The following is a 144,179-nucleotide window of genomic DNA, read 5'->3' on the forward strand; positions in this document are numbered from 1 at the left end:
CGGAATCTGTCAGCAAGCGAACCGTAAGTATTATGCTTCTGCACAATTTCACGGACTGCTCCCCGGGTTATTCCGAACTTCTCTGCAATCTTCCGCTGCGAAATCTGCTTTAAATGATCGTGAACAACTAGATTTCGGACTTGCATACTGATTTTTTTCCCACCCATTTTAATTTCGATGAAAACTCTGTGCAAACAACAAATATCGACTTTAATGTGCCAATGTGAACAACACTTTGTTTATATCGCGTCAACTGAACAACTGAGTGATTGTAAATAATATCGCACAGCCCTGGATGTCATAACAAAACGACGTGTTACTCAAAGATTTCCAATGATTTCCATATAAATTTTTGGGAGTGGGCTTTTATTTTTGTCACGCATTTTTGCACACATTCAAGAAGTCATGTAATGGAGTAAACAAAATCCAACAAAAATGACAAAACTCGTTAATTACCTGAAAAAGTGATAAATAACAAACAATCGTATCGAATGACGGATGCAGATTTTTATATAAAAGTCCAGAAATCGAGAAATGTTTCTAAATACTCAAGGTGGGCTTTTATTTATGCCTATCACTGTAGATAAACTACAACAGAATTTGATTGCTAGGATCCCGCGAAGAATTTTTGCTTGTGTTGATGCTAGGAAATTTTCACCCTTCAATTACTTGTTTATTTGCCTTGAAAAAAGGCATTTTGCTGTTCAAAATCGGTTGTTGATCGCAACCTTTGTGCTGCCCCAACAGTGGGGGAGTTAAGATACACGGACAACATGCACTGTGGAGGCTATTTCACCTTCTGTAAATTAGACGGCCGCGATGGGGCCTAGTGTGGTTGGTAACGTCTCCGCCAACCACGCTCGACGCCTGGGTTCGAATCCCACCGCCGACATAGGTGTCGATGGTTGTAAAGTGGCATGATCCACTCACAACCAATCCAACTGGTCTAGATTCAATCCTAGCCGACACCGGAAGATTTTCTGAGGCGAAAAATCTCTGGGATCACGCCTTCCATCGCATGAGGAAGTAAAGCCGTTGGCGCCGGTCCGTTAATAAACGGGTCGTGAGTTAGGGTCCTGGGTGTGGAGTCGTCTCCCTGGGCGTCGGTGATTGGCCACAACAGTGGCGGAACTAGACCGACGGAAAATAAGCGAGATAAAAAAAAATAGACGGCCGCGACAGATGTAACTGCTAGAATCCGCACAGAATGCTTGCTTACGTTGTCAAAAATTATTGACTTGTTTATTTGCCTTGAAAAAAGGCATTTTGCTGTTCAAAATTGGATTTGGTGATGACGATCTTCATGCTGCCCTAACACAGGGGAATAATGGCAGTCTGGCGACACACGCTGAGAAGAACCGCGCTGCTCCTGAGACGTGGTGACCAACCACAGGGCTAGTGCTGCTGCTAAGGAAGGACGACTGCTGTTGACAACTTGTCGCTGTCCAGAACTATTATTAGCGGCTTCGGCTGAAACAGGCTCTTATATAGGCCAAATAGCATGTTTTCAATTGCAAGGTATATGATTCTGTCGACCGTGCTTGGGAAGCAATCATATAACGACCAATCAGAGGACGTAATCTTCGTTTAAACAAGGCTTGACAATTATCAATAGTACAATAGTTTGCATAATCAATCAACAATTTTCTACATTTGGGTGGATGCGTGTATAATTTTCCAAACAATTGCTGCAAAAATGAAGGAAATCGAGTGAAAACCAACCAATTTATAAGCATTTAAAAAGGGACATATTTCGTCCCTTTTTCGTTAATAGTTTTCCTTTTTACATCCCTATGTGGTAGGCTAAAGAAAAACGTAGTTCTACGTCAAAAGTTCCGCCATCGAAGAAGGTGATTCTATCGCGTTGTCGCCCGGAGACGCATCGCGAACATACTTTCATAGCGAAATCAAATATCCACCAGTAGTTTTCAATCCTCGCACTTGTTGACCGTTATACGATATCGCATTCTCCGGGCTGTGCTCCAAAGATTGCTCATCGATGTCTCCCTCGACGTCTCGTTTACGAGCCGACACCAATTTCCGCGTTTGTTTGCTTCAGCCAAGCTTTTAAGCTTGATATCAAGTTTCGAATACTGGCTCCGCCTGTATCCCGAAAGGCTAAATACGCGTCAGATCTATTCGTGTAGACATCGGAACACTCTCTGTCGCACCACTCAGTGGGAGACCGTTCTTTGATCGTCAAGCTGGGATATCTCATCATTTGGGCTAGCAATGTGGCGACGAGAATCAAGCCCGCGAAGAGGTTGTAGTCTTCAACCGATGAATGATGTTGAATCGACTCAACAGCAACTGAAACAATTTCCTCGTAGAACTTTCAATCGATATTTTGTGTGAGGTCATACGGAATATCGGGTGAGTTGGCCCGTTGGTAATTGATATTAGAATTGGCTGGGTAGCTACCGTGAGGATCAAGGATTACCTTTTATGTGCAATTCAACCGTAAAGACGTCGAACTTAGAGATAGATCCAAAGCGCTGGAGGTTGTCGGACACCCGTTGTTGAAAATTGTCATATCGAAGTCATTGCAAAGGTTGTAGATCAAAGAGGAGCGCTTATCATTAGAAGGGGAACCCCATGGCGCACCATGAGAGTTAAAGTCTTCCAAAACCAAACGTAGCGAGGAGAGAAGTTCTAATCAATCAAAAAGCAGCCGTTGTCCAACCTGTGCTCTGGAGAAAATATACCTTGAGGCAATACGAAGCTCTTTGTCTTGTATTGTCATTTGACATGCGACAACTTCGATACCTGAAATCGAGGAGCGCTTAATACGATAGAAAGAAAGGCACCTGTTAATTCCTAGAAGTACTCAAGGCGAATAATGTTAAAGTCATAAAAGTTAAGATGGACGTTTGATTTTCACAAATGGAAACTGCATGGCAATTGTACTTATTAATCACAGCTTGGAATCGATCAATTTTGGGGACGATACTTCTGCAATTCCACTATAAAACAGGGATAGAATTCATCGTTTCTGCCGATAAGTTATCCATCGAACAATACCTCTATCGCAGGCGTCATCCGCATGTTGCTCTCCGCATTTACCACATCTCTCCTTATTGCCGCCTTGGGTGGCCTTATGTTCCAACTGCTTGCATTCAGTGCAATTGATCACAAGCGCACGGGACGACGCGCCTTGTCCACGAGCTCATAGCTCGGCAGAGTAGACCAGGCGAAATTCACCCGAAACGAGTCAAATTGGGTGTAAGTTTTTACCTCCCTTTCGAGGAATACTGAACGAAATTGCTTGCAATCCAGTATCTTCACCGGCTGAAGGCTGGAATCCTTAAAACGGCCTTCTGAGATCACTGATACATCTGTAACATGCTTATACTGCAAGATAGTTTCATCACACCATGTGCGCAATGATTTTTCTGAAAAAATATTCAGTTTCACTCGTGTTTCCTCAACTCGTGGGAGTTTTCATTGTGCTAACTAGACTGGGAACTGAAAGAGCAAGTAAGTGAGATTTATTGTCATACGAACAGAAACAAACGTCACATCAATAAGCGTTTTTAGTTTTCAAAAAAGGGTGTTCTAAGTTCAATTGGACATTACAAAAAACTATATCAAATTACCTCTCTGATTTTCTCACTACTCATCGTTTATAGCATCCTTTAAACGTTAAAAGTGGTTTCAGCTGCTGAAATTTGCCTATTCAACCGCTATTTACGTTTTTAGACGATATTTTGACAGCTGAAAATGCACTATGTTGTGAGCAATGGCAATCAAAAATCTTTGATGTATGATCTTGTCTCTGTCAGACAATACATCTGGTATGAACATGTATTGTTGTAGTCATCACATAAATATACATAACAAAACAAAGTTATATATATATATATATATATATATATATATATATATATATATATATATATATATATATATATATATATATATATATATATGTATGTATATATATATTTATATATGTTTACGGTTTCTCGTATTGGTTTAGGAAGTTGGCGTTTGGGACACTTTCGCCATGCAGTGAATCTTATACGACTTTTTTGCAATTATTATTTTGAAAGGTAATGAACAACTTTCCCTATTACATCAATGTGATTAGTCGTCAAAATCAAGTACTTTTTATTTTTGTCCCGTCTTACCATATACTCAACTCACTGTGCGACGCGTCTTGTCCACGAACTCATAACTTGGCAGAGTAGACCAGGTGAAAGTCACCCGAAACGAGTCAAATTGGGTGTAAGTTTTTACCCCCCTTCGCAATTGCTTGCAATCCAGTATCTTCACCGGCTGAAGGCTGGGATCTTTAAAACGGTCGATTCCAGCCTTCAGCACATGCTCGACAGTTTAGGTAATCACACCGTCGATCTCCACTGCGCAAGTTCGAATGCACACGTGGTATCTCGCCGTGAACAGCTCACAAACAACAATCTAGCTTGCTTGAGGCTTAACAGCGGACACGCAGTCATCGGGTTGGACTTAAGTTATCTTTGTCACGGCTGATAACCGGGATAGATGCTTACAAACATGCATTGTGTTCAAAGGACTCTACTACACGCAAAAGTTGGACTGTGCGTAACCACAGCTTTTTACGCGTTGCGCGTGCGTTTTTAGAGCAGCTTTTTACTGTTTCGGAACCAGTACAACGAATGTGTGTTGTTCATAACGCATTTGGCGCTCTAGCGAATGCTTAATGTATTGGACGGCTCAAAATAAAAACACTTTTGAAGTATTAACCAGTGCTAGTATTGCCATGACGATTCGTACTGGTATTGGTAATATTTTTCAGAATGCTGCTATCGTCAAAGCAGTGCAAGCAATATTCAATACTGATGATTTGGTATTTGTTACTGACTAGGTTAATGCAAATATGAATTGATCGATTCACTATCTTGAATCCGGTGATTCCAAAACATCATCGAATTAATAACAATTAAAAATACATTGGATTTGTTTGAAACATTTTGCATTTAACGACGACTCTGGTTTTATTCATATGCATTCGGTTCCACGTTACTGGCACCAGCGTCAGTAAATTCTGTTGCAACAAGGCTCGCTATTGGCTGTTTCGGTTGCTGACGGTAATTAGGGATGCACGAGTTTTTGATACGCACCGACTTGCGAATGTAATCAGCGGTTTTTTGAGCGCCCCAAAACTGATCGTTTGCCCAAAACCGAAGTCTACCGAAACTCCACGATTTTGTGTATATTATACATATTCTGATTTTGATCTCTGTCAATGTATTCATTACGCAACAGTTGCGTTATCCTTTTGACATATTTGTTGTGCAAAGCCCGAGCATTTTTTTTGTTGTCCATCGGGCGGCTAAGACCAATGTTGGTCCATCTCGCCAAGCCCGAGCATTTAATGTGCGTTTTGAGAAGACACATCGGTTGATGTAAGCTTGAACTTTTGCGTGTAGGATGTTGCTTAAGCTGCCTATCTGCAGCCTATTGTTTCATCAGCTGCTGCTCCGTGTTTCAAACGGCGTGACCGATATCCAGCGGAGCGGAGAGCTTGCTTCAGCTGCTTTCCTGCTGGCGGTTGTTTTTACAGTACAAAATCGAACCGAACAAAAAACACGCGCCGTACACTAGTTGTGTAGCTAACAACAGCAGCAGTTCGAACGTTGAAGCGGATTCAAGCAATGCGCGTTTGTTCATTTTTGTAAAACCGGACAACTTATCACCGGTTTTGCCTTTCTCCTAGAAAGGTATAGCAATCACTGAAAAAACCAAAGGTATAAAAGTGCTCCAAAGGGTCGAATCTCGTATATCAATCGACTTAGTTCGACGAGCTGAGCATTTTCTGTATGTGTGTGTGTGTGTGTGTGTGTGTGTGTGTGTATGTATGTATGTAACGGTCTCCCAATCTCACTCGATTTTCTCAGAAATGGCTGGATCGATTTTCATGAAACGAATTGCAAATGAAAGGTTGCCCCATAAGACCCTATTGAATTTTATTGCAATTGGATTTTTTTTTTATTCTCGCTTATTTTCCGTCGGTCTAGTTCCGCCACTGTTGTGGCCAATCACCGACGCCCAGGGAGGCGAGTCCACACCCAGGACCCTAACTCACGACCCGTTTATCAACGGACCGGCGCCAACGGCTTTACTTCCTCATGCGATGGAAGGCGTGATCCCAGAGATTTTTCGCCTCAGAAAATCTCCCGGTGTCGGCTAGGATTGAATCTAGACCAGTTGGGTTGGTTGTGAGTGGATCACGCCACCTCACAACCATCGACACCTATGTCGGCGGTGGGATTCGAACCCAGGCGTCGAGCGTGGTTGGCGGAGACGTTACCAACCACACTAGGCCCCCGCTCTAATTGAATTTTTAGTTTCGAGGTTATGTATCAAAATGTGAAAATCACAAAACTTCATTATCTCAGAAACTACACAACCGATTTGAACAAAATTGGTATCAAAAGAACGGGCTTGTTTTTTGAACCATTTGTAAAATAATTTTATACTGATTGGACATGTAGTTCAAAAGTTATGCAAAGAAACGTGTTTTGAGGACTGTTTAAACTCACTCACTTTTCTCAGAGATGGCTGGACCGATTTTCACAAAACTAGTGTCGAAAGAAAGGCCTAGTTGTCCCATAGGTTGCTACTGAGTTTAATTGTAAAGCATAGTTTACAGTTCCAAGCGAAGTGAAAAATTTGACAAATGATAAAGCGTAAACGTAAAGCGCTTGCGAAATCTGTCGTGAAAACCTGTTTGTGGAACACACAGGTATTTCACCAGCCTGCAGTTTACAGTTTAAGTGAAGCGAAATTCACGAGTTTACACTTCGAGCGAAATGAAAATTGGCTGCAACTGACAGAATATAAACGCATGCAAGTTTTCGCTAGCTGCTGCTTTTTTCACTACCGTTTGCATGCGTAAAAAAAACTAAACCCCAGTGAAAAAGATGAGACCCACATCCTTCGATTCCACTGGATCGAATTTGTTTACAGTTCCAAGCGAAGTGAAATTTTTGCAGGTTGTATTATTCACGAGCGTGAAAAATGAACATTTTGTATGTGATTTCCACTTCGCTTGGAACTCTAAATAGGGCTTAATCGGTTTGTAATTTTGTTCGTTATTTATAAAAATGTCAAATCACGTTATAAAAGCTAAGCATATATCAAAAACTGCTTAAACTCACTCACTTTTCTCAGAAATGGCTAGACCGATTTTCACTAAAATAGTTGAAAATGAAAGGTCTAGTGGCCTCATAACACCCTATTGAACTTCATTGTAATCGGATTTTTATTTTAGGCACCATGTATCAAAATGTGAAAATCACGAAATTTCATTATCTTAGAAACTACACAACCGCTTTGAACAATATTGATATCAGATGAACAGGCTAGTTAAGGGTTTACTGATGAATTATGATTGAACACGTGGTTTCAAAGTTTGGCTGCCCTATACGTTCCCTTTTCATTTGATTATAATCGAACTTAAGCAACCGTTATGTATTAAATTGTCAAAACAACGAAAGTCAATTATCTCAAGTATTACACGACTTATTTGAGCATAAGTAGTGTCATACAAACGAGTCATCTTTCAAACTTACAAATAACAAACTTCATAACAATTTGATATGTGGTTCAAAAGTTTTGGAAAGAAAAGAAATTCAAAGACTATTCAAAACTATACCAGCTTTGATCAATGTATATGGCCTCAACATGATTTAATTGTGGTATCGTACTATTTGAACATTCCCGGTATCGCTCGTGATTAAATTGTTCGAAATTAAGAGTCATTTCTTTTATTTCGCTATTTCTTAAGCACTAACATTACGTCAAATTTCATATTTTATATTTCAATTACAACATCATTATTTTAGAACCCAAAGAGTGAATATACCTTCATTGGATTTAAGCAGTCATATAAATCTAATTTTTACAAATAATAAGTTAAAATGAGAAAGGCTGAGTCTGACCGCTAGGTGGATTAATTTAGGTTTTTATGAATGAGAAGTAACTGTAGTCATAAACTCAAGTATTAAATTTTTTCATTTATTTGTCCTCGTTACAATTGCTGATACATTCGAGAATATCGTTAGAACCTCTCAAAATCATGGTAAAATTCTTTTACAGTCTAGTTGTATACTCTTGCTAAGTTTTCTAGATTTTCTATTTTTATAACAGTATCACAGTCACTATTCATTTTAGATTGATTCGCAGCTCTTATGATCTGTTTAAGAAAACTGCTCATCGATTAAATTCTGACTGCATAAATAGAAAGATTTCAGATTAAGTAATTTCTTATTGGTTGCCGATACTATTGTTTACTGTCATGAACTTGAATTGGTAGTTCAGTTTGTTTCCCAAACAGAAATCTTTATACACTATACACTAAAGTCGCTTTCTACGCGGGGGATACGTGCCGTGTTAAAAACCCGCGTAAATTCCGAAAAACCGCGTAAATTCCGGAATCCGCTTAAAAAAACCGCGTAAAAAGCGACCTTAGTGTACTTCAGAAAAGGTTGACAAATAAAAATGTTCGCTTTTGTTCCGCGGCCATTGCATGCCAAATGCAGTTCATCTTTTGTTTAATTTCTGTTTGTTCAAGCATATGAAATTCAAAATCATAATTTGTTCTAGTTATTTTGAACAATGTGGAAACACCGGAATAATAATGTCTTCTAGATTAGTAATGTTATATTATGGAATAAATACATCTATACACTGTACCCTAGAACTGGCTAAATGAAACTTCAGCCTGAAAAGATCCTTCGCTTGCCCCGCGTATCTAGCCGCAGAAACCGCATATCCATTGAAAAATAAATAGAAAGGAATCTCCTCCGCTATGAAAACTGAAAATCTTCATAGGGTGTTGTATCATGATCGGACCAGTCAGAAAATGTACCATGATCGGACCATTTTTTTATATGCGACATTCCTTAACTTTAGAACAAAAAAATGTGTCAGATATGTAGCTGCATCATCAAATAACTTCTCCTGATGATGTTCAGAAACTTTCATCCAGATTGCTTAAGTATTACTACTTTTAAAAATGTTTTAGAAAATGAACTATTTTCGAGCACAAATTGCCCTTACAGTTATTATCAAGGCTTGTTTTCAAGCAGTGATTTAAGAATCAAATATTTAAATATTGCAGTATATTTTCCAGAAATATGTTTCTGCAACATCTCAATTCAATGTAGGAACACTTTTTATATGAAATATTTGCTTTAAAGTTGGAATTATTGGTGAAACGCGAAGGCCTGTTTTGTATCATGATCGGACCAGCATTGAACCATGATCGGACCAGCCTACTTCTGAGACATCACCGTTTCATTTTGCTTATGCTTGATATACCCAATGAAGGATTTTACGTTTAATTCAACAGAATGTAAATGATGAAGCATATTTTTTATAGAATGAAACCTCACAAAAACGACGTAAGGTTCACTACACTACACTACACTACACTACACTACACTACACTACACTACTTTACACTACACTACACTACACTACACTACACTACACTACACTACACTACACTACACTACACTACACTACACTACACTACACTCCACTACACTACACTACACTACACTGCACTACACTACACTACACTACACTACACTGCACTACACTTCACTGCAAACAGCCCTTGAAGTATAATGGGGGAAAATATAACTCAGTGTCAACCTAATTTAAGAAGCACTTTTTTCCGCAAAGTTTCGACCAGTTTACGAGAGAATCATATATTAAAATATATGAAAGTTTATATTTGTGAATGATTGGTTGTCATAGCTTTCATCGAGGCATCTGTCTCAGCTTTATAAAAACGCTCGGAGATACCAAATACAATGACGAATATGACTAAGGTTTCTACGAAAAGTTTTATGACATAGCACCGATAACCTTCTTCAATTAACCTTAAACTGTAATTGAACTTTTAGGCAGTATGAAATACTAGCTTTTATTCTTTTAAACAACTTTATCAAATAGATACGATAGCGACTAACAAATTAGTTTGAAAAAATAATAGATAGTGCTTTCGTGAAGAGATAGCCAATCTCACTTAATTGAAATCACATAGTTAGTAGCGCTTTCGCGAGATATTTTAACAAGCAGTTGAAATGTTAGGAAAATATAACGTTTTGAGGAGAACGGTTGGTATAAAATTAGAGGAAAAATGGAACAAAGTAAAACTTCTGAGTGCTTTAACAGAATGGACTCCAATTATTTTTCAATAAATACATACATGTCAGCAACATACACTATTCTAACAATTTAGTGAGAAAGTTTGGCTCGAGTTTGTAAAATGTTAATAAAAGTTTTAAATTTGGAGTGAAATTTATATAATTTACATTATGCTATTCACCGCGATCATTTGGTGCTTATTACGGGAGAGTTTACGGTGAAATCAGAGTGAAGTGAACACATTCCTATTACGGGACTCACGTAGGTTAACAAAACGTCGCAAAGTGACAACTGCTGTGAAATCTGGGTTATTATGAGTTTCATATCACTGAAATTAAATAGGGAATAGTGACGTTTTGCGTTGATTTTTTTCACGACCATTTTGAACGATGAAGTGATTTCAAGAAGATGAGGAAGGTTTAAAAACCGATTGATTTGTGATCTAATGATAACATATAGCAAATTTTTTTTTCAGTAACGAAACTCTCTTTGAGACTAACAAATTTTTGCGGCTAATGATACGTAAGAGAAAAAATTGATCTTTGAATTAGGTTTAGCGGTAGGGCTTGAAAGCTTCGTCTTCTTGAAAAATGTCCTCATACAAAATTTCAGCTCCATCGATCTTTGGGAAGTGGTGCCTCAAAACGGCCAAAGTGTCACTTTTTTGACTGATGAAGTTCATGAACTGTTCGATATCGGATTTTTTGTATGCCAAATGTCTTAGAAATGTATAAAACGTGCAGATCTGGTGTTATCTCGAATTAAAAAATCGGAAAAACTCCACTTCCTGAGACATAGAAATTTTTGTGCTGGGAAACTCATTTCACTTGTCTTATTCTCCTTTTCACTTCACTGTCAATCTTACTTCACGGAGCTAGTTTTTGTCACCTCACTTTAGATGGAATCCGGAATAGGTCTCAAAAAGTGAAGTGAGCGTGGGAGTGAAATATATATTTCACCGAGAAGTAATTCCCGTAATAAGTAACGTTGGCTGAATAACGCACTGAATATGGACTCTCACACTTCAGGCATAAAACTCAGCGCATTGTAATATTCGGCAAATTTGTAGTACTATTTGGGGGCTACAAATTTGTCATACATTGTTTCTCAAAATTGTAGTGGTGGAGTAAGCTATCGGTAAAACGAAACGGCAACCGGAAAAACACTCAGAAATTGAATAGGCAAACTTGCCGTATTCGAAACTAAAATATAATTCATAACGTTTTCGAAATAATATGAAAAATTTTCGAAAATATTTTAAGAACCACGAACAAAATTGATAAAATCTAATTTATCAAGCCCAAACCAAACACCATGCAAGTAAAGCCCAGCACGCGAAGCGGAAAATCGCTTGAAGTCTCAGAAGCACACTGGTCCGATTATGATACATTTTTTGGTCCGATCATGATTCACCCTGGTCCGATCATGGTACAAAATCTATGATCAGGAAAAACGATATAATTATATGAATTTACGTCAGATTTGCTATAAATTATTATTTTTGTAAACTAGACAGATAGACTTTTCCGATAAATGTATTTTATTTAGGATTCCATGTAATATTGATGGTGAAAATGTGACACGAAAAGCGATGTACCTTGAAAATAGTCTAAATTGGTCGGATCATGATACATTACCCTAAATAAAATGAGATAATTATTCGACCACACTCATGGTGCCGTTTATTCTTGTTCAACTCCCGCGAGACTGTATCATTAATTTATTTTTATATTCCAAGGTTCCAGCATTTTATTATCATTCCTTTTCGTTGTATCAAGTCTGAGCAGTTCTTCCTGCCGTCATTCCCATATGATTGAAGCCTACATACTAGGCCCATGTGACTGCTCCACAACGTGAAGCTTTCATTTGTCCTTGCCAAAAACACCTTTAAAAGTACAGTCGGAGAGGGAACATTTTCATTATCGTTTGCAACGGGTTCCACTCCATATACCGACTGTCGCTGATAGTGTAGTGATTTTCCAGCAGCGGAAAATATAGCATCTGTTTCGACAGATTGGTACTCTGTTGTAGAGAAAAGCTCAAAGAAGAGACGCCAGGCGCATGCTCCCGATAGTTGTCCGTACAACCACCACCGATAACAACAACGTTGGACCGAGCGGCCGCAAGACCTTCGCCGAAATGCAGAAAAAGCTTGCGCATTTCTAAAAATGTCTATATCCTGCTGGCGTTAAAGGACCGACGAGCATCAAAAGAGATAGCTCCGAGTATTTGCCATTCAGATAAGAACCGCGGAAACACAGAAGTAGAACACCATCTGAATGAGCAGCTCTTCTCTCCAATATGTGTGTAAAGCAAAAAAAAAAAACGAGCATGCAGGGCAAACATAGTCACTACGAGTGTGTTCGAAAGCTGATTTCCAGATTTGACCAATCCTCGCGGGGGAATTTTACGATGCTCGTGAAGCTTTCCCATGTGCTGGCTCCACAAAAGGACGCGAGAAACGACAGCCGCGATTAAATCTGCGAAGTTGAGGGTGGAGAGAGACACACTATAAGAATTGTGTCTATATGTACAAATACTAGCTGTAGCTAGCTAGCGATATTTGGTTTAGCGTGGTATTTGAAGATTAATGTTAAGTTCTTTCATTTTCAATGCCGGCACACTTAGTTGATTACTGTTGCTCTGTTCTTTTGTCTATTCTGCAAAGCTTAGATTTCTGTCATTGGCATAGTATTAGTGAATAGTAAAGAATAAGCAAAGTAAAAACTGCATCTGGGTTAGAACTAAAGTTTAATAGTTAGCATTGAAAATTGCAGTACGACCAATTGGCAGTGAAGAATCAATAAACCCATTTGTGAAAACAAAGGTTTTACGAAATGTGAATAAAAAAATTTATCTGGCAACGAACATGGGAAACCAAACCGGAAAAAGTGGATTTTTCTGACCGTCATTGACCGTCTGCTAGTACCTAGACTATTACGTGTTTTTACCGTTGGCAAAAAAGTACATATCAATACGAAAAACATTCCCCGCTAAAAAGCAAAGCCTTGGTGCTACATTCCGATTCGGAATTTGACCTTCTGTTTTTTTACACAGACTTCGCAGCCGACTGTTTAGTGTACAGGACAATTGCGGGGCTAGCGCTACGATCCTACTGACACTCATAGTCTCTCCCAGACCAAGACTCGAACCTACGACGACTGGCTTGTTAGGCCAGCATCGTACCTTGAGACCATCTGGGACATGCCCCGCTAGAAGGAGGTAATTTAGGTACTTGCTTTTGGTTGAAACTAGAGCCACTAACACTGTACTTGACGACCTTACTAGATACGAACCGAAAAATCAAACGATATATTTACTCTGGGGTCAAAACATGTAGCAATCCTGTTGAGCTCTTTACATGCCATTAACTAGAAAATAGTACAGCTTCGTGGTACATTCATGGTCTATTGAATGGTTTTTTCTCAGCTTATGTTCAATCGTTATTGGTTCAATGCTCACCTTCGTCGTATAGGAGGATAACCTTTACGCCTGTGGTGAGGGTTACCATGATATTGAACATGTTGTTTGGTCATGTCCCTTGTATCGCGAAGCTAGATTCATTTTTGGAAATTCTCTTGAAGCTCGGAATAAACAACTAAATGTTCCAGTTCGTGATATCTTAGCTAATTTTGATTTTCACTACATGTATCTCCTGTATTTCTTCCTTAAATCCATTGATGTGCCTATTTAGTACATTTTTGGTTTTTTTTTTTAAGATTGTGTATATATACTGAAATAAACATTAAGACGCACCAGAGTTTTTCTCGGATTGTACGTCAGAATTGCTTCGGTCCTCCATCAGGGATTCCCCTGACTTCAAGTTTCTCGGCCTGTAGAAACTGCAAAAATTATAAAGAATTCTTCAAGATAAATTATATATCCTAGTTTAATATTTTGATAAATATAATATTCGATGTATAAAGACCAATCTGTCTGCTGTTTCGGCAAGGTGCTTGGGAGGGTAATCTTCAACAGACTTGTGAGATTCACCGAGAGTAAAACCGGTCTGTCAAGTAACCAGTTCGGCTTCCACAAAGGTAAGTCCACGGTGGATGCTATTCTCTCCGTCACTAAGACTGCCGAGGTAACACTCCAGAGTCCAGCGTAAAATAAGGGGCATTCGCTATTACGCAATTGTCACGATAGACGTGAAAAACGCGTTCAATAGCGCCAGCTGAGACTCTATAGCCTACGTGCTTCGGAGTCTCGGAGTGCCGGTGTCACTGTACAAGATTCTGGAAAGCTACTTTCAGAATCTAGTGCTGCTCTACAACACACATGATGGTCAGAAATGCGTCCCGATTACCGCAGGGGTACCGAGAGATTCCCTCCTGGGTCCGGTACTGTGGAATGCCTGACGGTGTGTTGAAGCTCCCATCGGGAGCGGTGATTGTGGGCTTTGCGGACGATTCAACTCAAAAGTCAGTCAGCGAGGTCGAGCCGCGCTATACATACGCGTTGTTGAGGATTGGATGCACTCTAGGAAACTGGAGTAAGCGCATCACAAGACAGAGGTCATCGTAGTGAACAACCGCAAATCGAAGCAGAAGGTGGCGATAAGTGCCGGTGGATCCACAATCGCCTCAAAGTAGTCCTTGAAGCTCTTGGGGGTAATGGTCGACCACAAGCTAACGTTTGAGAGCCACGTCGTCAATGCCTGCAAGAAAGCTTAGTCGTGGAAGCGGCATTATCGCGCATGATGTCAAATAGCTTGGCGGTATTTAGCAGCAGGTGGAAGCTGCTAGCTAGCGTGGTAACGTGTGTTGGGTACTCCCAGTTACCGCGGTAACCTGAAAAGCCCCTACCGCGTATCGAACCGTGTCATACGAGGCAATCTGCATCCTGGCTGCTATGATTCATATCAGCATCATTGTCAAAGAGGATGTAGAATGCTTCGGCCAAAGCAGCTGCAAGGCAGCAATCGACGGAACAGCCATCGAAATGCCAGTGAAGGCGAACCTTGCCTTCACGAAGTCAGCAAAATCAATATTTTAACAAGGGGGTGCACTGAGCACACTGGCCCTTCTCCCTGAAGCAATGCCTAACGGTGGTTCCAGTGAGGCTCGGGGTCGGGAAAACTGGAGAAACGTAGGATGCGAATATGAACATCCTAATCGCCTTCGAATATTGTATAGTTTTTCTGAAGCCTTAGTTCACCAAGCTCTGCCGCTATCTTCACATGAAAATGTAGAGGCAGTAGGCAAAGCATGATCTCCAAAGCTGCCTTTGCGGTGGTAACGGAGAGACAGGCCAGTCTTTGAACTTTATTAAGCTTTATTATATTTAAGATTAATATTCAGCCGTATCTCGGTACTTGACGAAGCTTGAAGTTTTTTTCCGTATATTGGTCGTCGACCTCCCCTCCCGGTGCATGCGAGCTTCACCAAACATCTAGTTTAGTAAGAAGCGCTGCTCGGTGGTTCTGTCGGCGTATTATTCATCGATCTTCAGAAAAAGTTGGACGGTTTCTCTGATTTCTTGCGATACCTCCGGGCCACTCCAATGCAGAGATACCGTTGTTCAGATAATGGATGAATTGCAGTGTCTTCTCGTTTGAACTGTTCACACTTTTCGGCAGGTTATCTGTGTTAGCAGTGTTTTCAGCTCCCAGGAAGTTAGGTCTGGAATGGTCTTATCCAGTAATACAACTGTGTCGCTGTCAGCGCGGTCCAAGTAAAGATAGCCATGTTTGAGGAGAGATCAGTACCGCAAACAGCTTAAGGATAGAATCGTGCACAGTTCCAACCTGCTCCTTGGATAGAAGTTTGGTCGGGTAACCGTCAAAGGTGGTAGCGATGTTAATAGCCCAACAATTTCCCTGTAGGTAACTCCCACCGTGTCTCCGGACCGATGGACCATTCGCATTGCCGATCCGAGATTTTTGATTCACCGCATGATCGGTGCTGGTGTTTGGTGACGGGACGTCATCCGGTCGTTGCCCCTTAACAGGAGCTTGACCTTGTGGGTTCGGCCGACGTGAGGATCAGAGGGCGAGCATTCTTGTTTTATATGCCGCGCACGTGCGCTGTTGTGCGTTGGTGAGACGCTTCGCTCTCAACTACATTCCGGTCAATGATAATTCATCTTGTTGGTTTTAAACTAAAACAATGTTAATACCGAATGATACAAAGTTAGAGACAGTTTAGAGGGGAAGGTTTCTGGCGAAATTAGGAAACGTAGTAAATGAAGCAATTTTGATAAAATACTGAGTTACAGTTATTTTCAACCGGAGTTGATGTTGAATACAGGGGGTTTTGGTATTTCGGTTTGCAGTTTAATGAAATACGTTGGTTGCTATTCGCTCAACACCAACGTTTCGTTCCTCTTATGGGATCATCTTCAGGGACTAGTTCACTACCAAGTAACACATCAAAAAACTAAACTTCTTAAACAGCCTTACTATAAACACAGAAAGGAGACAACAACAAGTGTTACGAACCGACTGTTTTTATGTTTGAGCTAATGGGTTTTAATTTGTTGATTACCGTTTTCGAGCAAATAATTTTTTCAATGTTGTATCACAGACAAACAGACATGCCTTTACGAAGAAAATCTTGAAAAAATCTCGCTCTTGTCCGAAACGTTACACTTATGCGCCACCATGTGAGCTAACTGCCGACTAACTAATTTTCGTAAACACGGTTTTTGTCTTCGGTTTTAGCGACATCAGCGGTATTACTAACGGTTTTTGTCTTTGCTAATGACTGTGCACGCTTGCTTATAGAAACACCAACGGCATTAGTGCGTACTAAATAAAATTTCGAGATAATCGTTATATTTGGCTGGAAAACGAAATTTTATACTGATGTAAGCCCAATTGTAACGTCAATATATTGTAGGTCCTGCGGATGGTCCAATAAAAGGACCAAATCATCGGTGATGAGTTAATAGTAATCAACGCATTTCGTTAGAATGTAAGCCGAAATACTAAAGCTCTTTGTATTAAACATATAAATAGACTCTAACAGAAACCAAATTGAATTCTTAATCATATTAAAAATGCTCATATTTTTTACTATTGTGTTGAAAAAAAGATAAAATTTTAATGAACTTTCCATAGTGCTTCGGAAATTCAGCATTAACTCAATTTGCTGGCAAATGATTTATCGGTGTCAATCATTATTCTAAATTTCTTTATCTTTCGTTTCAATAAACCAATCCATATGCTAAAGTTTATGTTTCTATTTTAATACACCAGCAAGCTACCTTAAGAGATCTAAATCTATACATAGGTGTGTAGGTGAAGGAAATACACACTTCTCTTCATTCTAATTACGCAACGCAGATGGGATTCGGATGCATTAACAATCGTACAAGTTCGTAAATCGGCAATTATACCACCTCTACTCTGGAGACACTCGCCATGGTAAATCACTATAATGTATATATGCTAAATAATATAAATACTATACCTCTGTAACTGAACTAGAGCGGCAGAAGGCATGCGCTTTATACCCATACTCTGGAACACCGTAGATGGTAGTATGGCTCACCCCGTTCGACGACAGGGCAGCCGCCACAATCCACAGTAGGAGCCATAACCTCTTTCGACTACTTCAAAAGCGAACAATAAAACGCATTCCCCACGACATGATTTATAGTATTGAGGTAAAGAAAAGTCAATACCTCGCTTTGAAGGGAGAAAACTCCCATGAGACTGCTTCTGGATTACAGCATTTGGATCCCTTTTGCTTTCGTTGTATGAAAAGCAATAAGCAATACTGTTCTACCCAGTTTGATCAAACGGGCATACATGTGCAATGGTTTTTATTATTTTATCATTTAATTAATTTCCACCACATTTTTTGTGTTTTTGGAAATAAATTTATCAAACTTAGTTCTGTTAGAAGCATCAAGTAAAAACTTCAACGAAATTGATCCAACAAAAAGGATATCATAGTTTTAATTTTTATTTTATACTCGTCCAAATATTATATTATTTTTTAATCACAAATATATTTACCTGTAATAATCTTTTCCTGCGCAATTTTCGTTTACACGAGGCCACTAGGTCTTTTAAATTTGATATACATTAGAGTCGCTTTTTACGCGGGGGATACGTGCCGCGTAAAAAAACCGCGTAATTTCCGGAATCCGCGTAAAAAAAAACGCGTAAATTCCGGAATCCGCGTAAAAGAAACCGCGTAAATTCCGGAATCCGCGTAAAAAGAAACCCGCGTAAAAAACGCGTAAAAAGCGACCTTAGTGTATATGCGAATAGTTGTTCATAAATAGTGCAAAAAGGATAATGCGCTTTTGTTTGTTCAGATTCGAACAGAAACAAGAATAAAATTAACCGTTGAATTTTCAGCAGTTTAAGTGAACTAGGGGAACCGCTCCCATATTCATCTCATCGCGCCTTTTTCGTCAATTTATCGTCAAATTTTACCATATTTTCAACGTAAAACTTTTAGCCACATGAGAAAATCGAGAAGCAAATGGATCTACTTTCAAACATTTGTAGAAATTTGACAGTGAATTGGACAAATGAAAGAAATAAGATGAATATAGGTGCACTAACCTGTTGAAATGGATAATGGAGCGATTACCCTATTCAAATTAAAATAAATATTCAATCAATTTTACTGAACTTAGGCGCATCTTTTCAAGACGAAGAAATAAGAATATACTAAGCGATTTAGCTGCTGTACATCGGATGATACACTTTATATTTCTATCTATAGTTTACAGTATTATCCTCAATCACTGCATGGAACGTCAGCAAAACGTGTATAAAACAACTCAGACCAAATCTCTATGGCATTTAGGATACAAAAAAAAACGAGACTTCAAGCAGTCAGCCAGCACTCTGCTCATAAGTTGTTGATGATAGACAAAGCAATAAGCATAAATCTTTTCTTAGCGTCTGTTGTATCGCTTAGTAGAAGTTCATGCCATTCTCGTTCCATCGATAACGTCGAAACAACGCTTAAGCACCAGCACAAAATCGATACGCCCTTATCTGCGACCATTTAATTTTTTGGCTATGGATGTTCACATGTCCAATCAGAATTTTTTTATAGCTCTTGCCATTGGCTATGTAAAGCTCTCCTACTAGAAGGGGACATATCCGTTTCGTGAGTTCTTTGTTCGATCCTGTATCTTTAACTTTCCGTCGTCTGACTGAGAACTACCGTCGCCAACCGGCTAACCATTTTTGAAACTTCTTCAAAGCACTTAATATAAGATTTATGTAATGTATGAGTTGAAATTTGTTTGATTGTGATCCGTGTCATTGAGATGCAGTGGCAATATAGTTCGTTATCGATACATCGCGAAAAACTTGCAGCTTTGACAACAGACCGAATATGTAACCTTTCCTATAATTTACAAACCGCGACAAAAAAAGTATTAATTTACTATAAGAGAAATAAATATTTTCTTTGAAAATCTTTCCTAAATTTTTACATAAGACTTTAACCCTCTAATGCAGCGGTTCTCAACCTTTTTTTGTCCACGTACTCCTTGACGATATTTTCCAAATCAATTGTACCCCCTGGCTTGGAATGTTCTCGCAGGGTGGGAGAGAGTAGTGGTAGATCATGTTGTGGTAGTCTAGTTTAGGTTTCAAATTGAACTGTGATTGCTACAGTTGTGTTTTAAGAGGAAGTTTAAACAACAAATAGAGTATTACAAAAAAAATTGCTTTGTCCGCCATTACTGATTTTTCTCTCGCGTACCCCCTGGAGGCTCTCGCGTACCCCTAGGGGTACGCGTACCCCAGGTTGAGAACCGCTGCTCTAGTGCCCAGTGCCCCCTTGAGACGGTCTTCAGTTGAACCTCTAAAAAGCATTAATAAGAACTCAAAAAATGTTCAAAAAGCTTCATAGTGATTTTTTCGAAGTCCGTCTAAAAATTAATTTGGGTACTAGAGGGTTAATCGTTTAGTAAGTATAGCAAAGCATCCAATTTAAGAAAAATATAATAAAAAATAATTTCACAAACATCTTGATAATTGGATCTAATATCTTCTTTCCAGATGGTGTGATTTGCCAACTACGCCTTTCATTAAATATTTCCTGGCTACGATCAACCAATCGCCATGGATGAGATATAGAAATTGAAGATGATCGGGTTTCGGGTTTTCAAACCCGAAACCCGAAACCCGACCCCTACCCGTCGGATTCGGGTTCGCAAAATTCTGAAGGTGTTGGGTACATGTCGGGTTCGGGCTTGGAGAAAAAAAATTTAGGTTCGGGTTTGAAAATGTTAGGTTTCGGTCTGAAAACCCGAAACCCGACTATATCGAATAAGAATTTTTATAAGATAATAATGTCAAATTTCATGCAACTATAAAAATCACTAACATTTCAACACTATTCGAGGCTCAAAGTTTCAGGGCAGCCCCAAATTGATACTAAAAATCACAGGAAGGTTGTATGCAAAGCCACGACCGCAAGGTTGAAGTAGAATACTTTTACAAGAAAGATAACCCGGCTTCTTGCGTGTCAGTCATTTTTTCTAGTATATAAACATTGACCGTTCAGTGGCAGTATTGTAATTTCTTTTTGTTTGATATTTTGAATGAAGTTCATTGAATATTTTTAAATTTTGTGCAAATGAGAAGTTGAGGTGCTGCCGAATTGTAATATGCACATTTAATACGACATCATTGAACGGGAACGGAACAAAGGCTACGGTTATGCAGAACGCGAATGACGGCGCGATGCAATTCGCCTTACCGTGGTGAAATGTACAGCTCTTTTTCAGGCGAAGTAGAGCTATACATTTCAACACATTTCTTGCCAAATCGCATCGCGCCGTTATTTTCGTTCTGCATAACCGTAGCCAAATACTAAGCGACGCAAACACGTAATAATAGTCAGAGTATGCATGTAGATGAAGATAATTAACTTTGGATTATAGCGCAAAACGAGAAAATATTAACTCTTCAAATATTCATTTGTGTTCTTCAAATTTCAGTTGTTCAATTTAATATTCGATGAAATGTCTGTTTATTATCTGAAGAAGCTCTTATATAGGCCAAATGATGCATTCCCAATTTACTAGGTCCATAACTCTGCCGACCGCGCTTAAGAAAGCAATCGTATAACGACCAATCGGAGGTCGAATTTTGTGTTTTGACAAGGCTTAAGAATTTTCAATAGTACAATAGTTCGAATAATAAAATTGCAATTTCATGCATTTGGTAGAAATCTTAGAAGATTTTCTAATCGATTGCTGCAAAAACGAAGGTAAGCCATCGAAAACTAACCGATTTATTAGCATTTGAAATTGGACATATTTTTCACTTTTTTCAGTTTTAGATTTTCATTTCACATCCCTATGTAGCCGAACTTCCTGAGAGAAGTATTCTACTTCAAAAATGCAATCAGAACTTTTCGTGCTCTTTTATGCAGATATGACATTTAGATGAGGACTTATGGTATATCATGTGCGGAACCTTTTAGGCACAGTTCAGACCTTTTGTTTCAGTAAACTGTTGTACCTTTTATAAATCTTTGTTTATACAACGAAAATGATGAGAATTAAAAGTTAGAATTATTTTGCCTTTTATTACATCCCTTAGGTGAGTTTAAAAGTCATGCTTATATTGCATGCACGACAATATATAAATTTCATCATTTTCGCAGTATTATATCCAAGGTAAATTAGACATGAGAGCATACGGAATAAATAAATGGTTCGATTTCTCCTACCTCTAGTAGAAGGCCCTTCTCCAGCGTTCCAACCAGAGGTTGGACACGTGTTACCTCTGGCTGCTTTTACATTGACCTTCGTACTGGTACTTGGTTTCTTCGATGCACTTCCCCCATGCTGGTCCTTCGCGCGTTTCCGAGCATCACGCTTGTATTTGGCGTTCATATATTTAGACATAGCACTGAATACACTTCCGATGGATTTCTCAATAAATGCAATAAATGCACTCGTAGTCTGTTACCCGAGAATAGTAAAACACTTCCAAGAAATGTTGCACTAGTAAAAAGACTATTCCCACGTGTTGTAACGTGCTGGAGCACGAAATCTATGTCTGTGATCGGGAACCTTCACGTTCACGAGGTAAGACTGGAGAAACGCGTCTAATAATGCGGTAAAATTTTTAATGTCTTTTTGTGCAAATTATTGTACTCAGACAAAAACCTGTTTTGAATTGGATGAATTTTTAGTGAATAAACGTTAACCGTTTGTTACTTAAAGTTGGTCATGCTGATCGCAGGCTTTGCGCTGCCCCTACAGTGGGGGGTTTACTAAATAAAGTGAAAATTGGACAACTACAACAGAATTTGATTGCATCCTGCTCAAAATGTCTGCTTGTGTTGATGCCAGAAAATTATTAACCTTCAATTATTTTTTTTATTTGCCTTGAAAAAAGCATTTTGCGGTTCAAAATCGGTTGCTAATTACAACCTTTGAGCTGCCCTAACATTGGGGGAATTAAGATACACGGACAACATGCACTGTGGAAGCTATTTCACATTCAGTAAATTAGACGGGTGCGACAAATTTAAATTGCTAGGATGCAACACAGAATACTTGCTTGCGTTGACAAAAATTATTAACTTTCAATGACTTGTTTATTTGCCTTCAAAAAGGCATTTTGATTTCCACAATTGGATTTCCTGATGGCAATCTTCATGCTGCCCCAACACGGGGGGAATAATGGCTGTCTAGCGACACACGCTGAGAAAAACCGCGCTGCTCCTGAGACGTGGTGACCAACCACAGGGCTAGTGCTGCTGCTAAGGAAGGACGACTGCTGTTGTCGCTGTCTAGAACTATTATGAGCGGCTTCAGCTGAAACAGGCTCTTATATAGGCCAAATAGCATGTTTTCAATTGCAAGGTATATGATTCTGTCGACTGTGCTTGGGAAGCAATCATATAACGACCAATCAGAGGTCGAATTTTTCGTTTTGACAAGGCTTGACTATTTTCAATAGTACAAAAATTACAATTATCTTATTTTGGGAAGAATCTTAGAAGATTTTCCAATCTATTGCTGCAAAAACAAAGGAAATCCATCGAATACTAACCGATTTATTATCATTTGAAATTGGACATATTTTTCACTTTTTTCGGTTTTAGATTTTCATTTCACATCCCTATGTAGCCAGACTTCCTGAGAGAAGTATTCTACTTCCAAACTCCAAAAAAACTCGGGGTCGAAGTTTCACACAAATAAAATGTTCGGGTTCGGGTTTGATCGAAAATAAAAGTTTCGGGTTTGGGGTTTCAACCGAAAAAAAAATCGGGTACGGGTTTGGAAAAGGCCAAACCCGACCATCTCTAATAGGAATGTTAGCTCAACATATAGGTTCGGACCACTACCTAGTAGCATTGTGCATTGCACAGTGGGGCGACTCCATACAAAGGCTGGCCAAGCTAAAAAAGTGTCAATAAATGCGACAAAAACTTGGTATTTACATAACTTTGGGGCGCTGAACACGAAGACCATACTTAAGTAACGTAGCATTTATGGGGGGAGGGGGGAGATCATCGTTTTGTGACGAGCTGTGACAAGAGGGGGGGGGGAAGGTGTTGGATTAAAATCGACGCAGCATTTATTTTGAAAGATCGATTTTTTAAAGGGAAAATGTACACTAAAAATACACTGAAACATAGTACAAAGTATTGCAGCAAGAGCTGTCGAAATCCTTTTACCTGTGGCATTCTGAAATCTTTTGAAAGCTCTGCTGCATTAACAATCGCTTGGATTTCCAAACACACAATCTGTTTTGAAAACAAAATCGTTGTTTGTTTGTGGATTTTTATAGTGCAAATCACAAGATGCTCGTTTCTTTTTAAAGCTGATAAGTGCAGGGATTAGTTTCTTGCGAATTCCTGAACATTTTCTGTGTTTTCTACAGATATATAGATCACGCGGCTGGTAATCGGCTGGATAATGCGTACCATCGGTGCCATGTGTACCTACAGGAATAAAATAGACCCCACACGTGGTCCTTAGCCTCTTATCCAGCCACTCTTATCCCAACATCTACGCGGTGCCAGCTGCGGTACGAGCAGCCAAGGTAAGATCGGGTAACCAACCCCGGAAGTTGGTCGTATGCTGACAGGAAAGGAGGGCTCTTTAAAGTTTCCAAGCGTCTGTCCTCCATGTTAGGAGCGGCTCAAAATGGCGTCTGTACTCCAGGTTAGGGGCGGCCGATTACCGTCCTCGTGCTAACGTGGGACTCTAAACAGTGTTGGGCTCGATGGTCCGCCGGAGAGACAGGGGGTTGGTGCGCAGGCCTTACAAGCCGCCACAGTAAACACTGACAAGTAATGAACGAGGAACAAAGAAATTCGGACTGAAACAATCGGCACAGACCCATGCGACGAAAACGGACTAACGATTGGAAACTCGGGACGTGGAACTGCCGATCTCTCAATTTCCAATGGAGTACGCGAGTGCTCTCCGAAGTATTGAAATCCCGCAGGTTCGACGTCGTACAGAGGAGTTACTCGAGTGAAAACCTGGCCAAAATTATTTTCGCAGCTATTCAGCAATATTTTGGGAGATATTTAAGTGAGAAGTGGAAGTGGCTGGTTCGAGTTTTGTATCAAAGAGTAACTTTAAATATCACACATACAATTTAATGTTTACATTTACATAGCCTATGAGTCTTCATTAAAGTTAGTGAGCAGATGAAGTAATACGCTCGTATAATTTGTGTTCGCAAAACGGGCAGCGAAACAAATCGAAGAATTTACCATAAAAATGATGTAGCAAATTATCTTCATTTGGAATTTTCAATTTGATGCTCACAGATTATATGATGCCTCGTGGAACCTACGTAGGTTGGAAAAAGCCTTTTGTACGGAGTGTTATTTACCCGGATTATTGATTCTGTGCATCAAGTTAATTTTAAGTTAACTTAAATTAGTTGAAATTCATTCACTAAACTAATCTCATTTAATCTTTGTTGAGCTGAAACACTATTATAAGCATGAGGGAGGAAACAATCAGGTTTTTTTTTTCATTTTATGTACGCGTAAACACTTAACGTCAAAATTCGTCATAAACAACATTTTTCAAACGGGTCGCAAATGTCAATCCGGACGTTACCGGATGAGATATTTGCGAGGATGAGTTTGTGTTGTTATGAACTTCTATTCCCCCGATGATTATATGATCGGATTCCGCGAGATTTGATAACTTTTTTAATATTGAAAACGCTCGAAAATTCGTAGAAACCACTAATGTCGAAAATTTTTTAAGAGTAGCTATAATTTTTAATTTCGGAATTTCTATCAACCGGTTTATTAGCACTGAACATAAAGAACTCATTTGCTGCAAAATATTGTTCAATTGTCATTTTTGACGCCTGGCACAACTTGTTACTATAAATAGTTCTATTCCCAAAAAAATGCTTGAAAATTTGTCAATGTTTACAGCACTCCCAGCATATGATAATATCGTTTAGCGTTCATCGATTGATGGCATTTTGTGAAGCATTTATTTAAGCTACAGAAAAAATATAGCGGTACAAAAAAGTGACAAAAAACTTTTCTCTTATTTTGGCCAGCTTTTTGTCCTAGGTACTCCTCTGTGCGTCGTAGCGCTGCAAAAGGTGTGCTGGAAGGGCTCAATGGTACGTAGGTTTCGAGATGATCATGCCATCTACCAGAGCTGCGACAACACACATGAGCTGGGGACAGCTTTTATAATGATGGGCGAGATGCGAAAACGGATGATTGGGTGGTTACCAATCAGCCCTCGAATGTGAATCAAGGGCCGGTTCTTCAACATAAGCATCATAAATGTGCAAAGCCCTTACCTCGGAAGTACCGAAGATGACAAGGATGAATTTTACGCGCAGTTGGAGCGTGAGTACGACCACTGCCCAAAACATGATATCAAGATCGTCATCGGGGATTTCAACGCTCAGGTCGGCCAGGAGGAGGAAAACAAACCGGTGATTGGAGGTTTCAGCGCGCACCAGCGGACCAACGGGATGGGCCTAAGACTCATCGACTTTGCCGCCTCCAAGAACATGGCCGTGCGTAGTACCTCCTACACAAGTACACCTGGAGGTCACCAAATCAGACGGAAACACAAATCGACCACGTTCTGATTAATTGTCGGCACTTCTCAGACATCATCGACGTCAGATCCTATAGGAGCGCTAACGACGACTCGGACCACTACCTGGTGATGATTAAGATGCACCCAAAACTCTCCGTTGTTAACAACATTCGGTACCGACGCCCGCTCCTGTTAGATCTCGCGCGACTGAAGCAACATAACGTCGCCGGAAACTACGCGCATTCGCTCGAAGCTGCGCTGCCGGGAGAGGACCTGCTGGAGGAATGTCCTCTCGAGGACTGTTGGAACACAATTAAAACAGCTATCAACAGCGTAGCGGAGAACGTCATCGGGCATGTGGGACGAATCCAACGGAAGGAGTGGTTCGACGACGAATGTAGGAGGGTAATGGATGAGGAGAATGCTGCGCGGGCGGCTAAGATGCGCAGTGCCACTCGTCAGAATGTGGAAAGACACCGACAGAAGAAGATGCAGCGAACCCAAATTTTCCGGGAGAAGAAGCGCCGCCTGACGGACGATCGTGAGGTGACCGAAAGGTGGAAGCAGCACTTCGATAAACACCTGAATGGCGCCCAGGCAGGAGACCATGGCGGCGAAGAAAGCGATCCCGCCGGTGCGACAAATGCCAGCCGACGTGCCAGCCCCAACGATAGGCAAAGTTAAGGATGCCATCAGGCAGCTGAAAAACAATAAATCGGCTGGAAAGGATGGCCTCGGAGCGGAACTTATTAGGATGGGCCCCGGAGAAGCTGGTCACCTGTTTGCACCGGCTGATTGCAAGAATTTGGGATACAGAACAGCTACCGGAGGAGTGGAAGGATGGGGTTATCTGCCCTATCTATAAAAAAGGCGACAAATTGGACTGTGGGAACTATCGTGCGATCATTGTCCTGAATGCCGCCTACAAAGTGCTGTCCCAAATCATTTTCCGCCGTCTCTCACCCCTAGCCAACAGATTTGTGGGAAGTTATCAGGCCGGTTTCGTGGAAGGACGGTCTAAGACGGACCAAATCTTTATCATACGGCAGATCCTCCAGAAATGCCGTGAATACAGAACCCCCACGCACCACCTATTCATCGACTTTAAAGCCACGTATGACACTATCAACCGAAAAGAGCTATGGAAGGTCATGGACGAAAACGGCTTTCCGGGGAAGCGGATTAAACTGATAAAGGCTACAGTGGATGGGACGGAGTGCTGTGTGCGGATTTCGGGTAGATTGTCGGGTCCATTTGAATCCCGCAGGGGGCTTCGACAGGGTGATGGTCTCTCCTGCCTGCTATTCAACATTGCGCTACAGGGTGTAATGAATCGAGCGGACATCAACACGCGGGGTACGATTATCAACAAATCCAGTCAATTCGTTTGCTTTGCTGATGATATGGACATTGCCGGCAGAACAACTGGTGGCAGAATAGTACACCAGACTAAAACGCAAAGCAGCGAGGATTGGGTTACAGATAAATACGTCTAAAACGAAGTATATGCTAGCCGGCGGAACCGAAGCCGACCGACAACGCCTAGGCAGTAGCGATCGACGATCGACGGAGATGAGTTCGAGGTAGTCGATGAGTTTGTCTATCTTGACTCACTGGTTACTGAGGACAATGATACCAGCCGAGAGCTTCACAAGCAATTGCGGTCGAACAGACAGAGCTCCCGTACGGAGTGTAACCTGTACAAAACGCTCATAAGACCGGTTATTCTCTACGGGTATGAAACGTGGACAATGCTCGAGAAGGACCTGCGAGTGCTCGGAGTTTTCGAGCGACGAGTACTAAGGACGATCTTTGGCGAATGAAGAATGAACCATGAGCTCGCGCAACTCTACGGTGATCCCAGTATTCAGAAGATGGCTTTTAATCGAATGCTACGTTTTTTTAGAGGAGGGTTAAAGTTTTTTGACCAAATGCTACGAGGGGGGAGGGGGGGTTTGAAAATCATGAAAAAAGGCTACGTAATTTAAGTATGTTCCCTAAGCACTGATGATGACTGTATGTCGCAGTCGAAATACGTATTTGTACGGACTAGTAATATTTTCAATATTAGTAGAGTTTAATGAAAACTTATAAATCTGTTTTCTAAATTCATTCGTTATTTGATTGTTTTTTTCTTCTTTGAATATTATAAAATTTCATGCTTTATTGCCGCCACGCTTTCAGAAACTAATTGGTCCATCATTGTGGTACATCAAGTATAAGATGTCAAATATGCAATTGGGTTGTTTAGCTATATCGTTTTTTTTATGTCATCTGAAAGATCTGCATTTTCTAAGTAAAACGTGATTTAAAAAAAAATTCTATTGTTGTCCTTTGGTTTTTTAATCACGATTTAAAATTGCCCGTAATCTGCTCGAAATAACTACAATGACAGTTCGCCCATATCCCAACTAGTGATGGGAAATATCGCCCAAAACGTACATCGATAACAATCGATAATTCCGGGGGTTTTATCGATATTATCGATAAGTATCGATAATTTGACAGCTAACGTTTGCGGTAAAAAAAAATTTTTTCAGATGATGAAAAAAAAACCTATTTCAGATGGTGATGAAAAAAAAAACTATGACAGATAATTGAGTTGGATGAATTTTCCATGCAAGGTTATCATGTTAACTTCCTCGCAAAAAATATTACGTCCTTGCGTGCGGCCTTCCGGCAGTTAACCGTAGCATTTGCCATGGCGGACGAAAACATGCGTGTAGCCAGTGTTGTTAGTCTCGCTCGTAAGCAGCATACAACACCTCATGTGAGGTTCTCGGTGTCGCCGCTTCCACACAGTAGAGAATTCTCCATTCAAGCTATTTCTCGTTCTTTCCTGTTTTCTTTCTTACTCCCGAGATCATATGCACACAATCCCGTCTACTCTTCTCGTGTGTACTCGTGTATACCTACTCCCCAACTCGCGAGAACGACCAGCCGAAGACAATTGATTCAAGATGCTTTGCGATGCAGAGGGAAAAAATATGATAGGGTATCAGACTACTTCGGCAGCGGTTCGCTTCGGCTGGTTTTGTATTAGACTGCTGTAAAAAACTTACCGAAGCAGTTCGATACCCTACGCGTTGCCCCACTGGCGGCTGTCGGTGCATGTCGGGAGGAAAGCATTTTCGTTTTCGAGCATAGAATTTCAAGCACTCCTCCTAGTCAAGCAATTTTAGTCGAGTACTCCTACTCACTAGCAGGAACTCGCATACTCTTTTACGGTAGCTGAGTAGCAATAGGAAAGAGTTTGTTCGTGTCCGTGCATGCTTGCTGCTACTCAGGGGAATGCATGAAGAAGAAAGAGTATCTCCAAAGCGTGTGTGCAAAAGACTTGAGAAGCGTAGCATATGTCTCGTTGTCAAGCAGAAAGGAGAAGAAAGGTTTCGCTTCTCGCTCGATTTGCAACGCTGCGTGTAGCCATGTTTTTAAGCTCTTTCTTCGTTTTTTTTTATTAACTCCTCCTCCGTTTTCGCGACAAAATTGTTGGAATAGATCTTGCGCTTCAAGTTTGCCCAGAAATTCTCGATGGGAAGCAGGTGGGGGACATTGGGCGGATTCACCGACTTCGGTACCACATCGATATTCAGCCGCTCCATCTCCTCCTACGATCGCTTCGAGTAGTTGACCGACGTCAAATTTGGCCAAAACACCGTGTCTTCGCGCTTATAGTATTTCTTGATGAACGACGCAACGTCTGTCAGGCACTTCGTACTATAAATTTCCCCGTTCACGGCCAGCCCGGAGCGAAAGAAGAGTAACTTTGACAACCCTTTCTCGCTGATTGTCAGCCACAGCCGCACCTTCTTGGGGAACTTGGTCTGTGAAATAAACTTTACCTCGGTGCTCACTTCCTTCGTGGGGGAGGTAAAATACGAAGAATACCACTGCCACGTCGCGATTCGCCGGGAAAATCGACTTGACCATCTTATTCAACCGCTGTCGCTGCGTCATTGCCTGCAGCTCCGAGACCAGTGGTCGGGACTGCAGCTTCTTGTATGCATGTCAATGTTCTCCAGATACTTTTTCACTGTTTTAGAGCATGCACCAACCTCTCGGCCAAGTGCACGCAGCGATTTAGCCACTTTTTCCTCGGTCTTCCTCTTCAGCATCCTTTTGGTTATCAGCAAGCTTCTTGTCGCTCAGGGTCGTTGGCCGACCAGAACCGGGTTTTCTTTCGATGCTCTGATCATTGTCCAATAGTGTCAAAATGTTTTAGATGCCAGAACCGGCATACCCGGCGTCCACAAAGTGCCGCACGATGTCTGTTTTTGACGCCATTTTGAAACCCATGAAATCGGGAATTTTTTGTCCATTTTTTTACCGCAAACGTCATTGCGGTTATAGTAACGGCCCAAACAGAATGGATACGTTTGCGTTGCGTTGGCGTCAATTTGACAGTAAATGTATGGGCTAACTGTCAAATTGCCGCAAACGCAGCCGCAACGTATCCATTGTGTTAAGGCCTTGAACGACAAATCTTACGATACTGCGAATGATAATTCAAACGACCGGACGAGTTAAACAGTTTGTTTTAGAAAGTCTTTGAGTTTTACACCGGGAGTACTTTCTACGGAGTAGTTTCAAGCCGAAGTTCATTTTGAAGGTTGTGTAATAAGGGAAATAATTGAAGCAGGCAAAATTCTGTCAATTTTTAAATGGCCAAAACTTCACGAAAAATGAATCAATTCAGACAAAACAGGTTTCATTTTACTGGAAAACTGTCCTAGATTCCTAGTATAACTTGAGAACTGGACATGACCAAGGGTCACTGGAAATGTTTCAGATTTCCGGAGTGTGTGCCAAAGTGTACATTTTTGTAACGCGTAGAACTTTTTCTGACATTCTGTTTCACATAGGTTTATATGTTGTCAATAAATCAGAATTTATTTCAGTTTCATTAGTAGCCAAAGATTGAAAATTCGCCAAAATCTGGTCAGCCTACTTCAAAAATATAAAAAAATGAATTTAAGATCCTACTCTGAAAAAAATATAATTTTAAAAACAAAAAATGATTTTAGAAAATATCGGTGATCTCAGATTTTTTTAAATGAAGTATTTTAGATAGACAATTTAGTTGCCAAAAACGTTCTATGCGTTGCAAAAATGTACACTTTGACACACACTCTTGAAATCCGAAACATTTTCGGTGTAGGATGGTCACACCAAGTTCCCAAGTAATACTAATATAATACTGTTTGCCAGTGGAATGAAACTGGTTATCAAAATTGATTCATTTTTCGTAAAGTTCTGGCCATTTAAAATTCGAGAGAATTTTTTTTATCTCAATTATTTTTTCCACCCCCTGTATAAATCAGGATACTTTTTTTGGCGCAACAATTTCGTTGATTTGGATTTTAGTTGAACTAAAAATTGTTTGTTGGCTAACAGATACTTTAAACTTAAACAGTTCCAAGTTAAACTAAACAATTACCAGAGAATTACGAATAGACTGCCGCTATGCATGTCCATCAGATTATAAGAGTTGGCAAGCCAAAGAAAATGCATTTTATTACAATTTCGTGTCATTGCTTTTTATGAGATGGTGCGAAAATTTGGATATTTTTTTAAAGTTCTCCAGTACTGAGTTGTCGAATTCATCTGTTCATAGGAAACTAAAACCTATAAATACCTTTTTAGTTTCAATTATTTCTCAGAAACTCAGTGACATCCGGGAGGGAACCTTTACACCACCCCCAACAATGCTAAATCTTGTCGAATAGCAACAAATACCCAGCAGCAAAAGCAACTCCTGGGGAAGGGTAGGTGAGGTCTCCTTCATTTGGGTCTCCTCCAGTAATCAGCCGCACTGACTTGTGCTCACCCTTATAATATCGATAATTATCGTTAACGTCAAAAAATTAACGATAATATCGATGTCAAGCACTTATCGATATTATCGATAAGTATCGATAAGTTTCCCATCACTAATCCCAACTGTGAAGAATAAAAATTCACTCTAAATCGCTACAATCAGCGATTTATAGTGAATTTTTATTCTTCATTTAAAAATCGAAGGATAATGATATAAAGTTTTAAAAAATCACGTTTTGCTCAGAAAATTACACTCTTTCAGATGATATATAAAAATCGGGAATCCGTGAATAGCTCAACAACCCAATCCAACATTAACCCCCTGACGTTAATAGGACAAACCTGACGATAATGGAGCCGATACTGTATGCCATTACTTTCTGGGACGATCTTTTCATGCCATTTTTCCCAAACATTAGTTCGCAATACTTCTATTTGCTGCTAATCATCTGATTCTCGGTTTCGAAAAACATTTCACTTGTGAATTTTAGTTTATGGCTTTTTTGCATTTCCAAATGCGACTCAAGGTATAAAAAACTTCTTTTTGTTTATCAGTCACTCGAGTGAAGAGAAATAGTTTTTTGATTTTTTCAAATCTATTTCCCACAAGTGTTTGAGAATGTTATCAATTTCAAACATTCATTGATGTTCCAATTATTTCTAAATAAACTGATATTGATCGTTTCTTGTCAGTTGATTTGACTGACACTCATTATCCGTTCTCATCGTGGCAGGATAAGTCTTTAAGACTGGTCAACACAGGTGTGGTCCTGAAGCTCAAACTAGAAAAAATGAAAGATTAGTTTTTTAGCCATTCTTATGAACTTTGATGCCCCTAGCAACTATCATTTTTTTCAGAAACCTTATTGAAAAATTGAGTTTCCTCGTAAACATAAAGTTGAAGCGACGATGCGTATTTTTACGTAAGTTGACGTGTTTTGGTAATGGCTAGGAGCACAGAAACTCACAGGAATGGTTAGAAAGCTATAATCTTTCTAGGGCAGCTATTCAGAACTTTAGGCCAGCACTTTTTTCGCTTTTGTCGACCAGTGTTTTTTAAGTCGACCAAGGACCAACGTTTTAATACTTTTCTTACATTTTTCCGTTTTTTGACGAAACATAGTCGAAAACCACGTTTAACTTATTTAAACCTTTTTGAAATTATTTTAATTATATACAATGAAAAAAAAAAGCTTTGAACAAGGGTTATTTTCAACAAATTTATTAATCATGTTACATATCGCTCAAAAGATATTTTTAATCAATCAATGTACTGCCGTTCCAAGCATAACTGTACCAGCGTCCATAAGGTTTCCATAGAACATGGAACAGATATGCTTTGAACGGCAGTGTATTCTATTTGCCAAAGAAATTGTACAGCATTTAACACATTATGGTTAAATTTGATATTTTTTGTTAAATATATCATACATTTAGCTTTTGTCCAACGTTTCATGACTTTCACAATCATACTTCTTGTTTGTTGACTTTATTTAGAAGGAAATAAAAAAAAATCTTTCCATGGTTTCTTACATGAAATGTTTTATACAACGAAACTTGTTTACGCACTAACATTATTACTAAAGAAAAAAGTAATCAAAAGGAATGAAACTTATCAAAAGAAATCAACTATTTCCTAGTCCGCATCACACCTTGGAAACGGTAGCACGTAATCCTCCGGCAACTCATGGTACCCATCACTGACAACTCTGGAAACGTTGGGTACTGTGCCGCAAGTGGTTTTGTGGGACTTTTTGTGTGCCTGAAGGTTGGAAACACAGGTGAATCGCATGGCACAGCCGGAACACATGTACCGCTTAATCCCGGTATGTAAAGAAAGATGCGTCTGGTATGATTCGCGGTGGCTGAAGCCCTTAGTACAGTATTGGCAAACGAACGGTTTCTCTCCAGTATGAACCCGTTCATGAATCCTAACTTGGCCACTTGTGCGGAAATTTTTACCACAATATTGGCATGAGAATGGCAACTCCTTGGTATGGATTGTGTAATGATTTTTGAGCGAGCTCATACTATGGAATCCTTTTGAACAAACTTCACATGTGTACACTGGATTTCGGCCACAATCGGAGCGTTCATGATCGTGTGCAGCAAGCCTAGCACCGAAAATTTTTCCACATTTCTGACAAACGTGTGCAAATTTTTTCGTTTCTTTGTCGCCATAGTGAACAGCTTTGACGTGGCTTGCCTGTGCTTCTGGTTCATTAAACTTTCTACCACAAAACGGACACTCCATACGATGAGGATGCGCGACATAGGCATGCTCCAAAGCATCCTCGCGACTAGCGTAGAAGGTAACGCAGCAAGGGCACTTTACATTGAGTGATCCGTCTGGGCCGTGAAGTAAAATATGCTTCTCCAGTGCTTTCTCGTTCGCATACAAACGCTCGCAGTATTCGCATTGATACTTTCGCTCTTTTACACAGACTCGGCCATATTGTAGTGTCTCCAGTAACGGTTTCATCAGGAACCCATGGTCTCGCTCCAGATGCCGGCCGATTAGATACTCGCTGTAGTACTGTGAGGGACAATGAATGCACTGAAAGGTGTCAAAACCAACCTTTTCGATGTTCTGTTCGAAAACCAACCGCAGTTCGATTAGTTCTCGCTTTTTCTGCTCCACGTCGATTACGATTCTGAAAAAATTTAATTGTTTTAGTTTACAAACCTCAAATTAATTATACTAAATGATTAAAGACGGTAGTGGAAGTGTAATACAAACCACGTAAAAAGTGACATAATTTACAAAACGTACAACATAACAATTTGAAGAACTGCACTAATAATGAGATAAGAGTAAATTGTGATAATGCAATCTTAAAATCTACTTACGCTGCCTTTGGAAGTTGCTTAGGAGGTGGAACCATTTTAGGTCTTCCTCGTCTTTTTCTTTCGGTTACTACAGGCGGTTTCTCTGTAAATATTTTTCTCACCACCACCTGTGGTTTTCTTATAGGTGGTTTATAATCGCTAGAATTGCTATTATCTTCATCTAACCCGACCGGACTGACATTGAAAATAGCCTCTTGCGATTTCTCGTCATCCAAATCAGCTAAATCAGCTTCACTAGCCGATATAACTTCTTCGTGGACAATGGTCTCCTCCTCGATCGATCCTTCATTGGCATCTTCGATTAAATAGTCATCATCTTGTTCAATTTTGACTTCTGTTATTTCAATCGATTCGGTATGCTGTAAAGTGATCGTTAAAATTTAAATTTCTGGAGTGTTTACCGTCGGTGTAGCATAATTATTTCAAATATTCTTACCATTTCTTGACTATCATCATCCGAAGTTCTATTATCATGTTCAACTTCAACTTTGAGGGTCACTAGCTTGGAATAGTTCTGTTTCGTCGATTTAGCTTCTGTTTTTACAGGGGACTGCCTCAGAACCGTGACGCTAGGCTTAGAATCTTCCTCCGATTCGTTTTCTTCATCAGATAGTTGGTCGAATGATATTTTTGGTTTCGGTTTTTTCCTCACCATGCGTTTTTTAGTTGGAATACTAGTACCCTCATCTTTTTCAGTTTTGAGCTTGCGAATCCGAGGTTGCCCAGTGCGCTGAACCACTTTCTGATTGTTAACCTGACGATCTGTGAGGTTGGGCATAGCTGGAATTTTATTTTACATATTTTAAGTGGAAATTAATAAGCAATCTAATATCGACACCTACTTCTAATGTTAGGACGAGCGGCTATTTTGTTCGTCAAACAGTATTGTGGTAAACCACAAGAGCCAGGTCGTGCCCTTCGATGCTTCAACAAATTTCCTAATGGAAAAGAATTAGTAAAACGTAAACATTTTCAAGCAGATCATCTCAACCTTTATATGAATTCACATATTTATGCGCATTGGCTCTGTTTTATATTTAAGATCTAGATTTTTACTTACCAATGCAGGAAAAACGGCTTTCACAGTGGCTGCAATAATAGGGCTTTATTCCACTATGCGTAGTAGAATGAGTAATAAGGCTTTCCCTGTGAGCAAAGGCTTTACTGCATTGCTGAAATAATGCAAATTTTTAAATTCTAGCTGTTTTTTGGAAAAAATCACCGAAAACCTACAGTACACTTGTACGGCTTTTCTCCTGTGTGCATTCTTTCGTGTACCTTAAGTTGACCTTTGTTCAGGAAACTGGCCCCGCAGTAGTTGCATAGGTGGCTTTTTTCTCCAAAATGTTTTATCATGTGGGCATTCAAAGAAGCTTGTGTTAAATAACGTGATTGACAAACATCACACTCATGCTTCTTTTCGGCGCCGCAGTTTGAATCGATATGCGCTCTGATTGGATGAAAAAAGTTAATGAACATATATTGCAATAAGCTATAAATCTTACCTCAGTTGTGAAGCAGATCGAAATTGTTGTCCGCAGGTAGGACATACCTCGTACTCGCGGTCCACTCCAGCATGTTGCTTTTGAATGTGAATATTGTAATCATCTTCCAACGCGAACTCCTTTTTACATAGGCGGCATCGAAAAACACTGTGTTCGTTCCGCTTGTGATTGTTCCTATCCCAATCACTAGTAAACGGTTTCTGGCAAATCGAACAAATGAATCCTCCCGGCGGATCATGCCGTTGGTTGTGCCGCAGAAAGTTGGACTTGTGTAAAAACACTTGATCACACACCTAGAAGAGGATATCATTGGGAATAGTAATCGCTCTTGCTTAAGTAACATTTTTACTCACACTGCATGCGTAATGAATACCGTCCAAGTCTTCTTCCGGCTCGTCTTTGACCTGTAAATTCGGTGGTGATTTAGCTTTCGTGGCTTTTACTTTCGAAGGTCGGCCTCTTTTCTTAGCTGCCACCTCTGGTTTATAATCTTCATCCGAGCTCATTTTTTAGGAGCGTCACTTCTTCACTATCCTGGTGGCGTCACTTTGTCGATCGATTTGAATTATACTTATTTTATTCACCAAGATAGAGTTTTAGAGTGACTTCAATAAATAAACACAAATATCCCGCCCGAAACTTCAAACTTGTAGCAATAAGTGAGCATTCTAGCACTTTATTACGTACAAAATCGCTTAAAACGTTTTAACGTTGTACATTGTGAAAAACGCAGTATCCATTTTACCTTATAAATGCGATGTGATAGGTATAAGAATGGAAAGAACGAATAATCGTGTGTCTCTAGAACACACATGACACAAACACAGCTATGGGAGGTACAACGGAAAGTGAAACTGTTTTCATTTTTTCATTCGTGTCAGCAAATCAAAGAGTAGATAATAAATTGGCTATAGATGAAGAAAAAAATAATAAATTGGGTTTCGAGCAGTTTAAATACGCCATTTAAACCGAAGAACAACGATATAATTTTTCTAAAAATTACATTTTGCTCAAAAAATGCCACTCTTTAAGCTGATATATAAAACTTAGAAATTTGTATATAGTTAAACAACGCAATTTTGAGGCATATTACATTTCTAGTTTTTCGAGCAGATTTTTATAATCATCTGGCATCTTTGATCGTGCAACGTGATTTCATGATTGTTTTGTAAATAGTAAGAATCCGGTGGGGCGACTTGAAATTTTATTAATTCATTTTATATTGCCATGGTTTTGTTGCAGAACATTTTATTTAATTCATTTCGAAAGGTACATGTTTTATAGCAGCACGGTTGTAAATCATATTTGAGATTATTTTTCTAGTTCCCCCGCAAATATCAACGAGGAAAGTTCATTGACTCACTTCGGTTATCGGTAAAAGGAGGACATGGTGGCAATGGTTTACCGAAATATGGTGGCGTTGGAGGTCAAGGTGGTGCGGTGTATTTTGTCGCCAAAGAAGGCATATCGTTAAAGGATGTTCTGCACAAATATCCTAACAAACGAGTCTTGGCCGGTAACGGCGAGGAAAGCAGTAAAGTGCGTATTCTCGGACGTCGTGGGACAGATCAACAGGTGCAAGTACCGGTGGGTATTCAGGTATTGGAAGATGATGGTCCAGTTATTGCAGAACTAAACGAAGAAGGTAAAATGTGTTTGGCTGCTGGTGGTGGTAGTGGAGGATGTTCTGGTAATTCTTTTCTTGGAAAAGCTGGGCAAGGTCGAACGGTAAAATTAGATTTAAAGCTAATTGCCGATATCGGATTGGTCGGATTTCCCAATGCAGGAAAAAGTACCTTAGTCAAAGCACTATCTAATGCTGAACCGAAAATTGCCTCTTATCCTTGTAAGAATAATACTATAATCAGGTGCGCATAAGTTTTTAACGATGAATGTTATACTTCTAGTTACTACTATACGGCCGCAAATTGGAACGATTGAGTATGATGACTACCGCCAAATTACCATAGCAGATCTTCCAGGGCTAATAGAAGGAGCTCACGCAAATTTTGGCATGGGTCATAAGTTTCTGAAACACGTCGAAAGAACCCGTCTTCTTTTGATCATTGTGGACGTGTTTGGTTTTCAGCTAAGTCAAAGTCATCGGAAAAGAAATTGTCTGGAGAATATCTTTGCGCTCAATAAGGAATTAGAGCTGTATGATAAGACTTTACTCGATAAACCATGCGTGTTACTGGTGAACAAAATGGACAAGGACAACGCCATAGAAGAAATTTGCAAATATGACAAATATTTCAGTGACCTTCAAGGTAGTAGCAAAGAGTGTGTAGTTTGCGGCATTGCAATTAATTTCCATTTGTATTACAGATGGATTAGCTCACTGTCCAGAAGAGCTGATACCGAATCAGCTTATGCATTTAGAACGAGTAATTCCCATATCGGCTAAATGCTTAAAAGAAGTGGATAAGGTAAAGCAAATAGTTCGACAGGTGCTGGATGAGAAAGCCGAAGAGCAGATACGTGCTGAGAAAGATGATTTGGATGTGCGGAATAGACTTCAAAGTAGAATAAATGAAAGTGGTCCCAGAGTTGTTTAGCGGAATGAAATATATTTACTAATACCGCGACAGTGACTGAAGAATCCAATGTTGAAACAGTTTGTTCTAAACCTAATTTTATATCAGGTTTGCACTAATTTGGTATGAGGTTTGGGAATTTTAACCTGAAATCTGGTCATTGATCGGACTTGAAAATAGGAATTTTCATTCAAATAATTCAAGATCACGACTGCTTTTCCAAAAGCAGCATGCAAAACTGGCATGAATAATATGATGGTCAAAGTATTAGATAGTAAAATTGCATTCTGGAACATTATATACTTTGAAAATAATTTATAATTGATGCCTTTATCATATCGTGTCATTATTGAGAAGGGTGATGTGGGAGCGAAACTTATCAAGTTAACTACATATCTGCTCCGGCTTATAGTTTGAATACGGAGTGACCAGAAGAGGATTGTAAAGCGGGGTGTGAGAATGAGGACGACCAGCTTGTGACTGAGTTCGCTGGCGTAACATAGTGACGTAGGCAATGTCCTGAGGACCTAGGGGGCAAATTTCTTTAAAACATAGAAGTAAAAGAGGGATATTTTCTATGAAATGTTTTATAAAAGTAGGCAAAACATAGAATTTATTTCTCTTTTTGATCCTAAATAACACAGTTGTTTTCCTTCAAACCTAATGATGCTTCCTGTAAAACATAATTGTTTTTAGTGTTTGTGACGGGAAGAAAAAGCAACAATTTGGAAAGCCACACTGAACCACTCGATTTAATATTCAAAATGTTTGATTAGATCGATTTTCAAAAAAGAAACAATTTAAATTACTTACCAGTATTTCCAGTAACTATCAACTTTGAATGGTTTCGTATAGTTGTCTATTCACGGGAGTAGCCGTTTTCGATGAGACAATATTTATTGACGATAACGCTTAACTGTTGGCGCCTCATTTCGTGATTTAACGCAAGAATAGCTTCGACTTTTAGTGAGTGCTTTATATATTTCGTTTAGGTTAATTTATTATAATTACTGAGCAACAGTGGTACAGGCACTTTAAAATAATTGAAATACGTGTTCGAGCGTTGTTGGAAAAATCTTGACTTAAATATTTCTATGTTACCAGGGTCAGTGAGTCATTCATGGCTTTCCGGTGTTTTTTTTCGGTAATCTGTTTCTTCTGCTGTTAAATAATCAAAACCGTGAGAAACTACAGTTCAGCTCAAAGAAAGTTAGGAGATACTTTGTACTTGTTTTTGTTTTATTTTCGGATTCGAATTCCGCATACCCTTTCTTGTATCCCCGTTCAAAATTGAATCGAACTGTGTTAAAAAGAAGATGCGAATAGCATACATAAAATTTAAATATTTTTTTTTATGAATTATTTTTGTACAAGGCAGTTCAAACAGAGCCGTAGAGTATCACTGAACAGTTGAAAACGTACAGAAGTACATCGAAAGAGTCATTCATCGCCGGTGGATTTCGTTCTGATTCAATTTAGAACAGGTATGTTTTATGAACACATTTGTTTTGTTTTTCCTATTATGTAGTGCAATTAAGTGTGTGTGTGATGTTTACTTTGAGGTTTAAGTTTTCAATGCGGTTTAGGTATACCTTTCAACGCTTTAAGTATCTTGTGTTCATGAACTGGCCATAAATGTAAAATTAAATAATCAGTGCGCGGCGCGGCAATCTCGTTGTTGTATTTGATGTCTCATATTCTTGCAAAACAATAAGTACAAAAGTTGCAAAATTAAGAACCAACTGGTACAATATGTAAGTTGTTTTTTTGTCAGTTCTTGACCTTATCGTTCACGGGTCAGAAAAGTAATGAATGATGTCTGCCTTTTTATTATGTAAGAGGTTTTTACTGTGTTGAAAATACGGAAGTAGCAATTTTGTATAAATGCAACTCAACATATCAATTTGAAATAACAGCTACGCATGTGTACATATTTCACACAAAATAACAGAGATTAGTTGCACACAACAGCAATCGTAAACTAATGCAATTGTTAACAAATAAGGAAACTTTCATCCTAAATGTTAAAGTACATGCACAAACTGTACCCGATAATGAAAAGTAAGGAAAAAAAATTACACGAGTCCGGCGTCTTTGGCCATACTGTAGAATGCCGATGATCTGCTTTGTAACAATTCGTTTGGCGCAGCGTACTCTACAATTTGTCCCTTATCCAGCACAATCACCTTGTCCGAATCCATAATGGTGTTGAGGCGATGTGCTATCGTCAGCACGGTGCAATCCTTAAACTCGGTGCGAATAGTTCTCTGCAGATGTATGTGAATGGTGAAAAGTTGTACAATTGCAGGTTTAACTTTATACAAACCTGAATCAGATCATCTGTTTCCAGATCAACAGCGGCGGTAGCTTCGTCTAAAATAAGTACTTTAGTTTTCCTCAAAAGTGCACGGGCCAAGCAAATTAACTGTCGTTGCCCGACTGATAGATTTTCACCACCTTCGCTGACTTCATGGTTAATGCCTGCCGTGAGACCTTCAAAATAACACATTATTAGTAGTGTTGTTTCCCTAGTTTCTCCAGCTTACATACCTTTCACGAATGCCTTTAGATGGGCATGCTCCAACGCTTTCCAAATCTCCTCATCCGAATGAACGTTGAAAGGGTCAAGATTAATACGCATTGTCCCCGAGAACAACACCGGATCCTGTGGAATAATTGTTAACCGCGATCTCAAGGCATGTAAGCCCAGTTGCGATATATCTTGGCCGTCAATAATAATTTTCCCTCCTGCGGATTCAATAATACGGAACAATGCCAACGTTAAACTTGATTTACCAGCGCCTGTTCGTCCGACGATTCCAACTTTTTCTCCGCCTTGAACTGTAAACGAAATTCCTTTCAGCACCAGCTCAAGACCTTCACGGTACCGAACTTGGAAATCTTGAAATTCCACTCGGCCTTGCTCCGGCCAATCCCGAGGAAGATTGTTATTTGGCAATTCCCATGCCGCCTCTTGTTTCGTCTCACCATACTCTTTGATACGTTCAACGGCCACTATGTTTGTCTCGACATCCGAGGTCATACGAACCAACCAGTTGAGCGTTTGTGTTATTTGCAGCGCATATGACACGGATAACCCCACCAGACCGGGGTTCATTGTTTCTCGACTCATCACCGCGAATAGGGCAGCAAACAGGATAATCAAATTGCCTACCATTTCCAACCGTACAGCCAGCCATCGGTTCGCAATGATACTCGGAAAGTAACAGACCTGGTTGAAATCAACGCGGGAGTCTGATTCGTTGATAAATCTGTAAAAACGATACAATTTTTTTAGGAGGCGTTATTAGCATAAGTTGAGTTTAGTAAAAGAATTAATTCTGAATAATGATTTTTGGGGAAGGAACCACATTACCTGTCCTGTAAGCTGTAGGCGCGAATTGTTTGGGCACCCTGAATGGATTCACCGAAGTGTGAATAAATCGGCGAACGAGATACGGATTCCAGCCGTTTTAGTTGGCGGGAAGTAGCAACATAGAACCGTTGCACCATGTAGTACAGAATGCCAATTGGAACGATAACGGCACTGAAGATTGGTGTCGAAATTGTTATTACGACTAATGTGGCTACCACCTTTAGAGATGCGCGGAGGAATAAATGAAACAGCGCATTAGTATGGTGATTGACCGTTTTATCTCGAAAAAATACTAAACTACACATGCAATATGTCATGATCTACCGCCACGAGAACCACATTCTATTCGGTCGCTCTTGGTAAGTCTGTCCCATTTTGCATTCTAATCAGAAATGAGCGTTTTATTAAAGATAGTAGCCACACTTGTTGGCTCGACTTATTTATGTTTTGCTTGAACTATCAATTCGTGATATAGGACAGACTTCCCATTAGCGGCAATTTAAGACGTATAACACTACCACTGCACTTCAAAAAAGGCAACGTTTCTGCACAACCATAAAACTGTAACTATTTATCAATCTTTCTTTTTCGTGAATATCTACAGCATGCTATGCTTGCGTGTTATGAGTTTTTTAGTATGCTAGTTAAAACATTTTACATGCAAAGAAGGTAATAATTGCTACTAGTTTGTACCGTGTCAAATGAATGTGATATAAACAAAGAAAAAAAAATGCTACTTATGTTTATTATGTTGATTGCGGGACAACACAATACTATTATACCCATAATAGCGGAACAATCACGATGTTGATTTACGTTTTCGAAAATAAATTTACTTGCTCTTCCTATATTTTGGTGATCACTGATAAGAACATGAAAGAGCAAAGCCTTGGTGGTGCATGCCACTGTCGAAACATGACCTTTTGTTGACAGACTATTAATAGAATGCATGTCAAATTTTTATTCTTCCAGATGGTCTCGAGGTACGATGCTGGCCTAACAAGACAGTCGTCGTAGGTTTCGAGTCTCGGCTCGGGAGAGACTGTTAGTGTCAGTAGGATCGTACGCTAGCCCCGCAAATGTCCTGTACACTAAACAGTCGGCTGCGAAGTCTGTGTATAAAAAAACAAAGTTCCGAATCCGGAATGGTAGCACCAAGGCTTTGCTTTGCTTTGTCAATTTTTTTTCTCAAAAAATATTACATCCAATGTTAATTCAAATGCTTCACGAAATTCTGTTAGAGAAACTGTTTTCACGTAATATTTCTACATCAAGTTTGCTTTTGCTATTGTTATGCGGTTATATGAAAATCATAGAAATTGTGCAATGTTCAGTAATTGTAATGAATCAACAGAGAACAGAGATCCAAACTAAAACCTTATCTGCTTAAATTGCTCCACAATTTCAAAATTACTCCCAGAAAATTTTCGTTTTTACAGTAGATAGGTATACTTTTATTTTAGCCTGGATTTCCGTTCTTTGCACTATTACGTGGTTTCTGTTTCATTCGTGTTGGTTTATTTGTCACGGGAATGCACAGATTGATACGTCCATGCTACTAACATAGATGCTGATGGAACTCTACAAAGGCGTTATCGGTATTCATTAATGTACATAAAATAACTACAAACTTATAAGAATACGAGCCACAAAAAAACTTTCTAACTTTTTAATTTAATGAATGTTATTCCAACTATAACAGGTCAGCAAAGTATTCGTCTATATTTTGGGGTTGTCTCATAACATTATTCAGGAGGACTTGGGCTTTAGCTTTATTTTCGCGTGTGATAGAGCAAAGAGGTAAATTTGGGGACCATGATAACGTAAAATACTTGTTTCGTGTATTAAGCATTTTTAACGTTTATTAATTAATTTTTAAACAAGGTTAAGGATAGCCACGTGGTCGAGTAAGGTCGAAGGGTGAACGGGCACTACACTACCGGGGAGAAAATAGAGCTCATTGTTCTTAAAAAACAGGAGGGTTGTGTGCAAAGCCACGATCACAAGGTTGAAGTAGAATACTTTTACAAGAAAGATAACCCGGCTGCTTGCGGGTCAGTCATTTTTTCTTGTAAATAAACGTTGATTAATCAGATCAATCCAAATTTGCGCTTCAACAAGGATTGACCATTTTCAATAATATAGTAAGTTGCTTGTCATGGTTGGGGCTTGACAATTTTTAAATTTTGGGACGAAATTTTTTCGGATGTCGTGCTCATGACTGAAGGAAAAGATAATTCAGTACGTTCGGAGACACCGAAATAAAATAAAATTTATAACTTTTACAAATTTGAAAATGTAAATTAGCTCAAGAGAAAACATTAACGCTTTAATCATCAGGTTTTTATTTCATCCTGAAAAGGACAATTTGTGGTTCAATTTAGTATCGGATAAGATGCCGATTACATCTTTGCGTTATCACTGTGCGAACAAAGTATTCGTTGTGATAAAGTAAACAGTGAAATGCTGATATAACACTCAAAACTAGACGGCTCACGTGTTGTCAAAATGAGTCAACTTTTCATTGAATGCATATTCTAGTGCCCACTATCGCACAGAGACTGCATTTCACTTAAGTGCCTTACTGCATCAGCCGCTATCGATGCTGAGATCCGCTGTAACTAGTTCGCTATCCATAGCCATGCCACAGTTGTGGCCGCTATACGCTGCCATTGGTATCCACTGTCCCTGCATCAGCTGGCCCAGCTGCTATCGTTGCTGGAATCCGCTGCAACTAGTGCGCTATCCTTTGCTACGCCACAGCTGTGGTCGCTTTCCGCCATCGCGGATATCCACTGCACTGCAAGTGCTGCTGCTAAGGGAGGACAACTGCTGTTGTCGCTGTCTAGAACTATTAAAAGCGGCTTCGGCTGAAACAGGCTCTTAAATAGGCCAAATAGCATGTTTTCAATTGCAAGGTATATGATTCTGTCGACTGTGCTTGGGAAGCAATCATATAATGACCAATCAGAGATCGAATTTTTCGTTTTGAAAAGGCTTGACTATTTTCAATAGTACAATAGTGTGAATAATAAAATTACAATTATCTTCTTTTGGGAAGAATCTTAGGAGATTTTCCAATCTATTGCTGCAATAACGAAGAAAATCCATTGAATACTAACCGATTTATTAACATTTGAAATTGGACATATTTTTCACTTTTTTCGGTTTTAGATTTTCATTTCACATCCCTATGTAGCCGAACTTCCTGAGAGAAGTATTCTACTTCAAAAGCCATCCGGACCACGCAAGCAGAACAACCAGTACAATGGCACGATACTGGGCTACAGTCACGGAAAAGAAAGTACAATCGTGGTTCGAGGAAGTTTCAGACTTCTTAAAATCCGAGCATCTGGAATATTCGCTTAATTTTTCGGATAGACTGTTCAACTTGGATGAAACTGCATTTGAACTGGTTGTGCGTGAACGGAAGTGCCTAACACCAAAAAACACAAAACATTTACATTCAGTTTTCGGAGACAGCGATACAGAAAGTTGAACAGCCCAATTTTGTAATAAATATGCTTTAAAAACACACTTTTGAACATTCAAGTGTATGATAACAGATTATAACAATTAATCAAATTCTGTACTTTTTATCATTCGAGCATATCAAGAATATAACAGGCTTTGTTATTTCTATCAAGTTCAGATATATTTGTGTTACCCGTTTGTTATAATCGTTTGATCGGGTTTCCGGTGGAAGTGATTAGGCTGATATGTGCAACGCTGGATAACTCGAAACCAAGTGTTTGGATTGGAGACGAAGTATTAACTTCGTTTGTGCTCTTAGATGGATTGTAGCAGGGTGATGCGTTGTCGAATTTACTATCCTACATTGCACTCGAAGATGCGATTAGGAGATCTGGCATGCAGCAGAACGGCGCTATCATCACATGGTCTCATATGCTCCTTGGCTTTGCGGACGATATAAATATCATAGGAATCGATCGCAGGGCAGTGCAGGAGGCTTTTGTGCCTTTGAAGAGGGAGACTACGGGGATAGGCTTGACTATTAACTCTACCAAGACCAAGTATATGATTTCGGGTAGAGACAGGCCTAGTGGTATTGGTGCTGAGGTAGTGATTGATGGGGAAGTGTTTGAAGTTGTTGAAGAACTTGTTTATCTTAGAACACTTGTGCCATGTGACAGCGATGTTTCCCGTTAAGTGAAAAGACTGATTGCAGCAGCGAATAGGGCCTTTTACGGGCTGCGTAACCAGCTCAGGTTCTGCAACTTGCAAACGTCGACGAAATTCGCTTTGTATAGAACGCCGATCCTCCCGGTGGCCCTCTACGGACACGAAGCGTGGACGTGGAAGGAGGTGGGCCGGAAAACTTTCGAGCGAAAAGTGCTGCGTACGGTGGAAAACTAGAAAATGGTGTGTGAAGCAGACGTATGAATTACGAGTAGTAGCATGTTTACAGAGCCGGATTTACGATTGTGGGGGCCCGGGCCCAGTTTTAAGTGGGGGTCCCAAAATAAAACAAAACCGTTTTTTTTCTATCGTACGAGTTAAGAAAATTATTAGTTATTGAAATGTTACCAAAAATTTGTTAGAATTTTTTCTTACGAGTTTTTTTTTGCAGACAACTTATGAATTAAATAATCAACATTTAACACCTTCAGTATATCGTACTCGCAACTTAACAATGCTTAGTTTGACAGCCTTTCATTCTCCATAGTAATACGCAACCTGTTTTTAATCAGTATAATCTTCGAAAAAGACCTTTCCCCAGTTGCGTTCGAGATCATTAGACTCAAATAAATTCGCAACGCAATTTTAGCATGCCAGATGTTTTTGAAAAATGTCTGCAGCAGCTCGAAAACCGGAATTTTTTTCTTGATATCTGAAAAAAAAAAACCTACCGCAATTCGAAAAAATTGCGATCCACAGACAAAAATTTGCACACCATTTGAGGAAGACTGCGCAAATATACGGCGACCCTGACAATAATCTGCAGAAACTTGGAAAAAACTACACACATCTGCACGTCAATAAAATCTACACATGGACTCTGAAAATCTGCATTATGCAAAAATCTTCTGGTATTTCTGATTCGGACAACGCTGGTTCGATTCAAAAGGTGTGTTGATGTGTGTCATTCCAAGAGAATCCAAGGTGAACTCGTATTGCTTATAGTTGTGATATTGGCGCTCGCGAAAAAAATAACACTGAAGGAAAGATTCAGATTCAAATGTCTGTTCAAATCTTCTTGCTGTATTTCAAAATTTTGATTGAACCTCATTTTTGATAGAAAAAAAAACTTTTTCTCGATTTGTGGGGCCCCTGAAAATGTGGGGGGCCGCCCCCCCTTAAATCCGGCAATGCATGTGTACAGAGAAGTGAACATTATAGACCGTATTAAACACGGCAGACTTCAGTGGGCTGGTCGCTTAGTGCGAATGTCGAAAGAAAGAATAGCGAAAATGGTGTTCACTAAGGAACCAGGTAGAGGTCGGCGGCTTCGTGGAAGACCACGGCTGTATGCAGTGGAAGAGGACCTGGGAGCCCTGAACGTTCGGGGGAACTGGAGGAGTATCTCCCAAGACCGACGAAGATGGTGCTCTACGATACGCTCGACATTGGCGTGAGGACACGCTGTGGTCATCAAGGTAAGGTAGATTCCCTGGAAAAGTGCTTCGAAGTGCTCCGGCTGATTGGGGTATAGGCAAGACTGTTAGTGGCTGGATGACGGGTAACGCATTCGTCGAATTCTTGAAAAAGCAGCTTATGAAGAATGAGGAAATAATGATTAACTAAGTAACTAACGGCTCAGCATTCCATCGTGTCTCTGGTGGAAGAACTTATTCAAAAACAAATTTTTACCGAATTTTTTTTCTAATAGGGTCCCAAAGTTTCATACATATTTTTATTTTTATGTATCAGCTGGAAGAGTGCAATTTTCTGGGCAAAACGTGATTTTTGAAAAATGTTTATCGTTTTCCTTCGATTTTTAAATGATGAATGAAAAACTGCTCGAAATGTGTTCATTGACTCTTTCATATACCGTACATGAGCGCACTGTCATTTAACACATTTCGAGCAGTTTGTTATTCTACATTAAAAAATCAAATGACAACGTTAAAAGTTATTTAAAAAATCACGTTTTGTTCAGAAAACGCGTCTTTTTCAAATGATATTTGAAAACTGGTATAGCTTCAGGACCCAATTGAAGAGCTACTACAATAGGAATAAAGGTTTCAGGCCTATGAAGAATTATCAGGGTTTTCCGTACTAGAACATTCAGGGTAGATAAATTATACAAAAAGACAAAATTTTGTATAATCTCGGACTTTTTCAAAGGGTTGAGTGGGCTAAAAAGGAACGGGGTAAAGTTACATTTTTCTTCAAAAACGTGGTTTTTTATAGAGTTTTTTCTCTTGTCAACAGAACTAGAATCTCAACAATACGACGAAGAAATTATCAGATATTCAGAACAGAGCTTTTTATTCTGGAGAGAAGTCTTGTTATCTCAGGCCGCTGACATAGTAGGCGCGTAAAACCTCGCGAAGCTATTCACCTTACCGCAGGTTAATAAATATCCCTAAGCGGGTCTGAGAAACTATAGCTAGCCAGCATTTCAACAATTTTCAGAGAAATCGATTGAATGTACTCAAAGTTATAACCTTTTCTTGTTCGTAGCAGATTTTGGACTGGAAATTTTCGAAATATCCAACTCTGAAATCCCAGCTAAAAAAGTATTCGATCAGATATAAAACCGAGTGGTAGCGGTCCCGAGTTTTATGTTTAAAAAAATCAGTTATTGTGCTGAAGAGCCATTTAAAAAAAATCGCGTATCGGTAAAAAAAATCCCTGATTATTTCTCAGTTTTCCCTGATATTCCCTGATTTCCCTGGTCGAAAAATTATTTCTCTGATTTTCCAGGTTTTCGCCACCCTGCCTGATAATTCTTTATAGTTTTGAAACATACCATTCCCATTTTGCTAGAAATTGCGTATAAAATGGAACACCTTACGCTTTCGAATGACGAGTATTAGAGCGACACTTTTTTTTTTGAGTAAGTTTCTTCAACCAAAGAAACCATGATCCCGAGAGGAGACTTGTAGTACAAACTCTACCGAAAGTACCTGCTTGTTGGCTGCCCGAAGGCTATGATGTGGTTCAGTATCAAGCTGATATAGAAGCAGAACAGTAAATCGAACTGAATCGACCGAAAACACACGCGACCTGCCGAAACCATCTACTACCGCAAACGAATAACCAAATGATAATGCCAAAAGAATATATACAATTATTTCGAAAATTTATCAACGAATGCAACCGAATGTCACATGCTAGCAAACGGCCTTTTCTAAATTTACCTCAATTGCACAGATAACCCAATCTAGGAGCAATTCGGGAAGCGCATTATCCAATACATCGACGTCTTTCGAAAAGCGTGTCAATATGCGTCCGGTCGGTGTCGTATCGAAAAAATGCATCGGTAAATGAAGTACATTTTTCAGTATGAGTTCGTGAATTTTAACGGCAGCAGCCCAGCATCCAAGGAACAATGTTATGTCGAACGCAATTCGCACAATGCCTGTAATTATTTGAACTTCAATATGTTTTGGCCCTTGGATTTAAGTGTAGTTGATTCATTATAACGTTGTTTCCTAATTTCATGTAACGTTTCGTATGATTTTCTTGAAGGGATTAATTATAACAGTTCCATCAGCATACATGTTAAAAAAGAATATAAACATGATGCAATAAAAGACAACGGAGTTATAAAAGCATCGAAAGAAGGGTAGGTTCAAACATAATGATCGTGAGGTTACCTCAAAAAGACAGTACACCAATTCACTGACGGTGATAGGTAAGGTATTATCGAGAACATCGATATCTTTCGAAAACCGAGACAGAACACGTCCGGTTGGGGTGACATCGAAAAACACCAGCGGTAGACGAAGCATAGCAGAAAGTAATGAGATGTGCAAGTTTACAGCCGCATTCCAGGTACCCAGCTGTGGCGTAAGATCACAGAAAAATGATGTGATTGCTAGAACACAACGTAAGAAGAAAGAGATGAGGCATTGATACATCGTATAGAGAGAAAGATGATGCAGCAAAGCATGGGAAAGATCTATGATACCATCCGTTGGACAATACAAATCAATTGCTTGAATTGCATTCTCCGACAGATTTGATGATGGAACAGAGTATTGACAGTGATATCTCGAAACACCAATCAAGAGTTCATGTGATGTGGATCGTTCGTAACATAAAACTTTGTATGTCGGTTGTCGAGTATGTTCGAGTCTTAAAATGAGAAAAATCCAAGTCATATATTACGTCGTTGAATCTTTGTTTAACATATGATACTACTGCATGATTGAACAATTCTTAAATTCACTAATTCAAATACCAACGTTGTGCAATTAGATAAGCTACTGTGTACAAAAATCAACAAAATAGAACAAACCATCCAAAAGAAAAAAAAAGCCATCATTTACAATAAGGGATTATCACAAACGAGTACCCACGTACCCTAAACACAGACGGTACGAACTGTTTGATGTTGAATGGCAAACTATAGTCCAGAGTGTTAATGTCGTTGGAAAAACGTGCTACTATGCGCCCCTTCGGTGTTGTATCAAAAAACGCTATAGGCAATCTCATCAGGTTACCGAGCAAACGTTGATGTATAATTAGCGTAGCCTTGATGCCACCCATTACTACGGTAAGCACGCCTATGTATAGGGATAGTGCTAGAAAGGGATTACAAGCACGTCACTACGTTGTTGGTCAATTTAGGAAAAAAAAAATACGTCTAACTTCACATAAGCTTCCCATACCTACTACTTTACCGTTACCGAATGTTATGAAATTTTATTTCACAATAAAAATGGATTCTATACCCCAAAAAAACAAGCTGTCCAGGCACGAAGTGTGGCCGGTAGATCGTTATCCAATGCTTCTATATCTTTGCCAAAGCGATTTAATAATCGGCCAAGGGGTGTTATGTCGAAAAACGAAGCCAACGGCGAACGCATCACGCTTTGTAGTAATCGTTTGTGCAGGACACGTGAAGCTCTTAGGGTTCCAATGTACAAAGCCAGAGTCGACAGTAGGACGAAAAATGCTTCGTGGGATTGATAAGTAACAAACACAACGGTTCTTATAGATAGCTGACTACATTTAGTTTACAATCATTTGGTGTATACACTAGGGACGTATGCTCTCAGCAAAGACACGATGGACGCGCAGAGTTAGAATGAATGATGATTAAGCATAATTTCGTCTACAAAATTACGTGCAAAGCGGGGTGGACTTTTTGCGTATTATACGAAAAAGAAAGATCGTTACTTTATTGACAAAGTGTTTCCGAAAATATTTAGTGCGAAATGGTATATCGTTTTTCTGAGACTGTACAATACTATCAACAACTTTTTTGCCAACTGACATTTAACTAAACGTTCTTAGTAATTATCTACGGCAATGCATGCATTTCAATATACAAGTTAGTTTAAATAACAGAATTTATGCTGAATAAAACCACATTACCACAAATAGCATGGAAAGGCACGCTCGCACCACTTGCGGTAGCGTGTTATCGATGACGTCTACGTCCTTAGAAAAGCGGTTCAATATCCGCCCCAGTGGTGTCGTATCAAACATCTCCGTCGGCCAACGCAGTACGTTGCGCAAGAGAACGACGTGCATCTCTCGACACGCTTCTAATGCGCCTAGCGCAAAGACAATCGAGGCCGCAAAAGTTGCTGCCACTACGCGTGATGCGAAGCGTTCGATGAAAATTTGCGTGATTCATTGTGATGCAGAAAAAAACAACAAAATTATATTATTCATACAGTGCATTATTTGACGAATAATTATCACACTGCCGTGACTAGTCTATCGTACACAATGTTTGAACACTCTTCGGTAAACGTTAGGGTACCTATTCTTGGAATATCCAGTGTTAAAAACGAAAACAATGAAGTAATCTTTGAAGATTTATGCATATTTAATTATTTGTTTGTTCAAATTTATTGTCTACTATTTTACTTCTTTTAAATACAAAAGTTCGAGTAAAAATCATTACTGCATAATCTTATACAAAGATTAAATTAAACATTTTGTTGGCAATAAGTATTCATAGCAATCCCGGAAATGTTCATAAATAGGTCCCAGTACATAAGATGAGGAGACATTAAAATTTGCGATTTATAACAAAAAACGAAACTACAAATTGAGTGACAAACTACAAATTGAGTGACAACATGCACAGAAAGACGACGCTCTTCAGAGCAACTAATAAGGTTTTGAACCATATGAACAAGCTATCGCTAAGCAGAACAGGGACAGTACTAAACACAAAACAAACTTAAAATGTTCAAGAGATGCAATATTAGTATACACTAACTAAAAATTACCGAAAAGAACATATTCAAAAATGAACGGAATTGTAGCGGCAAAACGTTGTCTACTGTCTCCACATCTTTTGAGAATCGGTTCAGAATACGACCCTGAGGGGTTGTGTCGAATGTCGCCATCGGCCACTTGAGAACATACGTGAGAAGCACTTCATGCATGACTTTTGCCGCTATTAAAGCGCCCAATGCAAGTGTTAGTGAGGCAATAAACTGAGCTAGAACTAAAACAACGAACTGTGAACAATTGCTAACTGTAATTAGTAGAAACTAGGTATGTATCTGTTGACCGGTCGAAAGGGATAATTATGCTGGAAGTAATGTGTAGTAGGGAAGACTTTTTTTGAAGTTGGAACTAATAGGAGATTTTCAATTCTCTTGCAATTTGCAGTAATACGTAACAGATTTTAGCAGGATATTTCTTACCTTGGCCGGCACCGAATGCACCATAAACCCCAAGATACATGTCTCGTACGCTGGTATCGTTTGTCGCTGCTGCGTCGGTGGACCATCTCGAAAGCCATAAATTTGATCCTATGGAAAATGCTTGAAATATCAAATTTAGGAACACTGTAGCCAATGATAGTGTCAATCCAATGCTTTTAAGGTAATGCTTGTAAACTTCCCATTTCACCTGCAATGAAATATGTCTGCTTAACATTTGCATATTTCAAAACTTTCTTACTTACGCTTCCTGTTTCTGATTTCTCCTGTTCAATGAGCTTATTTTTCAGAGGTTCTTCTTTCTTCTCGGGCGTTCGTTGCCTCAAACTAGTGTTACTGCCTCCTATATCCGAAGCTTGTCGGGAATATGATTCATTTCCAGAGCCAGTGTCCGATGTACTGCCACTTCTAGACCGTTTACTAATCGCTCGTTCAAACTTATGTTTCAGTTCTTCATTACTAACATTCGACTCAATCTGCGCTTTGATTTCATCTATGTCTTCGTCACTATCATTCACTTCTTGCAGATGCTGGATCAAAAACTCGGCAAATGATCCTTTTTTGTCCATAAGTTCTTGGTATGATCCAGATTCTGAGATTTCACCGTCTTTTAAAACAAAAATTATATCCGTATTCGGTAGGAACGTGATGCCATGCGTCACAAGTATGCGAGTTTTTTTAGCCAGCAGCCCATTTGGTCCAATAACCTGTTCGAAAATGTGTTTTCCGACATGCGAATCAACTGCACTCAGGGGATCGTCCAAGAAGAAAATATCCGCATCGCTGTACACCGCACGAGCTAGTGAAACACGTTGCTTCTGACCACCAGACAGATTAATACCTTTCTCACCGATCTCAGTCTGGTCCCCTCCAGGTAACATATCAATGTCCGGTTTTAATGCACAGGCGGCTATCACTTTCTGATATCGCTTAGCATCCATTGGCTTGCCAAATAAAATGTTATTTTGTAGAGTTGCGTTCTGAATCCATGCCTGCTGACTGACGTACGCGATTCGTCCAACTGTGTTAACCCGACCGGAGATTTTCTCCATTTCGCCCAACAACGCGGACAACACAGAACTTTTACCCGAACCGACGGTGCCGACGATTGCAGCCAGCTGATTTTTTTCAACTCTCATGTTGATATTCTTTAGTGTGGTTTCATCCTCGCCCCAAGAGAAAACACCGTTCTCAATCAACAGCGGACAGGCTAAACATAAATGATGATAATAGAATAAAACATTAAAAAAAGGTTACGATGATATTAAAAGAATTACTTTTGACAAATTAAAACTTACATTGTTTTTCATCGTGCTGCACATTGTCGGGGTCCAACTCTTCTTGGTTTAAGAATTTGTTAATACGTTTAACCGATACACTGGTCTGTGAAATTAAGCGAAAACAAGTCGGTGCTGAGAAGAATGTGTCTAATAAGTAAAAAAGAGTATTAACTAGAAGGATGTTCACAATCACTGTCCCGAAAATTATTTGCCTCAGTATACTTCTCACCGAAAAACCAACATTGTATGCGTCGTTAACATAAGATGTAAAAATTTCTCAATAATGACGCAGCAACAAAGGTGGCCTCTAGCAAGAATTTGTGCCCGAGTTACTGAGCACGCGTTTGCAATGTTTACACTGTCCCCAAAGTTATTTTACGGGTAAAGAATTTGTTTGACAGTGTTCACAAAATCATTTAACACAGCGATTAGATAAAAAAAAGTTGGAACCATCTGTTTCGTAAATTAAGATTTGTGCATGCAGGATCGACAGAATGTCATTAAAACTGGAATCTCAGCTTGGAGCTTCATGAGTAAACAAAATTTGTGTTTAAAACTTATGCCAAAACCAATCTGGGTCCATCCGTGGTACATATTACTTACTTGCACCAAGTTAGAGATGAGCATAGGCAACATCGATAGTGGGAACCGAAGGATATTGAAGAGTGCTAGTGATACGAAAGCAGTTGTTGCGTTCAGAACATTATTCTCATCCACCAAGACATAAGTTGCGAAAGTGACCAAGGATACCTATTGGCGTTCATCGTTTAATTGCAAAGTATGGAAATTTGTGAGCGGAAAACAAAAAAAAGTGGTTAGAATGGGTTAGCACTAAGGTGTGATTTGGTGACAAACTCTTCCTCTAATGGAAACCAATATGAGTAACCAAAATCGTGAATATGCACAAAAGCTACTTATACCAAATTCCTCGGCCTGTTTACCTCAATGATGCCAACCACCAGCATTGGTAGCACTACCAAAGGAATCTTCAATATATCGAACAGCGTCAGACACACGAATGCAGTCACCGGAGTCAAAACGTGACTATCATCCGACAGGACGTAAACTGAGAATGTGACTAGCGATACCTTTTAAGAATGTAGTTTTTCGATTTTGAGGAAGAGATTATCGAAAGTATGTTTGAAAAGCACTATTTGTATACATTACCAGAAACGGAGCACAAGACCAAATGAACGATGTTCCTGCATTCAGATAGGCTGCCGATTTAAGTACTTTCACTTCTTTATCACGGATTTTTAAAATCTGCTGCTCAAAACTTGGTTCCCAGGCATACAGCTTCAGTACCTACAAGTAGTTTCAAGTTTGACATACGGTAATCCGGTTTACTTTCTTATTCATCATTACCTTGATTCCGCTAAGCACCTCATTCATGAGTTTAACTCGTTCGTCCTTGTTTTTCATCTGTTTGATCTGCAAAGTTTTGATTCTGTTCGCAATAACTCCATTCACGGGAATTAAAATTATCATCACAGCTAGACCTGCTAGCACGGAGGGACCGAGAATATCCCACAGGAAAAATAATGCTAGCCCTATCTGCAGCGGTGCGCTCCACAACATATTGATGTAGGTGGTCAAATCCATGAATCTTTGCGCATCGACAGCCATCAAGTTTACGATTTCTCCAACGGTCGTACTTTTCCTAGCGCTGTTTGAAATAATAAGCGCTTTTCGATAAATGGCACTAATCAGTGCGGTTCTAATTCGGAGCCCAACGAAAAACATGCGGTTGAAGTACTGAGCCAAAAATAAAGTCTGTGTGGCAGCGACCACGAATAAGAGTGTTGCGTAAAATACACCTTTCCACAAGGGTTCATCTCCTCCGACGAAATCTATCGTTAATCGCAAAACTTGTGGTGAGGCAAACGTCAGTAAATCTTGGCCTAATTTAAGAAACGATCCGAAGGCAAAAGTTCTTCCAAAAGCCTTGGTTAGTGCTGGCAGAATTGATGCAATTTTTTTCGTTTTTATTGTTCGAAAATCAACCCGAGAGGTTTGCTTCTTAAAGCTAGCGCTGCTAGTAACATCGTTTGTCTCATAAGTTTTGTAGGTACGGTCTAATGTTTGGTTCCAATACTTCATGAAAAGTGGTGAAACTTCCTTAGAAGCATCCTCTGGTTTCATATTCCACAGGTCTTCCGTAACTAAAGGCCTTTTAAAACCAGTCCAGGCCAGCCTATCAAACCAACCAAACACAAGGCGCGAAGGAAATGTTGCTGACAGTTCCGGGCAATCCTTTTCAGTTACTTCGTATTTCGTCAATTGGGGCGGTTGATCGATGAAAAAGTTCAGTATTAACATTACGCAGGAACAAAAGAAGAAAATGAAAAAGCTAACAAAATGATACTCGGCCCATGAATCTGACTCCGTTCGATTCTGGTGTAGTCGAACTTCAGTTCGGCACCGTGGAATACTACATATCGTAAGCAGTGACCAAAATAGAAACAAGAGCCCTGAAGTTCGCATACCGTAGAACTTATTTAAGTACACTAAAGCAGCAACAAATACCTGGTTAAAAAATGTAAGTAACATAAGATGGTATGCATACATATTGAGGATAAAATCTTACGAATGTTGCCATTTTGATTACTGGTGTGTAGAAGTAAACCGGTGCTACCGGACCCTCCGTTGAGATTGCTTTTATTAGATCTACCAAAGTAAGTACAAGCAATGCACTGGTGACAACTATTTTCGACACATTCACTACACTCCAAGGCACGTTACGATTTCGACTGTTGCGCAGGTAATATAACTCGATAACGAAAAACAACCACAGAAAGGCGCATGGTGCCCATACTAGCACCGTTTGTTGAAAGCATGGTGTTAAATCTGGATTATCCGTGTACCACGTTAGATTGTAATCCTAAAAGCGAAAATACAATTAACAAGAAACGTTCAGTAACATTTGAGATCGCTGACTAAATTAGCAATTACTGCCGGTTAAACATCTTAACGAGGTGAGGAATAAAGTGAAGGAATATCAACCGGCAAATATAAAAACAACCTAAACGTAAACAATGTGAAAAACATTTATCACTTAGCTCACTGCCAGTTCACTCACTAATCACACAAGTGAGAGATTTCCCGAAATTCCTGACACATTCTGCACGATCTCATTCGCATATCCCGCAGTTAATATCGTGATTCCAAAAAGAACGAATGTTGGTTGCGACTTTCTACTGAATTTTATACACTCTATCTAGCTACTATTATCACAAATGTTTTTCAGTTTGTTTAATTTGAAGATTTTACCGTTTTCAAATGTAACTTACCCAAAATACGGAGCCGCAAAAATCATCCATCGGATGATCGTCCATTTTGGCTGTCAAATGCACCTTCACTGGCTCAACAATTTGTTCACCATGAGCTTCTCTGTACAGTCGCGTTCACGCGTGTCTTCACTTCGAGCGGCTCGAATATTAAGGCAACAAGTGTCAGTTGTATAAATAAGATATTCGTTCTGTGCTCTGTGCAAGCTTGCTTCGTTAGTTATGTTACTGTAATAAATAAAAAACATCAAGGTTTTAAGTTGGAATATTCTGTATCTAGGAATCTATTAATGTATCACATCGAAAAATCAAGTAAACAAAGACAGCAACACTCGCGAATTGCATGATAGCACGACGAGCACGAGAGCACGACGCGGTTATTACCAGAGATGCCAGATATACCTAACAGCTCTAACTCCTAACTTTGGAACAAAAAAAAACAGCGCTCGCACAGATAAAAAGTCTGCAAAAATCTGCATATATTCTCAGAAAGTTTATGCAAATACAAAGATACTCGACTGAGAGTTTACAGAAGCCATAAAGAAACAGCGAATTTCTAAAAATCAATGAAAGTTTGCACACGAACTTTAAAATTATGCTTTTTGCAGACAAATCGGCGCATCTGGTACCCTTGATTCATTCTATTCATCGCACCAGCGGTGCCATTTTTTTCGGAAACATTGGAATTGCTCATAAAAGCGAAAAACTTTTTTGATACCCAGTCGCAAAATCCAAAATCTCGCCAAACATGTGAAGAGGGCCCATGTGCCATATGTAAACAAGCCAAGTTTTCTCTTTTTTTGATCAATACAAGCGAAATCTGCTCTTACTAATAAGATTTATTGATAAAAGAATTTACTTTCAATCAAACAATATATTTGTACGAGTAGATTAAGCTGGTATTCATTGAAAACGTGAAATTGTGGCTTAATTACTTATGGCACATGGGCCCTTTTCACATGTTTAGCGAGAAATCAGCTACTGAAAGTGTCACTTGACAGTGTTTGTGTTTGCTGTTGATGTTTTCAAAATACACTCTATCTGATTTGCGTGCTACACGGGACAAAGAAAGGGTTGCTTATTTGAATACACACTACTGTGAATTCAATTCAAATTAATATTATTTGTATTTCAAACAGTTTCTGCCCGTTCATTGTGCACATTTTGTACGAGTAAATCGACAACACGTCTACACAAAGATGTAAAAAAAACGTGAATAATTTTGTTTCTGTTGCCACAAGCTAAAAAAGTTGTTGTGTTTGCAGACAAATTTAATAAGCGAAATAAATAGATGGAGTTGAGTTTTCAATGAATATCAAGAAAAACATATATTTATGTGTAACACAATTTTGTATGGCAACCCAGACAGCTGCCGAACTTTGACAAGCGGATCAGCTTGCTTTGTGTTTAGTATCCGAGTGTTCCAATCGGTTCGGTTCGCTTTTTAAGCCGATGTTGTGAGATTTTTGTTCAACTCGTTTTGTAACTCGGTAGCGTTGGCAATTTTTCATAACAATTGTAACTACAACGAAATGTCCCGATCAAAATCAATATTTCTTGATGCGGATTCCTCAATAATGGAGAATAATCTGAGATTCATACGTGTAAGATTATTCCATTATTTTTTTTTGGGTAAGCTGATCACATTTTTGTATTGAAGGATGAAGCCGAAGAGGAGTTTAACAGCATGTTCAAGCCCATTGTAGAGCAAGCGGAGAGTATTAGCAGCGGAAAGTCGAAAATTATTAAACCTACTCCCGGTGAGTAAATGAATAGACTAAGTAGGTAATTTTAGTTTAATTTCACCTATTGTTTTGACTGCGTGAGTTTCAACATTCTAGAGAATTTTAAAAAATCTTGAAATTGTTTTCAATGCAAGGTGATTTAACATCACGAAGCGTCTTCAATATACACTAAAGTCGCTTTTTACGCGGGGGATACATGCCGCGTAAAAAAACGCGTAAATTCCGGAATCCGCGTAAAAAAAACACGTAAATTCCGGAATCCGCGTAAAAAAAAAACCAGCGTTAATTCTGCATTTCGAGTGAAGGGAAACCGAAATCCGCGCAAAAAAAATACCGCGTAAATTCCGGAATCCGCGTAAAAAAATACCGCATAAATTCCGGAATCCGCGTGAAAAAAAAACCGCGTAAATTCTGGAATCCGCGTAAATTCCGGAATCCGCGTAAAAAAGCCGCGTAAAAAGCGACCTTAGTGTAATCTAATCAAATTTAGTTTTTTTTTTTTGTTATTTATACATTAGCTTAGACGGAAGTTGTTTATCAATCTCGATAATTTTGTGGGAGGGTTAGGAAGCTATTAAACATGTTCACACTAAAGCATGTTCCACATGACATCATTCCACTGCACAATTAAATATAAAAGAGCACAAATCAATGCGACCGCGAAGTTTAGATACTAATAGTTCGCTGTCGAACCTTAATTTTTTGTTTATTGGACACCGTCTTTGCAACCAACAATTATAGTATACAGGACAGCTGCGGGGCTACGGTTTTATTAATACTAACATTATCTTTCCCAAGCCAGGATTCGAACATACGACTATTGGCTTGTTAGACCAGTACGAGACTAGCTAGGCAAGAAGAGAGTTTGGCCCAAAGAATTTCTGGAAGGTAATAAAATCTATATCAGACTATAAAGTTCTTCGGAAATCTGTGCATGAGATAAATATTTTTTGAGATAAATGGTTATATTTTTGTTGTTCATAATCGGTCAACATAATGTCACACGAGATTTGAGACTAATCTCGTATAAAACGAATAAAACATAATACTTAAAACACGACCGCATATTTGATGTACACCACGATTGCTAGAAATAATCAATATAGAAGATATTGATAAACAGTTTTAACTCTTTCAATATTTCTATTTGAATGAAATCCAAATTGATACTTTGACATGCCGATTAAGAGGTGTTTTTACTTTGAACAAACAGATTGTTCACATGAAATTTATTACTTAGATAACTAAATATCGACGAAGAAATTTTTCAACAACCAATCCACTTTTAGGTTTTTGAACATTTAATTTAATAATTGTTTTCTCATGGGTCACTTTTACGCAAATACGTCTATCCTCAATGGTATTTTTTAAAACTCTTTTGTACTGTAACTAGATTGTTCTGTACTTTCGTGTTTGTGAGCGTGTGTTATACAGGGTATGCCTCACGATTCCTTTGCTGGTAGGTTCGTGCGACATTTTGTTCAGCCACTTTGAAATAACAATGTTTATTTCGGCATTTTTTAAATAGACTAAAAACACATACTTAGACATACGTAGCACTGGCGATTTTTTTTTTTGGTACTCTTTGCCCCACATCACCCGGTACCAACACCAGTTTGAACTGCTCGACGAAAATGAGCGGAATGAATATTAAAAAAAAATTATTAAATTATTTTATTCATCGCGGCTCTACTCGAGCCCATAAAAAATCCCTTAAGAAACTGTCAAAAAGTTGTTTACAAAATCAATGCTGCATTTTTCGAGTAGGAACGAGACAAATGCAGGACTGCGCAGGTACACAACCTCCATAAACTACTCAAACAGAGGTTTTTTTTACAGAGGTTGGTACTTTCGAGTAGTTCATTTTGTACCAACTTTTTTGGAAGATTTCTTCCTGAGTGTTACGTATGTCTTATGTATGTGCTATAACCATAAGCTAGAAATGCTAGGACTAGAGTTAATACTCAAGTTTCAACCGTAACAGTGGAAGCGAGTAAAGGCGCTATATCCTTGGTTTCGAAACCCGAACATAAGGAGGAAATACCCATGTTCCATCCCAGGAGATTGGTCAACGAAGGAGTGTACTTTCTTAGCTTTTCCACTCCCCCCCGAATTGGGTATATTACTTCTTACACACGGATCGGTTGGTACGGATTGTCCCCGATCTTAGATTATGTTGTACTATATTACGCTACACAGTAGACCTGGCCGTTAACAAGAAAAATGTATGGAAATCATTTTTAAAATGGTGGATATCATTTTCCAGGATTCTTCCAAGTACTGGCTGTGTTAGTGTAGACTAGACTAGACTAGACTAGATTTAATTTAATAATTGCTTTCTCACGTAAATGCAAACAGAAGCAATAGGAACCTTATTAGTATTCACAAAAAGTTATGATTCTCAAAGGCCTTCATGATAATAGTTTTAGAAAACTTTAAAAGAGTATTTCCCTCTAAACATCAAATCAATTTACGCTCAAAGAACCAACATGGTTTATAATACTAGGTAGGAAACCTCGTGTTGTCCGAATACACACACGGCGTTACAACCCCTTCCTAACGCAAATTGTCAGTACCTTTTTGAAACCGTCCAATGTGTCTTTTAGCATCTTCCACTCATTTACACGAAATGCTCAATCGCGCCGTCTTGAAATCCACCGTGTGCACACCTTCTAGTCGTCATGGCCTAAAATTTATGTTTGTTGGAGGGAAAAATAGAACAACATAACAGCTTCGCTAACAGAAGGCTTCACAGGAAAAATGCGCCGTGTGGAAGGCATAATGCGTCTACGCGGAGGGCAGTCCAGCGCGCAGCAGAAGACGGCAGGCAACCGCCTTCTTTGGTAAAAGGCGAAACTAGAGGGTTCTAGTTAGAAAGCGTCCCAACGGAAGGCTCGATCACGCCTTCTAATTTGTATGGAGAGGGTGTCATTACGCCGTGTTTGTATTTGGAGCTTTAGTGTTTTAGCATCAATGGTACCGTGAAGCGCCATAATGCGTGCGACTTTTTATCCCGTGCAATTCGTATTAAAAAATGTATACTGTATATTGAAAATCACCTTCTATGATTGAAACATCACATTAGATGTATCATTTGATACATCTTACATTTGAATTTTTTTTTCATATTTGATATGAAGTGCAAACCATTAATGTTAGTTCATTTTTATGGTAGGGTGTCAAGCTCTTATCTGCCTTTGATTTTCTACCATTATGCTACTGCTGTTATCAAGGTCGTTGTAGTATCATCGATTTTAGCGCTTAAACGGTCTTCTTTATATTTCTTTATTGTCCCAACAGAGTCAGGTTAACTCGCTCCAACAGTCGTGAAATGATGTTGGTTGGCTATCTGCAAGATGTTCTTCGATTATTCATCAATAGCATTGTGCAAAAACATTCTTCTGATTACGGAATGATACGTAATGCAAAAAATAAGACTATGTCCAATTTATAGCCAATGTATAGCCCAGGGGCGACTCGTGGCTTTTGAATCTGCCTGTTCAACTACAAATTCTGAAAATCGCAATTTGGGGAAGTAATCACAATCATGTCCGCGTAATCACGCAAGTCATTCTAGTACAAAACAATAAAATATTGATATAAATTTGCGTCTGAAATATATTTTTTGCCTGGCGTCCCGCTGTGCAATGCACAGGTTGCACCTATGGACGAGTCGCCTCTGGTATAGCCAGTGCATCGTAAAGGTTACTTAACGTAACAACCGAAACCTACCCTTAGAAGCAGTTCGTTTTCATGTTGCGCTCTGCTGAAAGTACAAATTTTGAACGCATGGCTGATTAGAGACTTGGTATTTATTTCAAGCTAGTTTCTTAAAAGTATGTTTTTTTTTTAACGAAGGGGTCCTGAAGTCTCTTTTTACCTAAAAGTTTTTTTCCATTTCTTGTATGAATTATCGTTAGAAGTTTATTAGTTGGAGTGCATTAGCTTTTCACATAAATTTTTGATAAAAGGTATGCAAATTTACTTGGTTCAGTAAGGCTTACACACTATCAAAGTTTCACTGAATACGAGAGGGTGTTTCGAACATCTGGTCGAGTTGGCGCGGAATGCGTCAAGAGCATTGTTAGCTTTAGTTGTAAAGAAAAACTTTCTAGGCACGAGTTGTAGAAATTTTAAAATACGTCGTATGCCCTGAAAACAAATGCAGCAAAAAAGCAAAAAAAAAAAAATAATAGCAATAAATTTTGAATGAAAAAAGGAGTAAAATTGTATTTTATTTTGTCGTGAAATTTAAAGCTATCACAAAATTTATTGCTAAAATGTTGAGATCGGCATTTTTTCAGTTTCAGCATATTTCAATTTTATTTTCAATATTTAAAAATTGCGCTTCGGGGTGCGTTGGCCTCTGAGTATCATAGCGGTTCCAAAAATACCCATAATGTGTGATATTTTACAATCGAATGATAAATCAATAAGATCAACTGCGGTACGGAATTTCCCATTTGTACACAGTCAAATTTTTACGTGGCTTTTCACGTGGATTTCCACGAGGTTTTTTTACGCAAATTTTCGAATTACCGCGTTTTTTCACGCGGATTTTTTTAATTAACGCGGTTTCCACGCATTACCACACTAATTAAAAAAAAACGCAATTTTTTGAATTAACTTGGGTTGAAAACCATAAACGTCTAAGAGCTTGTTGAGTAAAACCCTACGCCTTCTGAAAAATCCGGAATGACCGTCAGAGAACCATTTCAAATCCGGGTCGTAGAGTGTCGGGTTTTTCTAAAACCTATCTTTTTTTTACGGAGATTTTCGAATTAACGCATTTTATTACGCAGGTTTTCTATTAAACACGGTTTTTACGCTATTTTTTACAAGATACCTATGTATACCCGTGTAGAAAACATGACTGTCTTAGATATTGAGTGCAGATGTGCTGTTGGTTGCCTAAAAATTATCACACCCAGGTTTTGTTACGGGGGACGGATATGTAATACATGTTAAAAATAAAACATTGTTTAAAATTTACTGAGCAAAACTGCAAAAATTCGCTTAAAAAACGCAATAATTTAAAAATCCGCGTAAAAAAATCCTCAAATGTTGGATTTAGTAAAAAGGAATAGTTTTGAAAATTGTGTTCTTATTTGGTCATTCCGGATTCTCTGGAAGGCCATACAGTAGCCACCATGGACTTAATGCTAGTCAGTGGACCACCCGGAAGCTTTAGAACCAGTTTTATTTTTACTGAGTCTTTTACTCAATGAACATTATTAGACGTTTTCCGTTCCGAGCTGCGTTCATTGAAAAATTCTCGTAAAAAATACCGCGATAACTCGAAAATTCGCGCAGAAAATCAGTGTATTTTGAACAATAACATGCATAGAGTTTGTCAAGGTGTAATGCTTGAGCATGAACTGCTAACTATTGTTTCATCACCGTGAGCATGCGAAAAGCGTTTGTGTGTCTGCCGAGATATTTTCGTCATTAGCAATATTGAATGTTACATTGTCCCATGTTGAAAGAGCCATACACATGCGCAACATTCAAATGAACTATGCATTTTTTGATTTTGACAGTGTAGGTATCTTTCATCAGATTGTAGAAAAATGTTATTTCAATTTACGCGAGTATCTTGTGAATCTCTTAGATAGTAACAGAGTTAGAGTCGTACCTGGCCCCTTTTATGATGGTCGCATCAGCTTCCTTTTGTTCATAAGTTGTGATTCTTTGACAAAAATCTTCATACACCTAACGAATTAGTTTAGAAGTGATCAATTGGCTATATATGTCAACCTACTAATTACCCTTCTAGGGTAAATGTACCCTTAGTGGAGGTAGTACCAATAGTGGAGGTAGTGCGATATAGAGAGTTTTTTAGTTTATTTTGAGTAAGACTGGCAAAAAAAGTATAATGCAACATGTTTGTATGGGTTTTATGTAATGTTTAAGGGAAAAATTCCCTTTTTACAGTGAAACACTAAAGAGAAAAAACGTTTTTCCAAATCACTAGCTGAATACCGCTTGATTATTAGTGTTTTCTTAAGCTGCATTCGATTTTATTTAAGGGATATTTATTAAGTTAAAACAAAGTCTCATATAATTTTTAGTACTTATTGTGTGGAAAACTCATCAATTTAAAGATTCATTGGCACTTAAATCGTTTTTGTTTGATTTAACCCCGTTTTTTTCAACTTCGCCATTATTGGTACACAGAAACACCGTTGCTCCCATAGTGGAGGCATTCGAATGTTTACAAGTGTCAAACGAAAACAAATCGTTTACAGTTCAGATTTTTGAATATTCAGCGCATATACAGTGTTTGCGCAGCGAACAGGTTTTGAGCTATATCGTTACATCATCGCTGCAGGACAATGCCCTTCCTATTCACTACTTCTAAGCTACGAATAAAAACAACATTTCAAAGGACATTTCATTGACACTTGCACTGGAACAAAGGCCATTCAGCAGTCTATTCCACCAAGTTCATTCAACCGCATGGAAGAAGGTGAAAACAGAGCCGAGAACTTTCTGCGACACTATTAAACCGATATAAATACGGCACATTTGCGCAAGTTAGTTTTCATTCTGTTTTCAACCGTTTTCGAGTGTACATCCCTAATAAACCAGTAGCTCAAGAAACAGGCAAGGAACTTTCCACCTTCAATTCAGTAGAGGTCAATCCTGAATTGAATTAGGAAAAAGAAGGACAAGATGTAATTATTGAAGATTCGGTTATAATTCCAACTTCAATAATCAAAGCTGCTATAGATTGCATTGGTAGGGAGCGCATTAACAGCTTTAGTAGCGGTTCTGTCTTATCTGCAGAAGGAGAAAGCGTCCGGCAGCTATATGAGATGTTATTGATGCCTATTGATTCGCAGTTATTGAGCAGTACGACTCCAGAGATGACTGTGTCAAGTGACTACATATCTGAGGATAATCCAACATTTATTGAGGAGGTAGGTGACGATAGTTTCATATCAGATGACAGTATTCCACTCAGTGTCATGAAAGAGAAGACTGGACACAACATTCCGAGCCGTAAAATAAGCATAACCGAATTGCTTCAAACTCCGCCAATTCCTCGTCGGAGCAATATTCACAGGAGTTATAAAAGAAAATTCCACCCGGTACTGACGGCCTCAGAGCGGCTTGAAGAAATCCGACGACTTGAACAAGAAAAAGAAAATGATGCAGCCAGGAAAAAAAGCCAGAGTAGAGGAAAGAGAGCTTGCTAAAATAAAAAAAGAACAACTAAAGAAAGAGATAACAAAAATTCGTGAGCGAAATCAAGAGGAAGCTGAGCGACGTAAGAATAAAAGAGAAGAACTTCGAAAAAAGAAACAGAAAAAAGCTGTACTACGAAAAAAGGAGAGAGAGAGGAGAAAAAACGTAAGAAGCTAATGGAAAATAATCGAGAAAAAAAGCAAAAGATCGAGTTACTCGAGGCACTGAAGCTAAAACGTCAGATATAATTCTCGTCTGATGAATTTTTTCAGGTTATTTTTTTTTTGTTATATCATTTTAACTGACTTTTAATATAAGCTATCTTTTGAATACATTGACTTTGTATGCAATGCATTTGAAATGCTCCATGGTTACTGGTTAATAAATCCCTTATTTTCATTAAATGTTGTTATTTTCAATTGCATAGAAAATGAGCGAAAATGAAAATTAATTCAGTCAACTCGATTTTCTAGTTTGAATTATATCTAAACTCAACCTATAATAATATTACCAAAATTTCACAGATTCTTCTAAGTTTCATTCACAATTCTATATAAAATGTTCAGCAGAGTTATTAACAGTGGACTGTAGATTATATAGAAAATCACGGACTTATGTCCCATTTTTTTGTAATAAAATATTCACATTGATTTCCATATTTATTTTAAACTCATCGTTTTTTGTTTTCTATACTTGTGACTGTTCAACAAACTTCAAAATGTACAATCTTCATCCATTTCATTTATAGAAATTTCAAGGTTTTTAAAACTACCTCCACTATAGGTACATGGTACCACCATTATAGGAACAGTACCTCCACTAAAGGTACAAAAGCTATGATAACAATTGTTGATTTTTTTCAAATTCATTAGTTTTAAAAATGCACAACGAGTTATTTATCAGCAAAACAACTAAATTGTCTATCAAATCATATGTTCATACATCCAAAGTTAACTAAGGCTCAATTGGATTCGTTAAAATTTGTCAGAAGTAGCTACTATTTGCGCCACTATTGGTACATTTACCCTAATCTAGTATTGTTCCGCTCGGCTTTGATCAATTGAAATGAGCAACTGGTATACTGCCGCTCATGGCAAGTCCGTCCCAATTGCATTTTTATCAATTTTGATTTTATGAGTGGAATCATCACCTTCTTATATCTACTTTCGATAGAACACATACTTTTGAACACTTTGTTCTGAGAAACTATGAAAAAAATAGCAAGTCAGTTTGGCCCATAGCAAAAATGATCGCAAGTCGGTCCCATAGAAAAAATCATTGCTAGTCAGTCCCACAGCCAAAAACAATTATGAAACATATGATATTTACCACAATTTATGGTCTTCAAAAGTGATGAAACTCAGTGACATCTCAAAGTTTATTAAACTTTTGATAACATTAGTTTTTATATAACAACGAAAGGGGGTCAATCGGGGGAGTACCCTGGTACCCAACAAATTGAAATTCGTGTAACTTTGACAATTTTCATTCCATTCCAATAATTTAGTACCAAAAGATTCAGTACCTTTTCTACTTTTAAATTCGTGCCAGCGGTGTCCCAAAAGAATTTCTTTGTTGCTGGAGATCTGGTTTTCCGGGAATATGTTCCGGAACTGAGGAATTTTATGAATATTCGAACAGAACCTTACAGTTATTAGTTGAAAGTTCTTAAAATTACTTCCACAGGTCATTTTTATGGTTTTGGGTGTTATGGTGATATGCTTTCAAATGGTTCTTCCGAAACAGATTCGGCCGGGGCCTCTAGTGGCCATAGAAACGTTGAAATAGTACAACGTCGCATACCATCCTATATGGGTATTTTCAAAACCGAATACCATCAGACGCCATTCTGAAATTCAGGATGTTGCCTCTTGGTTCCCGGAAAACATAGAAAATTGTCCGAAAGCCACCTCATAAGAGTGTTTTTGGAATCGGGACGGTGTCTAGAGACCTATAAACGACCATAGAGACCCTTTCTCAATTCCAAAATGGCGACTTCCGGTGTCTGGAAGAAAACTAAAATTGCCCGAATACCGTCGAATATGGGTACAGTCAGGTTTCTTTTTACGCGAGGGATACGTACCTCGTAAAAAAACCGCGGTAATTCGAAAATCCGCGTAAAAAACTTCGTAAACAATATCCGCGTATAAAAAAAACCGCGTAAAAAAACCTGACTATATTTCTGGCATCGCGATGATGCTCAGAGACCGAAAATCACCTCCAGATGCCATTTTGAAATTTGACATCCGAGAAATTTAAAATGATGACTTCCGAGCACATAACGGTTAAAGCATTTTCTCTTGCTGATTTCCAGAGCTTATTTTTTGTAGATGTTAGCATTTAGATTATGCATAAATATTTTTATAAGAAAGTTATCTTCATTTGCACCACTACCGAATTCCAAATTCCCACATCAGTTGTCTTCTTCCAATATTGACTTTTATGAAAATGTATGATACAGTGAAAATACACTGTATTTACTGCTCTGACAGAAGATATCAGTGAGGACATTTTCACAATCATGATTACAAGTAATGAGTGAGGAAACTGGTTTTGAAATTTAAAAGTTTGTTGAAAGTTATATTCCTCGTTTTTATTTTAAATAAACAACGCATTTTGTGCTGCTAAATTGGTTTCTTGGCGAAGTATTTATCAATTAGTAAGATTTTTGCTCTGGTGGATTATACCAGAAAAGTTTTTTCTCGACACTTATCACCGGTTGAATAACCTTCAACGTAGCCTCTTTCCGATCTGGGTCAACTCCATTTGGAGCTTTCTGATAGGTCAGATTTTTCTCTAGTGAAAAACCTTCCGCATTTATCTCCTTCATTTGTTTCTTTGTAAACAAAAAACATCGTTTCATTGCGCCGTCGTCGGAAACTGTATCGCCATACTGAATGTGTGCTCTAACTGCATCAGGCTCGGACAAATCCCGTTCATGCTTGCCACGCTTCGAGACTACTGCTCCATCAGGATTAACTGCAGAGGCTCGGTAGATAAGATTTCTGTGAACAAAATATCCAGAATACATATTGTTCAGGATACAAGATTATTAAGCAAAACGATTCCTTACCCACAACCATCTCCATACCCCAGTGTATTTAAGAAAAACTTCCGGCACACCGAAACAAGCTCACCACCAGACGACTTAAGGCTGAATAAATAGCTATGCTGCTTCATTGCTTCTTGACCAGAGTAGGTGTTCCGTTTGCGCCTACGTACAGGAACTTGCTGTACTCTTTCCCGAATAAACGATGTATGCTCATCCATGCTTACGTTTCAAAAAAATGTATTCTCGTCAGATCTCTCATCCTTAGAAAGCCTCGTGAAGCACTTCCTTTTACAGTTACAATCAACTAGTTTCACTGCGTGACTTACACGCCGTTTCTTGGCAGCCTGAGCCGCTAGCTGTTCTTTCTTAGTCCTCTTCCTCGTCATCATTTCATCTTCCGAATCCGTAATGTCCTCTATGCGGAGCGGTCCACGAGCATCCAACCTGGGCTCTCTGTTCAATTTAAATATTATTATAGTATTTGTACCATTCAACTAGTACATACCTTTGAGTTACAGAGGCTGGCGTGGGTTGTACGATTCTAGAAGTGATTTCTTCATCGGAACTTTCATCAGAACTGGCATAAAACTTGATTAACTCCAGTCCGGACATTTTCAACCGTTCGCTCAATTGACAAATCGTTATGCTGATAGTTTATTTTTCATCACCGGTCATAGGTGGCTATGTGACTGACTTGCTATCATTTTGGCTAGGTATCGTAAAAGTAATGGCATACGAGTCCCAGCTAATGTTTTTCAACATAATTTAATCAAATTTTGCTGTTTATGCATGTTTTATGACGCAAAAGTGTTTATCTGCCATTGCAGCATCAAATTCTGTTGATGGTTTTGATTAAAAAAACATACAGGAGCGAAATTTCTCCAAAAGCGTTATGATCTTTAATAGCTATTTTCTCATTTGCACAAAAACGCAAATGGGACGGACTTGCCATGAGCGGCAGTATATAGCTTAGCTGAACGGTACTTATTAAATGTAGTTTTATAGAAAACAACAAATGCCCATGTAATGGAATTTATAAATGAGGAAAAGCATTGTTTTGAGAGACTGAAGAATTATCAGCTTTCTCCATACCGGATACACCAGTCTGCATCCTACATAATTTGAATCACTGATAGCAACCACAGATTAGTTTTGCATGATATTGCGAAATCTTGCTTAGATACTGGTTTGGATGGGTAAAAATTTCCTCAACCATAAATTCAATTTAGTAGGAATGTAATTACGATTTTTTAATTATAGTAGATATAGCTATATTTTTCAGGTTACCGGGTTCTAAGAAAGACATTCGTTATTGTAACGTAAATTGAGGCTTTTTTAATTTTTCAACGTTTAGATGATTGTCTAGTCCGCTGTTTCTTTATCGCAACTGTTCGTACCTTTTGAGACGTAGAATAAAATTAAAGGCACACTAAGTGCACTGTTTATACTTGAATTTTGTCCAACGTACTGGCGATAACTGCCTTTCAAAAACACGTTTCGTTGTCGAAGCTAAACCTTTCAACTGCAAACAGTTAAAAAATCTTCACTGCAATAAAAAAAACTTTTGAACTTTTATAGTTCCTGCTGAAGCCACAAAAAAGACTGTCGTACAATACACCCACCTTCAAAAGAAACAGCATCAAACCAAATTACCTAAATCCGGTTTACGGTTTGCTGAGCTACAACAAATCATACCGGTTGCCTGTTTTCACTTTTGTTGTGTTGTTGACTCATCCAGTTCAATGGATCAACGGTTCGCACAATATGTGTAGGAATGCTGAGACTAGTTCTAAATAAACGAGATTTATTCGAAGTGAATCCGATTGTATGAAAACGTTGCCGGACTAATTAAAATTAATAATCGTACAGGCTAGTCCCAATCAGTGATCGAAGACTACGTTTCTATTTTGGTATATCACTCAAGCGCGGGTCGCGGTGGTGCTGTTGACCGGTTGCGTAACACTGATGTTTAAAGGCAGTAAATAGTTAAACTATCTGCAAGTCCGACTGTCTATAATTTTATCTAGTTCTTCCTCCCTTCGCACAACAATTTCACTTTGATGGGGGACCTCGTGGTCAATCCGACCGTACGCGACAAACTCCAGCGAAGTACTGAGCGATTATCTTTACGGTATAGGGGAACCGGTAACCGGTATTTTGTTTCATGGGTGACGAACCGAATGCGAACGATGACGTAATTCAGTACGTTGCTGTCTGTGCGTATGTTTTGTATGTATGTAGTTCGAAACTAAACTCATACGGTGTTGATAAAAATCCACGCGGTGAATGATGCAGCAAAAAAAGCAATGTTGTTTATTCACTATCGGTATGCATGTGAACATGAATACGAACGTTCTGAGGGTTGCTCACTAGTATCATTTTTGATATTGTGGTCATAACAATAGATCATTATGTTTGATTGATTAAGAAGCTAAAAATGAGTATTCGCTACTCACAATCTATTATATAGTCTGTATCAGAAAAACATAAAAATTAACAAAAAAAACATGCATTGAAACAAAATGTTCCTTATTCTCTAATTATTGTAAACTGTGTATTCAACGCAAACCTTAAAAAATAATAACGAATGATAATTTTAATGACACATACTTGGATTTAAAAAGAAGGTTGTATTTTGTAACGATTATGATCGGTGTACGACTAATGGACATATTAACTGAGCGTAGAAAGAGATTTAACAGGTGAAGACAAGATCAAACAGGATCGAGTTACTTTTTCATCATACAAGTGACTCCAGCGAATTTTTCGGGCTAGCGAGGGTTTAGAATAGTACTGGGGTTAGTTGACATGAAAATTCAATACAGATCGGATTCGATTATCCGGAATATCAAAAAAAAAAAAAAATCCATTCCGGATAATCGAATCACAGAAAAATTATTCAAATTTACGATTAACGACCAATATAATATTTGCTTTTGTTATTTTAAAATCTTGAGCAGCAAAAAAAATTGGACATTGATTATTTATATTGAATTCGAACATGTCCCATACATGCCGGAGGAGTGACATAAATGGTAACAAATATGCCAGAAAGGGTGGTAAAGGTGAAATTTTGGAATTAAAATTAAAAACAAACACCAAAAAAATGTAATTTTGGGTAATCAAGTCTTGAATTCTGGATAACCGAATCCCGGGTAATTGAGTCTCCAGATAATCGAGTCCGACCTGTACTGCAAAGAGATGTGACCCATGTCGTGCATAATTGCTGCTTTTTTGTGTTGTAGACTTTTGTTTTATGGACTTTTAAACATAAGCATTCAGATAATGGAATATTTTTTAATGATAAATTCCTTGGTTCCCGTGGTTCTGTGGTTAGCGATGTCAGTCGGCAAGCTCTCCCACACGCGGTTGTGATGTCCGGTTCGATTCCCGATCAGATCGAGGATTTTTTCGAGCTGGAAATTTTCTCGATTCAGCACTGGGGCACGGTGTATTGTTGTACTTATCCTACAATATGCAAAATGCGCCAAAAACAGTATCGATAACGAATTCTTGATCGAGACCCAGCTATTAGCCCTCCAGGCTAGCGTGCGATATTGTTCTTGGTCACCGAAGGGTGAAACATTTTAATTTTGGAACAATCTCTAAACTTTTCATTTATTACTGAATTTGATATAAAATATAAATATAGATGTTTTTCTAACAAATCCGGACTACTTCGTGATTAGGGCGAAACTAGATAGGAAAACAAGTAAGGATTCGCCCTTATCACGAAGTAGTCCGGAAATGTACAATGCGAAAAAATGTATTTGTGAGAAATGAACAAATTTAAAAAAAAATCTTCTTCATAAAAGGTTAGCCAAACATTGATGGTTATCCGACCATGGAGAAATGAGCAACAAAGAACTTGAAATTTTCAACAGAACTGATTTTTTTTATCTGAATCAAAATGGTTTGTTGGGTTTATATGATGTCTTCAGCAAATTTGTCGATGGTATTTCTGTCGTTCCAAAAAAAATGAACACTGCAAGAAAAAAAATCTTGGAAGAAAGTTTTTTTTTTCACCTCACTGGAAGGAATTTAAAAAAAATAATTATAAATTGAATATCTCAAAAAAATTTTTTTTTTAGACATCTCAATTTTTTTACAAAAATTACAATATCGATGCTTGTTCGAACTTGGAGAGATAAGAAATGAATTGTGATATTCTGAAGAAAACATTTTTTTTAATTCATCAACAGTGTATATTTTTTCGGGAGGACAAAATTACCGTTAAATTGCTAAAAAATATCGTCAAATAATCTCAATCTCAAAGTTTACATATGTCTTTTTGTACGTCTGCACAAAACCCGGGACATCAAGTTTTGGGGCTATCTCATGCGACGAGTGTCTATCAATGATAAAGATATTAAAAAAATGAGATTTAAGATAATTACCTTTTTTTCTTTTATTTTTCCTATTAAATAAAAAGTTTTCGCGTTGTTTTTTTTTTGGAAAAACCAAACTACTTTAGTTGGTCTTTTGATCAAAAATCGGTTGATGTGAACTTGAACAAATTTACAGGGTGTCCAATAAGTTCGAAGACAACTTTTCATCGTTGTATAGATGTTTCGCCAGTTCCTCAGGAGTCTCCTCACCCGCAACTCTCTTCCGATCTGGAGCCGTCGTGCACGCTGCGTCTCTCTATTTCTGGTGCCGGCAGGGTTGCTGAAGAGGAGTGATTTCACAGGGCTGTCGTCCGGCATCCTTACGACGTGATCCACCGAAACCTACTGACTTTCGCAAGGTGTACAATGGGGTTCTCTCCAAGCAGCGCGTGCAGCTTATGACTCATGCGCCGTCGTCCGTCTGTACTCTGCCGTAGATAGTCCGCAGTACCTACCTTGAGCTTGAGCTTGAAGACCGCATCGTATATATTCCACAGCACCTTCCGTTCAAAAACTCCAAGAGCGTTAAGGTCCTCCGCGAGAAACATTGTTACACAGACAAACAGACGTGCCACTTTGAAGAAAAATCCTCAAAAATCTTCGTCCGTATTCAAAACGTTACACTCATGCGCCACCATGTGAGCTTATTGTCTACTAACTTATTTTCGTAAAAGGGTTTTTGTCTTTGCTAATGGGTGTGCACGCTTGCCTATATCAACACCAACGGCATTACTGACGGTTTTTGTCTTTGATAATGAATGTGTACGCTTGCTTATAGCGACACTAGCGGCATTATTGCCCACTAAGCAAAATTTAAAAAATAATCGTTATTTTTCTGGTCGATGAAATCGTCATCGAGTGGCACGTCTGCTTGTCTGTGGTTGTTATCTCAATTCCGTAGAGGACTTCCTGTCTTATCGAGGTTTTGTACAGTGTCAACTTCGTGCCTCGTCGCACTCGACTCGATCGAAGTGTTTTCCGAAGTGAAAAGTAGGCACAATTTCCACCCTGAATCTCTGAGTCTCTGAATTTCTTCGTTGGTGTTATTGTCGGCGGTCACCAGTGACTAAATACACGAACTCCTCGACCACCTCAAGCTCGTCGCCGTCTACAGGGACTTGAGTTGGGTGGGAGACTGATATTGTTCTCCTTGAAGCCTCTCACTCGCATGTATTTCGTTTTCGACGCATTTAGTCTCACACATAGGCACGATGTCAACTTGCTGTCATTTATTGTTGGTTAACAGCGCACAATGAAGGACCGGCGAGATCCGGCCGCCGCGATCGGCGAAAAAAGAACCGCTCAATCAGAAAGACCGGTGCTGACCTTAATGTGGTCACCGTGACTGCCCACATCATCATGACGAAAGAGCTGGAAAACAAGCCGTACAAAAGACGCAAGGTACTTTGTCTTGCAACAGCCGCACAATATCCAAATATAACTACTACCATCTAGCGGAAAACATCTGAAGAGGGTTTTTAGATTTTTTAATGTTCAAACACAAAGTAAAAAAAATCAGCCAGATATTGTAATTGGCTCTCGGAATATCGCTTCTCAAAAAATACAGGGTCGAAAGCGACCCCAAAGTAGGTCTACGGTTAAAAAAATTTGGATAAGGGTCGGGTTCGGATATGATGAAAAAGAAACGTTCAGGTTTGACCAAAACAAAAAATTGGGTTCGAGTCGGGTGCGAGTTTAAAAAATAGCAAACCCGACCATCTTTAATAAGCATAACAATAAAGTTTCGTTTGCAAAAGCATGAAAATCACTAACATTATTATACTGATCGAGGTTCAAAGTTCAAATTTGTATAAAAATTAAAACACAAAAGTAAGATTTCACTATATTACTATAATTTTTCGGGTTCAGATAGGGTACGGGTTTAAGAAATATCAATCCTGACCATCTCTAGAGGCCTGGTTACGGCCCTAGGGATCCCATGTTCCATCTGCGTGGATAAATTTAAGGATTTTGTAAAAAAAAAAAACAATGCAGACGGTTTCTACAAAAAAAAAAAAATGAAATATCAGTATAATTACAGATAAATCTGTAAATGTAGCAAACCTGCACGTCACCATTGCGATCGCGCAAGGTAGAAAAACCAAAAGCAAAGCAAAGCCTTGGTGCTACATTCCGTATCGGAATTCGACCTTCTGTTTTACTATACACAGACTTCGCAGCCGACTGTTAAGTGTACAGGACAATTGCGGGGCTAGCGCTACGATCCTACTAACACTAACAGTCTCTCCCGAGCCGGGACTCGAACATACGACGACTGGCTTGTTAGGTCAGCATCGTACCTCGAGACCAGCTGGAAGATAAGGTAGAAAAACCATTGTGATTTATTTTTCCGCCCATTGACATCACGTTGAGCAATTAAGGCTCACAGAGGGAAGTTACTCTGTAGGTGCACAACAAGAGTAAACCTAACGCATTATATAAACGCTTGTGGCCATGGAAAGTATCGTCTTTAATTCTATATGCCTATTTACCGTTTATACATGCATGATATAAAAACATTTACCAGCTTATCATAAACAAATTGCTCTTGCAACTTACTTGTTTTATTTCTATTCAAATATTTTTCTTAGTTGAAAACGTTTTAAGTTCAAATTTCAAAAGAATAAATATATTTATTATGTGCAACAAGTTTTGGCAGTATTTCTCCAAAATTCCTCGGTTGTTGCAGTGAAGCACGCTCTTCAATAAATTTCAAATTGTATGGGGTTTCTTGACTTTTTAATTGAAACAAAACTTTCTATGTTTTAATTTGACTAGAACTTTGATTTGGTAGAAATCGAAACTAAAAGATATGAAATTATCAAAGAACAGCTGTATAATACGGCAATAACTACCAATGTGAGAATCCTAACGACCTGTGTTGATAAGCGCGACAGTAAAAATAAGATAACAGTATCGACCCCCTTGTGTAGTGATAACAACACGAACGTGGCTATATTAATTGAGTGGCCTATGCACATAAATGATAGTGCACTTTTTAGAATTACTTAATAGTACTGTAATTAATTCATAATTAATTGCTCTTCTAGGTTTTTGCCTGAAGGCATTCAGGAAAGATTCACAGGAGAAATTTTTCATTAACATCTGTCAAACCGATGGTATCCCGGCACCGGAAGATATCACGGAAGAGCAGCTGCTAAACATTTTGAACGATGGAGCTCCAAGCACGTTCAGGATACCCATGAGCATTACCCAACCTCGGTTCATAAGTGACCGATCTGGCAATCAGTGTCAGGTGTGTGACATCGCCGTCAATTGCAAGTTTTTCAAAAGAATCGAAACAGCTGGCTTGATGCGAGACTTCATGATCACGATTGTATTCGAGGGGCTCAGTTCGAAATACAATACCACGCTGGACGACACGAACTTTCGCGTACTTAAAAACATACAGTGCATCGATAAACTAATTCCGCACAACATCCAGAATCGTGATGTGAAATCTGTCTACGAGAGCTATCAAAATCCAACGGAAGATGATCTACGCAAAATAGAAGAGCTCAGCAATCCTCAGCCATCGCGCTCCATCGATAGTCAAACTACGACGAAAAGGCTGATCGAGGAAATTGATCCTGGTACGATGAAAACGATTAAAGATGAGAGAAACAAAATGTCTGGTAAAGACGAATATACTCCGGATCCAACAAAAGTGGCAATCTCGCAGGCCTCTTGTAAAAGGCCAGATTGTCGAATGTTCAAAGAACCTGCGATTGGCAAAGCTAGAGTGCTAATGGGCGAGTTTTATTTGCCGGAATGTGTAAGTATTTTCAAAGTTTTCGCTACATTCTGCTAATTTGTCTGTCCGATAGACTTCATCCAACGAAATAACACTGGATATCGGTGAAGATCGTATCTTGCTGGAGGCTAGGAAAAGAGGTTATTTGCTGGATGCGTTCGTTGATTATTCGATCGATTCTAACAAAGTCAAAGCGAATTTCAATACGGAAACTAGAGTAAGATGTTTAATTTTCTTGATTGTTGTTTCATTACGATGGTTAAATGATTTCGCTTGCAGATGCTGAATATGGTAATGCCAATTATGGCAAATTGATTTTTCAGTCATTTAATGTATTACCTGGCCATGATCTGTATTTTTCGGTTAGTTTTCAATTTCTTTCAGTGTAAAATAGCGGCAATAATACGACCAAGCACAGATTTTAAATGTTGCAATATATTATCGTTCTAAGTGGATATAAGGTATAGTACGTCCAAGGCAACTTGCTCCTAGTAGGAATTACATACGCTAGAGTTACTTTACTTCAGACCAAACTAGATACACGCAGAGCTTTTAAGAATCCGCCGAAATTGGAATTCATAGATTATAAATACATTGCTTAATTTTTGCCGTTTCACAATCACTGTTACTGTTGATGTCCGACATTACCATCTTCCGCCAAACCGTTCTCCTGCCTAACATCTTCTTCGTCATCATCATCGCTATCGTCGTCAACTTTACAGCCCAGACTCTTTAGCTGCTCTCGGTACATTCTCATCTTGTTCTCTTGATCCGTCATCAGCTCCATCAGATCCTCTTGATCCCTTCGTAAATTTTCCAAATCAGTTTTATTTTCCTTGGCGGATAGCTCTGCATCGATGGCTCGTTGTTTTAAAATCTCTAGTTCATTTCGTAATCGTTGATTTTCTGTCTCGCAGTAGCCAACCTTCGATTGGTATTCCTGATTTTGAAGCGTCACTGCCGCTAGCTGCGCTTCTAACTCTTCCATCTGTCGATGATCCGTACTTTCCCCTTGTGTGGCTAATAAGTGAAATGGCGATTGATGCTGTTGGGTTTTATGTAAGTCGGAAGCAGCTTGAAGTTGGGCTTTCAAGAGAATATTCTGGTCCGATAGATGGGAGTTTGTGTTTTGCGCTTGTTCAAATTGTGCCTGAAATAGTAAAATTTAGAGTCAAAGTTGAATATATCATTAGACTACGAAAAACCTTTAGTTGTGTCTGTTCAAATTCCATCTGTTTAAGCTTTTCTTGCAGCTGTTGTAAGCGGCTGTCCTGATCGCGAATTATGTCCTTGTATTGACCAACAAGTCCGGATGCTTCTTGGCTTAGTGTAAGCTCTGTGATGTTTTCAGCTCCATTTCCATAACCATTAACAGTTTTTGTTATAATAGCTGAAAAATTGTAAGAATCTCTTATTAAACAATTTTATTCTATCTGCGAACAGCAAGTAAGTACTATTTCATATTAAGAGTAGTTTCATACTTACACTCTAACGCCTTGAACAGCTTACAAAATTCGTAATCTAGAAGCAAATCGGAACTGGTACGTGTTCTGATCTGTGGATGTTTCGCTGAACGGCTGTAGTTCTCATGCTTGGACACTTCGCCCAACTTGGCTCCGAACGTTTCTAGACCGATACGTTTAATTAGCAGCTGGCAAAGATCTTCTCGCTTGCTACCAGAAACAGAACTGTCGTTAAACTGTACGCAGATTCCCATTAGAAACGCACACAAACCCTGGATAAGATACTCGTTGTCGTCGTGTTCGTTGGCAGAAATCTGAGCGATCAGGTATGCTACACTACCTGAGAGCGAGAGGAATGTTTTAACAGCCATCTGGCAGTGACTCAACCAAACCGCCAGCAGCATTAATAGAGCTACTTTACTCTGGAATTTACTACTAGCTTGCTGCAACAGCTGAGTGCACTGTTGCAGTAATGGTACCGGTGTGCTATCACCGGGTGTGGCCAACAAAACACGTAGTAGTTGCTCTTTCTGTGTTGGATTTTCGAGAAGTGCATGTGACAGGGTTACTGCCGAGAACCAGTTCGACAGTGGGTCGGTACTAAATAGACCGCCTAATAAAAGTTGCCCGGAGGTCAAGGAAGATACTTGTGCGGTCGTTGGTAACAATGTTTGAATAAGGGCATTCTGGCCTTGTTCATTTTTATATAAAAAGCTTTGGAAACAGTAGAGAACAGCGCATCTCAACGACAGCGGCTGTTTCTCATTGACCATCGACATGAGTAGAACAATCAATGCTGGTCTTGGAGGGTTACTGGGAGCCAATACTGAGTTAAAATATTCTTGATTGTTGATATCTCCGCGAATCACTTCGGCAACAGTGCTGATAGTTTCAGTTAGAATGTCAGGAGATATTCCGCTGCCCATCAGAATATTACAAAGTCCTTCCAATAACCCTGAGCTTCGCATGGCCTTTTGGCAGGAAGATATGACGTGCTGTGGGTTGATTGGACTTACCAATGACCTGACAATCTGTAACATGCATAGCAGATTGGACACTTTCTGTGGTGTCATTCCAACTTCCTCTTGTTCCGGTGGAATGACAAACATGGGCGCTAGACGTTGTATATAGGAACCTTCCTTGAAAAACTGCTGATTACTTGGATTATTTTTCAGCAAGTTAAGCATCAGAATCAAACAGTCTTCAACCACAATTCCTCCATCGGTGCAACCCTCCTCTTTTATGACATCAAACAAACGATCAAACGCATTTTCGAACGCCACTATCTTTTGAATGTTGGCATTTCCTTTTGTTAGCTGAATCAATAATAGAAGAGCATCGTTTCGGATTACTTCTCGACTATCGATCAAAAGATCCATCAGCTTCGACACACCCATAGGGCTGACTAGAACGATCTCCTGAATCTCCTTTGGTCGGTTCGCCAGTAGGCTTGTCAGCAATTTGATAGACGACCAGCGCACTCGAAAGTCGTACTCTTCCAAACAGTTCAGCACCAAACCAACGTTATCACTTGTCTTGATGAACATCTCGGTAAACTGCTCTCCGATATTAACGGTGATAGCAGGGTTATCCGCTTCTTCATCGAACTGCTCAGGGGAGGTGATGTGACACAATGTGTCTAAGCAATAACCAATGATTTCCGCATCCGCACGGTCCATTTCCATCACCTGCAGTAGAGCGGGCATTCCCTGTGCTCCGACTTCAACTCGATATTTTTTCGACAGCGCCTTTAACGCACGACACGCATCGCGGCGATCCTCAAGGAGTGTCGAGGAGGTTACTCGCTCCACCAGTCTCTCGACCTGCAAAATATGTCTTTTAGATGTATCACTAACTTAGGAATGTAATTTACTGACCGTTTCCGCTCCACTGGGTAGAGTGCCGGGCTCCTGTGAGCCCAGCACTGTTTGCAGACCACTTTTTAGAAAGTTCATTAACCGAAAATTAATATTTGTATCCGGAGATCAGCCTAATTTTCTCGAAAATTGCTTTTTAGCCAGAGTCGTGTACTTTAATGAATATGCTACAGCGATAAGCAGCAAAACTTACACGTCAATATTTTTGGGAATGTTTTGACGTTTCTGCACAAATACTTGAACGCATGACTTTTGGATTGTACCCACTAGCATAGACACTGAAAATAATATGTCTGAATATTCGATGTACGCATTGCTTGATTCTCATAACAAATACGCATAATTAACAAATTTATCAAATGCAAGTATTCATTCCATTGATTATTTCGTTTCCATTTTAAGCACTTACGTTTGAAGAATTTTCATGTAATATATAAATATATACAATTTGCGTAAAATATCAATTCCCCGCCCCCGATTTAGCAAATCAGCGCCTGCAACCAATCCTTTTGAAAATAAAAACTACAATAGTTCTCATTACTATAAAACTACAATAGTTCTAATTCCTAATTAAAAACACCGAATTATGAAATGATAGTAAATAAGTAGAAGATACGAAAGATCGCGGGTAACATGCTATACTACAAAAATAACTAAAAACGCCCTAAGCCTGCGACGTTCCGTTGCCGTTAGTGTTAGTATACAGAAATGATATAGTGTAGCCCACGCAGCTGGTGATAGCAAAATTTATTAGTATTGCAGCTCTATCTCGCTTACTTTATTTATATGTATTTCCTTCAACATTAATCCTAACAAAACAGAAAGAAAGTATGGGATTAAAAACGTTTGTTTTACAACATATGTATGTTGAGTTATTCATAAACTTTGCAGCAAGCCTAGAATGTAACTGCCAAGATCTTCGTCTTGGTTAATCCAGGATACACTGCAAATTTTGTGTGCATTGGTGTTCATCAACGCCGCCGAACTGGTTGCCGTTCCCGAAGTTCCAGGAGGTCCCGAAATTTGCTCCTCACTTTCAATTTTGATGTTCACAGATTCTACATTTATAGACCCATTTTCGCTAAGCGTTACGGACCAGCCCGAGAGGCGTTCATTTAACAGATTGTACAGCTTTTCGATTGTTCGTGGTGCTGGACCAGGGTCATCGACCTTCACTTTGGAGATGAACCTGAAAGTAACTTAGTGTTTTAGACCGTATTAGAATAGTGATGGAATAACACCTTACCTTATAACGTGTCTATTGATACCACATTCATTAAAAATTTCATCAATGCTCATCAGGGAAATTTTGTTGTCCTTCATCACTAGCAGTCCGTGAATAACTCTTCTGCGTTTCGGATCTGGAGGCTCCGTGTTGTATTTCTTGGCCTCATCCTTCAGAATCGAAAGCGAGGCTTCTACAGGAATTTTGATCGGAGTGCTTATCACGCATGTTTCTCCGTTTGCTGGGGTGAAACAATCGATTTGAAATTCCTCCTTAATCTTATCTCGTAAGAACTCCATTTTGACGGCTTCTCCGTGTACAAGCATTACATTTTTGGGCTCACAATACTGAATCAATTGCATGATACCTTTGGCATCTGCATGAGCACTAAAGCTCATATATTCGACGGACATTTTCACTTCCACCACCTGGCGGTTTTCGAACTCTACTTTCTTTGCTCCACCGAGTATTTTGTGACCAACTGTTCCCTGCACACAGTATCCTGGCATAATAACCATATTGTTTTCATTGGGGGCCCATTTTTTGAAAATCTGGAGCGAAAGTCCAGCATGTAACATTCCCGGTGTTGCAAAAACTACCATTGCTCCGGGATTATCAATGTAGCCCTTATCAAATGGTTTAATATGCTTGAAATCGAACATATTTCTTTGTACAAAAGTTTTTCGGATTTTTTGATTGGTCCATGTGATGAACATCTTGTAGTAGTTGTTGGCCTTCTCCGTCAGTCCGACGGCGAAGTAAACTGGGTACTTCAAGTTCATCCGTTCCCAGTATGTCTCCAACAAAATGCAAAGCTCTTGTGCTCGCCCCAGAGCGAAAACTGGAATTAGGACCTTCCCACCTTTTGCTACGCATTCGTGTACCTTAAAAATAGACATAAATCAATAATTTAGTTAACGTTGCTTTGATAGCTTACTTTTTTTAGGAAATCTCGTTCACGACATCGTTTTGAATCTCGAATGGTGGTTGCATAGGTACTTTCTGAGATGAGCAAGTCTGGTTTACATTTGTCGATCCAAGCCGCTCCAAGATGCCGATCTGGTGTCATATTGTAATCTCCCGTGTACACGACAGACTGCGAGCCAACGCGGATCCAGAACATGGCAGCTCCCAATACATGTCCAGCATAATAGGCCTTGATCTCCAACTCGTTGTCTACCATTACACTCTGATGTAATGTTACCGCAATAACTTTTTTCATACAATCCTTGATCATTTGCGTTGTGAAAAAGTTACTTTCGCCTTTACGTTCTACCGCCACTTTTCGCATATCCTCGAGAAGGATCGGTGCAATCGCTTTCGTCGGATGAGTCATATAAATAGGTCCCGTATAGCCTACCATCTCGGTCATGTAAGGAAGAGCCCCGCAGTGATCCAGATGGAAGTGAGAAATTATCACGCAATCAATGTTGTTCGTTATGGGTCCTTCCGGAACAATAAACGAAAAATCCGGGAAGCGGCGCTCATCGTTGTAACCCATGTGCATACCGCAATCAAGCATAATATTTTTACCTCCCATCGAAAGCAAAATACAACTGCGACCAACATCCTGCCCCGCACCGAGCGGTGTAATTTTTATATCCGGCATACTAGGAACCCGTTCGCGATTGCGATCGCGGTAAGTACGCTTTGGAAATACACTATTTTAAAACACTTTCTAGAAGAACGGCTCACCGTTGGGCGACACTAATGAATGATATTAAGTTATTCATTCAACGCTTACAAACCGTGAGCTTCAAGAAACAGGTAGCAATAGCAAATAAAGACCGACGACGATAACAACAGCTCGGTGGGTACAACTTGATAAGAATTCTGACAGTTTTTTAAAGTACCCACTCGCATTGATGCTCGAGCTCGATGCGTATGTATAATAAGCGTTGCCAGTATTTTCAGGTTAAATTACCTTTGGATTGAATAGAGCTGTGTGATATTTGTTTTGACTGGAAACAGAATCATATTTGCGCTGTTCCTGAATTCGTTGTTCTTGCTGAAAGGATTGTATATTGTACATATTTAGTGTATTGTTTTCAATAATCATACCTATTTCTAGTGGTGACCAAGCTGGTTCAATTTCCTTGCTCTTTGATTTAAAATCTAAGCATCTGAAGCTCGCTGAACGGCTTGAATTGTAATTTGTCTCGCGTGGCAGATATATTTTCAATGACAATGAGCGTTGAACGTCGCTCTCAGGTTGGTATCGACCATTCGCTGTATTAAAACATGTAAAAAGTTCGTATACTTGCAGGGGACAATGCCGTTGGCGCCGAAGATTTGGACACGTGATGAAATTTTTACGTTTTTAGACATTTTTGAGTCCACATTTCACGCTTCGGTATCCGATCCTTTCGATTCCGAATCGGACATGTGGGAATGCATTTCAGAAAAACTACAGACTGCAGGCTGCATCGTTTCGCCTCAACATTGTCAGAGTAAGTGGAACCTTCTCTACAAAACATTCACACAGGCTCCGAATAGGCAGAGTGTATTTTACCCAAAAATCAAGCAGATTGTTGAGTTTTCTCAGCAAATAAGCGAAGATCAAAGTGAAGAGTCGTCTCCTGCTGAGTGTAAAAAGATTGAAGAGATCGATCAGTATGAAATAATTACTTCTGACATAAGGCCCGAAGATTTCAATTCAATAGAAGGGATGAGTGAAGACAACGACCAATGCACTGATAAATCTAAAAATTTGGAAGAGCGATTAGAAACTGAAAAAATAACGAATACTAGCAGTAGCCACTTAGAAACAACAAGAGAAAATTTGTTTCCAATAGTATCGTCTGAAACAATCAATAGCGATAACGACAATAGTAGGGTAGACGCATTTGAATGCAAATGCTCTTCCAAACACTGCGTAAATAATCTAGGAAAAATGTTGAAAGATATTTTCACCAAGTTAGATGCTATTCATAACGAACAGATTGGCTTGAAAAATCGCTTGACGGCAGTAGAGAAATTACAATCTGAAAACAACAAATTATTGTTCGAAATAAAAACTTCAAGTGAGTCCAAAAAAGCACAATAGAAAAAGAATGCGTCTTCGATTGCAAAAAAAAAAAATAATTGTACAACAGGAAGGATGTTTATTCTATATTCCAAGATGAGACTTTTTACTATAGACAACTTCTATCATACTCATTATTCATTTCGGTTGCGTTGAAAGAATTTATTATAAGCTCGCGTATTTCATATGTGTTCGTAACTAAAGTAAGTAGGTTTAGTCAACACTTGGAGTGATTGGCAAAGAAATGCAATTTGCAGTACGAACTAGAGTAATGACGACATAAACTAAACTCTCTTCTCTTCGGTCTACAGAAAAATTTCTTTATCTAAATTTTCCATTTTTTTATTGATATAAAATCATCTCTAAAATTACATTAGAAACTTGTTCTAGACTTCTTATTGTATTTATATTTTGAATTATTGTGAGCTGTTTCCAGCGTCTGTAATAAATCCAATATTCACTAAAGCTGATATTTCTGAGAGAGACCTTAATCTTTGTAAAGCCACTTCCTTATAAACATAATATTGAATAAAATTAATACCTTAATTGTGATTAAGTTTTGAATCATGTCTGACAGAACGAATTCACGTAGTAATTCACAACTTTTTCCGTAAGCTATTCATATACCTGAGAGAGGGAAAGGAAATTACGAAAAAAAAAACTCAGCTGCTTTATGGTTGGCAATATACGGCTCAACTTGCGCAGCCTTTTGTGGGTTGTCGGTACTTTTTTCGCGAATTGATTATGATTCCGCACATAGGTGGGCAAAGAGTGCGTAAATTGGTGTGCAGTATGGAGCAAGTTTGTACGAAGGGGCGGCCAAATGAGGTAAACAGGGTGGTAGTGGATTATAAAATTGATTCACGCCCAACAGTATATAAAACTAAACATAAACTCTCGCTGTCTGTAGCATCCCGCCAAACGTAATAGCAAAGCGGCACCTCTTTCGGTAAACGTGATCAAGTACGGAAGATTTTAATCACCTTTTTACGGTTCTCATGTTCGGAAAGGCCACGATTTTTTCTGTAAGGGCTAATTGTCGTTGAACTCTTTTCGCTTCAAATCGTGACAAGATGGATTATTACAGAGGTATCAAAGTATTTCGAATAAAAGGTATAAAATAGGCCGTATGAATAAAAGAGTTCTCCCATGAGATTTGCACGGGATGAGTAAAGCAAACGCTTTTATTAATATGACCTAATGTATTCATGAAGTTTTTTAGTCAGTGTCATTTCGTAGCGACCGTATCTCTGTAGTTAACCGATAGACCACTTGATCCCTTCAAGATCAAGATAATAATTGTTAGATATGAGATTTTTCTCAGTGTAAAAACTACCGCGTACACAACGAGCATCGTTGACCGGCATTCGAGTACGAACGACGCTAGGCGATTGATGTATTTTACAAATAAATGGAAAACAAGTAAATACAAACGTTATACTTATTTCTTGTGAATATTCGTAAACATCACATTGGCGACGAGGCTCAAAGCGAAGTTTAGTCGAGGAGTCCAGTTAAGTAAAATAAAACATAGTTTTTGAAGTAGAATACTTCTCTCAGGAAGTTCGGCTACATAGGGATGTGAAATGAAAATCTAAAACCGAAAAAAGTGAAAAATATGTCCAATTTCAAATGCTAATAAATCGGTTAGTATTCGATGGATTTCCTTCGTTCTTGCAGCAATAAATTGGAAAATCTTCTAAGATTCTTCCCAAAATAAGATAATTGTAATTTTATTATTCACACTATTGTACTATTGAAAATAGTCAAGGCTTGTCAAAACGAAAAATTCGACCTCTGATTGGTCGTTATATGCTTGCTTCCCAAGCACGGTCGACAGGATTATATACCTTGCAATTGAAAACATGCTATTTGGCCTATATAAGAGCCTGTTTCAGCCGGAGCCGCTCATAATAGTTCTAGACAGCGACAACAGCAGTCGTCCTTCCTTAGCAGCAGCACTAGCCCTGTGGTTGGTCACCACGTCTCAGGAGCAGCGCGGGTTTTCTCAGCGTGTGTCGCCAGACAGCCATTATTCCCCCCGTGTTGGGGCAGCATGAAGATTGCCATCTGGAAATCCAATTTCGGAAATCAAAATGCCTTTTTTAAGGCAAATAAACAAGTCATTGAAAGTTAATAATTTTTGTCAACGCAAGCAAGCATTCTGTGTTGCATCCTAGCAATTCAAATTTGTCGCACCCGTCTAATTTACTGAATGTGAAATAGCCTCCACAGTGCATGTTGTCCGTGTATCTTAATTCCACCAATGTTAGGGCAGCTCAAAGGTTGTAATTGGCAACCGATTTTGAACCGCAACATGCTTTTTTCAAGGCAAATAAAAAAATAATTGAAGGTTAATAATTTTCTGGCATCAACACACGCAGACATTCTGCGGGGATGCAATCAAATTCTGTTGTAGTTGTCTAATTTTTACTTTATTTAGTAAACTCCCCACTATAGGGGCAGCGCAAAGGTTGCGATCAGCATAACCGACATTGAATAATAAATTTCCCTGTTAGAACGCATTCACAAAAGCAGTTAGTTAGAACTAATATGAAATCGATTCAATTAATCAGCATAAACAGAATTTCGTCGTCTCCCAGCTGCCAAGTTGCAACATGATGCAACACGCAACAGCGAGCAAACGAAATCGCTTGATGTTACAAACCGAAATAAGATACGGGTCCAAAACCGTTGCGTGTGTGAGAGCACCATCGGTGTTTATTCGCTGGATACACTATCTACTGTCTACTGAACGCAATAATCTGCTTACATGCGACACGGGGACGGGAACATTTTCTTCAACGAAGCTGTACAACACGACACAAAACATGTTATTTTGTTGCTTCAATGAGAGTGCTATCGGTCCGGCTCGACAAGAAATCATTTTTGTGCATCCGTGCTACGAAACTGAGGAAAAACTTTAGAGACTGAAAAAAGAGGTGGAGCTTATCAAATGATCGCTCTGAGCTGGAATGAAGTCACACATATTTTTCAAGTTATATCATTCCACCACCTACGAAAAATAATTCATTCCAATTTTCATCCCTATATAAGAGCCTGTTTTAGCCGGAGCCGCTCATAATAGTTCTAGACAGCGACAACAGCAGTCGTCCTTCCTTAGCAGCAGCACTAGCCCTGTGGTTGGTCACCACGTCCAGGAGCAGCGCGGGTTTTCTCAGCGTGTGTCGCCAGGCAGCCATTATTCCCCCCGTGTTGGGGCAGCATGAAGATTGCCATCAGGAAATCCAATTTTGAACATCAAAATGCCTTTTAGAAGGCAAATAAACAAGTCATTGAAAGTTATTAATTTTTGTCAACGCCAGCAAGTATTCTGTGTTGCATCCTAGCAATTTAAATTTGTCGCACCCGTCTAATTTACTGAATGTGTAAGAGCTTCCACAGTGCATGTTGTCCGTGTATCTTAATTCCCCCAATGTTAGGGCAGCTCAAAGGTTGTAATTAGCAACCGATTTTGAACAGCAAAATGCTTTTTTCAAGGCAAATAAAAAAATAATTGAAGGTTAATAATTTTCTGGCATCAACACAAGCAGACATTCTGTGCGGGATGCAATCAAATTCTGTTGTAGTTGTCCAATTTTTACTTTATTTAGTAATCCCCCCACTGTAGGGGCAGCGCAAAGGCTGCGATCAGCATGACCAACTTTGAATAACAAACGGTTAACGTTTATTCACTAAAAATTCATCCAATTCAAAACAGGTTCTCTATCACAGACATAGATTTCGTGCTCCAGCACGTTACAACACGTGGAAATTGTCTTTTTACTAGTCCTGCCCATAATTCAAAAACTGGCTAATATGCCATTTTTACCAAAATCGAGAAAACAGTTTCTCGTGATGGTACACACCCTAAACAAGGTCCCTACGGAAGCCGATTGTCAAAAAATGCATTTGGGAAGGCAGCAAACGTGAAACAATTTTGGCTAATATCCAGAATAATTGAGAATTTGGCTAATATCCAATATCCAATTTGAACCTATGGCATGTTCACGAACCAGTGTATTATTACTGAACTGTGTTTCTTCTAACTTTCGAAAGTGTGTTGTAGCTTGGTGGTTACTGGCGACTGGTGAGCGATCGTAAGACCATTGCATCAAATTTGACTTTTTCACGAAGAATATTTGATGCTACAAGAATTTATTTGTTGTACTGCGAAACCCAATGATCAAAACGTGTGACTGTTTCCTTCTGTCATAAACCTTTACATTTAAAAAGTAGGAGGGTGGTATTCAAGACACGACCGCATGACGTTGACTACCGTATTCTTATATTCCATTGAAGAGGGAATTGTAGAGGGAATTGCAACGCTTCTTTTACAAAATTTCTGTAACAAAATTTCGAGGCACCAAAAGGTACCAGTTGCCGATTATTCTCGTTTACTGGTTAGTCCGTCCAGAATTCCAGCCATTTTAGTATTTTGCAGTAGCCATTTATTACTAACAGCCACCAGCATAACGGGTGAAACCGGCACGAGATGACCGGTACTATTTTGTTTTTCCTCCTTTTTGCTGCTAACACCGAGCGTCCGTATGTATCTGGTACGGTTTATTAATGAAACTGATGGGGTGAAATGTTCGAACGATACGTTTTATACCAAGGCTTCGTCAGATAATTAGAAAGAAGGAGGGACTACATAGATGATGGAATGGTAGAGACAAATGTTTCTTGAAAGCTTCGCCGGCCGCTGTCGTAATATTAACACCAACTCAAACATGCATTTTTGCAAGGTTTTTCCCACTAGCAGCAGCATTTGGTAAAACAGAAAATTCAATTAGCCGCTTCTGTACCAAAATTTCGAGGCACCAAAAGGTGCCAGTTGCCGATTATAGTTTCCTGGTTAGTCCGTCCAGAGTTCCAGCCATTTAAGTGTTTTGCAGTAGCCATTTACTACTAAAGCCACCAGCATTACGGGTGAAACCGGCACAAGATGAGCGGTACTCTTTTGTATTTCCTCCTTTCAGCTGCTATCACCTAGCGTCCGCATGTCACTGGTGCGGTTTTGGAATCAGAATGATGGGGCGCCGGCCGCTGTCGTAAAATTAACACCAACAAAAAGATGCATATTTGCAAGGTTTTTTCCGCTAGCAGCAGCATAAACATCGGGAACAGAAAGTGACAACAACAATAACAACAAAGTCAGATCGATTGTATCCGTTAGTGTCGACTGTGCTTGGGAAGAGAGGTAGTGATTGGCTGCGCGGTATGATTTAGACAAGCGATATTAATTACCAATTTTTCAGTAGTGTATCTCAAACAATAGTTTGTTTTTGTTACATAAATTTAACCGTAAAAGAATTTCTGATCGATTGATGCCAAAACCTCGAAAACCTGATTATAGATGACTGCTAAATAAGCGCTCAAAACCTGACCACTTGTCTCTGGTTGAATTACTAGATTTTCAAATTCAGGGGCCTAACTTCGATATAGACGTTAGTCAACGTCAAAAAATGATATTTAGCTCTTTGAGTAGGAGTATTATTAATAAAGATAAGATTCAGATTTCATTTTGGATTTGATGAGGAAAAATGGGAAAGTGGATTGTGAGATTACCATGAATAATAATATTTTCGTTATATTATTATATTGCCGCACGTAACAATTGTCTCGTCGTCCTTTTCATCCTCACTTGTGCTTCCGTGTTGTTTTATTGAATTTAAAACCATTTGCATCACCAACGAGTACGATATAATTCACATCGTATGGATATTAGCCGAATTGCACACCGTTTTGTCAACTGACCTTTCGTTTATAATTGAAAAAAAAAAAAAACGGCTACTGTGTTAAAAATACGTGGCGGATGGAATTTTTCTACAGATTTCTCTGTTTCAACTCAACGGCAAGGGTCCAGCATATATGAAGGGTGACATACTCAATAAAAAAGTTGTCATGAGCAGTCAAAATATGTTGTACCGATAAAAAACTTTCAAAGGCGTTTTTCTCGATTTGATGCCTCACCAAAAATTCTCTTTATGGTTCAGCAAAGTACATTGCTGAAAGTGTATCAGCAAATCACTTGTTTACTGAATCACAGCATTTTTTTCAAAAGTTTACTGTAATTCAGTTCTACAGTTTACTGAATTTCGTTCAGTAATTTTATTTTTGCTGTAAACCAGTATTTCATTGATAAATTTACTGAAAAACCAGAAATCGATTCAGTGATTCGCAAAAATACAGCAAATCTATTTGCTGAACAGAAAACAGTAAATGAATGTTTGCTGGAATCCAGCGAAAGAATTGATATGTCAAAATATTTTACGTCAAGCTGACATTAGTAAAACGCGCCAAATCGCTTTGCAGCTGGTACGGGATCATCTCTAAGCTCCTGATAGCGGATATGGGACCATAGCTAAGTCACTGTTGGGCTAGATGAACTTAAAAGTTGAAATGATAATAATACATCTCGAGTTCAACAGTAATTTGGCTATGATCCGATGGGCGGATGGAAGCTGGTGCCTGAGGGAAACATGGTTCCCTTGAACTAACTGGTTAACCAGTAAATTGATTTATGCTTTGCTGAATGTACAGCAAATTGTCATAGCTGACAATCAGCAACTTGTATTTTGTTTTACTGAACATGCAGCAAACGATCTGTCATTTTTATGCAACTGAGCATTACTGAATAATCAGCAAATTTCATTTTGCTGAACAGTTTGCTGGAAACACAGCACACCAAAAATCAGCAAAATTTTGCTGGTTTCCAGCAATGAAAATTTGGTGTGTACGGCATATTAGCCAATTTTTGAATTATGGACAGTAGTGCAACATTTCTTTGAAGTGTTTTATTATTCTCGGGTAAGAGATTACGAGTGCATTTATTGCATTTATTGAGAAATCCATCGGAAGTGTATTCAGTGCTATGTCTAAATATATGAACGCCAAATACAAGCGTGATGCTCGGAAACGCGCGAAGGACCAGCATTGAGGAAGTGCATCGAAGAAAACAAGTACCAGTGCGGAGGTCAATTTAAAAGCAGCCAGAGGTAACACGTGTCCAACCTCTGGTTGGGACGCTGGAGAAGGGCCTTCTACTAGAGGTAGGAGAAATCGAACCATTTTTAGGACAACCAAACAAATGAATTGAAGATTTAATATTTTCTTGTGCTGAGCTTTAACCAAAAGTTAATTATCATAATTTGAATTCACATGTACATATACTCTGACTGTTGAAACTTGTTTGCGCCGCAAAGAGTTTGTACTTTTCCTGTTCAGTGAGGTCGTATTTATATGTGCAAACTGAAATTGAGTAGTACTTCAACTTCGTTTGCACAGAATTTTCAATACTGCCAATGAGCGGTCAACATGTATTTACTAGGAAAAATGACTGACACGCAAGCAGCCGGGTTATCTTACTTGTAAAAGTATTCTACTTCAACCTTGCGGTCGTGGCTTTGCACACAACCTTCCTGTGATTTTTTTACTCGAATCAGTCTGAAAAAGCATTTATACAAAATGGCGGAAGCAGTGGCTAACTTTCGTAGCTTCGATGTTGAAAGTGAAGAATGGGAGCTGTACAAGGAGCAACTAGAGCAGTTTTTTGAATCTAATGGAGTGGCAGAAGCTATGAAGAGAGCTGTTTTGATTAATCACCTTAGTTCCAAGACGTACAAACTACTGAGAGATTTATGTACACCGGATCAACCGAAAGAAAAAACATATGGAGAATTATGCAAACTTCTTTCTACTCATTTTACTCCGCCCATTGTTGTATACAAAGAAAGGAGAGCGTTTTCTCGTGCTCAGAAACACGAGCATGGCCATGAAAGTGTAAATGACTGGATCGTCCGCATCAAGAATCTAGCAGCAAATTGTAAGTTTGGACAAAACTTGCAGCACAATCTTGTCAATAAATTTATCGACGGGTTGGAAGGCAAAGCATTCGATAGAATTTGCGAGGAGAATGAAACGGTTGCAGATTATCCTTCTCGTTTTCCAGTGGAATCATGGAAAATTTGGAAAGAAGAGGATTCGTACCTCAATTTCATTAACACGAGTGAATGCGGTTTTATATCGTTGAGCAAGTTAGCGCAAGAAACGGAGGAGGACCCACATCTCACGAAAGTATTGAAGTTTTTAACTGGTAAGAAAGTCCAGCTAACACGAAGTGATCCGTATGCTAAATATATCAATGAATTATCGGTAGAGCGTAACATCATTATGCGTGGACACAGAGTAGTAGTACCTACGACGTTGAGACAGGAGATTTTGGCGAAATTACATCGCTCTCACCTGGGTGTTGTAAAAAGTAAAAGCATTGCAAGAAGTAATTTTTGGTGGCCGGGCCTTGATCTTGAAATCGAGAGTTTTGTGAAAAACTGTTCAAGCTGTTTATATCATAGCACATAACCGCCTAAAGCTGAACTTATTCCTTGGAAACCACCCAATAAAGTTTGGAGCAGAATCCACGTTGATTTCGCAGGGCCAGTGAAGGGCTTCTTTTACCTGATAATTATGGATGCTTTGTCGAAATGGGTTGAAGTATTCCCTACCAAAACATGCAACGCACAATTTGTTCTAGACAAGCTGTCTGAATGTATAGCTCGGTTTGGAATATTTGATGAGTTGGTGAGTGACAATGGAACACAGTTTATTGCAACGGAGGTACGGAGATTTTTGTCTGCCAACGGTATTCGTCATAGTTTGACCAGCCCAGGCCATCCTGCTACGAACGGCGCGGCAGAAAATATGGTGAAAACATTTAAATCATCCCTTTTGAAAAACTTGGACGAGCAAAATAAAAGTGTTTGCAGTATCATTACCAATTTTGTAATGGGTTATAGAAAAGCAGTGCACTGTTCAACTGGTATGTCGCCAGCGCTCCTAATGCTTGGAAAGGACATAAAAAGCTCATTAGAATCGACGAATCCAAGGTATACTGCAACAGACAACGTATCCAGCGAAGAAAAAACGGCCCAAAAAATATATTAGACAAACAGCAATCACAGAAAAAATACTACGGCGGTATAAGAAATGAAGTATTTCAGGCAGGTGATAGGGTGGTAGTACGTGATTATAGTAACCCAAACATAGCTTCTTGGGTGACTGCTGTTATTCGTGAGGTTTTGGGAGAGCGTAACTATCGTGTCCAGTTGAACTCTGGCAGATTGATCAAACGGCATCTTAACCAAATGAAAAAAGATACACGTGAACCCCAGATCAACGAAGAAGCAGCAGTGGTAGTTGTCCCTCGAACACAGATGAAGGTTACCAGTTCGGCTCCAGTAAAACGATCGACTAACAACACCGCGGTAGTGCATGAATTGCAAGCTAGCCAAGCACGTAATGTGGACGATAACGATAGTCAGTCTTTCGTTACTATAGAGGATATCACACATGACAACTCGCTAAAATTTGGCATCTACCGGAAACCAACATCCACGGACCGGTACATCACTTCGGACTCTAACCATTGTGGAGCCCAAAAACAAGCGGCTTTTCACTCCATGGCCCATCGCCTTGTTAGTGTACCGATGGAGAAAGATGAGTACACGATAGAGAAAGAAAAAATTAAAAAAGCGGCCAAGTTAAACGGATATGACGAAGATTTTGTGGAAAAAATTATCCGCACACACGAACGGAAACAACACAAACGCGAAGTCACCACTCTGCAACCAGAAAAAGAAAATTTAGAGAGGATCAGCATGCCATTCTACGCAAAAGTTACAAACCGGATCAAAAACGCCCTTAAAAGGCACGGCTACCACGTAACTCACAAAAGTGAAAACAGACTACGTGATCTTTTGTGTAACGCGAAAGATAAAATTCTGTCTAATGAGAAGTCTGGAATCTACAAAATTGAATGCCAGGATTGTGCAGCTGTGTACATTGGCCAAACACGGCGCAAGTTCAAAGTTCGTTTAAAAGAGCATAAGAAAGCTGTGGCCAACAAACGAGCCAACGAGTCAAGTGTGGCAAGTCATGCTATCTCCCTCCAACACAATGTCGATTGGGAAAAATCGTCGCAACTTAATGCATGGGAGTCGATGCATATCATGACATCGGAACAGCCGCTTATGAACGAGGATGATGCTCCCATACTATCGCCTCTCTTCCACCTCACCAAACTGAAATTGTAACTCTCTCCTACTAATTAGTTGGACATCGCCCCGTAGATGGGTAACAGCTTACCCGAAACCGATCGGTAAAAAAGGTAAAATTTTTTACATTGTAAGAACCATAAGTGTTTGTGTCCCGTTTAATATTTATTCGCGAGTTCTTACGTTGCACTAAAATTTAAAATTTAAAGTGATATCACACATGATATGAGCAGATTAAGTTTGAGCACCGATGACAGCGCTGAGGCACCAGGTGATCCAATTTATCAATCTTCGCCCTTGAACAGGTCGGTAGTCAGCAACAAGGGATTAGTTGTGAGTGGATTTACGCGAGGATTCTGGAGACTAGGAGATGCAGAGGGACGAATTTTTAAAAAGTAACCTTGTCAAATTCTTTGTTATTTCAGATGCTCATTGTTGATGAGACGTTAGCGGCGTGTTGAATTATCTTAGTGTGAGGGTGTTAGATATGAGATTTTTCTCAGTGTAAAAACTACCGCGTACACAACGAGCATCGTTGACCGGCATTCGAGTACGAACGACGCTAGGCGATTGATGTATTTTACAAATAAATGGAATACAAGTAAATACAAACGTTATACTTATTTCTTGTGAATATTCGTGAACATCACAAAAATGGTGTTTTTGGTGTGATTATTTCCAAGGTTTAAGTCCTGGTAAATAATCTACATAAACTCCAGAAGTATAACTGGAATGTCTGTGTTTTGAAAATGTCCTGAAAATTTCCAGAAAAAAGTCGTCAAATCGTGCTAAATGACCGTGAAAAAAAATTACGCGAGCAAATTAGAACCATAGACATGCCGCGCTTCTTAACAGTGCATTAAGAAGAACCTTCGATGGAGATTGATGCGCTATAGTATTTTTTTGCGGTGATTTGTGGCAATTGATCCACCACTAGACTTCTGAGTCCAATCTGCAAAGTTTTTTTTTGTTTGATAAGAGTCGTACGGAATGCCAAAAATCAAAACGATATGGCCACATATGGCGAAGAAAAAAGTGCTCTTTCACCAAGACCACGCTCCTGCTTATACTGCTAGCGATAAAATGAAAAAATTGCGTTAGGAACTGGTTCTCCACTCTGCGTATTCGCCAGATTTATCACTGAGCGAATATTTCCAGCTTCCTCGGTTGAAGTTGTGGTTCTCTAACAAGCGAACCCACTCGAATGGAGAGGAAGAGTTGGAAGCGAACTTTAAAGGACTTGATGCGCAGCATTACAATACTCGAAATGTTAGAGGGCCGCTATGGTTTGTAATTATTACGTCTCCTTAATTGATGTCCACATTAGTTAAATGAACCCAAGGATAGAACATGTATTGGGATATTTGATAGTATTTGTATTTGTGAGATGTAGAAGGGGGCCAAAATCGTTCAAAATCTGTCCACGTGGTATGTGGATGGCCCCCTATAAAACTCGGAATAAAATCGTGAAGGTTATTAAAAAAAACAAAAGAGGAAAGAGAAAAAGAATGTACAGTCGAATCCTTCTATAACGACACTTTTTATAGCGACAAATCTCGCTATGGCAACATTCTCAACAGACCCTTCAGTTTTATACTAAAATTCTTCGTTTTATTGCGACATTTCGCTGTCGCGACCTTCCTCTATAACGGCATACCAAAACTAATACTCGTCATTCTTTATTGCGCCAATAGTACAGTCGAATCTCTCTATAACGACATTGCTAAATCTATAACGACATTCTCAACGGTACCTTCTGTACTACAGATGCAAAAGTTCTTCGTATTATTGCGACATTTCGCTATAACGACAGTCCCTTGCGATGTCGCTTTGAAGGGATTCGACTGTATATATGAACGATGTAGTCGATAAAGAAACCACGTACACGTTTACTAAACAATACTACATACAACAATACAACTTTGCACATGGAACTAACAGTAAAAAGTGAAGAATTTAATTTCACGTTTAACATCCATGAATGCATAAGAGTCACACTGCCAGAAAAAAGTAAAAGCATTAATTCATTTTATCTAATAAGTAACGAAGTATCATGTGGGACTGTAATGCATTCATGGATACAAGAAAAGAGCTTGCACTAAGTGGTCTGGTCCACGTGTGAGAAAAATTCTTTAGTGTTAATTGATATTGTAAAGAAACTTTCTCACATAGGAAATTGCCGAGATCAGAGTAGGAAAGACTACAACAAAGGTATCTGACTCTCATCATCTCCCTTAGCTCCTATCCGCCACCCGGGAGCACGCGCCCTTGGGCTGTCAAAACTCTCATACAATAGTTTTGTGGCTCCATCTTAGGATTTCGTAAAGCTATAAGAACCCGAGATAGGAGCTCAACCACCAAGCCCAGGGATGTATTGGGATATTCGATAGTCAAACTTTTCTTTAATTTTTATCAGTTAGTAAGAAAATAAAAAGAATATTTATCAAAGCGAAATCTCGTACATCTGTTCAAGAGGATTATTGAATTCCATACTGTTGCGCGTGTGGTTTTTCCCATACTTTCTGTCCGCTATCCAGTTTTACAAAGCCTCAACCAGTTGTGGCCCGATTGGTACAGATTCATTGGATGGAATCATCCAAATGCATGGATCGAGGGTCAGGGGACATCGAAATAACTGTCTCGCTGCATTCGCTACAGTGTGCATTATACAAGCAGCTGTTTTGAGGGACATTTTTTATCCAGGTAACAAATCACATCGGCGGCTTCAGTGCGCGCTCTGAATGACGACTGTTTCGAGGCTTGGTAGGAGGCTTGGACACCAACCGATTGGAATTGGACGTCACAGCATACCAAAGGTTTAGGAACTACGTGAACAAAAAAAAACACTACATAAAAACACGTTTGCACCGGGCGCATAGCGGGCAATGGATATAATTATCGAATCGCGCAAGAGACGCGCGACGACGCATTCACGCAACAACATGCAGAGCAACACCAGCAGCAAAAAGTGTAACGACTCTCATACAGCCTGCGGCAATTTAGTAGATGTGTTTTTTTTTTCTTGTGACACTAACCGGTTTCACTTATTGGTGCGCCTGAAGCCTAGAGGTTCAGTTGTTTGTGTACTATTGTATTAACGGTTGGTTTTTTGTCTATGCTACCTTTTCGGATCGCTCTCTGGTGATCGGATGAATTAACAGCATTACTACGGTGAAGTAAACAAAATTGATGAAAACCCGTTGATAGACAATTTTGCGAACTGCTGTGGTGGAACTAGAAACTCGCTTGGCTTATTCTGTCATTCGACCGATCGGAACCATGCCTTTCATAACTTTGACGAATTTTGTGAATTGATTAGCGAGCGATTAGTATATTTGTATAAAACCATTTTCAATAATTTTCATGTTGTAAACTGCACATCAAATTATAATATTTTAATTGAGCTATGTGAATCAAGAAGAGTGGATCCAGTCTCTCTGCCATTAATTTAACAATGATGGCATTTGTTGGGATGTGATAAAGATCTTTTGAGCCGTCGAAAATTTCTCAACGATCTGCTAAAAGATTGGTCTTTATTTCTCCTGACGACCGATACTCTGATGTTTCAACAATTATTAAACACCTGCACCAGTGTTCTACTTGTTTTTCAGGATTCCCACTTTTACCGCAACTACCCTGCTCAGTCCGTTCTGGATGGACTTGCCGTTACTATAAATTATTTATTTAATTAATAAATTCCGCAATTGCAATTATAGATAAATTCTTGTAAATTCTTCTGCTAACTAGTTTCCACACTACTGCCACTTTTTCTCGTCTTCTTCCTTATTCCGCAATTGCAATTATAGATAAATTCTTGTAAATTCTTCTGCTATTTGTCAATCTCCTTATCACCATGACAGTGCGTCGCGCTACACCGTCTGCTTACACCACTCCAGTGGTCTTGGTGCGTTACTCCGCAACATTCCCCGACCCGTAAAGCTGGTCAGGCCTCCGGATCTGCTTTACCACCAACTCCAATGTCTAACCGCGCCAATTTAGCTACCGGTCTTTCCATGAACGTGTTGTTACTCGTTTGAATTACTGCCGTTCTTACGCGACCATCACGTCCTTTAATGATTTTCACCACTCGTCCTCGCATCCATCCGTTGCGTACTTTCTCTTCCAGTGCGACAACCAGATCTCCTACCTCTATAGGCTTGGTTTCTTCAAACCATTTGGTTCTCCGAGCTATAGTCGGAAGATATTCGCGTACCCAGCGACGCCAGAACTGATCAATCATCACCTGGCATTTGTTCCACTCGGACCGACTTGCTTGCTTCATATCTGTCAACGATTTCGGAGTTTGCACCACACCACTCGAGCTCAGAAGAAGGAAATGGTTTGGCGTGAGAGCTTCTTGTTCCCCAACTTCCAACGGGATGTATGTGAGCGGCCTGGAGTTTATCAAACTCTCCACTTCTTTCACCAACGTCGCCAAAGTCTCTTCGTTCGGTTTTCTAGTTGTATCCATGGCAGCCAAAGCACATTTTACCGACCGCACCAATCTCTCCCATGCGCCACCCATATGAGGTGCACCGGGTGGGTTGAAGATCCACTTGGTTTCTACATTAGTAAACGTTTCACAAAGCTGCTCGTTGATGTTTTTAAGTTTTCTCCTTAACTCGTTATTTGCCCCTACAAAATTTGTACCCTGGTCACTACGGATCTCAACAGGAGCCCCACGTGCACTGATGAAGCGGCGGAGTGCCATTTTGAAAGATTCAGTAGAAAGCGTGTGTACAACTTCCAGGTGGATTGCTCGTACCGTCATGCAGGTGAACAAAGCCACCCACCTTTTGACGTGACTACGATTAACACGTACTTCGAGTGGCCCAAAATAATCCACGCCTACATATGAGAACGGACGCACGTACGCCTGCAATCTTGCTGCGGGAAGCGGTGCCTCTCGAGGCACTGCCGCTATCGGATTTTTAACCTTGCAAACCTGGCATTTCTTCGCACACATTCTTACTAATGCTCTGAGCTCCGAAATGTGAAACCGCTGCCTCATCTCATTCACTATAGTCTCTCGGTTTGCATGATAGTGTTTCTGATGATACCAGTCACAAATCAAATACGTTACCCAGTGCTGTTTCGGAAGGATAATCGGAAACTTCGTTGAAAACGTGACACATGTTGCTGCTGCTATCCTGCCATCCGATCGAATAATTCCACACTCATCCATGAACGGAGAAGCTTTGCGGATGGGACTAGTTCTCTCCAGTTTAACCTGTCGTCTGTTCTGCTCACCACGATTGTGGAATAGAGTCACTGACTCATCGGGATACTGCTCTCTCTGCACCCAGCGAAAAATGGTAGTCTCTGCCAACTGCATTTCTTCCTGCTCGAGCGGATCGAACTGCAGCAAGCTCCATTGTTTTCCCTGTAGTATCGCCTTAACACGCTCCAACTCTCTTGTTGTGCGCTTTCCTTTTTTCTCCCGCATGAGTCTTATGATCCGAAGCATATATGCCACCGCACGATTTAAACGATTCCATTTTGAATGGCCAGTTTTGGCATCAGTTGATTGCACCGAAACTGGCCATTCACCTTCTGTTAGATGCAAGAACTCCGGTCCCAAGAACCACCGTCCCGTGGGAGACATACAGGGACCTTTTCCCCATTTCGTCGCCTCGTCTGCAATATTCTCTTTGGTCGGCACCCAACGCCATTGTTCCGCCTGGGACTTGCATAGGATTTCTCCCACTCGGCATGCGACGAATTGTCGATAATTGCGATGGTCTGAATTTATCCATGCCAGAACGGTTTTGGAATCGCTCCATAGAACCGTGCGCTCAATCCGTAGGGAGTGGCTCTTCAACACTATTTTCATCAGCCGAACACCGATAACCGCTGCCATCAGCTCCAATCGCGGGATCGAGTGTGCCTTCAGCGGTGCCACTTTCGATTTTCCTCCGACTAAAGCCACTTCGATGCTGCCAGGGAAAATAGCTCGTAAATAACCTACGCACGCATATGCCTCCTCACTCGCATCAACAAAGATATGTAGCTGTAATGTCACGATCTCTTGCGTTGAACGAGCAGGAAAATAGCAACGCGGTATTTTGATTTTGTCCAGATAGCGGAACAAATCAGTCCATCTCCACCATCTCTCACACAGGTTCTCTGGAATTAATTCGTCCCACTCGGTCTTGGCTCTCCACAACTCTTGGATCAATATTTTGCCATGAATCAGAAAATAACACAATAGTCCAGCAGGGTCGAATGGACTCATCACTACGCGCAGCGCTTGTCGTTTGGTGGGACGCTCCGTAGCTACAGCCAATTCCGTAGAGTATGTTATGATATCCTGCTCCGGTTTCCAAAACATTCCAAGCACACGCTCAGCCGCCTCTCCTATGTCCAGCTGTAGACATTTTTCCTTGGATGGATCGTTTTCCCCGACACGTGCGAGTACCTCTTTTGAGTTGGACAACCAGTTCCGCAATTCAAAACCTCCACGTTTGTGAACGTATTTAACTTCTAGTGCCAACTTTACTGCTTCTTCAACATCGTCCGCACTATCGAGGTAGTCGTCAACATAATGTTTCCGGATGATGGCATCCGAAGCGGCTGGATATTTATAGGCGTGTTCTTGCGCGTTTTTATTCTTCACATATTGTGCCAAACATGGGGAGCAAGCTGCTCCAAAGGTAACCACGTTCATCACAAAGACCTCCGGAGCTTGCGTTGAGTCCTCTCGCCAAAGCAGCCTTTGAGCGTGCCGATCTTCTTTACGCACCAGAATTTGGTGAAACATTTCTTTCAAATCGGCAGAAAAGGCGATGCGTTTTTCGCGGAACCCATACAGTACTCCCAGCAACGTATTTAGCAAATCTGGCCCTTTCATCAACATTGTATTCAGCGATACGCCGTCCACTTTGGCTGCTGCGTCACGGAATATACGAACTTTGTTCGGCTTCTTAGGGTTCAAAACTATACCGAGTGGTAGATACCACGCACGTCGCATATCCGCCTCCTGGAGTTCTGCTTCTGTCGCCTTATGGATGTATCCTTTTTCTTGATACTCGACCATCTGTCTCTTTACGCTTTCACCTATCACAGGATCGCTTTGGATCCGCCGTTCCAAACATTGCAAGCGTCGCACCGCCATCGGGTAACTGTCCGGGAATTCAAAGTGGTCAAATCTCCACAGCAAGCCGATTTCAAAACGCTGCCCGACTCGCCTGATCGTTCCCTGCAGAATCTGATTCGCACGTTGTACGTCAGCTGACTCTGGGCACGATACTTCCATTATACCGAGACTCTCAACCGCGAAAAACTTCTCTACTAGTTCGTGTACGGATTGATCCTGTTTCTTGCACTCGCATATGTGGAAGCGATGAGCACGTCCGACAGATGAATCTTGATTGAAACCATATACAGTCCATCCTAGCCGCGATTTAGCGGCAATAGGTTCTCCTGGCTGTCCATCACGCATTTTCAATGTCGCTGTTACATGAGCGTTGTCGTTACCAATAAGGATACATGGCGTTGCTTTGTCGTAGTCTTCAACAGGTAATCCTTTTAGATAAGGATAAGCTTTCACCATTTCCTTGTAGCGCAAAGACTGTTTGGGTAGATCCAACTTGGTAACCGTTCGTACGTCAGTTAGTTTATACTTGCTCTCATTAGCACACCCAGCTATTTCCAGCGTAATACGCTGAGAATCGGATTCTGTGCGCTTCATGTTGGCTGTCCATTGCAGACACAAAGGTTGTGTCTCCCCACTCACGCCTAGTTGCTTCACGATGGCCTCGTCAACTAGTGTCCTAGACGACCCGTCGTCCAGAAAAGCGTATGCCAGCACAGATCGGTTGTTCCCATATAAAGTCACTGGTATGATACGAAATAGTGCCGCTTGACCAGCGGAATGATGGTTTGTTACGGCATTCGAACTGTTCCCTTTATCGGTCAGATTTCGCGTTACCTCCTTCTTGTTCGCATTGCTGTCCTGCTTGGGAGTCCTTTTATCTGAATTAGAATTCGGCTTTGCTCCGCTATGAAACTTCTGATCGTGTAGCAATTTATGATGTCTTCGCTGACATCCATCTACGTCGCAGTACTTTCGAATCTGACATGGTCGCCTCCCGTGGGCTCCCAAACAACTTCGGCATAATCCAAAACGTTGGATCAGTTTCCAACGTTCCTCCAGTTCCAGCTTTGCGAAATCAGGACAGTGTTTGACGCGATGTTCCGGATTATTGCACACCAGACATGTAGGCCTGGAGGAGGAGCTTTGCTTTTCAACTATCTCCTTTTCAGGAGATTTCGGTGACTCTTCGGTAGTGTGTGCCCCGCAAAAGTCTTTACATTTAATACCTTTGTCTTTTATTCTCTGATGATTGGTTTTCTGATCACTATACAGTGACGCGTTCAAACCAGCTCTAACTAGCACTTGCATATACTGTGAGAAAGTTTGTATATTCACAACCGTGCACCGTTCCTGGTACAGCGACCAATCCATCCGCCAATTAACCGGCAGTTTGCTTATGAGAGTGTGCAGCAGTTCGGGATTGTTGATATGTGCCTCTTGCCTGGCAGCAATCATGTGATTGCACAAATTCTGCATCATCAATCCAAAAGCGACCAATGATTCGGGATCACCGTCTTTCGGTGACTGAACTTCGCGAATCTTCTGCAACAACGTATGTATCAGCAGCTCAGGGCGTCCGTATAGTTGTTCCAATTGGGTCAGTACATGCGGCACGCCTTCCGGATGCAACAATAAGCTCTGAACGTGAGTAAGCGCATTTCCCTTCAAGCACTTCTGTAGCCTTGACAAATTTTTTGCGTTCGAATACCCACACGCTTGAGTGGTATTGACGAAAGAGCTGATGAACATCGGCCATTCTTCCGCTCTACCCGTAAACGTAGGTAACTCTTTAGCCATCACATGCCTAGCCGCTATCTGTCTCGGTGTTGGGCCTTCCCACGGTTGTTCCGGTGCTGCATCTTCTGCGCCATCCTGTGTCCATTGCGGTAAAGATGTTGGTAGTGCTCCTGACGTTGACCCTGCTACTGGCAAATTAGCATCATGCCTATCCAAATTTCCGGATCGTTCCGAAATCCTGTCACGAAAAATATCGGTGGCCGCTGTGGGAATACCACTACACATTTTGCTCAATTCGCTTAACAATGAATTGACACGCGGCTCATTAACGAAAGTCGAAGGAATATTTAATTTATTTTGAGTGTTGGAATTCAAATTTCCAGTTGCAGATAATATTGGACGATTAGTATTGGATTTACAAGGTAAAGTAGTTAAAGCTGAAACTATTTGACTACTATTTCCTACAGGCGCTTTCGCGCTTCCTGATTGATCGAGAATACTTCTTAACGTGGGCCCTATGGCTGAATCATTTAGCGAAATACCTGCCAACGCTCTCTGTAAAACACGCTGTTTATTTACTGGTGGTGTCTGCTTGCCACCCTGCCCAGTATGTGTTTCGGCAACTGTTGACCCCTTGTTCACTATCGGATGATCTGCATTGTCCCTTGGCGTTGACGTATCCGTCGTGGCATCTATGGCGTTATGTTGCTGTTTTTGCCATCTCACCACTTTACTGCGGCTACTTTGTTCCGTAGTTGTGCTTCTACGGCCGTCGTCGTCATCGTCCAATTCGATCTCTTCCCGCAGTCGGAAAGTTTCTTCAAAGATTTCTTGCTCCACCTGCAATCGAAGATGCTCATGTTGTTGCTCCTGTTCTCGCCGAGCCAAATCTAGTCGCTTAAAGGCGATCTCTTTCATGGCCGCAAGTCGGTCCAGTTTAAACTGGGCCCATTTCGCCTTTGAGCCGCATGATGACCTTCCCATATCGCTACCAGTTTTGCTGCCTGCACGGCTGCAACTATCAGTTTGGTGTTGTACCGAATCCATCGGTATCGACGGCGACGGTCGCTGGCATAAGGAACAATAGAACGTTCGATCCTCACCAGCAATACTATCGTTCACATCGGCGCACTCATAATGCCACCAAGTATTACACTGGCAGCAGCTAACCATCTTCTCGGTGTCTGCCTCAACACAAGCCTGGCAGTGCGACTTCGGCATAGTGGTTGAATTGTAGAAACACAGAGCCTCAATCTTTTAGAATGTTGGGATGTGATAAAGATCTTTTGAGCCGTCGAAAATTTCTCAACGATCTGCTAAAAGATTGGTCTTTATTTCTCCTGACGACCGATACTCTGATGTTTCAACAATTATTAAACACCTGCACCAGTGTTCTACTTGTTTTTCAGGATTCCCACTTTTACCGCAACTACCCTGCTCAGTCCGTTCTGGATGGACTTGCCGTTACTATAAATTATTTATTTAATTAATAAATTCCGCAATTGCAATTATAGATAAATTCTTGTAAATTCTTCTGCTAACTAGTTTCCACACTACTGCCACTTTTTCTCGTCTTCTTCCTTATTCCGCAATTGCAATTATAGATAAATTCTTGTAAATTCTTCTGCTATTTGTCAATCTCCTTATCACCATGACAGTGCGTCGCGCTACACCGTCTGCTTACACCACTCCAGTGGTCTTGGTGCGTTACTCCGCAACAGCATTTTAAACGGGACATCACAATGTTAGAACTTTCAGGCACAAATACTGGTAATTAGATAGTTCAAAGACATTTCGGAACAATAAGACTGAGTTCTCAATTTGGTATGATGCAATTAATCCACTCGAAATCGTAGAGTCTGAAACTGTGTGAGCATCGGAACCGTGTGCCGCCGTTCGTTCGATCTGCCAGTTTCGGCTATCTCGGTTGTTATTAGTGGCTCAGACTTTAAAATTCGATACTTCATTTAAGTCTGGTGTGCTTCGCTTACGGTCATATCTGCGTCAGCTTTATTGTGTACCATATTAGGCATATGAAGTGCGCGAGTCAGTCTATAATGCGAACGGTGCTGCCGTACCCACAGTTCGCGCCATATGGGAGAGCTCGCGTAAGATCGCGATGAAAACGTTCGATGTCTGTACCAGCAGGTCGCACGGGGCCACCACACTGGCTGGATACCGCCAGAAAATGACGAAGTTGCGCTGGCCAAACAACTCTATCGAAAATTACTGTGCTGCACCAACCGAGCCCAACCCGATGAACAGCATTGAGCTGTATCTGCCGACTGGTCAAATTAGCGTCATGAAAAGTGTACTTAATGAATCCAGAAACTGAACACCATGTTGTAACAGTGACCAGTCTTTTGGGTGGCTTTAATAATATAGTACTGCCTGTCGGTTCATAATTTTTCGGTAGATATGAGTCATTAAATGGTAAAAACTATGGTATTTTGTTAATAAATTTTGTTCACAATACATTCTGTGTTTTTCAAAAATACTTAGCACAATAAAAATAAATAATTTCTATTATTTGAAGATTTCAATCATAAAAGACCGTTTCAGTAAGCAATAACACACTGGGAGCTGCGTAACCGCAAGGTTACAGAGTTCGCTTTGTCAAGCGAATGGTCGTGGGTTTGAATCTTAATAGAATCAGGCCATCCGATGTCAAAAAGGACTTAAGCATGGGTTTATCCTCAGGCTCCTCACCAGTTACCCTTCCTTTACGCTGAAATCTACGATACCTTTGCGTAATTTCCTCTTAACAAAAAATAAGTCCCTCTTATCAATAAAACTGGCCAGAAGGACGCACGACGAAACTTCTCCAGGGAATTATAATTGGTGATATTTGGCAGGTGTTGGATGCCATTGAAGCCCGAGATAACAACTTCCAATTTAAATGCGGCTTAAAATGCTCAAATATCGCTGTTTTCGTAAGCAGGCTGACACCCAGAGGCTGGTGTCTAAAGTTTAACAAGGTAGAAAAGTATGGCACACCATTGTACCAACCACTGTTTTAGGTTTTTGTTCAGAGTGAATTGACATTTTTCAGTATTCTACACATCAAATTAATCACCGTTGTTTCTATCCGTGACATGATGGAGTTATTGGGTTAGGTTAGCGACCAAGCAGAAGAAAGAGAGACAGAAACAAAGAGAAAGAGTTGAGAGAGAATGTGTTAGAGAAGAGATGAAAATGATAAAAGCATATGATCGGGAGAAAGAGGATTTTTTAACAGGGAGATGATGAGCTCATAGGGTGACCATTTTCTCCAAATTACTCCCGCTTACCAGTCAACTCCAGGTCGAAGTGTCCCTTGTTGTTCAAAGGAGTCGTGTCCATTCAATTCAGTTCATAGCTGCAGCTAGCCAGCCTCGTCGTCTGCGAAGGCCCCGCAAGTCGTCGTCCACTTAATCGAGCACCTTGCTCGCTGCGCGCCTCGTCGCCTCGTTCCAGTCGGGTCGTTATCAAGAACCATTTTCACCGGGTTGTCGTCCGGCAGCCTTACGACATGTTCAGCCTACCGATTTTCGCCGTATGAACGATGTGTGGTTCTCCCAGCAGCTGATGCAACTCGTGGTTCATCCGTCTCCGCCATTCCACCACAGATGGAACGCAGCAACTTCCGTTCGAAAACTCCTCCACGTTTCGAAAACTCCTTCCGTTCGCGTTGGTGCTCCATGAGCATGGTTCAAGTTGCGTGACCGTAGAGGACTACCGGTCTGATTAGTGTTTTGAAGATGGTCAACTTCGTGCGGCGGCGGATTTGATTCGAGCGGAGCGTGCTCCGGAGTCTAAATTCAGGACGGTTTCCTGCCATAAGGCGTCGACGAATTTCTCTGCTGGTGTCGTTGTCAGCAGTTACCAGTATCTAACTCGTCTACTACCTCGATTTCATCACCGCTAATATGAATCCGTGGTGGGAGGTTGATACTGTCTTCTCTGGAACCTTTTCTCTCATGTACTAAGTCTTCGGTGCATTCATGGCCAGTTCAATTCGTCCGGCTTCAGCCTTCAGTCTGATGTACGTCTCCGCCATATTTTCAAGGGTTCCTGCTACAATATCAATGTCATCGGTGAAGCCAAAAAGCTGAACAGACCTCCCAAATATCGTGCCACACGGATCGACACCAGCCCTATGTATCACACCTTCCAAAGCGATGTTGTGTAGCAAGCACGATAACCCATCACCTTGCCGAAACTCTCTTCGAGATTTAAAGGGATTCGCGAGCGTCTCCGAAACTTACATGATCCGATCCAATGTCGACTTGACCAACAGTGTCGGTTTATTTTACCAAATCTTTTTTTGTGATGCCATTTGTTTCCGTACACACTCTAAAAGGTACTTATTATGTCAAGAGGAAGGAGTTTTATTGAAACCTCGTTCCCCGTACCATTATCGCCAATAACAATTCCCTGGAGAGGATTAATACTCCTCTGATCAGTTTTATTATAAGAAGGACTTATTTTGCCAAGAGGAAGGAGTTCTGTCGAAACCTCGTTTCTTCTGCCAATATCGCACCATAATTACAATTCTCTGAAGAGAACTATTAAACGTCACTCAGACCAGTTGTATTATAAGAGGAACTTTTTTGACGTAGAATACGTCCTACGGCAATAATTACAGGGACCCAATTTCAATACAGGGATCCAATTTCAAATCGAAAACATCGAGAGCGTCACAAAAATTGTCCAATTTCAAACGTTTTGAACCCAGTCAGTTTCCAACCAATTTCTGTCATTTTTGCAGCAATCGATTGGAAAATCATTTAAGCACCCGTCCAAATGCAGAAAATTGTAATCTGATTGTTCAAACTATTGTAATATTGAAAATTGTTGAACATTGTCGAAACGCAAATGTCGACTTCTGATTGGTCGCTTGCTGCCTTTCCCTAAAAAGAACGACAGAATGGAGTACCTAGTTAGCCGGGAATGCACTCTTTGGGCTATATAAGAGACTGTTTCTTCTCAAGCAAATCAGTTTACTAGCAGCAGGCAGCAGCAGCGGACATCAACACCGATGGCAGTAGGCGAAGTGGATCAGCAGCGGGCAACAGCGGCGGTGGTAGTGGTTAGCTGCAGTTCCTACCTCTTTCAGTTCGGCTCCCCTTCGATCTGAGTTGGACCCCACCAGCGGTAATCCAATTCAGATATCGTTGGGTGAATACAACCCGAAACAGAAAGAGACTCGCACCGCCAGGTGGTTTGAGAAGCCATATATATAGGGTGTGTGCACATAACGTGTGTGAATATCTGTAGCGTGTGTCCCTAGCTATATAAGGTGTGTGGCTAGCGTGTGTGGCTTGCTATATAGCGTGCGTGGCTAGCTGTATAGCGTATGTGTATGTTTATAGCGTGTATGCATGTCTGTAGCGCGTGTGTGCATGTTTATATCGTGTGTGGTTTTCTTAATAGCGTGCGTGGTTTGCTTTATAGCGTGTGCATGTCTAGCGTGTCTGTGCATGTTTATAGCATGTGTGGCTTGCTATATAGCGTGTGTGGCTAGCAGTATAGCGATTGAAATTTTCATATATAATTGCTAATAAATCACCTCATGTAGAATTTAACTGTAAATCATTTAAAACTAAATAAAAAATCACAGGAAGGTTGTGTGCAAAGCCACGACCGCAAGGTTGAAGTAGAATACTTTTACAAGTAAGATAACCCGGCTGCTTGCGTGTCAGTCATTTTTCCTAGTAAATACATGTTGACCGCTCATTGGCAGTATTGAAAATTCTGTGCAAACGAAGTTGAAGTACTACTCAATTTCAGTTTGCACATATAAATACGACCTCACTGAACAGGAAAAGTACAAACTCTTTGCGGCGCAAACAAGTTTCAACAGTCAGAGTATATGTACATGTGAATTCAAATTATGATAATTAACTTTTGGTTAAAGCTCAGCACAAGAAAATATTAAATCTTCAATTCATTTGTTTGGTTGTCCTAAAAATGGTTCGATTTCTCCTACCTCTAGTAGAAGGCCCTTCTCCAGCGTCCCAACCAGAGGTTGGACACGTGTTACCTCTGGCTGCTTTTAAATTGACCTCCGCACTGGTACTTGTTTTCTTCGATGCACTTCCTCAATGCTGGTCCTTCGCGCGTTTCCGAGCATCACGCTTGTATTTGGCGTTCATATATTTAGACATAGCACTGAATACACTTCCGATGGATTTCTCAATAAATGCAATAAATGCACTCGTAATCTCTTACCCGAGAATAATAAAACACTTCAAAGAAATGTTGCACTACTGTCCATAATTCAAAAATTGGCTAATATGCCGTACACACCAAATTTTCATTGCTGGAAACCAGCAAAATTTTGCTGATTTTTGGTGTGCTGTGTTTCCAGCAAACTGTTCAGCAAAATGAAATTTGCTGATTATTCAGTAATGCTCAGTTGCATAAAAATGACAGATCGTTTGCTGCATGTTCAGTAAAACAAAATACAAGTTGCTGATTGTCAGCTATGACAATTTGCTGTACATTCAGCAAAGCATAAATCAATTTACTGGTTAACCAGTTAGTTCAAGGGAACCATGTTTCCCTCAGGCACCAGCTTCCATCCGCCCATCGGATCATAGCCAAATTACTGTTGAACTCGAGATGTATTATTATCATTTCAACTTTTAAGTTCATCTAGCCCAACAGTGACTTAGCTATGGTCCCATATCCGCTATCAGGAGCTTAGAGATGATCCCGTACCAGCTGCAAAGCGATTTGGCGCGTTTTACTAATGTCAGCTTGACGTAAAATATTTTGACATATCAATTCTTTCGCTGGATTCCAGCAAACATTCATTTACTGTTTTCTGTTCAGCAAATAGATTTGCTGTATTTTTGCGAATCACTGAATCGATTTCTGGTTTTTCAGTAAATTTATCAATGAAATACTGGTTTACAGCAAAAATAAAATTACTGAACGAAATTCAGTAAACTGTAGAACTGAATTACAGTAAACTTTTGAAAAAAATGCTGTGATTCAGTAAACAAGTGATTTGCTGATACACTTTCAGCAATGTACTTTGCTGAACCATAAAGAGAATTTTTGGTGAGGCATCAAATCGAGAAAAACGCCTTTGAAAGTTTTTTATCGGTACAACATATTTTGACTGCTCATGACAACTTTTTTATTGAGTATGTCACCCTTCATATATGCTGGACCCTTGCCGTTGAGTTGAAACAGAGAAATCTGTAGAAAAATTCCATCCGCCACGTATTTTTAACACAGTAGCCGTTTTTTTTTTTTTCAATTATAAACGAAAGGTCAGTTGACAAAACGGTGTGCAATTCGGCTAATATCCATACGATGTGAATTATATCGTACTCGTTGGTGATGCAAATGGTTTTAAATTCAATAAAACAACACGGAAGCACAAGTGAGGATGAAAAGGACGACGAGACAATTGTTACGTGCGGCAATATAATAATATAACGAAAATATTATTATTCATGGTAATCTCACAATCCACTTTCCCATTTTTCCTCATCAAATCCAAAATGAAATCTGAATCTTATCTTTATTAATAATACTCCTACTCAAAGAGCTAAATATCATTTTTTGTCGTTGACTAACGTCTATATCGAAGTTAGGCCCCTGAATTTGAAAATCTAGTAATTCAACCAGAGACAAGTGGTCAGGTTTTGAGCGCTTATTTAGCAGTCATCTATAATCAGGTTTTCGAGGTTTTGGCATCAATCGATCAGAAATTCTTTTACGGTTAAATTTATGTAACAAAAACAAACTATTGTTTGAGATACACTACTGAAAAATTGGTAATTAATATCGCTTGTCTAAATCATACCGCGCAGCCAATCACTACCTCTCTTCCCAAGCACAGTCGACACTAACGGATACAATCGATCTGACTTTGTTGTTATTGTTGTTGTCACTTTCTGTTCCCGATGTTTATGCTGCTGCTAGCGGAAAAAATCTTGCAAATATGCATCTTTTTGTTGGTGTTAATTTTACGACAGCGGCCGGCGCCCCATCATTCTGATTCCAAAACCGCACCAGTGACATGCGGACGCTAGGTGATAGCAGCTGAAAGGAGGAAATACAAAAGAGTACCGCTCATCTTGTGCCGGTTTCACCCGTAATGCTGGTGGCTTTAGTAGTAAATGGCTACTGCAAAACACTTAAATGGCTGGAACTCTGGACGGACTAACCAGGAAACTATAATCGGCAACTGGCACCTTTTGGTGCCTCGAAATTTTGGTACAGAAGCGGCTAATTGAATTTTCTGTTTTACCAAATGCTGCTGCTAGTGGGAAAAACCTTGCAAAAATGCATGTTTGAGTTGGTGTTAATATTACGACAGCGGCCGGCGAAGCTTTCAAGAAACATTTGTCTCTACCATTCCATCATCTATGTAGTCCCTCCTTCTTTCTAATTATCTGACGAAGCCTTGGTATAAAACGTATCGTTCGAACATTTCACCCCATCAGTTTCATTAATAAACCGTACCAGATACATACGGACGCTCGGTGTTAGCAGCAAAAAGGAGGAAAAACAAAATAGTACCGGTCATCTCGTGCCGGTTTCACCCGTTATGCTGGTGGCTGTTAGTAATAAATGGCTACTGCAAAATACTAAAATGGCTGGAATTCTGGACGGCCTAACCAGTAAACGAGAATAATCGGCAACTGGTACCTTTTGGTGCCTCGAAATTTTGTTACAGAAATTTTGTAAAAGAAGCGTTGCAATTCCCTCTACAATTCCCTCTTCAATGGAATATAAGAATACGGTAGTCAACGTCATGCGGTCGTGTCTTGAATACCACCCTCCTACTTTTTAAATGTAAAGGTTTATGACAGAAGGAAACAGTCACACGTTTTGATCATTGGGTTTCGCAGTACAACAAATAAATTCTTGTAGCATCAAATATTCTTCGTGAAAAAGTCAAATTTGATGCAATGGTCTTACGATCGCTCACCAGTCAAAAGTAACCACCAAGCTACAACACACTTTCGAAAGTTAGAAGAAACACAGTTCAGTAATAATACACTGGTTCGTGAACATGCCATAGGTTCAAATTGGATATTGGATATTAGCCAAATTCTCAATTATTCTGGATATTAGCCAAAATTGTTTCACGTTTGCTGCCTTCCCAAATGCATTTTTTGACAATCGGCTTCCGTAGGGACCTTGTTTAGGGTGTGTACCATCACGAGAAACTGTTTTCTCGATTTTGGTAAAAATGGCATATTAGCCAGTTTTTGAATTATGGGCAGGACTAGTAAAAAGACAATTTCCACGTGTTGTAACGTGCTGGAGCACGAAATCTATGTCTGTGATAGAGAACCTGTTTTGAATTGGATGAATTTTTAGTGAATAAACGTTAACCGTTTGTTATTCAAAGTTGGTCATGCTGATCGCAGCCTTTGCGCTGCCCCTACAGTGGGGGGATTACTAAATAAAGTAAAAATTGGACAACTACAACAGAATTTGATTGCATCCCGCACAGAATGTCTGCTTGTGTTGATGCCAGAAAATTATTAACCTTCAATTATTTTTTTATTTGCCTTGAAAAAAGCATTTTGCTGTTCAAAATCGGTTGCTAATTACAACCTTTGAGCTGCCCTAACATTGGGGGAATTAAGATACACGGACAACATGCACTGTGGAAGCTCTTACACATTCAGTAAATTAGACGGGTGCGACAAATTTAAATTGCTAGGATGCAACACAGAATACTTGCTTGCGTTGACAAAAATTAATAACTTTCAATGACTTGTTTATTTGCCTTCTAAAAGGCATTTTGATGTTCAAAATTGGATTTCCTGATGGCAATCTTCATGCTGCCCCAACACGGGGGGAATAATGGCTGCCTGGCGACACACGCTGAGAAAACCCGCGCTGCTCCTGGACGTGGTGACCAACCACAGGGCTAGTGCTGCTGCTAAGGAAGGACGACTGCTGTTGTCGCTGTCTAGAACTATTATGAGCGGCTCCGGCTAAAACAGGCTCTTATATAGGGATGAAAATTGGAATGAATTATTTTTCGTAGGTGGTGGAATGATATAACTTGAAAAATATGTGTGACTTCATTCCAGCTCAGAGCGATCATTTGATAAGCTCCACCTCTTTTTTCAGTCTCTAAAGTTTTTCCTCAGTTTCGTAGCACGGATGCACAAAAATGATTTCTTGTCGAGCCGGACCGATAGCACTCTCATTGAAGCAACAAAATAACATGTTTTGTGTCGTGTTGTACAGCTTCGTTGAAGAAAATGTTCCCGTCCCCGTGTCGCATGTAAGCAGATTATTGCGTTCAGTAGACAGTAGATAGTGTATCCAGCGAATAAACACCGATGGTGCTCTCACACACGCAACGGTTTTGGACCCGTATCTTATTTCGGTTTGTAACATCAAGCGATTTCGTTTGCTCGCTGTTGCGTGTTGCATCATGTTGCAACTTGGCAGCTGGGAGACGACGAAATTCTGTTTATGCTGATTAATTGAATCGATTTCATATTAGCTCTAACTAACTGCTTTTGTGAATGCGTTCTAACAGGGAAATTTATTATTCAATGTCGGTTATGCTGATCGCAACCTTTGCGCTGCCCCTATAGTGGGGAGTTTACTAAATAAAGTAAAAATTAGACAACTACAACAGAATTTGATTGCATCCCCGCAGAATGTCTGCGTGTGTTGATGCCAGAAAATTATTAACCTTCAATTATTTTTTTATTTGCCTTGAAAAAAGCATGTTGCGGTTCAAAATCGGTTGCCAATTACAACCTTTGAGCTGCCCTAACATTGGTGGAATTAAGATACACGGACAACATGCACTGTGGAGGCTATTTCACATTCAGTAAATTAGACGGGTGCGACAAATTTGAATTGCTAGGATGCAACACAGAATGCTTGCTTGCGTTGACAAAAATTATTAACTTTCAATGACTTGTTTATTTGCCTTAAAAAAGGCATTTTGATTTCCGAAATTGGATTTCCAGATGGCAATCTTCATGCTGCCCCAACACGGGGGGAATAATGGCTGTCTGGCGACACACGCTGAGAAAACCCGCGCTGCTCCTGAGACGTGGTGACCAACCACAGGGCTAGTGCTGCTGCTAAGGAAGGACGACTGCTGTTGTCGCTGTCTAGAACTATTATGAGCGGCTCCGGCTGAAACAGGCTCTTATATAGGCCAAATAGCATGTTTTCAATTGCAAGGTATATAATCCTGTCGACCGTGCTTGGGAAGCAAGCATATAACGACCAATCAGAGGTCGAATTTTTCGTTTTGACAAGCCTTGACTATTTTCAATAGTACAATAGTGTGAATAATAAAATTACAATTATCTTATTTTGGGAAGAATCTTAGAAGATTTTCCAATTTATTGCTGCAAGAACGAAGGAAATCCATCGAATACTAACCGATTTATTAGCATTTGAAATTGGACATATTTTTCACTTTTTTCGGTTTTAGATTTTCATTTCACATCCCTATGTAGCCGAACTTCCTGAGAGAAGTATTCTACTTCAAAAAAAAAACAAGATTTCAGAATAAGATCCACACATTCTACATCTAGTGTAAAATAAAAGTTTATTGAAATCAAATGTAGAAAATGTAATTCATTATCTTTCTGCGGAAAACTAGCAACACTTAACATTATAATTGCGTTGAGAAATCTGAATGTAGAACAATGTGGAATAGTTAAGGATTTAGGAATATTCTTTTGATTCGAAACTTAATTTCATTGAGCACTATAAAACTATCAAAATTAAGGCAAACAGCATATTCATTAAACGCCTCTGCAACAATTTTCAAGGCCCATACACTATCAAAACTTCATTAATTGCCTATGTGAGGTCTATACTGAAATATTGCAGCATCTAGTGATCTCCTCGTCCAGGCATACATGAAGAAATAATAGAATCAGTACAAAACAATGTTTATTATATACTCTTCGTAAGCTAGGCTGGGCCTCACTCCATTTTTAATCGGTATCGTTTGGCAGCGAGTTGACTCAGCAGAACTACTTACCAAATTAAACTTTTATGCACCAATTCGACGACTTCGAAATTGTAGTTAGGTATAATCAACATTGCAAAATCATTAACTTTCCAATGTCTTGGCATACATTGAAAGTGTGATTAAGGTTCCTGAGGCTGAGGGCACAAAATCACTTTTTTTACTAAACACAAATGGAGTTAAAGTAATGTCTGAAAACTCTTATTTAAGAATTTCACCCTTTTGGGGAGATGACATTTTGTTGTTAATTAAGCCGCAACATTTGAACAAGAAGAAATGTCTAAAAATTAGCCTAATGCTTGCACAAAAATCGCAAAACTACCGATTAAATAAACTTTGAGTAATAGTGCAATAAAAAATAAGATCCTACCAATTGTTACGGCTTGTGGCAACTAAACATAAATTATTCCTGAAATTAATAATTTGGTGGATATTTTACTAATTTGGTCGATTTTTTTGACATGTAGTAAAACTAATGTCATTGCTGGTTACAGCTTATTCAAAATATATTCTCCAAAACATAAATCTCTCGTTGCTGAATAAACAAGTAAAAACCAATTTTGATGGTCCTGCTGTGCACAACAAAAATAGACTGATAATTTACCATGAAACAATAATACATGTCTCAATCTGAGCTAGGAATCATACTGCTGAAAGCTACAGATGATGCCTCCAACTGCGACTCAGTCTTTCACTGTAGAATATTCTTTCTGCCAAGAGAAGAAGAGAAGATGTCCGCGTTTGTTGACAGCGCTACCAGTTGTCTTGTGCAAATCGACAGCCACCCAGCTTCTGAATTATTTAATGAACCGAAAGGGCAGCTATGAATTTTCAATCTTTACAGTTGATTCAATTTGATTGGATTTTCTCCCAGCGCTAGAACAATTGTAAAGTTAACAAATGAGTCATAGCTTTTATCACACCATGTGGGGTTATTTTTCTGTTATGCACTCGACTTTTTTTAGTGCTGTAGAATAAAGTTATGCGCTTAATTTCAAGATAAAATAGATGCACTTTTAATACTAAAATGCGACGGCTTAATGTGAAGCAGTTAATATATATTTGGGCAAATTTGTTGTATTAAAGTTCGAATTGTTTGCTGTGTAAGCGGTATACTTTCATATCAGAATGATGCAAATATAAGCATATAGATGCTTCTATTTAATTAAAACATGCTTTGATCTTCCGTTATCATTGTAATTCACTTTCCAGTTTTTCAATGCAATGAATTGGCTCCAAGAATTACCGAAATATATTATTCATATGAAGCACGAAGTTTAATTGTGTTTTCTACCAAACAGCTTCTGGCAAATGCGACAATTAAGAAATTGAATTAACTCAGTGGCGAAGAACAAATGTTTTCTGGGAAGTGTTTTTGTGATGATCACTAAATTTAATGGTATTCAAACTTCTAAACGAGAGAATTACAAAATATATGTCAACTCTAGGCAAGTATGACAATCGATTGCTCTGGTAGCGTTGTGCATTAAAAACCCAACAATCGTAACCCGAAAAAATTGAGCGCACTAATAGCTATCATCCAAAACGGTTTTGCGTATGAGGAAAACTTCATATAAACATCTTTATGGCCATCGTATTTATGAAAAACTTTTTTATAGCTAACACATTTATAGCTGTTGTCCAATAGCCCCTAAAATGTAGCCAGCCATAAACAAAAACCAGTAATAATCCGCATTAGAGAAAATGCTTTTCACAATGATTAAGGTTTGACCTGGAGTGGGAGGGTGATTGAAGATATGTGGTTTCTTATTATCTAAGCTGGAAGATCTTTCTACGAGGCTTATTGTCGTAGTAAGACTGCACGTGTTACTAATGTATTACAAGAAATTGAAACAAATGGTGATGATCTTAGCGAAAGAGGTGTGGAATTCGGAACTTTCCAAGAATAAATTTGGATTTCATAGGCGTTAATTCCAATGTTTTTTGGTGTATAAAGGTTAACAGGTGTATAGATGCTGTATAAGATTTAGCAGTAAAATATTGGTAAAGTAAGGCTCAATTTCGTAGTGACTGTTCCTCTACAACCGATGCGATGGAACGCACCAATCAATCGGTAATGTGTTGGCCAGTATTTTTAGTATTCGTGATGGACAAGCAAACACGACAGATTTATGGTATAATGGACTTGTAACGGGAATGCCAGATAAGTTATTAGCAAAAATATTTGAATACTCTAGATTTCGTTACAAACTCCATGAACATTGGATGCGTATTATTGAGAAAAGTTCTAGCATTAAAAGTAATAGAACAAAAGTATAAGAGTCAAGTCAAATACCACGTGGTTTCTTCTTTGACCTCTTATCTCCCCTGTATAGTCTTTCGTGGTCTTTTGTCAAACTTCCTGCCCCCTCTCAACGACCACGTGGTTTAGGAACGGCTTCAAATTTAATCTTTTAGCATTAAAAAAAATTATACACAATTTGTTATTGTTTCTCTCTTGTGTACATATTCAAAGTATCATACAGCATGCAATATCGCACAAAACTTGTAAAAGATCTTTTTAACCGCTTGACAGTAGTTAGTCACCACTTTTATCAAGAGCAGCGGCGTCCCTATCAATCAACGGCTGAACAACTTCACACCTGCATTTGATTGCCGCTGCACGTTTTTTCCCGCCATCGTACACCTCCTTCGAAGTTATGTATTTGATCGTCATGCCAGCCCACGACAATGAATCGACACACGTTGGTGTGTGTATGAATGGGTTGGCGCCGGTATTCGTCCGTCCGTCCTGTCGTTGTGCGAAGAGCTTTTACGACCCTAGCACGCAGCATCCGCACTCAGTTTGAATCGCCATCGGTGTTGGGCAAACCATGAATGAACGTTGGCGCTGGAGGAAAAACAATTCTCTGTGCTTGCTATCGTCATACCATGTGATTTTTCGGCTTTTCTTTTCTCTAACGAACTAGCACGATAGAAATGTTACTTTGTGAGAGAAACAGTCGAAGCCAGTAACGGTGAGAGTATCGGAGTCGCTGCAAGCGATGGGTAAACAGGCTGAGTGGGGTAGGTTTTTTATACGCATGTGCTTGAAATGGCACTCATTTAGTGCTCAATGCGGCCGCTGATAATCGGCTAATCGGCTTTGTAGTTGCATCGAAAGCGTTTAGTTTAATTCATTAATAAATTGTTACTATTTCGCCGCGAACATTAGTCTTTTCTATTCCAGTTAATTTTCAGGATTAGTTCCTCCTTTAAAGTCTTGTTTACCTTCTATTCGGCAGATTTCTGAATGTAGGGTTAGAGCTACGCTACGGTCTACTTTACTGATTTCTGATTTCCACTACATTAAGGTCTTATTCGACACGGGTTGCTTTTCTCCATTATACAAAAATGGTCCAAAATATCAACCTTATTTTAATCACGTTTTCCGTTTGAAGCTTAAAGTAATCAAAATTCCGTTTGAAAATATCACAATTTTTGGTGTTAATACTAAAATTTTAAGACATTTAATTTTGGCCTTTAGGTTGACCACTGTCATAATTCAACAAGCTTTATACATTATAAAACGGTTTTTTGTTTTATTTTCAACTCAAAAAAGTCTATTTTTTCGTGGTTCCATACAAATTGGGAACGCATCCCCGGCCTGAAAAATAGTCTAGTGTATTAGTATTCGTATCATAATTCAGAGTCTACCCAAGTAATTGTTTCCAATAAAAAAAGTTGATAGAATTTTATAAATTTCCCACGGATAAGATTCAGAAACCCAATAAAGTCTTTTACTCCTATCTTCCGCCCACGAAAATGGGGACCTTAGGGAACTTCGTAGTCGCAAGGTTACAGAGTCCGCTTTGATAAGGGACCATACTTAAATGACGTAGCATTTATGGGGGGAGGGGGGATATCATCATTTTGTGACAAGCTGAGACAAGGGGGGAGGGGGGGGGGGTTGTAGTAAAATCGACGTAGCATTTTTTTTTAAAGACTAAATTTTTCGCAGGAAAAATGTATTATTAAAATACACTAAAACATTGCACAAAGTATTGCAGCGAGATCTGCCGAAATGTTTTTATCTGTGGCATTCTGATATCTTCTAAAAGCTCTGCTACATAAACAATCACTTGGATTTCCAAACACACAATCTGTTTTGAATACAAAAATCGTTGCTTTTTTGTGGCTATTAATAGTGAAAATTACAAGATACTCGTTTTATTCCCGGAATAGTTTCTGTGTTTTCTGCAGACATGGATCATACTAAGTTGTTTAAACACCTTTACTCCTTGTATCAAAACACAAGCCCTTCGAAGCAGAGGATGCAGTCACGAGTCTATAAGTTGTAAATAAATTGAATTAGACACGGGTTTTTTCAAGTATTTTTTGTATGTATGTTACTACAGTCAGGTTTTTATTACGTACCTCGTAAAAAAACTGCATTATTTGAAAATCCACGTAAAAAAAACGCGCTAATTCAAAAATCCGCGTAAAAAACCGCGTAATTCAAAAATCCGCGTATAGTGAACCAGCAAGAAGGGCTTAGAAAAAACCCGAGACGCTCTAGAACCAGTATTTAAAATTGTCCTCTTTGACGGTCATTCCGGATCTTTCGGAGGGCGGTGGGTATCTTTTGGACTAAGTCTTCTACTAGATAAACATTTAAACGTTTCTGGTTCCAAACCCACTTTAATTCGAAAATTCGCGTCAATTCAAAAATCCGCGTAAAAACCGCGTTAATTGAAAAATCCGCGTAAAAAAAACCTCGTAAAAAACCCAAATCAATCCACCAAGCGGTGATACCCAGCCTTTGTCATTCGAACTGATTATTTGTTAAATTGTTTTACACGAACACGTCAATTTTTAGGAAAAATACACCTTGAAAATTTCCACTATACCGAACATTTAAAACATAACATTTACTCACATATGAGCATACAATAACACATGCACATGCAAATACAATGAAATGAATATGTTTCGAATACATCACACGAAAAATCCAGATGACTACTCCTGGTTACCGGAATACATTCTAAACAGAGGCCAGAAATCAACTTGGGACGCCATTTTAAATTTCTAGATAGTAGCTTCCGATTTATGAAAAACAACCTAAACGGGACAAACATTACCCAGTGTTTTCCAGAAACCGGAATAATGCTCGGAAGCCGGGGTGAACTCTATACTTTATTTTGAAACCCGATTTTGCAGCTTTCGGTTTCTGGAAAACATCCTTAAATTGTCAAATACAATGCAATGAAGGTATATCCACTCGTTGGGTTCTAGAATATTGATGTTATATATAAAGTAATAATTTATGTAAATTTGAGTCTAATTTTGTGAAAATCGGTCCAACCATCCTGGAAAAATTGAGTGAGCTTGAGCAGTCTTTGGAATATGTTTCTTTTCAAAAGATGATTTCCTTACATAACGGACAAAGTTATAGTCCTATTACAACAAAATTCAATAGGGTCTTGTGGGGTAACTAGTTCTTCAATACAACACTAATTTTGAAAAAATTGATTCAGCTATTTCTAAGAAATATGAGTCAGTTCTAAAGCCACCGGAACACGTTTCTTTTAAAAACTTAAACCACATGTTTAATCATTAGTTAAGGATTTTCAAGACAGTCCGTTCATTTGACACCAGTTTTGTTTTTGAAACACATTTTAAACATTTTAAAACACGGTGCCTAAACTAAAAATCCGATTACAATGAAATGCAATAGGGTTTTATAGACCTCTCATTTGCAATTGATTTCTTAAAAATCGGTGTAACCATCTCTGAGGAAGGTTAGTGAATTTAAGCAGGCTTTGATATAAAGTTTGCTTTTATAACGTGATTTCACATTTTTATAAATAATGGGATAACTACACCTTTCGTTCGAGACTAATTTTGTGAAAATCGATCCAGTCATCTCTAAGAAAAATGAAAGAGTTTTAACAGCCGCTTTAAAACATTTCTTTACATAACTTTTGAACCATATGTTTAATCATTATGAAATTTATATGTTAAGGGCTTTGGAGATAGCCCGTTTATTTGACATCAGTTTTGTTAAAATCGGTTGAGTAGTTTCTAATATATTGATCTTTCGTGACTTTTACATTTTGATACATAACCTCTGAATTGAAAATCCGATCACAATGAAATTTGAAATGCGTTTTATGGGGCAACTAGACCTTTCATTTGAAAATAATTTTATGAAAATCGATCAAGCCGTCTCTGAGCAAATCGAGTGTGAATAAAAATCTGCTCATACACACACACAAACAGAAAAGTCTCAGCTCGTCGAGCTGAGTCAAGTGATATATGCCATTCGGGCCTTTTGAGCACTTTTATATCTTCGGCTTCGCAAGTAATTGCTGTACCTTTCTAGGAGAAAGGCAAAAATATTGTACAGTCACTCTACAATTGGGTTGTTTAGCTACTCACGGATTTCCGATTTTCATATATCATCTGAAAGAGTGTATTTTTCTGAGCATAACGTGATTTTTTAAAACTTTTTATCATTATCCTTCGATTTGTAAATGAAGAATAAAAATTCGCTCTAAATCGCTACAGTGACAGTTGGTATATGGGTGAACTGTCATTGTATCGATTTCGAGCAGATTTCGAGCAGTTTCGCATCGTGATTTAAAAAGCGAAGGACAGAAAAATTTTTTGAATCACGTTTTACTTAGAAAATGCAGGTCTTTCAGATGATATAAAAAACTGATATAGCTAAACAGCCCAATTATGTCTAAATGTTCGAAATAAAATATAAAGTCGAAAAAAACATCAACAACCAACATTTTGTCCACTTCTATAAAATCGTCAAAATCTATTACAAAATTTTATTGATGTAACAGCTTGACAATAAGTTATTTCATTTATCTTGATGCATTATTGTGCAGAAGTAAATAATAAAAATAACCAAAATATGGACTGATTCTCAATTGTGCACCGCAAAATGTAATATTATTACAATAATGGGTCACTTCGCTGCACCGAGCAATTATTAGTGACTGTACTGTAAAATAGTCAAGAACGGTGAGATCGATCTTTCACAGAAACACAGTTTTGATCAACTGTTTGAGACCTGGGGTTTGAATGTAATTTTTCTAAAAAAAAGGTTTATCTATCTCCACGCGGTTGGGTTAATAGTCCAGAATATTTGTTCCTGTGTGCAGTGTATAAATTGCGAATACAGTGCTTTTTCGATTCTATCACGGTCAAAAAACCCTTCCGGTGAATCTAGCGAGACTGTGGATTCCAGGAAATGAGGGCGGTCAGTATTTTTTGTTGGATGGCATTAAAATCTAACAAAAAATACTGATTTTTATTATTTTACCAAGTCCACAGTTTTGTTGGATTCACGGGAGGATGTTTTTTTGACCATGATAAAATCGAAAAAGCACTGTGTTACTTTTATTACGTCTACAATAGGAAAAGAACCATTGATTAAAATATAACAGTTTTATATTGTAACAATGGCCACATTATTCGTCAGCTTCGCAGCGTTTTCCACAATATTCAAAACCAACCGTGAGTTCCTTTTCAAACGTGTCTCAAACACTCACCGTTAGTGTGCCGATGCGTGGTACTACGCCGTACAACATTAGCCCGGCTTAGTGCTTGTCAATAACGTACCCCAGCATAGGCCAGCTCATAGAGCTGAGAACCTTTATCGGCATCCCGTGGCGGTGGTCGCTTTTGGATAGCATGATGACAAGAGCAACTAGCGCGAAAAACGAACATCACAGCACAGCATTGGCTAGTACAGCAGCTGTTTCGCCGCGTACCGGACCGACTCAGATTGGTTGGTGTTCTCTCACGTTCAAACCTTGGCCTGCCAACCCGCCAGCTAGCCAGCAACAGCAGAACCAAAGTGAGTGGCGAATGTTCAAGTGTAAGGTATTCCCACTAAATTTGCCGACACCGTCGGGCAGTTGTGTTCGATCATTCAACCAGAACGGTTGACTCTTTCGGTGATTACTTTAGGCGCGTTCCGCGGATCACCCTGGATCCTTCGCACATCCCGCTCCATCGTGAGCTGTAGTTTTGTGCACGGTTGTAGATCTTCAGTCTACCCTGCACCCCATCTGCACATCAGGAATCTCCTCCCCCCGTCAGGTAGTTCTCTGTGTGCCCGTTATTGTGCTGGTATATGTATATTGCGTGGCTGAGTCAGGTTGTTTTTGTTGAGGTCTTGAACCTATAGTGTGTAGTGATCCCAGCCTCAGCTGATGACGACGAGATGGAAGTTCAATTTTTTACTGCTGTTGTTGTTTTTGCTGGTTGCAGCTTAGAGGATTAGTGTTTGGTGACAACCCCTTTGCCACCTTGAGCTGTTGGGGGTAGTTGTTCGATACGGATCGCGTAAGCTGCTGCGTGGTGTCGTATTGAACTTTTCGTAGTAAAGGAAGTGATTTTGCTTCGGAGTTTGTCCAGCTTCGATAGAAGCTGTATGTATGTGCGCGTTGACACACAAGAAGTTTGCGTATTACGGGCGATTTAACGGATAATAGAGTTTCGGTGTTACTGAAAAGTCGGTTAAGGAGTGCACAGCAAGTATTGAACCAGTACAGTCTGGTGTTTCGTGTGAGTGCTGCTGAAGGTGGACACGCGTCAGAAAACTGGTTTCCAAAGTTGAGCCGATAATGCTTAAAGTGTTTAGCAGAGCTGCGGTTCAAATTAAAGTTCATTAAAATTTAATAGCCCATGTAAGGTGGCTTGCAGCGAAAACGTGTCCTTTGGAGGTTTAAATGCAACTTTCGCTCACATGTGTTCTGGATCGGTCTGTGGCTTATCGTTCAATAGTCTCAGTGTATGAATGACATCGGCACATAAAACTGGCTTCGGATGGGGAGGTTCACTACTCTGTCAAGTAGAAGCAAGATTATGCAACTCTTGCTCTCCTCGCGTACCCACCAGCAGTGTTTACGCTGCTGAAGAGCAAGTTCCATTGATGTTAGCAATTGTCTATAAAGGAGAGAAGATAAATAACGAGAAGAACCTCATGTGAAGGCCCAATAAGGAAAGACGTTAATGCAGTGAATTATTTATCAGTTTATTCGAAAGACATGGGCAAAGAAAATAGCGACAACGAATCGAGCGAAAACAAAAACGTCATAAAAGTGGGTGGAACGCAAAACGTGGAGTGAAATAAAGCATTACTGATTTTACGAGATGAGCATTATCGCCAGGCAGAATAAGCTACCAGTATGCAAAAGATTTGCGCCCTTAGGCTCACGTGAATGAATCGGCGGTAGATGAAAAGTGCTTGGGGTGTCAAAGTTTGGAGTGGAGTGTTCAAGTTCGCAAGTGGCAAATTGGAAACCGAAGAATTGTAATCGCACTTTAGTGTATGGCTCTACTCGTACTTGCGTGTTGTTAGTGTAATTAACATGCTGTGACAGCTGTTGGGGTGTAAAGGCATAGTGAAGCCACATGTGAAAGTTCATTTAGCGTTATCTAACGGGGGTCTATGTGAAGTACGCTAGAGTGTAAGTAATTATTCAGAGTGGAAAATTTATGCAGTTACAATTGAAAACATGAAGTAGAAATACACCAATGACAAATAAAAAGTTATGATGATTGAAAATAATCCACGCAAAAATGTTTTCGTACTACCACATATGAAGAATGTCGAATAGTTGATTGGTAATCGTAGCTGAGTTGTATCCAGTAACTTTCCACAAAATAGGGTTGTGTGAACATTGCCAGCCGTTCAACCCATGTACAGTTTAAATGATGGAAGCCGTTGACCGAACCTTTTATGGTTTTGTACAGTTTAGTCCACCATAAAGTAAGTTTTATTACCATTCTGAGTATATCAGCTTTGAGTATGAAAGTTTCGTTTTTTTTTGTTTTTCATTCCTATTCCATTATCGTCAGACCGTGTTCTATTTGCAATTTTTAATCTGACTGAAACTTTGTACATATATTTCTGTAAGCTAAAAATGTCATTTTGTTCTATCGGCATTTTTTGCTGAGCCACGACTAATTTTTGAAAAAAAAAATCGGCTATCCTTGATAACTTTTGGAAGAATTACTTGAGTATTTATTTATTTATTTATTTCGTCAAACAAAAGTAGATTACATATGTTTTACACTAACTTACATGCTATATGTTATTTATACTAGTTAAAGAAAGAAGGATAGCTTATACATAATTGAATAATGGTTTCTTCATTTGATTCGGATTATTACAATAATTATTTTCTATCGATTTAAGTTGCGCGTTGAATTGAAATATTGTTTTAATTTAGTTCTCGACATAGAAAAGTCAATTGTTTCTCAGTGTTGGTTATACACTAACATCATTTGATTAATGGGCCCGTATTTAGCATAATTGTTTCATTGATGATTCAAAGAAAACAAAGTCTGAGCTCGCAAATTTCTATAAGGCACATAAAAATTGAGTTTTGATAATATTTCGGGTGAATCGACACGCTGAGATACGATATCGTTAACAAATGACATCATTGCGAATTCGCGACGGGCTTTTAATGATTGGATGTCGATAAGTCAGCAGCGTTCATCATATGATGGTAGGGGAAATGACGTCCATCATAGATAACGAAGTTCGTATAACAGGAATTGTTTTTGCACTGATTCTATTCTGTCTACATGTGTTGCAGAAAACGGAGACCATACAATGCTACAGTATTCTGAAAGTGACCTGACATAGGAAATATAAAGTGTTTTTATTGTGTATGGATCTTGGAAATTATAGCAGAAACGTTTTATAAAACTGAGCACGTTACTAGCCTCATTCATAATTGTATTGTAATGATCAGTGAATGTTAATTTTCAGTCGAGAATGACTCCTAAGTCCCCAACTCGTTCACGTTTCTCTACTACCTGATCTCCTAAGCGTCGGCATAAATAAGAGTTTTTACATGTTTTAGGATAAAGGAAATGTCGTTTACAAACAATATAAATAGTAGAGGGCCCAAGTGAGAGCTTTGAGGAACTCCTGAGGTTACCTGAATAGGTTTCGAAAGTCTACCTATAAATTTGACTATTTGTTGACGATCTGTCAAATACGATTCAATCCATTTGAGTAATTGTGAATGAATTCCAATTTTTCGTAACTTGAAGAGAAGCAGGGGTATATCAATGCGATCGAAAGCTTTACTGAAGTCAGTATATAAGGTTTCAACATAATTTCCTTTATCCATTGCGTTCGAAGAGAAGTTAATAAACTCGAGTAAGTTAGCTGTGGTTGACTGCCGTTCCAAGCATAACCGTCCCAGCATACATAAGGTTTGTGTAAAACATGGGACAACTATGCTTGGAACGGCAGTTGAGCGCCCTTTGAAAAAACCGTGTTGCGTTGGAGTAATGCTATTTTTTATTTGATGGAATAACTTTTTGTTTATTATTGCTTCAAAAAGCGTAGGTATACAAGAAAGAGTGGCTATGCCTCGATAGTTGCTAGTGTCAGATTTTTTACCAGTATATGACTCTGATTGATTTTTGCGTATATGACTCTTCAATGGATTTTCTCCGGGTTTTATATTTTCAAAAACAAGTACGCTGGATATACTAGAACACTGTACAACAAAATCCATCAATATTGTTTGAGCTTTACCATTGATTTTTTTCCTGTAACTAGTGATTACTTTTTCTTGAGGATAACTTCGATCATGCTGGAATTATGAAGGAAAATTTATGTAAGGTTTCAATTTTCATGCATTTTGAAATATATTGAGGTAACATCACAAAAAGTTATTCCAATTAGCAATCATCGAACCTAAAACAAATGTTTTTCCTTTGTTATTTCACTTGTATGACGAACCGGCACGTGCAAGTATCCTGGATAGAGAGTTGCAGAAGGTGAATGTGGAGGTTACTGCCATACAGGAGGTGAGATGGCCGGAAACAGGATAACGCGAATTCCGGGCAGTAGATCCTATTGCGGGCACTTCAATTAAGTATTACATCTACTACAGTGGCGGCGTGAAAACGGAAAGAGGAGTCCATTTCGTGCCCATAGGAAAATAGATGAAGCATGTCATTAGATAGAGGTCTTTCAGTGACCGTATATGCGTGTTGAGAAGGAGGATGTGAAGGGAAGAAGAAACTCTATGAGCTCCTGGAAAAGACGTATAATGAGTGCCCAGGATGCGACATCAAGATCTTCATTAAGGATGTAAATGCGCAGGTCGGCCAGGAGAACTTCTTCCGCCCCGTGATTTGTAGAGAAAGTCTCCACACTACTACGAACGGCAACGGCATGAGGCTTGTCAATTTTGCTGCAGCCATACCTCTGGCTATCTGTAGCACTTAATTTGAATGCCGGAATATAGCACACCTGGAGGCACCCAAATAGAGAGACCATGGTCGGCCCTTCTCAGACGTTACAGATGTGAGGTCGTTTAGAGGTCCAAATCCAAGATTCGCGCCCGGTTGTCCAACGTGTTGCAATCCAGGTCGACAAGGAGAAAACAGTTGAACTTCCAGCGGCTGTCAACTGGAGAAGTGGTTGTAGAGTATTTGCAGAAGGTTGATGAGCGAATCGAGGATCAAGTTGGAGGTAGCCTGAATGAACAGTGGAGGCTTATCTACAGTATAATCAGCACCACAGCGAGAGAAGTGTTAAGTACATCTGCGATAGCCACGTCCAATGAGTGGTTTGACGCTGAAGGTTGATGAGCGAATCGAGGATCAAGTTGGAGGTAGCCTGAATGAACAGTGGAGGCTTATCCACAGTACAATCAGCACCACAGCGAGAGAAGTGTTAAGTACATCTGCGCTAGCCACGTCCAATGAGTGGTTTGACGCTGAGTACCAGCGAGCGTAGGAAGATATCGGGAAAGCTAGAGCTGCTGAAAAAAGACTCCATCGCCGGGAGAAACGCATTGAGAGCGTATTCTTGCATAGGCGGAAGGTTGCTTCTCCAGGCACGATGCGAGAAGCTTCTCCAAGAAAATTAATGGAATCTGGAACCGAAACGTGTCTGCCCCTGTCATGTGCAACGATATGAAGGGGAACCTGATTATCGATAGAACGGAGGTGGCCAGGCGTTGGAAGGAACACTTTAGTGAACTGTTGAATAGGGAAGAAAACAGCGTAGTCGAAAGCAGCAGGATGGTGATTGAGGATGATGGCAAAGCTGTGAACTCACCATCCATGAACGAGGTGAAAAAGCAGTTGAAGAGCTAAAGAACTGCAAGGCAGGTATGGCAAGGCATTCTAGCCAAATTCTTCAACGTCGGGAGAGAACAGCTGTATCGTGCGTTGCTTAAGAGTGTGGTCCAATAAAAAATTACCCTCGGACTGGTTAGAGGGTCTCATATGTCCGATCTACAAGAAAGGCCGCCGCCTGGACTGTAGTAATTATCGGGGCATAATCCTTCTCAACACCGTTTACAAAATTCTCTCCCGAGTTCTGTCCCATAGACTGATGCCGATGTCAGAGACCTTTGTTGACGATTACCAATGTGGTTTTCGCGGGGGACGCTCCACTACGGACCAAATGTTCACCCTCCCAACAAAACTAATTAGGCTGACCCTAATGCTACCCTTGAGGGCTCTACATCATGCGTCAAGATAGCCGGTGAGACATCGGACTCTTTCGTGACGTCAGATAATTTGAAACAGAGAGACGGGCTGTCAAAGTTACTGTTCTACATCGCATTGGAGGGGTGCTTTACGGAGGGCTGGTGTGCAAAGCAGCGGCACCATCATTACGAAGTCTCATATGCTTCTAGGTTCTGCGGATGATATCGACATCATTGGTATCAACCGTAGAGCTGTGGAAAAGGCCTTCGGACCTCTCAGGAGGAAAGCTGTGAGAGTAGGGCTCATCATTACCTCTGCCAAAACGAAATACATGGTGTCTGGTAGAGAGCGTGGTAGTCCTACGGATGTTGGTGCTGAGGTGTTGTTGGATGCGGAAACTTTTGAAGTAGTCGACCGATTGATTTACCTGGGTACATGAGTGACACGTAACAACGAGGTGATCGAGAAATAAAAGGCGGATAGCAGCTGCAAACAGGGTCTTATACGGATTACGTAACCAGCTAAGAGCCCTTGGCGGCGAACTAGAAAATGGTGTTTGGCGCAGACACATGTACCATGAAGTGTATCAGGTGTACATATCGGAGGGTATAGTCAAGCGGATAAAACACGGCAGGTTGTAGTGGGCTGGGTATGTAGCTAGAATGCCGGAAGAACGACCAGCGAAGACTATATTCAGCAGAAATCCCGATTGAGGCCGTTGACTACGGGGCAGGCCCTGCACTTATTGGATGAGTACTGGCGACGAGGATGCCCGCGAAATAGGTGTTAGGGGAGATTGGAGGATACTAGCCAAAGACCGAGTGACATGGCGACGTATTCTGGATTCGGCATTGGATCGATAATCGGTCTGTCGTCGTAAAAGTAAAGTAAAGTGAAGAAAGTAAGTTTTTGATTGAATTTACAATTTTTCAATCTTACGTAAGTTTTACTCGAATCCCCCGTTTCCCTTTCGTAAGCATTCCTAAGAAGTTTTCATACCCTCCCTCTCCCCCTAATCTCTAACGTGGATGACCCCTTAGTTATTTTATACGAGTTGCTTAAAGCGGTCCAATGTACGGTACTGTTGCCTGTGCCAGCAGGTTTGTCTTTAAGACATCATTTAATAACGCAAGAAGTTATAACAACAGGGTAAAGATAAATTGTTCGGGGAATAAAGTTTAACACGAGCTTTTCGAGAAACCTTTACCTTCGAGACATCAAGAGGGAGTAACCCAAATCAATGTAAAATGTATCAATGTATCATGTAAAAAAATAAAGAAAGTCCCAGTAGCCTCTTTTCCAGAATCAGGCATAGTCTCTAAATTTCATTATCACAGACAGACAGAGGTTCGATGCAACCTTCTTTTGCATGGTTTCAAATGGTATATTTTCCCGGCATATTCTTTCGCTGGAATAAGAAGATGATACTAGACATCTTGTTTCCCGTGGGCAAAGCAACGACAGTCGCATGACGATGAAGTTTCCTTTTTTGGAAAGTGTAGGTAACAGGGACAAAGCCAAGAATGAAAAACCTAGAAAATGACAGAAAGAAACGGGAAGATGAATTGTTTTTCTCCGGGGTTTAAGTATGTTGGATTTGAATAAAAAAAAATTAATAAAATTAATCTAGCAGCAAACTTAATTCCGGTTGGACATTATTTTTTCCTCACGTACGTGACTTATATCTTAGAAAAACATGGGTCGTCGAGATCTGATATCGTTGGTGTTGATATGATGTTGTCCCATGTTTTGATTTCTTTTTTTGATGGAACATCATATCCCGAAGTGTCATGTATATTTTCTGTGCCTTTTCATCGGTCAAAAAAGTGAAGCTTCGACCGCTTTGAAGCTCCGCATCCCGGAATCCGATTGAGCTAAAATTTTGTATGAAAGTCCTCGTTTCGAGAAGAAGAAGCTTTTGAAGGTCAAATTTTTCCCCTTATGAACAATAATGCAGAACCCTAATATTGAAAAAATTTTGGATATCAAAGGCTCTGGGGGAGGTTTAAACGAAGATGCGAAAATGATCCGAAATACCTAGGAGGTGTGACTTAGACTTAGAAAAGGGACCCACAATATCCGATTTTCGCCAATCTGTCTACTAAGAAGCACCTAACACCAATATCGAAACCATTGAACGCGTTTGTTAAAATGAATCTCCAGATACATTGCTTGACTACAAAATGCATGATTTTCGTTTCACAAATCTCGGAAAAATATTTAAAGTATAGTGAAACAACTTTTTCAAGCAGATGACTTTAGAGAAAAAATGATTTGAAACGTTGAGGATAATTTTTTAAGATGAGGCGTAGTGTGTATTTCATGGAAACATGGAAACACTGAACAAAATGGACATGTATTAGTAAGCAAGGATTTTTTAACGGATATGAAAAAGAAGTAATTTATTTCTGCTTGTGATACTAAATAATTACTAACATGATTAGAAAATGTAATCTGGCCAACTAATCTTACAAGGCTGCTATCAATGACCATCAGTCAGATATATACACTTATCAACCCCTTAAAGACCCGGGACGGAGCTTTTTTTTTGAAAATGCTCGTTCTCAGCACTGGAACGGCCGGTTTGGGGAAACTTGGACTTTTATTCAAGGGGAATAGTTGCTATAAGTTTTGGTGAAGGTGCCTCCCCTCTGGACCCCTCCCCGTTTTTGTGAGACGCAAATATGTCTGTGTTTTTTTTCTAATTTTTCAAACAGATTGAGCAAACACTGGTAATTTTCATACGTATCAATTGCTCCATGTATCAAATCATGTCAGGTGGATGAAATATGGTATGTAAAAGTGAATTTTGGAGTTTTAAAATTATTTCAGTACAAAATCACAAAACTACGTATTTTTATAAAAATTCAAACAACAACACCGTTCTTCAAATTTTAAGCTCTACATTTTTGTGGTAAGGTCTCCTGAATCCATACGGGATGAAATATTTATTTTAGCATGCAAACATTTTGAGAAAAACCAGTTTAAATTCACCAAAGTACGTATTTTCATGAAAACCTAATTTTCTCAGTCTCCCACGGTAGGTTTCAACTTAGCTCTTCAATTTTCAAGCTCTATATTTTTTGAGTAACGTCTTCTGAATCCAAAGCTGCTGAAAGATTTATTCTAGCATGCACAGATCTAGAGAAAATCAAGTTTTCATAAGAACTCGTACTTTATTGAACTCAAACTCGTTTTTCTCTAAATCTGTGCATGCTAGAATAAAACTTTCAGCATCTTTGGATTCAGAAGACGTTACTCTAGAAATATAGAGCTTGAAAATTGAAGAGCCAAGTTGAAACCAACTGTGGGAGACTGAGAAAATGAGGTTTCCATGAAAATACGTACTTTGGTGAATTTAAACTCGTTTTTCTCAAAATATTTGCATGCTAAAATGAATATTTCATCGCGTATTGATTCAGGAGACCATACTTCCAAAATGTAGAGCTTAAAATTTGAAGAACGATTTTCTTATTTGATTTTTTATGAAAATACGTAGTTTTGTGATTTTGTACTGAAATAATCTTAAAACTCCAAAATTCACTCTTACATACCATATTTCATCCACCTGACATGATTTGATACATGGAGCAATTGGTACGTATGAAAATTACCAGTGTTTGCTCAATCTGTTTGAAAAATTAGAAAAAAACACAGACATATTTGCGTCTCACGAAAACGTGGAGGGCTCCAGAGGGGTGGCACCTTTACCAAAACTTAGAGCAACTATTCCCCTTGAATAAATGTTCAAGTTTTCCCAAATCGGCCGTTTCAGTGCTGAGAACGAGCATTTACAAAAAAAAAGTTCCGTCCCGGGTCTTTACGGGTTAACAACAATCTTACTTGATTTGTGTTATTTGCATGAATTCGCATAAACTAATTTATAAATGTATTCACTCCAGCGCAGCCTTTTCCTTTGTTCGCACAGAACAGCGTCGGGCGGTAAACGAATCTAACGACCAAAAATTATTACACAGAAAGCAAAATTTTTCTTCGTCTCTCTCTTTAATTACGGCCATCCCTTGCCCTGTGGAGATCTTTCAGGCCGGATGTTGATTACAACAATAAGGACTCCGCCGACTCGTTGCCGGCTTCCGGACAGAGATATAAGATCTTGCCGTGATCACGTCTTCATACCAAACACGTACCCAAGGAAAAACAATGCAAAGTCCATACTTGCCGTACGTAAACGGCGGCAAAGGCGGTCGGAAATTTCTGCCTGACTTCATTAGCGTGGTAGCGGCTGGTGTGGCTTGGAAAACCAGACACCCACCCGCAGAATGTGGCGAAAAAGTTGGCGAAATGGTACTGCGAACTATAGACTGTGTAGAGGTCAAGCGGGTTTCGTGGGGCAGTGCGAGGAGCATAATAGAAAACGTGCCACCACGAGTATTCCGCGGCGGCCACTATAGCGGCTGCCCGCAGGGTTTATCGACCGCGAAGACCATCAGAGTTTCGCCAAATGGTCATTTTCACGCTCATTTTAGACTGGGGCTGTTTGGTGTCTGCTTTGGCAACATTAACAGTGGGGAATGATAGATTTCTGTGTGGCCATTCGGGAGTTTGGATGAAATCGGTATTAATTGCATAATAGGTTAGAATGTTCACTTGGTTGTATAAACATTGAAAAATTGAAGTTTGGTACTAAAGTGTAAGCAAAAAATCATCGCCCGAAACAACGACTGTAAGCAATTTTAATTGAATCTCTAGCCAACATTGCCATCCTTCAGAATCGTTTTGCTATTTGCTAGACCTAAATTGCAGGTGAAAATAACAGCAACAGTCGTATTTTATTAGACTAGGCAGACAATCTCTGAGCATCTTCGGTTGTGACGACCGCGGGTGGGCGAGTACGTGTCGGGGTTCGCAGCGTGATGTTTTGCGAATTTTCGCAATTAAATTAATTTAATCTGCCATTGCACCAGTGGGTGCTGGTTTATACTAGAAGAAATTTGTGCGGAAAGGATCTGGTTTTGATTTGTGTTTCACAATCCGGCTAGCCGCAATTTGGCTGTTTTCCCATTTTCCTATAGCAATGTTTTAAGTCAGTGCGTGTATACTTGACCTCATCGGTCAAGCCGGGAGCCAAATGGAAAAAATCGATCTGGTTGTTTTGTTAGAGGGAGGCACATAGCAGTAGAATGAAAAGTGCATCGAGGTGGCGCAAAACAATCTGGCGCCTATCTAACTCTAACCGTTACGTCGGACTGCGAAATTGAAATTACAATGATGTCAGCAGTTCCATTCATAGCCTTGCTTTTCAACGGCAAGACACAATGCGTATTGACGTTTTAGAGCGTACGCTAGTTTGTGTCGCATACAACATGTCATGTGATTAGTTTTTGATAAAGCACGCATAACGATCGAGGAGCTAACCTCATCGCAGTCTAAATTAGATTTTTTAAAGTTTATTGGAACTGATATTAGCACAATAGTCATTTGAGATTTGCAACTTTTTGCGTAAAGCTCTATAATTGATTAGAAAAATCGGAACATACATGACATCGATATAAAACTTTGCTCTTAAAGCTATATCTCCGTAGCGAATCGCCTTATGTCGCAACAAAAACAATTTTAACAACAGGAACGCGGTAAACTTTCAATCTTCCTTCATCTGCCGTTACACTGTCCTACATGAGCTTCACAATCACAATATCGATTACGAGTTTTCTTCTGCCCTGTGCTCTCCATTCGGGTGACACTTGCAAGCAAGCTGGACCATTGTAGTGATAAAATGGTAACGATTGTCGTGGTGACCCGATTCGCCGGGATTCACTTGATTCGGTAAAGTATGCAACTAAACTTCTGCTGGCTGTTGCTCTAGTTTGGGTCGAGTGCTGGTGGTAATGCTGGAACAGCGAAAGCAGAAGGCTACACTGTACTCTCGTTTGGCCATAAATCACTCAACCTTGTTTAGGAAACAATTGTTTATGTTGATATCGAAACAAAACAATGCTTTCTTGGAGACGTCTGCCGTCGTTTAAAAAGTTTTTCGTTGGAATAGGCGGAAGTAAATTGCTGGTTGTTAGAAGTAATACTGGTATTAGGAACTGAAGGGTCTGATTGCAATGATTGTGCAATAAATATCGTGTTCTGATAGATAACATATTTTCAGCTTCAGGCACTTATATCATACGAGTGTAGTTTCAGAAGTAACCGGCCCGACTCATCTCTGACTCGCTCCAATACTTAGTATATGTTTGGCAGTCATCACTTGTGAATGCCTAATGCAAACATCATTGTGTGGGGGAGCAGAATATTACCACTTTTGAAAGTAAATCAGTACTTTAATTTTGGTTTGATTAATTCAACTGGAAAGCATTTATTTTTATTAATTGGGATGTAGGCAATCGGAATGCAGGCACTTACAATAATTTGGTGTACTCATTTGGTGTAATCAGAGGTGTCGTAACACGAGTCACTGACTTTGGCCACTATCATTTGAGCCGTTGAGAGCAAAAGTGGTACATGTGCCATTAAGTGAATTTTTCAGGAGACGCAATAAACGAAAACACTCAAATAGAAAATTATTTTCAACAATTTTTTCCAACATAACTGCACTAATTCATTGCTGGAAAGGTTTCAAATGACAGTACTCGAAAACATAACGAGTTCTGGTTGAGAAACTTACCCAAACTTCAATGGAAAAACATGTACCACTTTTGTTCTTTTGTTCTAATGACAACCACAAAACGTTGAGAGCAAAAGTGGTACATGTCCAGTGATGCATTATAGCTCTCTAATCTTAGGACACAGAACATTCATGTCTTCTGCAGAGTTGTCTAAGTGATTGAATACTATAGAATGATGATCTGTTTGTTAAGGAATTCTGCCTCTTCGTGGCGCTAGTGTATATGTATTTGGTAACAGCATACGAGTTGTGCGTCTTGAACTGTACTACAGATCAGACGTTTTTTCGGTTGCTTGTGGACTGGTCTTTGACTGCCTATAGCTTCAAAGTTTGTGTTTTGTCAGTGTGTCTTTTAAAGATTACCTGAAAGTTATATTCCATCAGTCATATCATAATTCTAATGAAACAAAAATCACGAGGCGAAAACAGTCAGAGAACTGGAATTTCCCTTGTTAACTATTTGATTAATTTTAACCGCAATGAGGTTAACAACTTAAAATTTTTTGAAAAAGCACATGCTTTGTATAATGTGCGTGTAAAGTGGGAAATTTATAGGAAGTATGGCGGAGGTGAAAAGCATATCACCCAATGCCTTACTTGCCAACGTTATGGCCATGGTTCCAAATTCTGTAACATGGACCAAAAATGTCTTAATTGTGGAGACTCTTCTCACAAAAAGGACACATGTCCTGTGAAAGAGAGTAAAAATTTTCGCTGTGCGAATTGTAACGGCAACCATATGTCAAATTTGCCCAGTCCGTTTAGCAATTGTTAAGGCAAGGCAAGGTAAACAAAATTCAATTTCTCAATTAAAACCAACTTCAAAACAAAATTCTCCAAGCGTACCAGTGACGCATAGTTTACCTACTCCTTTGCATACCCGTTTAACTTATGCACAGGTTACAGGTAGTTCGAACATTATACCGCCTAGTGTTGGTAGTTCGAAAATGACCGTTAATATGGGTAAGCAAAACACGCTAGAAAATAATTGTACACCTATTACTCCAGCTAATATTGCTGCCGAAAATATTTTTTCTAATGTCAACTGCCTGGGGCCTATTACGGCAGGTAAACTTTCTTTTTTGCAACAGGCAATGTTCGATCTTATGAACGCCATGTTGCAGGCAAAATCAATGTTTGAAGCCATTCAAATAGGCACAAATTTTACTATTAAAATTGTTTCTAATTTAAAATTTAGCAATGATTTTAAATAAAACAATTAAAATATTAAATTGGAATGCTCGCTCATTGAAGGCCAATGAGAATGAGCTTTTTAATTTTTTAACAGTAAATAATGTGCATATTGCAATTATTACTGAAACATTTTTGAAACCTAACATAAAATTAAAATATGATCCCAATTACGTGGTTCATAGATATGATAGGATTCAGGGTTCCGGCGGTGGAGTTGCAATTGTTATTCATCGCCGAATCAAACATCGTGCTCTTCCCCATCTTGAGACGAAAGTTATTGAAACTTTGGGAATTGAAGTTCAAACTGAACTTGGGATTTTATTTATTGCCGCAGCATATTTACCATTTCAATGCACACGCGAGCTCAAAAATTATTTTAAAGGTGATTTACAAAAACTCACCAGAAATCGTTCGAAATTTTTCATAATCGGCGATTTTAACGCTAAACATCGTTCATGGAATAATTCTCAAAGTAATTCCAATGGCAAAATTTTATTCAATGATTGTTCTTCAGGATACTATTCTATTTTGTCTCCGAATAGTCCTACATGCTCTTCTTCTGTAAGAAACCCTTCAACAATTGATTTGGTGCTAACAGATCAAAGTCATGTATGTAGTGATTTGATCACACATGCTGACTTTGATTCTGACCATCTTCCAATAACTTTTTCTTTATCCCATGAATCAGTTTTAAACCCTATGAGCTCTGTTTTTAATTATAACAAGGCTAATTGGGAAAGTTACAAAACTCATATTGAGAGAAATTTCAATAATGAGCTTGATTTGCAAAACGAAGTGAATATTGATTCCGCTTTGGAAGATTAAAATGTGCAATTGTTGATGCCAGGAATTATTCTGTTCCAAAGGCTCAAGTGAAATTTGATTCATCAATAATTGACGAAAATTTTCAACTTCTAATTCGTTTGAAAAATGTCCGCAGACGTCAATATCAACGTTCTCGTGACCCTGTTTTTAAAACTAATCATAAAGATTTACAGAAAGAGATTAAGCATAGATTTACTCTTCTGAGAAATCAAAATTTTGAGACTAAAGTTGAAAAATTGAAACCATATTCAAAACCATTTTGGAAGCTGTCGAAGATTCTTAAGAAACCTTCAAAGCCTATTCCAGTTTTAAAAGATGGTGAACGTTTTCTTGTATCCAATGAACAAAAGGCTCAAAGACTTGCTCAGCAGTTTGAGAGTGTTCATAACTCAAATTTGAATTTTGTGAGTCCAATTGAAAATGAAGTCACACGTCAATTTGATTTAATTTCTTCCATGAATTTTTTACCTGCAGAAATAATTGAAACTAACTTGAATGAGATTAAATCAATTATTAAAAATTTCAAAAATATGAAAGCACCTGGTGACGATGGAATCTTTAATATACTAATCAAACATCTCCCTGAGAGCACAATGGAATTTTTAGTAAAAATTTTCAATTGCTGCTTCAAAATTGCATATTTTCCCAAATTATGGAAAAATGCAAAAATTACTCCAATTTTAAAACCGGATAAGAACCCAGCAGAAGTTTCAAGTTATCGACCAATCAGTTTGCTTTCTTCAATAAGTAAACTGTTTGAGAGAATTATTCTTAACAGAATGATGTCACACATCAACGAAAATTCAATTTTTGCAAATGAACAGTTTGGATTTCGCCATGCGCATTCCACAACTCATCAATTGCTCAAAGTTACTAATATGATACGAGCTAACAAATCTGAAGGTTATTCCACTGGAGCTGCTCTTTTAGACATAGAAAAAGCATTCGACAGTGTTTGGCATAAAGGTTTGATTGCGAAATTGCAAACTTTTAATTTTCCAATTTTCCTAATCAAAATTTTAAAAAATTATCTTACTGATCGAACTCTGCAGGTTGTCTATCAGAATTCAAAATCTGATAGATTCCCTGTCAGAGCAGGTGTACCTCAAGGTTCAGTCTTGGGTCCAGTCCTGTACAACATATTCACTTCAGATCTTCCTGATTTGCCTCCAGGATGCACAAAGTCATTGTTCTGCGATGACACAAGCATTTCCGTAAAAGGAAAAAGCCTTCGTGTCATATGCAGTCGATTACAGAAAAGTTTAGATATTTTTTCTTCCTACTTGCAAAAGTGGAAAATCTCTCCCAGTGCTTCTAAAACTCAAATGATAATTTTTCCTCATAAGCCTAGGGCTTCTTTCCTCAAGCCAAACAATAATCACGTTGTCAAGATGAATGGGGTTATTTTAAGTTGGTCCGACAAGGTTAAGTACTTGGGACTAATTTATGATAAAAAACTTATTTTTAAAGAGCACATTGAGAGTATACAAGCCAAGTGCATCAAATATACGAGATGTTTATATCCTCTCATTAACAGGAATTCTAAACTTTGTTTAAAGAACAAACTTTTGATTTACAAACAAATTTTTAGACCAGCAATGCTTTATGCTGTACCTATCTGGTCAAGTTGCTGTTCAACAAGGAAGAAAACGCTCCAAAGGATTCAGAATAAAATTCTGAAAATGATTTTGAAGCGTCCTCCTTGGTTTGGTACACTCGAATTACATAGACTTACTGGTGTTGAACCATTAGAAGCTATGTCAAATAAAATTATTAACAATTTTCGACAAAAATCGTTGCAATCCTCAATTGCTACGATAAGCTCTCTTTATAGCCAATAAGTTAGCAATTAAGTTAGTTGTAAGTTTACTTCCCCTTTTCTGACAAGTAGGTTTAAATCCCTACGAATGATAAGTCCTAATTGCGAAAGCAAACAAATCCTAACAATTAAAATTACAAATTTCTAACAGTGTTGAGAAGTCACCATTTGTGATTGGACACACATACTCATTATTTACTAATATTTATCATAAATACTTAAGCTTCTAACAAATCCCCCCTTAAAAAAAAAAAAAAAAATCCAATAATTGTTGTCCTTTTTTGGTTACACTGGTCAACAAGAACGAACAAAAAATGCCCTAGAGCTCCAACTGTAAAAATGAAAGATTATGGCCTTTTAACAGTTCTATGAATTTCGGTTTTCCTAGTTGTCGTGGAAGTTTTTCAAGTGTTCAGAGACTTAAATGATGTTTTCCCGTAAGCAAACGGAGAAAAAACAAACCCAGTAGGCAGTTACTCTGCGGTCTTTCGACGCACTTCCGTAGCGATCAGGGGCACCAAAACTCACGGGAACTGTTAAAAATCTACAATCCTTCTCGATTTTTCCTTACTTCTTTCTTTGGAATGTTCGTAGTAATTTATATTCGGTATACTATTTTACTGCAACCGCGACGCGGTTGCCAGTTTCAGATATATCTGGCGACGCACTGCGTTTTATAATTAACTTACCCGGTCCGGGTCAGACGCTGTTGTACACCACTTCTAACATGGAGAAATAGTCGCGTATGACACCTTTTTCAGTCAACAACCCGGTCTCCGCTAAAGTCCGCCAATTGGGAACCGCCGTTTTTTAAAGGTCGCATCAAAAACGCTTTACCGTAAGAAGAGTCATAAGAATCAACAGTTGCAAATCATCATACTTGTCAATTTTCGATTGGTTTTATTTGTCTTGTTGTGTGAAAGTGTCGGAATAGGGCGTCATTTGTGGGAAGTTTTTTCGTTTTTATTTCGAAAAAATCCGCAGCCGAAGCACGTCGAACTATTGTGTATGGTGAAGACTGCTTAAGTGAAAGAACTTGTCGCGAATGGTTTTAACACTGCAGAAGTGGCGAGTTTGATGTACAAGACATGGAGCGTCCTGGAGCTGTGAAAACATTGGTGGACGCAGAATTGCAAGTAAAACCATAACAGGAGATTTCTACTAATGCCAAATGACGCATTGGATCCAAACGTTAAAGCAAATACGGCCACATTACAAAACAAAGATTTTGAAGTGATTCTTTTGCACGACAACACCTGACCACATACTGCTAACGTTGTCAAAACGTATCTAAAATCAGTGAAATGGGACGTTTTACCTCCCCTGCTGTATTCTTCCCCTCCCTCTTTCTTGACTTCTATATTCTAGATCCTGGTTTTCAGACAAGTGAACCGAAAACTAGATTGATACGACATGAAATATTTTTCAGGCAGTGTATGTTATAACTCCCAAACATAGATTAGAATTTGTTTCCTAACTAAAAGTTATAGCATACAAAAAAGATCTATGTACAAATGCAACAGATTTGCAAATTTACTCTTCCTTTCCGAACAATTGCCACAAATTTTGAAGGACTGATATAGTCTCCAGGGTTAACACATTAAATTGATAACCGGTGTGTCGGTTTCATTGACCAAACTTTTACCCGGAAGATTGCATCTAAATTTAATGTCTCTGCAGAGTGAACTCTGCGTAGTCGAAGTTGCAAACGCCTTTTGACAAGAATTATTGGTTTGTTTACATTCCATTGCCTCCGCGGGATACGAAAAGTGGATTTCTGCGACTGACGCTACGTTCGTCTTTGGTACGAGCCATTCAATAAAACAACTACAGTTCGTAATAGAGTAAAGCGGTCTTTATCAACAGCAGCATAACAATCATTGCTTTTATATTATGTACAAACCATAACAGCAAATTGAAGCGTTCGAAAATAAGTATATATTTTTATTTTGTATTATTCTGCTTTACTCGGCAACACCCTACTTTAGCGAAAACCAATGTTCGAAGTTGAAAACTATCGGCGTCTATCGCTTACAGGTTTCCACATCATCGAATTCACTTTTTCGTTCGGCGTTTTTTCCAGTAAGGCAAACTAGCGAGATGCAGGGGAATCGAAACGGGTGCGAGAAGATAGCATCAAATCACAGTGCTGCCTGCCACCGACTGGTTAGTGGAATGGTTATTCTGCTAGTACGATGAAAGTTCGGAACGATTTACGGTTATAGAGGTCCCTGGTGGTTACGAAGTCTAATTTTTTTTGCTTCTGTATCGCGGAATATTTACGACTGTTGTTTATACTGTGGCGAGTGTAGAGCGAGTATCAGTGCAAAGTTATCAGTGGAATAATTAAATTGTCCGAGATAAAAGGATTATAGGTTCTAACAAAAATTGATTTCTTAATTTATTTGTAACGCGGAAAAGAGCAAAGCAGAATGGGTCAACGCGACTGTTTCTGATCTGAATGAATCTTTGCTGATATGTTGGTCCCCACATAAAGTTTTTTATGATGATTGTCAGGTTTGAAAACTTCATGTCTGATCATATTTATGTAGGTAAACAAATTGCAGGTGATATTTTTTTTCAAGGAAGATAATACATCTATGGAAAATCCAATAAGAATATTCTATTATTATAAATCAATGAATCTAAATTTACATTGTTCATAAATTGAATAATGTTTCAAATTTCTTTTTGATGTTTGCAATTTTTTTTTACAGAGGACAAATAAAATGTGGTAGCCAGATATCAGTGAAGTTTTATTCAATTCTCAGAAGCACGAAATGCTTAGGTTTGATCACTAAGTACATTTCAACCTTCGAAAGAAAGGTTGAAGTTTAAATTAAACATTTCAGATCCGAGAATAAGTAAAGTTTTCTTTCAGAAAAGCGCAGTGTATTGTACGCGTATGCAGTCGTGTTTGCAGGAGTAAGAAAGCATAAAATTCTTAAGAAGATTTTCTCCACAGTCGACTGCAAAAAGAGCACTTGCACTCCACCAGCACTTTGTACGTGATTTAGGGATGTCACAGATATTTTCATTATTCAACACACTGAACATATTAAATTTCACTAATAGCAAATTTGATCTCTAGTTGTGACATTGACAATTAAACATATAATTTGTATTATCAATCATAATACATGGCATCCGCTGGCATCCCTGTAATAAGAAATCTTTCACAAGAGCGTTTTTACCAGACCAACTGGTTGAGACATGCTTCTCTATACACCTACTATACCAAGCACCTTTCATATAATCATCTTTGCACAAGAGTTTACACTTGATCGGTTCAAGATGACTACCGATATACGAGTGTATTCAAGTGAATCCGTATATGTATAAACACACATGTTTCATCTTCCGAAAGATATATAGTTTATTCAAGAACACAGAAGATCGCTCTCGGTTCTGAGGGACGCTTCGGGAAGGTCTGTGCAACAGTGCATCCGTCAACGCTTCTGGGTTGCTCTTGTTACCATAATTAATTATCTCTACTTTTCTGCTTCATTATGCAATTTGATTGAGCGAAAGTATTTTCATTCATAATATTGCATCTTCTCGTTCTCGTTCATGCGTATGTCTGCATTGCAAAGAAGATCTGTAAATTGCTAGATGGTGGAGGCCAGGAGGTGGGGTAATCATTTGCTCCAAGGAGGTGTTGAAATATGAGCGAGCAGAAAATGAAACTCTCACGCTTTGAAGATAGTTTCTGCTGTTTTTTTTTTGTGTATAGAAAAAAGTTTTTTGTTTGTTGTTTTTACTCGTTTGATCTTGCAAGAGGTATGAGGACTATTATCACTTATTTGTTTACTATTTTCCTACTATTTGTTACTGGTATTTTCCCTTATGCGGTTTCAGTATCTTTTTTTATTTTATGTTTGACGTTCATTGAAGAATGAGTAAGCCTAACTCTAATTTTTCATTATAATTGAAACTGTAACCATCTCGAGTATTTGGAAAACGTCATTTTTAAAGACGTTATATTTATTCCGTGACTTCCCAACATTGTCACTCACATTTTTTACATTCAGCAAGAATTTCCGAAGAACAAAACCAGGTCACCTATGTTAGCTA

The 144,179-nt window shown here is 39.3% G+C and overlaps 9 protein-coding genes and 1 long non-coding RNA gene across 21 annotated transcripts in view; 5 read left to right on the plus strand and 5 right to left on the minus strand.

Annotated features, from left to right (window-relative positions):
* Positions 1-12,077: 12,077 nt before the first annotated feature.
* Positions 12,078-17,749, plus strand: LOC129730208 (uncharacterized). The gene is made up of 3 exons (XR_008728808.1): positions 12,078-12,900; positions 17,345-17,512; positions 17,576-17,749. It is a non-coding gene; the product is annotated as an uncharacterized LOC129730208 (long non-coding RNA).
* A 15,419-nt stretch (positions 17,750-33,168) lies between these two features.
* LOC129732162 (zinc finger protein 160) lies at positions 33,169-37,104 on the minus strand. Its single transcript, XM_055692735.1, has 8 exons — positions 36,659-37,104; positions 36,306-36,598; positions 36,034-36,250; positions 35,861-35,972; positions 35,643-35,738; positions 35,237-35,580; positions 34,801-35,159; positions 33,169-34,604 (listed from the first exon to the last, which is right to left on the minus strand). The coding sequence occupies exons 1-8, from the start codon at positions 36,809-36,811 to the stop codon at positions 33,587-33,589; spliced, it is 2,592 nt and encodes an 863-aa protein (XP_055548710.1). The 5' UTR covers positions 36,812-37,104; the 3' UTR covers positions 33,169-33,586.
* Positions 37,105-37,169: 65 nt separating this feature from the next.
* On the plus strand, positions 37,170-38,884 carry LOC129732165 (GTP-binding protein 10 homolog). Its single transcript, XM_055692738.1, has 4 exons — positions 37,170-37,574; positions 37,629-38,151; positions 38,213-38,575; positions 38,634-38,884. The coding sequence occupies exons 1-4, from the start codon at positions 37,533-37,535 to the stop codon at positions 38,861-38,863; spliced, it is 1,158 nt and encodes a 385-aa protein (XP_055548713.1). The 5' UTR covers positions 37,170-37,532; the 3' UTR covers positions 38,864-38,884.
* Positions 38,885-39,411: 527 nt separating this feature from the next.
* LOC129732161 (multidrug resistance-associated protein 1) lies at positions 39,412-71,719 on the minus strand. 11 transcript variants are annotated; one of them, XM_055692723.1, is made up of 15 exons: positions 71,219-71,719; positions 57,612-57,836; positions 56,909-57,202; positions 55,687-56,847; positions 55,489-55,626; positions 55,263-55,409; positions 54,340-54,424; positions 53,287-54,251; positions 53,024-53,231; positions 51,086-51,309; positions 42,219-42,436; positions 41,393-42,114; positions 41,169-41,335; positions 40,922-41,109; positions 39,412-39,515 (listed from the first exon to the last, which is right to left on the minus strand). In XM_055692723.1, exons 2-15 carry the CDS (start codon positions 57,654-57,656, stop codon positions 39,503-39,505), a joined length of 4,575 nt encoding a protein of 1,524 aa, XP_055548698.1. In that variant the 5' UTR covers positions 57,657-57,836; positions 71,219-71,719; the 3' UTR covers positions 39,412-39,502. The 11 variants fall into 11 exon arrangements, with proteins under 11 accessions (XP_055548698.1, XP_055548699.1, XP_055548701.1 ...); XM_055692724.1 differs by lacking the exons at positions 51,086-51,309; positions 55,263-55,409 and adding exons at positions 49,547-49,767; positions 54,925-55,071 and having other exon boundaries at positions 71,219-71,717; XM_055692726.1 differs by lacking the exons at positions 51,086-51,309; positions 55,263-55,409 and adding exons at positions 50,006-50,226; positions 54,925-55,071 and having other exon boundaries at positions 71,219-71,717.
* Positions 58,913-78,357, plus strand: LOC129732166 (PIH1 domain-containing protein 1). The gene is made up of 5 exons (XM_055692740.1): positions 58,913-59,212; positions 59,269-59,368; positions 77,035-77,759; positions 77,812-77,955; positions 78,018-78,357. Exons 1-5 carry the CDS (start codon positions 59,141-59,143, stop codon positions 78,051-78,053), a joined length of 1,077 nt encoding a protein of 358 aa, XP_055548715.1. The 5' UTR covers positions 58,913-59,140; the 3' UTR covers positions 78,054-78,357.
* LOC129732163 (general vesicular transport factor p115) lies at positions 78,152-81,307 on the minus strand. The gene is made up of 4 exons (XM_055692736.1): positions 81,079-81,307; positions 79,224-81,024; positions 78,944-79,128; positions 78,152-78,888 (listed from the first exon to the last, which is right to left on the minus strand). The coding sequence occupies exons 1-4, from the start codon at positions 81,154-81,156 to the stop codon at positions 78,364-78,366; spliced, it is 2,589 nt and encodes an 862-aa protein (XP_055548711.1). The 5' UTR covers positions 81,157-81,307; the 3' UTR covers positions 78,152-78,363.
* A 171-nt stretch (positions 81,308-81,478) lies between these two features.
* On the minus strand, positions 81,479-84,137 carry LOC129732164 (integrator complex subunit 11). Its single transcript, XM_055692737.1, has 3 exons — positions 83,241-84,137; positions 82,325-83,187; positions 81,479-82,267 (listed from the first exon to the last, which is right to left on the minus strand). Exons 1-3 carry the CDS (start codon positions 83,910-83,912, stop codon positions 81,955-81,957), a joined length of 1,848 nt encoding a protein of 615 aa, XP_055548712.1. The 5' UTR covers positions 83,913-84,137; the 3' UTR covers positions 81,479-81,954.
* On the plus strand, positions 83,952-86,696 carry LOC129732167 (uncharacterized). 2 transcript variants are annotated; one of them, XM_055692742.1, is made up of 3 exons: positions 83,952-84,322; positions 84,375-84,514; positions 84,570-86,696. In XM_055692742.1, the coding sequence occupies exons 2-3, from the start codon at positions 84,485-84,487 to the stop codon at positions 85,347-85,349; spliced, it is 810 nt and encodes a 269-aa protein (XP_055548717.1). In that variant the 5' UTR covers positions 83,952-84,322; positions 84,375-84,484; the 3' UTR covers positions 85,350-86,696. The 2 variants fall into 2 exon arrangements, with proteins under 2 accessions (XP_055548717.1, XP_055548716.1); XM_055692741.1 differs by having other exon boundaries at positions 83,952-84,514.
* Positions 86,697-99,326: 12,630 nt separating this feature from the next.
* Positions 99,327-105,437, minus strand: LOC129728499 (uncharacterized). The gene has a single exon (XM_055686945.1). The coding sequence runs from the start codon at positions 105,435-105,437 to the stop codon at positions 99,327-99,329; it is 6,111 nt and encodes a 2,036-aa protein (XP_055542920.1).
* Positions 105,438-124,014: 18,577 nt separating this feature from the next.
* Positions 124,015-144,179, plus strand: part of LOC129726734 (follicle-stimulating hormone receptor) — a 313,232-nt gene continuing 293,067 nt past the window's right edge. Inside the window, exon 1 of the mRNA XM_055683775.1 lies at positions 124,015-125,932. The gene's annotated coding sequence lies outside the window, so the exon portion shown is untranslated. The remainder of the gene's footprint in view (positions 125,933-144,179) is intronic.

The sequence above is a fragment of the Wyeomyia smithii genome, chromosome 3, assembly GCF_029784165.1.
Source record: "Wyeomyia smithii strain HCP4-BCI-WySm-NY-G18 chromosome 3, ASM2978416v1, whole genome shotgun sequence".
In the NCBI taxonomy this organism is placed as follows: domain Eukaryota; kingdom Metazoa; phylum Arthropoda; class Insecta; order Diptera; family Culicidae; genus Wyeomyia; species Wyeomyia smithii.

Coding starts and splice junctions, on each gene's coding strand:
- LOC129732161 (XM_055692723.1), bottom strand. CDS start 57,656: ATGGACGATCATCCGATGGATGATTTTTGCGGCTCCGTATTTTGG. Junction 57,203..57,611: donor TTTGCGGCTCCGTATTTTGG/GTAAGTTACATT, acceptor TTTCGCTTTTAG/GATTACAATCTAACGTGGTA. Junction 55,410..55,488: donor GGTCTTGTGCTCCGTTTCTG/GTAATGTATACA, acceptor CATTCTTAAAAG/GTATCGCTAGTCACATTCTC.
- LOC129732167 (XM_055692741.1), top strand. CDS start 84,485: ATGACAATGAGCGTTGAACGTCGCTCTCAG. Junction 84,515..84,569: donor GCGTTGAACGTCGCTCTCAG/GTTGGTATCGAC, acceptor GTATACTTGCAG/GGGACAATGCCGTTGGCGCC.
- LOC129732165 (XM_055692738.1), top strand. CDS start 37,533: ATGGTTTTGTTGCAGAACATTTTATTTAATTCATTTCGAAAG. Junction 37,575..37,628: donor TATTTAATTCATTTCGAAAG/GTACATGTTTTA, acceptor TTATTTTTCTAG/TTCCCCCGCAAATATCAACG. Junction 38,576..38,633: donor ATATTTCAGTGACCTTCAAG/GTAGTAGCAAAG, acceptor TTTGTATTACAG/ATGGATTAGCTCACTGTCCA.
- LOC129728499 (XM_055686945.1), bottom strand. CDS start 105,437: ATGCCGAAGTCGCACTGCCAGGCTTGTGTTGAGGCAGACACCGAGAAG.
- LOC129732164 (XM_055692737.1), bottom strand. CDS start 83,912: ATGCCGGATATAAAAATTACACCGCTCGGTGCGGGGCAGGATGTTGGT. Junction 83,188..83,240: donor AACGAGATTTCCTAAAAAAA/GTAAGCTATCAA, acceptor TCTATTTTTAAG/GTACACGAATGCGTAGCAAA. Junction 82,268..82,324: donor ATCAATAGACACGTTATAAG/GTAAGGTGTTAT, acceptor AGTTACTTTCAG/GTTCATCTCCAAAGTGAAGG.
- LOC129732166 (XM_055692740.1), top strand. CDS start 59,141: ATGTCCCGATCAAAATCAATATTTCTTGATGCGGATTCCTCAATAATG. Junction 59,213..59,268: donor ATAATCTGAGATTCATACGT/GTAAGATTATTC, acceptor TTTGTATTGAAG/GATGAAGCCGAAGAGGAGTT. Junction 59,369..77,034: donor AATTATTAAACCTACTCCCG/GTGAGTAAATGA, acceptor TTGCTCTTCTAG/GTTTTTGCCTGAAGGCATTC.
- LOC129732162 (XM_055692735.1), bottom strand. CDS start 36,811: ATGAGCTCGGATGAAGATTATAAACCAGAGGTGGCAGCTAAGAAAAGA. Junction 35,973..36,033: donor AAAAGCCGTACAAGTGTACT/GTAGGTTTTCGG, acceptor GCATTATTTCAG/CAATGCAGTAAAGCCTTTGC. Junction 35,581..35,642: donor CGCTCGTCCTAACATTAGAA/GTAGGTGTCGAT, acceptor ATAAAATTCCAG/CTATGCCCAACCTCACAGAT.
- LOC129732163 (XM_055692736.1), bottom strand. CDS start 81,156: ATGAACTTTCTAAAAAGTGGTCTGCAAACAGTGCTGGGCTCACAGGAG. Junction 81,025..81,078: donor TACCCAGTGGAGCGGAAACG/GTCAGTAAATTA, acceptor CATATTTTGCAG/GTCGAGAGACTGGTGGAGCG. Junction 78,889..78,943: donor TTGAACAGACACAACTAAAG/GTTTTTCGTAGT, acceptor TTACTATTTCAG/GCACAATTTGAACAAGCGCA.